Source organism: Musca domestica, unplaced genomic scaffold, assembly GCF_030504385.1.
Source record: "Musca domestica strain aabys unplaced genomic scaffold, Musca_domestica.polishedcontigs.V.1.1 45, whole genome shotgun sequence".
In the NCBI taxonomy this organism is placed as follows: domain Eukaryota; kingdom Metazoa; phylum Arthropoda; class Insecta; order Diptera; family Muscidae; genus Musca; species Musca domestica.
The window spans coordinates 3,457,157-3,601,335 of record NW_026712335.1 but is presented as its reverse complement, the minus strand read 5'-3'; the positions used below and the strand labels follow the sequence as shown (position 1 = coordinate 3,601,335).

Below are 144,179 nucleotides of genomic sequence, written 5' to 3'. Positions count from 1 at the left end.
GAACATTTACGGGAGAATTATATGTCTGAACATTAGAAACATGTGTCTTTACTGTTCCTATTTGTCCCGGATGATAATACGTTTGTACTGTTCCTGGATTAGTATATGTTTGCACTGTTTGAACTTTTCCTTGTTGAGCATTCGATTGAATAGTTTGAACATTTACGGGAGAATTATATGTCTGAACATTAGAAACATGTGTCTTTACTGTTTCTATTTGTCCTGGATGAGTGTACGTTTCAACTTTCCCAGGAGTAGCATATGTTTGCACTGTTTGAACTTTTCCTTGTTGAGCATTCGATTGAATAGTTTGAACATTTACTGGAGAAGTATATGTCTGAACTTTAGAAACATGTGTCTTAACTGTTTCAATTTGTCCTGGATGATAATAAGTTTGTACTGTTCCTGGATTAGTATACGTTTGCACTGTTTGAACTTTTCCTGGTTGAGTATTCGTTTGAATAGTTTGAACATTTACTGGGGAAGTATATGTCTGAACATTAGAAACATGTGTCTTTACTGTTTCTATTTGTCCTGGGTGAGTATATGTTTGAACTGTTCCTGGATTAGTATATGTTTGTACTGTTTGAACTTTTCCTGGATGAGTATTCGTTTGAATTGTTTGAATTTTTTCAGGGGAACCATATGTCTCAACAGTAGAAACATGTGTCTTTACGGTTTCGGTTTTCCCTGGATGAGTATACGTTTCAACTTTCCCAGGGGTAGTATATGTTTGCACTGTTTGAACTTTCGCTGGAGGAGTATTCGTTTGAATTGTTTGAACTTTTTCAGGGGTAGCATACGTCTCAACAGTGGAAACATGTGTCTTCACGGTTTCAGTCTTTCCTGGATGAGTATACGTTTCAACTTTCCCTGGAGTAGTATATGTTTCCACTGTTTGAACTTTTGCTGGAGTAGTATTCGTTTGGATTGTTTGAACTTTTCCAGGGGTTTCATATGTCTCAACAGTGGAAACATGTGTCTTTACGGTTTCGGTTTTTCCTGGATGAGTATATGTTTGCACTGTTTGAACATTTCCTGGAAGAGTATATGTTTCCACTGTTTGAACTTTTCCTGGGTGAGTATTCGTTTGAATTGTTTGAACTTTTTCAGGGGTAGCATACGTCTCAACAGTGGAAACATGTGTCTTTACGGTTTCAGTCTTTCCTGGATGAGTATACGTTTCAACTTTCCCTGGAGTAGTATATGTTTCCACTGTTTGAACTTTTGCTGGAGTAGTATTCGTTTGGATTGTTTGAACTTTTTCTGGAGAAGTATATGTCTCAACAGTGGAAACCTGCGTCTTTACGGTTTCCGTTTTCCCTGGATAAGTATAAGTTTCAACTTTCCCTGGTGTAGTATATGTTTCCACTGTTTGAACTTTTCCTGGGTGAGTATTCGTTTGAATTTTTTGAACTTTTTCCGGGGTTTCATATGTCTCAACAGTGGAAACATGTGTCTTTACGGTTTCAGTTTTTCCTGGATGAGTATACGTTTCATCTTTCCCTGAAGAAGTATTCGATTGAACAGTTTTAACATTTCCTGATTGAGTATGTGTTTGCACTGTTTGAACTTTTTCTGGATGAGTATTCGTTTCAACTTTTTGAACTTTTCCGGAAGTATTCTGCGTTTGAGTCGTGGAAACATGTGTCTTGACTGTTTCAGTTTTTCCTGGATGAGTATACGTTTGAACTGTTTGAACTTTTGTTGGAGTAGTATATGTCTTAGTAGTGGTAACATGTGTCTTGACTGCTTCAGTTTTTCCTGGATGGGTATAAGTTTGAACTTTTCCTGAAGTATCATGCGTTTGAGTCGAGGAAACATGTGTCTTCACTGTTTCAGTTTTTCCTGGATGAGTATTCGTTTGAATTGTTTGAACTTTTCCTGGCGAAGTATGTGTCTCAACAGTGGAAACATGTGTCTTTACTGTCTCAGTTTTTCCTGGTTGAGTATACGTTTGAACTTTTCCTGAGGTATTATGCGTTTGAGTACTGGACACATGTGTCTTCACTGTTTCAGTTTTTCCTGGATGAGTATACGTTTGAACTGTTTGGACTTTTGTTGGAGTAGTATATGTCTTAGTAGTGGTAACATGTGTCTTGACTGTTTCCGTTTTTCCTGGGTGAGTATAAGTTTGAACTTTTTCCGAGGTATTATGCGTTTGAGTATTGGAAACATGCGTCTTCACTGTTTCTTTTTTACCTGGTTGAGTATTCGTTTGAACTTTTGTTGGAGTAGTATATGTCTTAGTAGTGGTAACATGTGTCCTGACCGTTTCAGTTTTTCCTGGATGAGTATAAGTTTGAACTTTTTGAACGTTTCCTGAGGTATTATGCGTTTGAGTATTGGAAACATGCGTCTTCACTGTTTCTTTTTTACCTGGTTGAGTATTCGTTTGAATTGTTTGAACTTTTGTTGGAGTAGTATATGTCTTAGTAGTGGTAACATGTGTCTTGACTGTTTCAGTTTTTCCTGGACGAGTATAAGTTTGAACTTTTTGAACGTTTCCTGAGGTATTATGTGTTTGAGTTTTGGAAACATGCGTCTTCACGGTTTCAGTTTTTCCGGGATGAGTATTCGTTTGAACTGTTTGAACTTTTGTTGGAGTAGTATATGTCTTAGTAGTTGTAACATGTGTCTTGACCGTTTCAGTTTTTCCTGGATGAGTATACGTTTGAACTTTTGTCGGAGTTGTATATGTTTTAGTTGTGGTAACATGCGTCTTCACTCTTTCATTTTTTCCTGGATGAGTATACGTTTGAACTTTTGCCGGAGATTTATAAGATTGCACCGTTGACACATGTGTCTTAACTGTTTCAACTTTGGTTGATTTTTGGGTTGGAGGTATATATCTGTGAGAAAGTTTTTCAGTTTTAACTGCGTGACTTTTAACTGGAAGGTAGAGCTCTTCGGGAGTTCCTTCCTCATCTTGACTCTCCGGTGTTTCCTCTTCGTCCTCCGTTTGAGAATTTCCCTCATCATAGTTCCCTTGAGTGTCCTGGTTTTCCTCCACATCCTCGGAAACTGGAATGTATTTCCGTGAGGGCTTTGGCTCCAAAATATCACTTTTCACACTGGGTGGTGAATTCACATAGCCATCTGAATCTTCATCGTAATTATAATCCGAATCATCTGCAGCCACATAGACCGCCATCAAAAGTATGGCCAGGAAGAAAATTTTCTAAAATCGAAACATTGAAATATAACTTAACACAAAATACACCACTTCCAACCTACCATTTCTTATGCTGCACGCACTTAAGTTCCGTATCCAATAAACTCGAAATGTGATCTGAACATAGCTATCATAATCATATTTGTTTTATAAGAAACTTATTTTCGAATATCCAGCCAAACAATGTTCCAAATTTCGGTTAGTTTTTGTTTTTTTTTTTTTCTTTTCAATAAAAAAAATGTTATTTTTAACATAATAATGCTACCACATGCCTCGACATTTTTTGTTGTCAGGTTTCAGAATCTGGTCTGGCCGAGACAGGTCTATAAATAAGGAAACATTTCGAAACTGTAGACCGATAAACTTAAATAAAACTGCAATTTAAATGCGATTGTGACTGGTCCAGAAAGTTATTTACACAAATTCAATTCATGGATTTTCCTGCTGTCGAAATAGATTTAATTTATGTCTCAACAAATTCTAAATAAAAAATTCCACTACAAATCATAGACGAGGCTTGCATAAAGTTTTGGCTATAAAATTTTGGTACACTTTTTTGAGACTGTGAATAATGGATCTCTCCGGTTAAATTAAGAAATAACAGGTTCAGGCCTAAAAATACGTTTCGATCCGATTTTGGCAATAATCTTCAAACCCATTTTGTGGGATGATAACGTCCTAACGCAAGTGGTAAAGTTAGAATAGCTTTTTTTATACAAGACATTTGACGGAATTTATTAATAATTTAATTTATTTTCCAATAATAAAATAAATTCTTTCGTATTCAGCGCAACTTACTTTTTTAAATATTTATACCCTACAACACTATGTGTTGGGGGTATTATAAGTTTGATTGGGCCAGAATTTATGTAACACCTCGAAATATTGGTTTCCCATATAGGAAAGTATATATGGATCTTCCTAGCTCGCCGAGCTGAGTCGATCTAGCTATGTATGTCCGTCCGTCCGTCTGTCCGTCTGTCCGTCTGTCCGTCTGTCCGTCTGTCCATGTTAATTTGTAATCACTCTACAGGTCGCAATTATGGCCCGATCTTCACGAAATTTAGAATGTAGGTGGGGTTAAGGTCAGAATAGAACCCTATTTCTTTTGGAGATGATCGCCAAATGTTTAGGGGTTGAAATGGACCAAATACTGAAAAAATGTCGGATTTTGCAGTAGCTATACAGGTCGCAATTATAGACCAATCGACGCGGAATTTCGCATGTAGCTAGAGTTTAGGGCGGGGAAGAAGCCTACCAATTTGGGTGGTCATCGGATAATATTTAGAGGGTAAAATAGACCATATCTTTTGTGTTAAAAAAATTCAAAATTTTTCATTAAACCGCGAATATTTTAAATCCCGGCGAAATCACAAAGCCATGACAAGGTTACTTCTGATCTTTACATTGATGTTAACATCCATCAAATCGGATATATAGCAAAATATGTGCGATATATATGCCTATCAAAGAAGATATGCTTGAAAGATCTCTTATATGTCGAGAACGGCTGAACTGATTTCAACAGTTCTCATTAATTCAAAATGGCCTATTGGCCGGAAAGCAAAAACGTCTAAAAAAATCGCATAAAAATAGCTCTCTAAAGATGAAAATATTGATTTTGTAATATTTTCTCATATTTTTTCAATTTTGTCATATTTTTGGCATATTTTCATTTTGAATTAAACATTTGGTAATATTTCTACAGCTAACAAAACTAAGTAGTTAGGATATCAGGATATCATATATAGATCGCATTTATGGCCCGATCCTTATGAAATTTTGCATGGGGATAAGATGAGGGTCAGAATAGAAGCCTACTCTTTTTGGAGATAATCGCCATATATTTAGGGGTTGAAATGGACAAAAAAAAACTGCAAAATTGTCAGCAAGTCGTAATTATCGCCCGATCCTCACGCGCATTTGAATGGAGGTTACCGGACATTGCAAAAGCCAAATGGTTTGCCAACTTTTGTAGACAAAATACGAAAATGTCCATTCCAGTGACTTTTTGGAGAATTCACAAATACAGGAAAGACGCACTTCTGACTATTTCGTTAACGCTGACTTCGTTGAAGAATATAGTCAAATGTCTGTATCTCATATAGATGCGTTTCAGTCAAAAACCAATAATAAATGTTAATCTTTTGCCACTTCTGAGAGATTATAGGTCTTTGGGAAATATTGGTAGATCTAGGAAGACCATTTAAGTGCAACATCTACCAATAAATTGGAAATGAACAAATTAGTTTAAGTTGATATTATTCGAAAATTAGAGAATGAAACCTGATGGTTTTCTTTTATTATTTGTCACCATATCTTGTGGAATTCTTTCGAGTATCTCGTCTATATAAACTGTATCATTTATTATAGTGTTGTAGGGTATTCAACGGTCGGCCCCGCTCGACTGTAGCCTTTGCTTACTTGTTTTTTTTTTCAAAATGTTGACCCATTTTCTTGTTTTAATCCCTCAACTTTATATTCCTCTCCCGCCATTGAACCCCCGCAAACTACAAATAAAATACGATGTTATCGTCGCTTTTGTTTTACAAATTAACTGACTAAAATAGAAATACGACAAATATAAATAAACCAATAAAACAGAGAGAAAAAATACAAAAGCAAGCATTAAAAATATATTCGCAACAAAAATAATAATAGTAGCTATTATAAATAAATCAAGTTATTCAAACAGCAACAAACCTTGAAACTCCAAACCCTAAATTGGTGTTGATTGTGCCAATAAAAGTTTGAGGCGAAGACAAAATAGTAAATTATGTATATCGCCTAGAGTGTGGGAATTTGTTTTGGAACCGTAATGCAGGTTTGAGTTTTCATGGAAGAATTTCTAGTTTCTTTTTAGATAGCCGCTTCCCTTGGATATCGGAACCTGAAAGGCTATACAAAGAAGAAAATATTTCTACTGCTCATGTGGAAATCTATACAAAGCCAGCCAACATTTAATCAAAGTTTCTTTTAATTAAAAAAAAAAAAACAGTAAAGAAAGTCGGGCGGGACCGACTTTATGATACCCTACACTACTTTGCTAATTATGTAGAGCTCCACATAACAATTAAAAGATTTTATGGCAGAATTTAATCATACACGCTATGATTATAATTGTAATTTAAAGTTCAAAGGACTAAATATGCCGAAGCATTTGTGTCTTTTAAATTCGGACTTATATTGCCCATTTGGTGCAAAATTAATTTGAAATCAGATAAAGATATATATGACAGCTATATCCAAATCTGAACCGATCTCGATAAAATTTGGCATAGATATTTCTGAACTGTATTTGATATATTTCCCTGAATATCGCTGTTACGGAGTGCATATTATGGCTGTGGGTAACAAATACAACAAATCGGATGAACAATATATATGGGAGCTGTAGCTATATCTGAACCGATCTTCACCAAATTTGACATACTAGCTTCTATACTCAATTCGTTCGTAAGTGCCAAATTCCATCCCATTTGAACAAATATTAGACGTTTGGTGCACAATCCAAGGTAAATCGGACTAAGTTACATATGGGAGCTTTATCCAAATCTGAACCGATCTCGATCAAATTTGGCATACTTATTTTCAGGCCTAATTTGGTTGTATGTGCAAAATTCCATAATATTCGGGGTGATATTACACGTTTGGTGCACAATAAAATGCAAATCGGATGAAAATATATATAAGAGCTATATCTAAATTTTGACCGATTATCTCCAATTTCAATAGGGTTCGTCCTTGGGCCAAACAAATGATCTGTGCAAAATTTTATCTAGATAGGGTAATAAATGCGAATTGTACTTTGTTTACAAAAATACATGGACAGACGGACGGACGGATATGCATAAATCGACTCAGAATGTGATTCTATGCAGATCATCAAAAGGAACTATGGGTCTATCTCGTTTCCTTTTGCCTGTTACAAAACAAATGCACAAAGACATAATACCCTGACCACCTTGTGGTGTAGGGTAAAAAAATCGAGATGTAGATTCCTATACACCAAGAGTCATCAAAAATTAGTACCATTTTGTACTTTTCGAATAATTACAGGGCGAGATAAAAAAAGAACTGCAACAACGTCAAACGCCATAATTTTTACATTTTTTTTAAATTTTATTGAATGAAAGCAAAAAATGTCGGAAATAGCATCAAATTATAGAATAGGTTTAGATCTGTTCGAATTGGTCACCTTTGGCACGACTTATGGCTTTAAACGGTCAATGAAACCGTCATACACTGCCCGAATGTTGAGGTGATTGACACTTTGGTATTTTTTAGTACCAACCTTGCTTTCCAAAATACTCCAAACACAATAGTCCAACGGATTGGTATCCGGAGATTTTGGTAGACATTGTGCGTTGAAAATGAAGCGAGAAACCTCATTTTGTAACCATTTTTGGGTGGCGTCTGTTAGAATGTCCAAGGTCTGCGGTTAAAATGTTTGCGCGTCCAAGGATTTAATATACCGTTCAGAATATTTTCGCGATAATTTTCGGCATTTATTCTGATGCCACGGTTGATTAATACGAGCATTGAGCGACCATCGGCTGTTATGGCGGCTCATTACCATGGCCGGCGCTTGAGTTCTGGTGGCCAACCGAAGATGCAGAAGGTGCACATTTTCAGCTGACCTCTTTGGCAAGTAAACACGATTATTTTGTTTGTTCACAAACTGCTGGACATCGAATGTTTGGTAATCGGAGAAAACCAAATTCGGCAGTTCACCACTTTCGGCCAAGCGAAACAACTCTAGCTCTTTCGAGTCTATTTTCTTTCTGTTGTTGTTGCGGTGTAAGCTCTTGCACTTTTTGGAATTTCAATGGCTTTACCCCGAGCTCATTTTTCAATATTTGCCGAATACAATATTACGATGTATTCAGCTCACGAGTCATTTTTCGGCCAATGCGATTTCTTTAGTTTTCGAACCATTTCTGCTGATGTTGCTGTTTTCTTACGTCCACATCACACGGTAACGAGTGATGGTACGAGATACAAAATTTAAAATACTGGAGTGCTCTAACGATAGCCACTTGTGGTTTTCCAGCCAAATATAAAGAAATCACACTATCACGCTTGAATTCCATCACGAATAACTTTTTTTTCTGGAAAGCTCTTACCAAAATGCTTTTGTACGCGTGTAAGCAATATAATGAGCTGTCACTGGAATAATTTTAACAACTGTCGGACGAGTGGCTTAGAAATGAGAGCAGTCTGAACTTGGTTGCAGTTTTCTTATCTCACCCTGTATATGGGAGCTATATCCAAATCAGAACCGATCTTGATAAAATTTGGCGGAGGTATTTCTGGGTTGTATTTAATATCTTATACCAGACATCATTCTTCTGGGGTGCATATTACGAATGTGGGGGTCTTAAACATCAAATCGGATGAAACCTATATATGGGAGCTATAGCTATATCCGATTTTCTCCTAATTCTATGTACTTTCTTCTAGTTTGAATTCGGTCGGATGTGCCAATATTCACGACTTTTGCACTGATATTGACCATTTGGTGCACAATTTGGTTGAAGATATATATGGGAGCTATATCTGAATCTGAACCAATGTCGATAAAAATTGGCAAAGGTATTTATAAATATTAAATGTTCTGCCACCGGAGCTAGTACCCATTTTGAATTACCAATACCAATGTTTAGACAAATCAGTGAAAATCATCACAAGACCGAGTATATGGGGTTATACAAAAAACATGGACCTATACATATAATGTTTCACCACCGGAGCTAGAACCCATTATGATTCGCAAATACCAATTTTTGGACAAATCCGTTGAAAATGTGGCGAAAACCATCAAAATATCGAATATCTTTAGGTACCGTTATATGGCGGCTATATCAAAACGTGGACCGATACATACAATGTTTCGCCACCGAAGCTAGGGCCCATTATGACCTACAAATACCAATTTTTAGACAAATCCGTTGAAAAATGTGGCGAAAACCATCAAAATATCGAATATCTGGAGGTACCGTTATATGGCTGCTATATAAAAACGTGGACCTATATACACAATGTTTCACCACCGAAACTTGAATCCATGATCTATGATCTACAAATACCAATTTTTAGACAAATGTGTCGAAAATCATCAAAATACCGAATATCTGGAGGTACCGTTATGCATCTCATTGTCAATACCAATCATCCTAGATATAATGCAAATTGTTCTGCCAAATTTTGAAGCTCTTCATCAAATAACTTGGGTTTGATCGTGATTTCAACAGAGAGACGGACAGACAGACGGACACCGTTAAATCGACTTAGGATTTTATGTTGATAATAAATATATATATTTTACTGGGTCTACGTCGAATATTTAAGGATGTTACAAACGGAATGACAAAGTTAATATATCCTCGTTTTCAAGATGGAACGTATAAAAAGAGGTTTCATTAAGGTGCGAGAATTTATTCACACGCTCCGGCTCTATCGTGTTATTGACATTGCCGTTATTTTAATGAGGTAGCCATCGTTCGAATCGATTTCAAATGAAAGTGAAAGGTGAATAAGTCACATTTGGCTGCTCTTCAAAATGTTTAAAATTCAAAATATCTTAACTTCCACTTAGCATGAGGGTATTTGATTTCGTTTTCTTGTTTGTGACCGCCAAAAAACAGAATGAAATAACCAAATTTTTGCCAGAATTCGAAACCGGTTCCGGCGGCAATCTAATAGGCAAGAATATTGCTAAATTATACACACACGCACAAAAAAAAACAAATCTGCATTTAACAAAATATGGCTAATGAAGACGACGTGTGTTGTGGATATCAGTGACATAATAGAATAAAAGTGAAACTGGAATACAAAAACAAAAAAAAAAAAAAGAGACAAATACAAAATAACATTTGTTAAAAAATTAAATACTGATGTTTTTATTTTTTTGTTTGTTTGGAATAATACTTTTGGCAAAAGCTAAACCAAAGGTTTGAATTGCTTTTAAATCGTTTCGTATTCAGATGCGTGTACGGTACACACGACGACGAACCGTCCTGTAACGGTAACCATCGTCGGCTAACTCTGTGCCAAAATCGGCAACAGGGGGAGCTATGGAGTTGCTAATATCGGCAAAGGCAACCTGGGATACGCCGCCACCGAAACCACCTCCAAAGGAGTTTCCCACCGGGGGAGGAATGTAAGTGTTTGTGGGTGCGGAATATGTTTGAAAGACCGGTGCAGGTGCTGGGCCAGGAGGAATATAACTGCTGGAGGGAACTGAAACGGAAGCTTCTGGAGGAATGTAAGCATTTGAAGGAGCCCCACCAAAACCACCACCAAATGTCTGGCCAAAACTTCCACTACTCTGTGAGTTACCGAAACCACCTCCCCCTGCAATGGGACCAAATGAGGGTGCTTGATAATTGTAACCCAGTTCCGAGACATCTGCCATTGCAGCAGAGCACAAAGCCAGACATAAAATCGCGTATTTCTAAAAAAGAGAAATTGAAAATTATTTACATTTCAATATTAAAAATTGAATCCTGCCACTTACCATTGTTAATGTCGTAAGAATCTCGGTTTTTGTTTCAGGTGTAATGCCAACACATAACTGATTCAGACTCCAAAGATGTAGTTCACTTTTATACTTTTGCCGTTGATGGCTATGGTCGGTCGATCGTTCGGTGACAATGTCATAAATTGATTAACACAAAATTAACGGAAATTATATTTTCAATAAAAATCCGCGCTAACTTATCTCAAAATGTGTAGCATTTCAACGTTTGTCATTGATCAATCAGATATCAAAATATTTCTGCATCCTTCACAGATTGCAATGCAATGCTTGTATGGGTTGATAGATATTTCGAAACATCTGTCAGATACAGTGGAACCTTTTTTTTGGTGAACTATGACTATTTCGAAAATCTTTTTCATTTAAAACAACCAGTTCTACTGACACCTTGGCTTAAAGTTCCATAATCTGAGCTGATTCATTACAAAACGTGTTTTTGACCACACATCAACCTCAGGCGTCGTTAATGAGGGCAGTTAATTAAAATCGTTTTAGAGGCCTATCTCATTTGACCAATAACAATATATTTCACAGCCAATAAATTAACTTGGTCTTCTGATTTGAATTTTAAGAAGTCGGTTCGGTTGTTGCTTTAATATTCAACGTCAAAGATTGGACAAGTTTAACGTTCTTTTACGAACGTCTTGGTTGTTATATGGATTTCCGTAAACTTTGTGGATGGGCAAATATAATAAATCAAATATATTTTAAACAAGTTTAAATGTTTCAGTCAGTGTACCGACTGTGATATACCCTCAGCATTGGGTCATATATTTATGTATGTCTTTTTTTGGTAACCATAAATATGAGACCTATATTTTTTACAAGATCTAATATTCTTTTTTTTTTAATAATGACTAGGGACATATGCAGGATGAGGACCCGAACTCCTCCGGAATGGTTATTTTTCTGATATTTTATAATTTGCTGGGCAAAAAATTAGAAATTATTATATCAGTTGACATATTGACAAGTTCCGTAATAAAGGAAAAAATATTGCCATGTGCATTGTTTGATCAATATCGGATAGTTATTTTACACATTATGGAAGTTATTTTAATAAAATATGTTGAGCCTTTATGGGAGGAATGGACCGATATATTGGTTGCTATAATTTTTAAAAATTCTCACCATTTATGGGGGTGGTACCAGAGTGAGTGGTCCGCCATATCAAATATTCACACTGGCTCTTGTGTTGGTAGAAATACTAGGGTGTCTGAAATTTTAAGATATTTGGACTTTTATTTAACATGTTACCCTTTGTGTGGAAGCTGTCCGAAGGGGTGAATCGATATCGACAATTTTCCTACCGAATGTTACCACATTTGAATGGAGTCAGATACTCCCTTACCTCTCTATGAGACATTGATTATACCCTACAACACTATGTGTTGGGGGTATTATAAGTTAGGTTGGGCCAAAAATTATGTAACACCTCGAAATATTCGTTTCCCACATAGGAAAGTAAATATGGATCTTCCTATCTCGCCGAGCTGAGTCGATCTAGCTATGTATGTCCGTCCGTCTGCCCGTCTGTCTGCAAATTTGTAATCACGCTACAGTCGCAATTATGACACGAACCTCACGAAATTGAAAATGGAGGTGGGGTTAGGATCAAATAGAAGTCTACTGATTTTGGAGATGATGGCTCTCCAATTGAAATTATAGATCAATCGAAGCGGAAATTAGCTTGGGGCTAAAGCATAGGGCTGAGCAGAAGGCATCCAATTTTGATAGTAATCGGGTAATTTTTAGTGGGTGAAATAGACCACAACATTTGTGTTAAATAAAAGTCAAATTTTTCATTAAACCGCGAATATTTTTAATTCTGACGAAATCACAAATAGACGAACAGGACAATTCTGACCATTACGTAGATGCCGATAGTAAATATATAGGATATATATAGCGAAATAAATTTTTACAAGGGCAGGGTTAGGCTCAGAAGGGCTAGGCCTATTATTTTTAAAGATGTCCGCAATATATTCAGGGGTTGAAATGGACCAACAACTAAAAATGTTCCCGTTATAAAGGTCACAAATAGAAACTAAAGGACATAAAATCTCGTACATAGTTAGACTTTAGGACAGCGGGTAGAATGGACCACTAAATTTGTGAGAAAAAATACAAACATTACTTACAGGGGAAATCCAAAATACACAAAAGGTGAACTTTTGGCGATGGTGTTAAGTCCTGTTGGAATGTCCAAGGTCTGCGGCCAAAATGTTGGCGTGCCCAAGGCTTTAATACACCCTCCAGAATATTTTTGCGATAATATTCGGATTTTTTTTGATGCCATGGTCGATTAATACAAGCGGAGAGCGACCATCGGCTGTTATTGCGGCCCACACCATCACCATGGCCGGCGCTTGAGTTTTGGTGGCCAACCGAAGGTGCACATTTTCAAGTGTCCTCTTTGTCACGATCATTTTGTTTGTTTACAAACTGCTGGACAACGAATGTTTTCTCATCGGAGACGGAGAAAACCAAATTCGGCAAAGTGAAGCAACTCTTTAGCTCCTTTGAGTATATTTTCTTTCTGTTGCGGTGTAATTTCTTGCACTTTTTGGAATTTCAATGGCTTTACCCCGAGCTCATTTTTCAACATTTGCTGAGTGTAATATTGTGATATGTTCATCTCACGAGCCATGCGATGCGGGTTTCGATCAAGTCGCTTCTTTACTTCTCGAACCATTTCTGCTGATGTTGCTGTTTTCCTCCGTCCACTTTCTTGACATCGGGCTACGCTACCAGTATCACGTTAACGAGCGATGGTACGAGACACAAAAGATTTATTCACAATTAAATGCTGGAGTGCTCTATCGATATCCAGGTTTGGTTTTCCAGCCAAATATACCACGCTACCACGCTTGAATTCCATCGCGAATAACTTTTTTTCTGGAAAATTCTCACCAAAATGCTTTTGTGCGCTTGTAAACAATATAATGAGCTGTCACTGGAATAATTTTAACAACTGTCGGACGAGTGTCTTAGAAATGGCAGCAGTCTGAATTTGGTTGCAGTTTTTTCATCTCACCCTGTATATTTAAATAATCGAACATTGGCAAAACCGACTGATATTTTTATCTTGTTGGTATAAGATTTTGTAAGACGATTCTTGTTTAAACACGAAGTTTGGGTACGCTATAACGAGTCAAGTATATATAGTACAAAATTGGCACATGGTAATATATTTTTCAGATTTAGGTCAGATGCAAACATGAAGAATATTATTCCATTGTTTCTTATACCACCTCACCAATTAGATCAAAATATTCCTTATGAAGATGTTATGTATGAATCCATTCCTTCTGTTACCTTTTCCATAATGAGAGATTTGTCTCCAGTTATCAAACTTCGCACACTGCATCAACTTCTATCTAATAGAGAACTTCAATATAAAAAAATATCCCATGTCGATCCAGGTACGTTATAGAGTTCGTCCGTCAGTTCTGTATCCCAATCAGGACTCCTTCGTTTTATAGGAAAATTGTAATTTTTGTATCATTGTTACCCCTGGGGGAGTAAGAAAATGATGTGCAATATCCTCTACACTATTAATCGCCTTCTTCGGCCTGGTTAATGCAGGAAACAAATACACAAACTCCGTTGGATATGAAATAGGTATTTATGTAATATTAGCAACGAATGACTCTACAACCCCATTTTTAAACCACACTTATTGAAAATATGTACTCCGAACCTTGAGGTCCCATAATTTGGCATAGTTCTAATACAAACATTTACAATTTCAAATTAGTTCCCGTATTAACTGATAAGATCTTAGTGGAGATAAAATCTTCTTGCAGTACATCTTCAGGTTATGTCCATGATTTGTCACGATTTGTCGTCGGTGTATATATAATAACATTTAACGAAACACTCAAACAATTAAAACTAAATAACAACATTTATTTAAAAACAAAAAATCAAGAAATAACAATTTCAGCACTTCTGCAAAAGAAATGCCTAATTAACTAAAAAGAATCTAATATTTAATAACGTTGACGGTAGACACGACGACGATTGGTTTTGTAGCGGTAACCATCTTCGGCCAACTCAGCGGTGGGAATGGGTGCAGATTCGGCGGCAGGGGGAACGTAAGTGTTGACGGGGGCAGAAGCGGCGGCTGGTGGAATATATGAATTTACAGGGGCACTGGCAGCTGGTGGAACATAGCTACTCTCAGGGGCAGAGGCTGCAGGAGGAATATAACTGTTGACTGGTGCCGAAGCAGCTGGAGGAATATAACTATTCACAGGTACTGAACTGCTATAGCCACCTTCATTGGCATAATCTCCATGAACTTCGGTTGCAGCTGGAGCTTGATATCCATAATCGCTCAATTCAGAGACATCAGCCATAACGGCGCCCAACAAGGCCAAAGAGACAATAAGGAATTTCTGCAAAGGGACAAAATCAAATTAGTTGCAATAATGATTTGTGTGAATATTTTCGATTTTTTTTACCATTTTCTAGATTTGTATTTGCTGAACTGTGTTATCGAAGAAATAACTGATGTTTTGTGAGAATTCGCGCCGTTTATATATCTTGATTTACGAGATATTATTTTTCGATTCAAAATTTCTGTTTTAAGATGACCTCTCAATACGATTACTTATTTGTTTGCGACATTCTTTGCCAAATTGCCAAACCATTCACTTGATTTACATAACAATGACAGCTGTTATGAATGGGAGTATTAGCGTGCAGGTCATTCCAAATCATGGTAAAACTCTTCACGTTGTTATGTATCTTAGTAGAGTTGGAGGCAAACATTTGCAGTTCGAAAAGACACAACAAACAGAAAATGATGAGTTTGAACCTTCGTATACCATAGAGGTATTCTTTTGATAGGAGACCTTCTATAACTTCGAAAGACCTTGTAGTGATAAAATCCTATACAATCAGATAAAAAAAAAACTTAATTCAGGCATTTATTGATGCAAGGTTCAGAATTGGACCTGGAGTAAATTGATGTTGAAAATGGCTCTTTATCTATAGGCCTTCTAAAGTTTTTAGCCCTCTACGCGATTTCTATGCATAAAACACAATCTTAAGGTTTGCTTTACACAAAACACTTTCTTAAGGTCCTTTCTATAGAGTAGACCTCGTAAAGGCAACAAAAACTTTCCAGTAGTGTTATATATCCGAAACATCTGTTAAAGGTCTTCTATATGGCAAAGATTTTCTGAAAGTTGTCTATACAAAAAAGATATGTTTAAGCCTGAGACGCTCTAAATATCTTCTATCTCTTTTAAAAAGTATTTTATAAGCCAAAGAAGAACGCTAAGATGCCTCTCTAGAGGGGTTCTAAGAAAAAAGACTTTCTGAAGAAGAAGAAGAAGCATCGACACAGAAGACCCTTTAATACCTTTTTTAAGGAAAACCAATTTTTTGTATACACAAAAGGGTTTCAAAGGTATTCAATTCAGAGTAAAGAGTCTGGAATAGAGGTATTTTTAAGATCTTCTATACAGAAAATAACTTCTGAAGGTGTTTAATACAGATGCGACTTTTTAAACGACTTCGATACGGAAAAGGCCGTCTAAAGTTGTTCTGTACAGGAAGACCTCCAAACACAGAAAAAATCTTCCAAAGAAGTTTTGTAGAATACAAGTATCCGCTACTTCGACAGTGAAAAGTCCACCTTAAAATTTTAGATTCGTTCCACCAGTTCATTTTAGTATTTAAAAATTACAATTTCTTCAGTATTTCTTGGACAAAATTTCCAAATAAAACTTCATACACCGTACTCCTATTTGTTTTCATTTTGGAAGATGATAATTGAAAAATAATTAAATTTTGCACAAAAAAAAAGTCTGCAAAAAACATTTGTTTGAAGTTTATGGAAAAGCATATTAGTAAGTCCATTGCACCATGATTCCACGTCCGATTTTTTTGGACAAAACTATTTCAACGTATTTTCATAATGGAAAATTTCCACCTGCATATCTAAATTCTAAAAACCAGAAGTGACCTTAATATCATATTTCGGGATTCAATTTCTATCTATTGGCTCACTTTTTGTACAGTTATACTACAAATGTTCAATACCACCTCAACTGTGACCTCGACATCAAATTTCAGAATTCCCTCAATACTCAACGGCACATTTTGTGGCTTTTTGTAGTTTTAATACATCCAAAACAATCTCCATATCTCAACCTCAGATACCAACAGTGACCTAAATATTAAATTTAATGATTTAAGTTCTGTAATTTTCCCCATTATTAAGTTTAAAATCATTTAATATCTTATAGTATGCTCTTCCCAAAACCAGCTGCTTCTCTCAACTACAGTTTCCAACAATCACATCCACATCTATCTCCTACACTCAATACCAAATTTTGGACTATTTCGTAAGTTTCGCACTACTATTGTACCCATTTCCAATGCCACCTCCATATCTTAACCACAGACACCAATAGTGATATCTATATCTAATTTCAGGATTTCCGCTCTATTCCTTCAACAATGCCAAAATTATTACTGTTTAGTACTTTTCGTATAATTATAGTACACATTTGCAAAACCAGCTCTTTCTCTCAACCACAGACACCAACTGTGACATCTATATCTTTGTGCATTTGTTTGTAACAGACAAAAGGAAACGAGATAGACCCATAGTTCCTTTTGATGATCTGCATAGAATCACATTCTGAGTCGATTTATGCATGGCCGTCCGTCCGTCTGTCCATGTATTTTTGTAAACAAAATACTGTTCGCATTTATTGGCCTATCCAGATGAAATTTTGCACAAATCATTTGTTTGGCCCAAGGACAAACCCTATTGAAATTGGAGATAATCGGTAAAAATTTAGATGTAGCTCCCATATATATCTTCGTCCGATTTGCCTTTTATTGTGCACCAAACGTCTAACATCAGCCCCAATGGAATGCAATTTTGCACATACAACCAAATTAGGCCTGAAAATAAGTATGCCAAATTTGATCGAAATCGGTTCAGATATAGCTATAGCTCCCATATATATTGTTCATCCGATTTGCTATTTTTGTCCTCCACAGCCGTAATATGCACTCTGTAACAACAATATTTGGGGAAATATATGAAATACAGCTCAGAAATACATTTGCTAAATTTTATGGAGATTGGTTCAGATTTGGATATAGCTCCCATATATAACTTCGTCCGATTTGCCTTTTATTGTGCACCAAACGTCTAATATTTGCCCAAATTGGATGAAATTTGGCACTTACGACCGAATTGAGTCTAGAAGCTAGTATGCCAAATTTGGTGAAGATCAGTTCAGATATTCCTATAGCTCCCATATATACTGTTCATCCGATTTTGTTATATTTGTTACCCACAGTCGTAATATGCACTAAGTAACAACGATATTCAGGAAAATATATCGAATACAGCTCAGAAATATCTTTGTCAAATCTTATCGAGATCGGTTCCGATTTGGATATAGCTCCCATATATATTTTTATCCGATTTCAAATTAATTGTGCACCAAATATTTATTATATTTAGTCCTTTGAACTTTAAATTATAATTATAATCATAACGTGTATGGTTGAATTCTCCCATTAAAACTTTTAATTGTTATGCGGAGCTCTACTAATTTAGCAAAGTGGTGTAGGGTATCATAAAGTCGGCCCCGCCCGACTTTAAGACTTTCTTTACTGGTTTCTCATTGGGGGCGATTCTGTCCTCTGCGAACAAGAATAATTAAATTACTTTTTTTTTTAATTCTTAAATACATTTGAAACCTTCAAGTCCTTTTAATCGTTATATAAAGGAGCTGTATGATGGACCTATATTGTAATCATTTTGTCTTTGAACTAATATATACTTCAGCATGATCCAATATAGCATATTTTCAATATCAACCCAATTCCAATCTACAAATAACTGCAATATAGGCCCACTTTTTGACCTTCTGGGAATAACTATGTTTTTTTTTTATTTATCAGAAATTTTCAGTCAATCGAATTCATGTCGATTTTGTTTTTCTATGGCTTCGGATTTTTTTTTTTTTTTTGAAACAAAAAAAATATATCTATTAAGTTATTGATACGGTTTCCACACGAATTCAAATATGAAGCGATCTGGAAAAAATTTATATCAAATATTTCTAGACTGTGTCTGATGTCTTTTATCGAATATCATTATTACGGACGCAAATTCCTGCTTTGGGTGACCTTAATATCAAATCGGTTAAAAAACATATATGGGAGCTGTGGCTATATCTGAACCGATTTTCACTCCTTCTGCACAAAATTTGATCTGAAGTATATTGTGCACCAAATATGTAATATCAGCCGAGGAGGATGAGTTGTGGCACATATAATTCATCCTCCTCGGCTGGCATTACATATATGGTGCACAATATACTTGAGATCGAAGATATATATGGAAGCTATATCTAAATCTGGTCCGATTGTTACCAATTCCAATGTTGTCGTAAAATATACGGGCAAAAGGACGAATATGTATGTATATATCGACTCAGAATGTGATTCTATGGAAATACTTAAAAGAAACTAGGGATATATTTCGTTTCGTTTTGTATGATACAAAATAAATGCACAAGCACATGATATTATGTCCTGTGTGACATAAGGTAAGAGAGTTAAGTATACAAGCATCCTACATTTAATACCAAAATGTCAAACCTTTTGGCCCCTCTTTACAGCCTCTCCTTCTCGGGAGAAAAACAAGTCCGATATATCCTAATGTATGACTATATTTTATGAAAATCTAATTATCCCACAGAAACTCAAAAACTTTTCATAAAATCATAACATTTATTACAAAAACTCAACAACTTCGTTCAAATATCACAGTCCACAATTGACTTCAATATTTACAACTCTAATTTAGACACGTTTACGGTAGACACGGTGGCGGTGGGTCTTGTAACGGTAACCGTCTTGAGCCAATTCAACAGTTGGTTCAGGGGCTGAGGCAGCAGCGGGTGGGATATAAGTGTTGACGGGTTCAGATGCAGCTACAGGGGGGACATAGGTGTTGACGGGTTCCGAGGCGGCTACGGGAGGAACATAAGTGTTGACAGGTTCCGAAGCAGCTGGAGGAATGTAGGTGTTAACAGGAGCTGAAGGAGCTGGGGCATGATAATCATAACCACCCGACAATTCGGAGACATCAGCCATAACGGCGGCAACCAAGGCCAAGGCGACAATGAAGAATTTCTAAGGAAATTTGCGAAAAATAAACATTTTTTTTAAATCCTTTTTTTAATATTTTCAAATTAGCTTACCATTTTGTTAATGGTTATTTGGGGGATGTTGCTTGTAAAACTCTTAAAGAATTTGTGTTGCCCCTCAATGCCCACCAATTGCCTATTTATAGAACAAATTCTTATTTCATAAATTCACTTTTATTTTGGAAATGCAACAGCCATGGAAATTTGAAGTAGGAAATGATGAATGTGTTTTTGTTAGGCAAATTCAAAAAATAGTAGGCAACTTTATAACTCAATATGCCATACTCGGTGACAATTCAAACCACAGGCCGGCCATTCATCTTAATTTGCCATAAAAATATTTCCTTGTTTTTTGCTTTGAACTTCATATTAGAGCACACTGGCTGGCTATTTGAGAACAAAAGCAGAAGTCATCAGTTTCATTTTCATTTAAATAAAGTGAATGGTATTTTTTGTTAATAATCGGCCAAAAATGTATTGCGAACAACGAACTTATAGACTTATACAAACATTGATGCTTCTTAAAGACTTATATGGTTGCTAAATATTATTGTGGTAGAAAATTCAATTTTGTATAAAAACATCAAGTATTTTGCCAAAATATCATCACAATTACTTCAGTAGTTATCGAAAATACACCAATCTTCAAAATGGTAATATTGCATCAAAAATTTTATTTAGAATCCCAATTTTATGTTTGGTTTTTGATTTTTTAGAAATTCTTCATTGTTGCCTTGGCTTTGGTTGCCGCCGTTACGGCCGATGTCTCCGAGTTGTCGAGTGGCTATGACTATCACGCCCCTGCTCCTTCGGCTCCAGTCAATACTTATATCCCACCGGCAGCTGCTTCAGAACCTGTCAACACCTATGTTCCTCCCGTAGCTGCTTCGGAACCCGTCAACACCTATGTTCCCCCCGTAGCTGCCTCTGAACCCGTTAACACTTATATCCCTCCCGCAGCTGCCTCGGCCCCTGAACCAACTGTTGAATTGGCTCAAGACGGTTACCGTTACAAGACCCACCGTCATCGTGTCTACCGTAAACGTGTCTAAGCCAAGTTTGAACAATTTTTGTTGTTTTTGTTGGTATTAAATAAATGTTATTGTTTTTGAAAAAAAAAACTTATTTCGTAAGTTTTCCAATATGAGAGCCTATAGGTTAGCTTTTTTAAAATTTCTGAAATATTTCGAATATTATAGCACTTAATAAATGATCAGCTCCTGTTTTTGGTTATTGCAAGGGTCTTGGTAAGATTTTCCTATTGATTTGATGGAAAATTATTATTTTGGAGTTTTGCTTTTTTCACTCAGTACCAATAACTCCACTAAAAATTTGTCCAACCAAATCGGTTTTAATAATATTAAATACCATTTGTCAAAATATTTTCACACCAAAAAAATTATCAAAATCTTGGAAATATGATCAAGACCCTCAATATAAATGAAATCAGTATTATCTTCTTCCTTTGAAATTTATTGCGAAAAAGTGTAGTACGGGCAAGAATCGACTGGAAAATATTACCAAGACCTTTGCAATAACCAAAATCAGTTTTATAATTATATAACAGCTGTACCAATAGTTGGACCTATATTAATAATTTTTATACACTCCACCATACATATTATGGAGGGTATATTAAGTTCGTCATTTCGTTCGTAACACATCGAAACAATAATTTTAGACCTAACAAAGTATATATATTCTTGATCAGAGTAAAATTCTAAAACGCAAATTCGTCCATCCGTTGGAATGTAAGTCTGTCCATCTGTTGTAATTACGCTAGAGTCAATATGAAACTAAAAATTTGAACAGATCTGTCTTTTGTGGCCTGCCTACAGGTCAAGTTCGGTCCAAGATATCATATAGCCCCCACATAACGTTACCCCTGACATTTGGTATTTTGATAATTTTAGGAATTGGAATTTTCTGAAAAGCCTCACAAGAAGTTCTTTTTAAGAGAATTGTCTACAGGGTGAGATAAAAAAAACTGCAAGAAAGTCAAACGCCATAATTTTTACATTTTTTCAATTTTATTGAAAAAAAAAAACAAAAAATGTCGAAAAAGCATCAATTTTAGAATAAGTTTAGATTTGTTCGAATTGGTCACCTTTGGCACGAATTACGCTCACACGCTGTCCGAATGTTGCTCTGCGCTATTTTGGCCCATTCCCAGGGAAACGCTTGCTTGAGGTGATCGACATTCCTTGTTTTTCAAAATACTCCAGACACAATAGTCCAACCGACCGGTATCCGGAGATTTTGGTGGCCATTTTTTTGTAACCATGGGTGGCGTGTGCTGAGTGCGATGGTGCTGAGTCCTGTTGGAATGTCCAAGGTCAGCGGCCAAAATGTTTGCGTGCCCAAGGCTTTAATACACCCTCCAGAATATTTTCGCGATAATATTCGGCATTTATTCTGATGCCACGGTCTATTAATACGAGCGGGGAGAGTGACCATCGGCTGCAATGGCGGCCCACACCATAACCATGGCGCGCGTTTAAGTTCTGGTGGCCAACCGAAGGTGCAGAAAGTGCACATTTTCAGCCAAATATAAAAAGTCATACTATCACGCTTGAAGCTTGAATTCCATCACGAATAACTTTCTTTCTAGAAAATTCTGAACAAAATGCTTTTGTATGCTTGTAAACTATATAAAGAGCTGTAACTGAAATAATTTTAACAGTTGTCGGACGAGTGGATTAGAAATGACAGCAGTCTGAAATTGGTTGCAGTTTTTTCATCTCACCCTGTATATCCGATATATCTACTATCGTAACGGTCAGAATTGACCTTTTGCGTGAATTTGTAATTCGCCGTTTAATGCAAAAATTGGACTTTTATTTAACAAATGTTATTGTCTATTTCAACCACTAAATATTATTCTATGACCATCCAAATTGGAAGGCTTCTACCCATCCCTAAGTTCTAGCCCCATGTTAACTTCCGCGTTGATTGGTTTATAATTGCGACCTGTAGAGCAACTGCAAAGTCAGAAAATTTTTCAGTTTTTGGTCTATTTCAACCCGTAAATATAATGCTATAATCTCAAAAAACAATGTGGCTCCATTCTGACCCTATCCCGACCTCCATTTTCAATTTCGTGAGGATCGGGTCATAATTGCGACCTGTAGCTTGATTACAAATTAACATGGATAGACGGACGGACGGACATTCATAGCTAGATCGACTCATGTCGAGGAGATAGGAAGATCCATATATATTTTCCTATGTGGAACACCAATATTTCGAGGTGTTACATAATTTTTGGTCCAATCAAACTTATAATAAACCCAACACATAGTATTGTAGGGTATAAACAAATTTAATTAAAGTTTTTTTTTTTTAAAAATATAACATTTATTAACGACTCAACAAAACACTGTCAAAAAATACCAAACTCTTTGATTTAGAAACGTTTACGGTAGACAACACGACGGTGGGTCTTGTAACGATAACCATCATCGGCCAATTCAACAGTTGGTTGAGGAGCCGAGGCAGCTGCGGGTGGGATATAAGTGTTGACAGGTTCAGAGGCAGCTACAGGGGGTACATAAGTGTTGACGGGTTCCGAAGCAGCCACGGGAGGAACATAAGTGTTGACGGGCTCCGAAGCAGCTGGTGGGATATAGGTGTTGACTGGAGCCGAAGGAGCTGGGGCGTGATAATCATAACCCGATGACAATTCGGAGACATCAGCCATAACGGCGGCAACCAAAGCCAAGGCAACAATGAAGAATTTCTAAAGGTATAAGGGAGAAATTAGAAAATATTTATTTCAAGATATTTTTTTCCTCATGGGATTTCCATGAAAAAAATTATTATTTTGTGAGTATTTTATAATTGGCTTACCATTTTAGACAATTTTAATTATTTTTGGAGAACTGCTTAAAGAACACTTTAAGTTCTGAACACAGAAATTATGACGTGGAGTTTCTTCCACACTGTGTCTATTTATATGAATGCATCGCCTTCTTTAGTCCTAAAATAATGCACAATTTTTCTGATTACTTGAAATGGAAATGCAAATGTGTATTTTCTTAAAAATGATTAATGCCTGGCTTGCTGTCTGGGTTATTTTTATTAGGGGCTTTTAATAAGCCATACTAGGCAAATACGCACAACACAACAAAAGGTGATTATGTGGATTAATAAAATGCCGATTTTTAAGTTTCCAAAATAGTTTCTTGTTTTCTAAATGAGCCACTGCAATTTGTCATCTAAACAAAAAAAACTAGCCAAACATCTTTAGTTTCGTTTTTTGATTTGAATAAAGTGAAAGGCTACTCTGTGAAATAGCATTTCCGACTTATTCTAAGCCAACATTGAAATGTCTATTTTTGGCCACAACTATTAGTTGAGTGAACTTAGAACAATTTTTTTTTTTAATTTTTGGGGAAAAAGTAATTTTTCTATAAAAACTTAGGCAGATTTTGAAAAATATTATCAAACTTACTTTGGTAGTTATTCAATAAACATCAAAAAATTCCAAAATGGTAAGAATAAAGGAAAAAATCAATATTTTATGGCTAGAATTTAAGCAATTCGCCTTCTTTTGTAGAAATTCTTCATTGTTGCCTTGGCTTTGGTTGCCGCCGTTATGGCTGATGTCTCCGAATTGTCGTCGGGTTATGACTATCATGCCCCAGCTCCTTCGGCTCCTGTTAACACCTATATTCCTCCAGCTGCTTCGGAGCCCGTCAACACTTATGTTCCTCCAGTAGCTGCCTCGGAACCCGTCAACACCTATGTTCCTCCTGTAGCTGCCTCTGAACCCGTCAACACTTACATCCCACCCGCAGCTGCCTCGGCTCCTCAACCAACTGTTGAATTGGCCGATGATGGTTATCGTTACAAGACCCACCGTCGTGTTGTCTACCGTAAACGTTTCTAAATCGCAGATTTTGGTATTTTTTGATAGTGTGTTGTTGACTCTTTAATAAATGTTATATTTGTATAGAAAAAATTGATTGGATTTTTCATAAATTCCGATATATAATTTTCCAGCAAAATGTGAGAATCAATAACAGGATACTGGGATTTTCCCCCTCTAGAGTTCATAATGTTCTAGAAAAAATACACATCTCATGTAAATCGAGGGAAGACTTAGGTCAGGTGCCAAAAAGGTAAATATCGATTCATTTATTCTAGTACATACCCCACAAAGCGTCAAAAGTTCTGCAATAACACTGATCAAATGCGGCGAATTTTCTCCAAACACTACACATCCCCGCAAAGTTTTTTTCAAACTTCATATATTTCAATATTTCTGTCAATACTAAATCCGCTGTGAAAATGAGAAATTTTGAAAATTTTAAATAAGTATAAAGAGAATACCTACCGAATACATGCTTCTATCCGAACTTAGGGCGTTGGAGTGTTTGAATCAGACTAATATCGGCAACTATCTTCATTTTAATGAAATATTAGTAAACATTTTTAAATATGTAAAGTATTCCTGATTTTCTTTAAATTTCGTATTATGGGAAATTTCGACGGAACCAGATTTTCAGACTTTTAATGCTTTACATATTATTCCAGCATATCCTTTTTTCGGAGCGAATAATTGAAAAATGTTTACGTTTTATACCAAAAACCACTGACATCAACATCAAATTTTAAGAATTCCAGCTCTTTACCTTCACTCAATATCAACATTAGTATCTTGTACTTTTCAAGCAATTATGCTATTCATTTCCAAAATCACCTCCATTTCCAATTCCATATACCAACAGTGGCATCAATATCAAATTTAAGGATACCGGATATATCCCTTCACCCGATACCAAATTTAGTACCACATAGTACTTTACTTTTACTACCCATTTCCAGAAACACCTCAACATCTTAACCGCCGCCACCAACAGTGACATATATATATACAGTTTCGGGGTTTCAGCTCTATTCCTTCACTCAATACCAATTTTAGTACTTTTTGTACAAATATAGGACGATCTTCCTATTCCAAAATCCAAAGTATTCCAAATTTAGTACCATTTAGTACAGTTCGCATACACATGCCAAAACCAACTTCATATATCAAAATTTACTTTCCAACTTTGATTCTCATAACAATTTAAATATTTTTAGACCTATCCGTTCTCATAATACGAAATGGTACAATTTTAGATGTTTATAACCATTTTAGAACTTGTCGTAACCTTAAAGTTCGAATTTCCGTAGGTGCATGTAACAGGGTGAGATGAAAAAACTGCAACCAACTTCAGACTGGTGTCATTTCTAAGCCATTCGTCCGACAGCTGTTAAAATTATTCCAGTGACAGCTCATTATATTGTTTACAAGCGTGCAAAAGCATTTTGGTGAGAATTTTCCAGAAAAAAGGGTATTCGTGATGAAATTCAAGCGCGATGATGTGATTTCTTTATATTTGGCTGGAAAACCACTAGTGGTTATCGTTAGAGCACTCCAGCATTTAAATGTGAATAAATCTATTGTGTCTGATACCATCACTCGTTAACGTGTGATGTGGACGTAAGAAAACAGCAACATCAGCAGAAATGGTTCGAAAAGTAAAGAAGTCGCATTGGCCGAAAAATGACTCGTGAGCTGAACATATCGTAATATTCCATTCGGCAAATATTGAAAAATGAGCTCGGGGTAAAGTCATTGAAATTACAAAAAGTGTAGGAACTTACACCGCAACAGAAAGAAAATAGACTCAAAAGAGCTAAAGAGTTGCTTCGCTTGGCTGAAAGTGGTGAAGTGCAGAATTTGGTTTTCTCCGTCTCCGATGAGAAAATATTCGTTGTCCAGCAGTTTGTAAACAAAAGTATTTGCTTGTCAAAGAGGCCGCATTTTGGCCGCCGACCTTGGACATTCCAACAGGACTCAGCACCATCGCAATCAGCACGCGCTACTCAAGAATGGTTACAAAATGAGGTTCCTCGCTTCATTTCCAGCGCACAATGGCCATCAAAATTTCCGGATACCAATCCGTTGGACTATTGTGTCTGGAGTATTTTGGAAAGCAAGGTTGGCACTAAAAAATACCAAAGTGTCGATCACCTCAAGCAAGCGCTTCGCCGGGAATGAGCCAAAATACCGCAGAGGAACATTCGGGTAGCGTGTGACGGTTTCATTGGCCGTTTGAAGGCCATAATTCGTGTCAAAGATGACCAATTCGAACACATCTAAACTTATTTTAAAATTTGATGCTATTTCCGACATTTTTTGCTTTCATTCAATAAAAATTTAAAAATGTTAAAAATATAATAATAATATGTCGTTTGACTTTGTTGCAACTTTTTATCTCACCCTGCACTTATCTTTCTTCTTGATTTCCATACCAAATTTCCAATTTTTTAGCTCTATTAAGAACTTTTCCTAAATTTAAAGTTCGAATTTTCAAAGGCCTTTGGTACGTCTATCCTGCATCCCTAGTTTAAGAATTCTAACTAATTTAGTTTGTCCAACACAAAGTATTAAATTTTTGGTACATTTTAGTACTATCCGTATGCTTTAAAATAATACCAAATGGTACCATTTTAGAAATTCTGAACATTTTTTGGACTAGTTTAAGTCATCGGCAGGCTTCTTCTTAGAAGACATAGATGAATATATACTTCATTCCCTTCGCAATACATTAAAATGTGGGTCGTAGATTTTGATATATTGCGAATGGAATTATATATATATATATATATATATATATATATATATATATATATATATATATATATATATATATATATATATATATATATATATATATATATATATAATATCTCCTCCATTTCATGGTGGAGAGTGTAAAAAATATCTATACTTTCGCCTATATATGAAATATGGGCTATATTTAATTTTCAATTCTTAAATTCTCCTCAACATTCAAGTTAAATTAAAATACTTCACAAATACATATACACTAACATTTATTTAAAAAACAAAAACAACAAAAATTTTTCTATTTCACTTAGAAACGTTTACGATAGACACGATGACGGTGAGTCTTGTAACGGTAGCCGTCTTGAGCCAATTCAACAGTTGGTTCAGGAGCCGATGCAGCTGCGGGTGGGATATAAGTATTAACGGGTTCAGAGGCAGCTACGGGGGGAATATAGGTGTTGACGGGTTCCGAAGCAGCTGCGGGAGGTACATAAGTGTTGACAGGTTCCGAGGCAGCCACTGGTGGGATATAAGTATTGACTGGCTCAGAAGCTGCTGGAGGGATGTAGGTATTGACTGGAGCCGAAGGAGCTGGAGCATGATAATCATAACCGCCCGACAACTCGGAGACATCAGCTATGACGGCGGCAACCAAAGCCAAGGCAACAAGGAAGAATTTCTAAAAGAAAACCGATTTTTGGTTAAATATCTATTTAATGAAATGATTACGAAAAGCTTACCATTTTTAGGTTTAATGTGTTTTGGATAACAACTGAAGTAATTGTGATGCTATTCCGCAAGAATACTTGAAGTTTTTATACAAATTTCAATTTTGTTTGAACATAACTCTAACTAAACTTACATCCATAGAAATTGTCTAAAAATATCAACATCATATTGTCAGTTTTCAATTTGTTTGAAATTGGATTAAAACAAAAATACCATTCACTTGATTTAAATAAAAAAACGAAACGAAACAAAACTGAAAATTGTTTGCCCCAATGCAGTGGCTTTGACAAGCATAAAATCCAAACGAGGAAATAAATATTTCTATGGCATTTTTAATGACCGCCGAATATTTTATTTATTTATTAAATTATAAAGTTGCCTATGGCTAACTTTATTTTAAAATTTATAGATATATTGATAACTAATAACAAAAGACATTAATCAATTCCTAGTTGTACCTCAAAAATGCATTTACCAAATTTAGTTATTAAAATAAATGTAAAACCGTTCTATAAATAGACAAAGTGCAACTCAAACATTATATCACAAATTCTTCAAGAGTCTTAGAAACAACAACCTAAAAACCGCATCTCAAAATGGTACGTCATAGAGGCAAACATTCAGCAAAGGATATTAAATCTCATTTGTCCCTTAATCCCCTAGAAATTCTTCATTGTTGCTTTGGCTTTGGTTGCCGCCGTCATGGCTGATGTCTCCGAATTATCGGGTGGTTATGACTATCATGCCCCAGCTCCTTCGGCTCCAGTCAACACCTATATTCCCCCCGCAGCTTCTGAGCCCGTCAACACTTATATTCCACCTGTAGCTGCTTCGGAGCCTGTCAACACCTACATTCCTCCCGTAGCCGCCTCTGAGCCAGTCAACACCTATATTCCTCCTGTAGCTGCTTCGGAACCTGTCAATACTTATATCCCTCCCGCAGCTGCCTCTGCCCCAGAGCCAACTGTTGAATTGGCTCAAGATGGTTATCGTTACAAGACCCACCGTCATCGTGTCTACCGTCAACGTTTCTAAAGCAAAGCTGATGTAGCTCTTTTGTTGTTGTTATAATAAATGTTATTAATATATGAACAGATTGTTGAAAAAAGTTAATCGGTCGATAAAGAATAATTTTTTGAAGATGTAAATGCTGCATAGAAAATACCATAGCGGAGGGCGAAGATTAAGACAATCTATTAATAACGTTATCTGATTCCTTCAGAAGGATAATATTAGAAATCGGATCTTTGCAATGATAACAATTAAAAAACAGAATAAAAAGTCAAAGTCGGGCGGAGCCGACTATATGATACCCTACACCACTATTCATGTTTAGTAGAGCTCCCGTAACAAAATAATTTATTTGAAGTAGATCATACCACCTATCAACATTTGGCTTTAGAGCTGTTACAGTTTGGTTTCAGAGGAAACTAATATATGGGAGGCATATCCAATTTTGAATCGATTTTCACTAAATTTAACGGAGACATTTTTATCTTTTACACCTAATAACATTGCTATAGAGTAGATGATATCACTTCGAGAAGGATAATATTAAAAATATATATCGAAGCCCAGTTCCACCAACTGGAAACGTACGTCCAGAAATTCACTCAATTTCGGCTGATACGAACTATTATATGCACAATAAACCTGAAATCGGCTTAAGGATATATATGGGAGCTAAATCCAAATTTTAGTCGTTCTCGATAAAATTTGGCATGGGTATTTCCGAGCTTTATAAGATATCTTGTACAAAATATCATTGTTGTCGAATGCATATTACGGATTTGAGGGACTTAAACGCCAAATCGGATGAAACATATATATGGGAGCTATAGACCGATTTTCTCCGAATTAGGTCAAATAGACCAAAATTCAAGACTATTGGACTGATGTTGGCCATTTGGTGCACAAATAAACCGAAATCAGTTGAAGATATATATGGGACTTATATCCAAATCTGAACCGATCTTGATAAAATTTGGCAGAGGTATTTCTGGGCTGTATCTGATAACTGGTACCAAATATCATTCATGTGGAGTGCATATTAACACCCCGAATCGGATTAAACATATATATGGGAGATAAAGCTATATCTTAACCGATTTTCACCAAATTTGATATATTTACCTCTAGACTGAGTTTGGTCGGATGTGCCAAAAATCAGACCATTTGGGCTGATATTGGTCATTAAGTGCACAATAAACGTGAAATCGGTTTCAGATATATAAAAACTATATATAAATTTGAACCGATTCTCACAAATTTCAATAGGGTTCGTCCTTCTGCCAAAAATATTGTTACTTTTATGTATCAAATCGATATTCAGCAATATATGAATTAAATATTATCGACTTTTATTTTACGACCATGAAATTAACCTAAAGCTACATGGCTCCAGATATATCATTTGTTACGCCCAAAACATGCCTCATCGAAATAAAGGTTTGAAACCCTAGGTCTCTTTGGACCAAGTCCGTTTCAAGACATTTAAGTTGAACTATGGATGTCCATCCATTCGTCTGTCTGTATGGCTGGTGCGCACAATTACTCTCGAAGGGGGTATCCGATTTGATCCAAACCTGAAACTTAGATCGAGTTTGGAGATGGGCAATATAGGTTTACTCCTTTTGGTACCTCAGGTACCCTATAAAAGGTCAACATTTTAGAGAAAGTATTATCCGATTTTGTTCCAACAACATTTCGAATAGCCATGAATCTCATTAAACGCGAAATGAGAATTGTTTTTTTTTTAAATTTTCCACACCCCAATATTTCTACTTAAGCTAGATATGTTGTGAAGTTGGTGTCATCCCCACAAAGGGTTAAAATTTCGAATAATTATAACTCTTAAAAATGTGGGCTAAGAGCCCGATTAACTTCATATTTCGAACATTTCAATATTTTCACTAACACTAGATTTGATATTAAGAACGGATTCCTTCTAGCACTTCCCATACAACGGATCAAAACTTGGAATAACCATTGGGAAAATCGGTTATCGTAGTAAAAACTTTTACATTCTTGCAGTTCTGGAACAGACTAAATGATTGAATAAAATAACTCTATGAGCCTAAAAAGAAAAATTTCAAAAATAGGTAGAGATACATATGTCTTATGTTTATACCCTACACCACAAGGTGGTCAGGGTATTATGTCTTTGTGCATTGTTTGTAACAGGCAAAAGGAAACTAGATAGACCCATAGTTCCTTTTAATGATCTGCATAGAATCGCTTTCTGAGTCGATTTATGGACTCTGTCTGTCTGTCTGTCTGTTCGTCCGTCTGTCCCTCCGTCCGTCTGTCGATGTATTTTTGTAAACAAAGTACAGTTCGCATTTATTGCCCTATCCAGATGAAATTTTGCGCAGATCATTTGTTTGGCCAAAGGGCGAACCCTAATCGGTCAAAATTTAGATCTAGCTCCCATATATATATTCGTCCGATTTGCCTTTTATTGTGCACCAAACGTGTAATATCAGCCCGAATATATGGAATTTTTCACATATAACCAAATTAGGCCTGAAAAAAAGTATGCCAAATTTGATCGAAAGCCCAGCCCAGAAATACATTTGCTAAATTTTATCGAGATCAGTTCAGATTTGGATATATCTCCCATATATAACTTCGTCCGATTTCTCTTTTATTGTGCACCAAACGTCTAAATGGGATGAAAATTGGCACTTACAACCGAATTGAGTCTAGAAGCTAGTATGTCAAATTTGGTGAAGATCGGTTCAGATATAGCTATAGCTCCCATATATACTGTTCATCCGATTTGTTATATTTGTTACACACAACCGTAATATGCACTCCGTAACAACGATGTTCAGGGAAATATATCAAATACAGCTCAGAAATACCTTTGCTAAATTTTATCGAGATCGGTTCAGATTTGGATATAGCCCCCATATATATTTTTATCCGATTTCAAATTAATTGTGCACCAAATGGGCAATACAAGTCCGAATTTAAAAGATACAAATTCTTCGACATATTTAGTCCTTTGAACCGTAAATAATAATTATAATCATAGCGTGTATGATTGAATTCTCACATAAAAACTTTTAATTATTATGCTCAGCTCCACTAAATTAACAAAGTGGTGTAGGGTATCATAAAGTCGGCCCGCCCGACTTTTAGACTTTTTTTACTTATTTTCTTTTGTTGCACGTACAAAGTTATTTTAAACTTTTTTTGAGAGAAGATGTGTTCCTTAAACTTTAATTTTTTCACATTTTATTGCAGTTTAATAGATGCGCAAACTATTTTGCTCGCGAAATAATTCGTTTCCGTTTGTTTTAATTTTTTTCTGTGGCCCATCTTGAAGGTTTTTAAGGTAACTCCAGGATTTGGGTGTTTTAATAATATTTGTAAGGCGTATAAATCGAATAGGCTATTATGTGTGCAAGCAACGGTAATGATCCTAAATCATTTTCCACATTTTTTTGAAATTATTTTCCATGGGATTCTTAAAATAAATTTCCCGAATGTAGTTTCAGTTTTTTGTTTTCCCACAGCTTTTGTTTTCAAATCAAACAAAAAATAATTTTCTTTTAGATTCTATTATTTATTTTTATTCTTAATTTACTTAAAAAAGTAAGTAAATGAATCTCAACTAAAACGTTTCCCAGTTTAGAAACGTTTGCGGATCACACGACGACGGACAGTTTTGTAACGGTAGCCATCATCGCCGAAAGAGGCAGAGGCAACGGGAGCAGAAGCGGCTGGAGCCAAATAGCTGTTAGAGGGAGCAGAGGCAGCTGGAGCCAAATAGCTGTTAGAGGGAACGGAGGCGGCGGTAGAGTAGCTTTCGCTGTAGGCTGGAGCAGGGGCGTGGTATACTGGGGCTGGGGCAGAGGCAGCTGGGGGAATGTAAGTGTTGACTGGGGCAGTAGCAGCTGGGGCGTGGTATACGGGAGCTGGAGCTGGGGCATGGTATACTGGAGCAGGGGCAGAGGCAGCTGGAGGAATGTAGGTGTTGACAGGGGCGGAAGGAGCTGGGGCGTGGTACTCTGGCACGGGCACAGAGGCAGCTGGGGGAATGTAAGTGTTTACGGGAGCGGAAGGAGCTGGAGCATGGTAGTCATAGCCAGAAGACAATTCAGAGACGTCAGCCATAACACCGGCGACCAAAGCCAAAGTCAAGATGAAGAATTTCTAAAATCCACAAAAAACCCAACATTAGTTTTCATTCAAACCCTAAAACACCTACTCTTTTGGATAGCTTACCATTTTGATAGATTTTGTTTTGTTTGTTTCTTTGCTCCTCTTAGAACTGCAGATGAAACTGTTGTGATGAACTACGCCTTGCATTGACTATTTATATGGACGAAATTCTACCACTTTTTTTTGGAACCAGAAATTCTAGGTTGACCGAAACGCACCATAATCCGATGCTCATGTTATAGTTTATGTTTATGCATGCATAATATTGAAGATTTATGCTTGTTTCGAAATTTCATGTGTGTCTGTGTGCGTGTGTGCCGAATGTTATGCATTCTTATGCTTTTAATGCTTGTGGGCAGGCAATCAGGGCGTCGTAGCCGCCTAGTCTGGTGAAATGCTAAATTTATTAATTAATGTTTCAATAAGAAGCTGTTATGGTGACATTTATTCTAAATTTAATTATTCTACTTTCTATGTTTGGTGCGAATTCATTTAGTTTTAGTTTAATAACTGCGGAGTTTTTCATATTTGGGGTGTTTTAGTTTTTGAAAATTTTAATTTGATTATCAAATTGCAATTAAATTTTCGAATATTTTAGTTAATTCAAAACGGTTAGAAATAAAGAGCATATTAGGGGATTTTCTTCAACATGCTAAATAAGAAATAGTGGATGACATTAAAATTAAAAACAAATAAAATTTCTTTTCAAATGATATTGAATTTAGCCCAATTTTTAGATCAGACTTCAAAAATTCCAAGGCCCAAAAATATGCAGTGGGTGCGTCTATGTTCAACATTTTTCATTTTCATTTGAATGAAAAAATGTGGTTACATTGATGGGTGTTGAAAGGGGTTTTTTAAAAAGACAAAACAAAAAAAAAAACATGTAATGCCTCATTGCAGCCCAAATTAAAAAATAAATGTTCAAAATACGTTCAAATCAAATAATTGGACAATTCTGTAAATTGTTACAAAACTTTAGATAAAGATGTTAATTTTTAAACTTGTAAATTTAAATCAAAAACAAGTTAAAAAGCATCAGTCGGTGTTTCCTACAGATGCCAAAGTTCCATTATTTAAATATATTTTTACTTGTGTTATGACTATTCAAATTGTTGACCCTCTATGGAGTAGGTTCCGATATTGCCCATTTCGTATCGGACCTAAATAAATGTGATATAAATATTATGACGTGCCATGTTTGGACTATCCTTCAATTTATATGAGATTTGTGACAATTTTAGAAAATTTAAAAATGGACAGATATGGTCGACTGAAGTATTCAATTTTCATACTTCATTTAATAGATAAAAATATTGGTGTGGTCCAAGTTTCAAGAAATTTGAACATTTATATCCAATTTTATGACAGGATGTATGAAATAATAAGGGAACCGGATGCTAATTTCGGATTTTATAGTCATTTTGACCATTTTGTGGGAGAGGTACCAGAAGAAATGATCCTATCTCTACCATCTTTATAACAGATCTTGTGTTGGTAGAAATATTGAGATGTGCAACGTCTAAATGGAATCGGATATTAATATCGCGTTTTATGAGCTTCATAGATATTTAAACTTTTGACCCTTTTGAGGGAGGTACCAGAAGGAGTAGACCGATATATCTTATCTTCAAAAAAGATCTTGTGTTAGTAGAAATATTGAGATGTACAGGGTGAAATAAAAAAAAAAAATGCAACAAAGTCAAAAGCCATAATTTTTACATTCGTTTTTTAAATATTATTGAATGAAAGCAAAAATGTCGGAAATAGCATCAAATTTTAGAAAAAGTTTAGATTTGTTCGAATTTGTCACCTATGGCACAAATTATGGCCTTCAAACGGCCAAATAAAACCGTCACACGCTGTCCGAATGTTGCTCTGCGATATTTTGGCCCATTTCCGGCGAAGCGCTTGCTTGAGGTGATCGACAAATACTCCGGAGATTTTGGTGGCCATTGTGCGCTAGAAATGAGGCGATGAACATCATTTTGTAACAATTCTTGTGTTTTGTAACGTTCTTCTGTTGGAATGTCCAAGGTCTGCGGCCAAAATGTTTGCGTGCCTAAGGCTTTAATACAGCCTCCAGAATATTTTCGCAATAATATTTGGCATTTATTCTGTTGCCACGGTCGATTAATATGAGCGGAGAGCGACCATCGGCTGTTATGGCGGCCCACACCATCACCATGGCCGGCGTTTGAGTGCACATTGGTGCACATTGTGAGCTGATCTCTTTGGCAAGTAAACATCATCATTTGGTTTGTTTTCTCATCGGGGACCACCAAACCAAATTCGGCAGTTCATCACTTTCGGCCTAGCGAAGCAACTCTTTAGCTCTTTTGAGTCTATTTTGTTTCTGTTGGGGTGTAAGTTATTGCACTTTTTGGAATTTCAATGGCTTTACCCCGAACCCATTTTTCAATATTTGCCGAATGGAATATGCGATATGTTTAGCTAACGAGCCATTTTTCGGCCACTGCGAAGCGAGTTTCGATCAAGGCGCTTCTTTACTTTTCGAACCATATCTGCTGATGTTGCTGTTTTCTTCCGTCCACTTCCTTGAAGTCGGGCTACGCTACCAATATCACGGTAACGAGCGATGGTACGAGACACAAAAGATTTGTTCATTCATTTGGTTGAAGTTTTTTCAACTCACCCTGTATAGTAGCATTTAGTTCTTTTTGTATAGTACGCATTTTCAAAGCAATCTCCATGTATCAATCTCAAATACCAACAAATATCACATTTCAGGATTTCATCTTCAAGTCTAGCTCCTTCTCTCAACCTCAGACACCAACAGTTATATGTTTATGAAATTGCAGGTGCTCAACTCTTTGTCTTTTACCAATACCAAAAATTGATACTATTAGGTACTTTTTTACAATTTCTAAAACCACCTCCATATCTCAATTTCAGATACCTATATCGACATTTGAGCATTCCAGCTCAATTCTATCAGCTAATATTCAATTTAGTACCATTTAGTATTTTTCGTAGAAATATGGGACGCATTTCCAAACCTCTACCAAATCTCAAACACATATAGTGTAGTGTAGTAGTCTAAATATCAAATTTCGGAACATTATCTCTAATCCTTTACCCAATACCAAATATAGTACCATTCAGTGCTTTCTGTACAATTATAGTGCATACTTACGAAACCACCTCCATATGTCCAAGCTTACACGAAAAGCGACCCTAATATCAAATTTCTGATTACAAGCTCTATCTGTTCAAATAATATCAAATTCTACCAAATATAGTACTATTTTGTACTTTTCGTACACTTCTAGTACCAAAGACATAAAAGTGTAAAGATGGGACAAGACAGAGTCAAGATATGGCAGCCCTGTGAAAATACCTCTGTTGTTATGATATCGTAACAACATAGTTAGCAATGTTAAGCGATTAAAACCGCTTAGGCAATATGCAATTAACTGGGAAAGTCTATGGAGTAAAATTTCGAAACCCAATTTTTGGATTTTTCAAAATTTTGTTTGTCTTATATTTCTATAAATGGGTTTTTTATATTAACATGGTCCTGTCATGAGCTGTTATCTGGATAGTATAGACACAAACCATTTGCTCAAAATGCATTTTGTCTAGTCTTTACCATTTTATGTCTTTGGTAGTACGCATTTCTACGACTAGGGATCCCAATACAAAGTTTCAAAATTTCAGCTTCATTTGTTCACCGTAAACCAAACAGTTACAAATTTAGTACCATTTAGTACAGTTCGTACAATTAGCACACATTTACAAAACCACATAATACCAAATTGTACCATTTGAAAAGTTTTGTACAATTTAAGAACTTTTCTTAACCTTAAAGTTCGAATTTTCAAAAACCCTTTGGTACAACTGTCCTGTTCCATCAATGACTCTCAATGCCGTAACAATTGCAAACCCTTTTCAATTATTTTTCTGACTCAGTAACTTCACATCAACATTTTATTAAGTCCATGCTAATTCGCTTTTAATATGTATAAAATTTAAAAGTTGTTTCATTCGATCGCAGCATAAATTTGTTTTGAGCTACATAACTCAAACAATTTGGGAACTTCTGACTATCAAAATGACATTAGCATATAAAGCAGTTTAACCAGGGCAATAAAACTATGATGATAATTGAATTCATTAAATATTTGTTGCCAACGATGACAATGGTGGGCATCAGCATTGTATTCTTGACAACCATTAAATTCCTAGGCATTGTTTTCGGGGTATTCAAGTATTTCTGGATGAAGTAATTTATTTAAATACTAAATTCATTCAATAACATTAATAACATATTGAAAAAAAATCGATTATAAGTCTGGAGGAAGTAGTTGTAGAGATAGGTCCGGAAAGAGCTTTTTTATTTCATTTTAATTGTGAAATTATTTAAGGGTGTTAATGCGGTGGGAAATTATTAGTATTTACTCTAAACATGTTATATATTGCTAGATTTGTTATTCTATTTTAAATATATAAATTTCAATAAAATAGAAGAACATTGACGTAGAAACAGATTTCACTTAACAATAACACAAAAATGCAGTTAAAGGCAATAGTTAAGCGTGGGCTTTTGAGTCCAAACAGAACATACACTAAGTTTTAATTCAGGATTAAAAAGTGGAGATGAAAATGAAATAATTTAATGATTAAATGATGGGTGCTGTTATAGTCTATGTATTTCGAAAAAAATTGCAAAGATTTTTTCTAGGAAGTTTGAAAAATTGATGCCACATTTTACTATCACTGTCGGAAACGCCATAAAATTTGTAACATATATCAACACAAAATCATAAATTCACATTAGTGCCAATTATGAGCTTCGTCATGCGAAGAGGAAACTTAAAGTTTTGTTCCAGCTCAATAGTTTGTAACACATCGAAATTTTGGAGCTAAGTTCATAATAGTATGGATAATATATAGTATTGATTGTATACAGGGTGAGATAAAAAAAAACTGCAACAAGGTCAAACGCCATAATTTTTACATTTTTTTTTGAATGAAAGCAAAAAATTTCGGAAATAGCATCAAATTTTAGAATAAGTTTAGATTTGTTCGAAATGGTCACCTTTGGCACGCATTATGGCCTTCAAATGGCCAATGACACTTTGGTATTTTTTAGTGCCAACCTTGCTCCAAAGGATTGGTATCCGGAGATTTTGGTGGCCATTGTGCGCTGGAAATGAAGCGAGGAACCTCATTTTGTAACCATTCTTGGGTGGAGCGTGCTGAGTGCGATGGTGTTGAGTCCTGTTGGAATGACCAAGGTCTGCGGTCAAAATGTTTGCGTGCCCAAGGCTTTAATACACCCTCCAGAATGTATTCGCGATAATATTCGGCACTACACCATCACAATGGCCGGCCCTTAAGTTATGGTGGCCAACCGAAGGTGCACATTTTCAGCTGACCTCTTTGGCAAGTAAACACGATCATTTTGTTTGTTTACAAACTGCTGGACAACCAATGTTTTCTCATCGGAGACCACCAAACCAAATTCGGCAGTTCACCACTTTTGGCCAAGCGAAGCAACATTTTGGCTCTTTTGAGTCTATTTTCTTTCTGTAGCGGTGTAAGTTCTTGCACTTTTTGGAATTTGGAAAGTAATTGCTCATTTTTCAATATTTGCCGAATGGAATATTACGATATGCTCAGCTCACGAGCCATTTTTCGGCCACTGCAACGCGGGTTTCGATCAAGTCGCTTCATTTACTTTTCGAACCATTTCTGCTGATGTTGCTGTTTTCTTCCGTCCACTTCCTTGACGCCTGGCTATGGTATGAGACCCAAAAGATTTATTCACATCTAAATGCTGGAGTGCTCTAACGATAGCCACTTGTGATTTTCCAGCCAAATATAAATAAATCACACTATCACCCTTGAATTCCATTACGAATAACTTTTTTTCTCGAAAATTCTCACCAAAATGCTTTTGTATGCTTGTAAACAATATAATGAGTTGTCACTGGAATAATTTTAACAGCTATCGGACGAGTGGCTTAGAAATGACAGCAGTCTGAAGTTGGTTGCAGTTTTTTCATTGGATTGGTGCAGTCCAAGTCTATATATTTCGAAAAAAAATATTTCAAAGATTTTTTGTAGGAAGTTTGAAAATTTGATGTCAAATTTTGATATTACTCTCGGAAACGCAATTAAATCCACATTTGTACACAATATATCAACACAAGATCATAAATTCATATCATTGCCAAAATCAAGAAATTTATGTTTGGGCCTTGGATTATTAATTATAAGCTTCGTTATGCGGAGAGGAAATTTAATGTTTTGTTCCAGCCCAATGGTTTGTGACAGATTGACATTTTGGAGCTAAGTTCATTTTTATGCCCTCCACCATACATAGTATGGAGGGTATATTAAGTTCGTCATTCCGTTTGTAACTCATCCAAAGAATAATTTAAGACCTAACAAAGAATATATATTTTTGATCAGCGTAAAATTCTTAGACGATTTACCCATGTCCGCCCGTCTGTTGTAATCACCTTAGAGTCACAACGAATTAAGATAGGAAGCGAAAATTTTGCACAGATCAGTCTTTTGTCTGCAGGCAGTTAAAGTTCGAAGATGATCCACGATATCATATAGCCTCTATATAACTGTATCCCCCTGATAAGCCACATTTTTCAATGGAATTATCTGAAATTCTACACAAGGAGTTCTTTGTGAATGCTTTACTCTCGGAAGAGAATTGTCTAACGATTCCTCCCAATTTTCGGTATTTTGATAATTTTAGATGCATTTTCACCGGAATTGTTTCATAGTATTTCAAGCTCGTAATGAGTACTACAACCTGTGACGGAAAATTGTTGATTTTCATTTTAGCGGTATTTTTCGATAAAATTTTTTTTTAAAATTTTCAAGTTCCTTTAAAATAGCGGAGGCCCGGGCCGAACTTAGTTGCTTTTTACTTCTTATACCCTCAGCCATATGGCTACAGATCGTATATATCATTTGATATGGCCAAAACGTGCCTAGTCGAAATAACGGTTTTAGACCCTAGGTCTCTTTGGACCAAATCCGTTCGTACGTCTATCTCTCTGATGTCTTGCTGGCTAGTGCACACGATAACTCTCGAAGGGAGTATCCGATTTGGTCCAAATAGTGTTACATCGTAACATTATTTCCAAACATAGATCGAGTTTGCAGATGTGTAATATTAGTCCACTTCTTCTGGTACCTCCCCCTCAAAAGGTCGAATTTTTCAAATAATATATATTCTGCACAGAAAGAGAAAAGAGTAATCCGATTTTTCTCCATGATTGCAAATATTTCCATCAGTTCTAGGTGAGGTGCGAAAATGGACAATATCGGTCCACTCCATCAATTACCTCCCCAACAAAGGGTAAAAACTTTGAATTTTGACCGATTGTCTTCAAATTGCACACATCACAATATTTTTATTAAGACAAGGTCTGATGTGAAGATGGTAGAAATCGGCTCATTCCTTCTGGTACCTCCCCCAAAAAGGGTCAAAATTTTCAATATCTATAAAGCTCATAAGACTCGATATCCACTACTTTTATGTTTTGATAATGTTTTCCATTTAATTTTACTCAAAATTTGACATTACAAAATGAAAACGAATTATCAAGGGTCTTGGACATATTTTCCAATCGATTTGACTGAAAATTAGTATTTAGGTGTTTTGCTTTTCTCACCCAATACCAACAACCCTATACAGGGTGAAATAAAAAAATCTGCAAGAAAACCATACACCATAATTATTACTTTTTTTAATTTTATTGAATAAAAGCAAAAAATGTCGGAAATAGCATCAAATTTTAGAATAAGTTTAGATTTGTTCAAATTGATCACTTTTGGCACCAATTATGGCCTTCAGACGGCCAATGAAACCGTCACACGCTGCCCGAATGTTACTCTGCGGTATTTTGTCCATTCCCGGCGAAGCGCTTGCTTAAGGTGATCGACACTTTGGTATTTTTTAGTGCCAACCTTGCTTTCCAAAATACTCCAGACACAATAGTCCAACGGAGATTTTGGTGGTCATTGTGCGCTGGCAATGACGCGTGGAACCTCATTTTGTAACCATTCTTGGGTGGCGCGTGTTGAGTACTGTTGGAATGTCCATGTTCTGCGGCCAAAATGTTTGCGTGCCCTCCAGAATATTTTCGCGTTAATATTCGGCATTTATTCTGATGCCACGGTCGATTAATACAGCGGAGAGCGACCATCGGCTGTTATGGCGACCCTATTAACTATTTATGGAAATTATAACTATTTTCTGGAAATTTCTCACCAAATGCTCTTGGAATAATTTTAACAGCTGTCAGACAAGTGTCTTGGAATTTTTTATAATCTGCTGGATTTTGTGTTGAACGAATCGGCAGTATTTTGCTATGTAGCTGCCAAATATATTAAATTGAAGGTATACCACTAAGTGAATGAGAATTATATCTCAAGATTGAGTTTAATGATAATTGGTGAATCATAGAAGTTGCTATTTTTTAACTCCAGTAGATTTTCAAAGTTATTGAAAACCCATGGTAGAACATGTAGACAATTCATCAAAGCATTGCATTTTCTTGGTCACCAGGAACAAGTAAAAAATAAAACAGGATCAAATAATTATTTTTTAAAAATTTTGTTTTATTAAAATACTTTCAAACATGTCTTTGGAAACGAAACAATAAAAAAATTTAACAAATCGTTACATGATTTAGACACGTTGACGGAAGACACGACGACGGACAGTCTTGTAACGGTAACCATCATTGCCGAAATCAGCACCAGCAGAAGCACCACCGAATGAACCGGAAGAAGCACCACCGAAGGAACCAGCAGAGGCACCACCGAAGGAACCAGCAGAAGCACCACCGAAAGCACCAGCAGAAGCACCACCAAAGCTAGCACCGGAAGAGGGAGGAATGTAAGTGTTGGCTGGGGCAGCTGGGGGAGCATAGTTTTGGACTGGAGCTGGGGCAGGGGCAGCGGGAGGAGCATAGGTTTGGACTGGAGCAGGGGCAGAAGCAGCTGGGGGAATGTAGGTGTTGACTGGAGCAGCTGGGGGAGAATAATGTTGGACTGGAGCTGGGGCAGGAGCAGCTGGGGGAATGTAACTGTTGGCAGGTGCGCTAGCAGCGAAGCTGCCACCTCCTACAGCACCACCAAAGCTGGCACCACCAGAGGCAAAGCTGCCACCGGAAGCGAAGCTACCACCGGAAGCAAAGCTACCACCACTAGCAGCAGGGGCATTGTAGTCATAACCCAATTCGGAAACATCAGCCATAACTCCGGCCACCAAAGCCAAGGACAAAATAAAGAATTTCTAGGGAAGAGGCAGAAAGATACATTTGTTCAAATCCATTGTCCATTTTCTTCTCTTTTTTGTCAAATCTTACCATTTTTGCTTTTAGTTTTTTTGAGATTTAGTTCCTAACCGGAGAACAGCTGAAGAAGTTGTGATACCTTCTGCCATTAACGATTTTCATATTTATACTCAAAAATTCAAAATTGTTGCGAATCGATTTGTTAAGAACTCAACATCTCGATAAAATACATATGTATATATATTAACGGAAGTTGTCGCTTAGTTTTGAGTTTTGTTGTTGTTGTTGTTGTTGTTGTTTTTGCTTTTTTTTTTTGTTTCAAACCAAATTTTAATTTGACCTGGCGGGCTAATGTTTCAATGTAAAATTTATGTTCATGTATATTTATTTATGTATCTTCCTCTTTGCCATAATTATTATCACGCTTTTGTTTTGCCACATCTTTCTTTGGGCGAACGAACGAACGACAGATCGATCGTCAACTTGCCAGACTTCAGCGGACAGTAGCAGGGTCATTAACATGAGTGGTGTTTTAATTAAACCTAATCTTGGCTATTCCCAAAACTATACAACAATCAGACAGAGAGACAGATAAAACGCCAAAATGCGAATAATGAAATGTATATCATCGGATCAAATCAATTTTGGCCAATTTAAATGTGTAAACATTAAATTTATTTCAAATATAATCAAATGAAAAATTTCAAAAGAGTAGATTGCAAAAATAGTTATTAGGCTTTTCAATATTGAAGCCTACACCACAATGTGATGGGGGTACAATAAGACGACTTTGTTCCAAAAAGGTTCTAATGTCCATATACCCCCATTTATAATATACATTACCTTTTCTCTACATCAGCCTGTCTGTTAACCCTCGTTTTCCTTTTGAACCCGTTTTTATACCCTCATCGAAATAACGATTTTAGACCCTAGGTCTCTTTGGACCAAATCCGTTTCAGGACATTTGGAGTCGATCTAGCGATGTCGGTACGTCCGTCTGTCTGTCTAGCCGATTTGGTCCAAATTTGGTGCATCGTAATATTACTATTAAACTTAGATCGAGTTCGGAGATGGGCAATATAGGTCCACTTCTTCTGATACCTCTCTCACAAAACTTAAAAAAAAAACAAGTAAAAAAGCGAACATTACGAACAAAAACAATAAAATCCGTTTAAAATTCTGTTAAAATCTTAAAAATACCTTATGTAGCCGTATATTAGGGTCTGTACGACGACGTGGACCTGCATAGGCAACTTTTGTCATAAGCTATTACAATACAATATTATATCTAAAATCATCAAAATACTGAATACAGGGAGGTACCATGGGGGTTATAAAACGTGTACCTGCACAGACAATTTTGTGGCATAGGCTGCAGTATCCATTTCGAACTTCAAATAGCAAATTTGAAATAATTCCGGTAAATAATGTCGCTAAAATCATCAAAATACCGAATATCGGGAGGTACCGTTACATGGGGGCTATACGAAGACGTTGACCAACATGGTCCATTTTCTGTCTTAGCCCGTAGTATCTATTAGGAACTTCAAATACCAAATTTGAAACAATTCCGGTGAATAATGTCGCTAAAATCATCAAAATACCGAATATCGGGAGTTACCGTTATACGGGGGCCATACGAAGTCGTAGACCTGCACAGAAAATTATCTGTCTTAGGCTGAAGTATCCATTACGAACATCAAATACCAAATTTGAAAGAATTCTGATAAATTGTGTCGCTAAAATCATGAAAATACCGAATATCGGGAGGTACCGTTATACGGGGGCCATACGAAGACGTGGATCTGAAGAGACAATTTTCTATCTTAGGCTGTAGTATCCATTACGAACTTCAAATACTAAATTAGAAACAATTCCGGTGAATAATGTCGCTTAAATCATCAAAATACCGAATATCGGGAGGTACCTATATGGGGGCTATACGAAGACATGAACCTACATGGCCCATTTTTTGTCTTTGGCTGTAGCATCCATTACGAACTTCAAATACCAATTTTGAAACAATTCCGGTAAAAAATGTCGCTAAAATCATCAAACTACCGAATATCGGGAGGTACCTATTTGGGGGCTATACGAAGACGTGAACCTACATGACCCATTCTCAATACCAAAAGTCCTGCAGACATAATATACATTTGAAAAAAATTTCATCACTCTACTTCAATTCGTTCGGAAGCTATAGTTATTTCCACAGACGGATAGACGGACAGACGGACGGACACTACTAAATCGACATAGAATTTTGTGCTGATCAAGAATATATACACTTTGTAGGGTCTAAAATGTATACTTCGAGGTGTTACAAACGGAATGACAAACTTAATATTCCCTCCATACTATGGTGGAGGTTATAAAAAGTAGGCAAAGGCTATACTCGACCATGTGATACCCTACAACACTGCAATATGTTAGAAGCCTGCCCATGTCTAAATCCATTTTGGAAGATTTCGCTTTTGAAATTATGTCACATTGCCCAGATATTACCCTTATTACCCTTTTTTTTGGTTCATTTGAACCCCAAAATATTTTGCGATCATCTCTAAAAGCAAGAGGCCCTCTAGACTCATATCCATTATTTGCTTATCTACGATATTTGGCTATATTCGTCAACAAAATCAGCATAAAAGAGCCAGAAGTTCGCCTTTGTATGTATTTTCGTGAGGATCGGATGATAATTGCTATCTGCACTGGGTGAGATAAAACAAAAAACTGCAACAAAGTCAAACGCCATAATTTTTACATATTTTTTTATTTTCATTTTTCATATTATTGAATGAAAGCAAAAAAATTCGGAAATAGCATCAAATTTTAGGCTAAGTTAATATTTGTTCGAATTGGTCACCTTTGGCACGAATTATAGCCTTAAAACGGACAATGAAACCGTCACATGCTGCCCTGCGGTATTTTGGTCCATTCTTTGGTTTTTTTTTAGTACCAACCTTGCTTTCCAAAACAACTCTAGCCACAATAGTCCAACGGATTGGTATCCGGTGATTTTGGTGGCCACTGTGTTTGTTTACAAACTGCTGGACAACGAATGTTTTCTCATCGGGGAAAACCAAATTCGGCACAGCACTTCCGCCAAGCAAAGCAACTTTAGCTCTTTCTTGCACTTCTTACACTTTTGGAATTTCAATGGATTTACCCCGAGCTCATTTTTGAATATTTGCCGAATGGAATATTGCGATATGTCCAGCTCACGAGCCATTTTTCGGCCACTGCGACGCGGGCTTCGATCAAGTGGCTTCTTTACTTTTCGAACCATTTCTGCTATTGTTGCTGTTTTCTTCTGTCCTCTTCCTTGACGTCGGGCTACGCTACCAGCATCACGGTACGAGAAACAAAATATTTATTCACATTTAAATGTTGGAGTGATCTAACGAAATATAAAGAAATAACACCATCACGCTTCAGTCCCTGAACATGTTTTGATCATCTCCCCCAACAATAGGTTTATACTCTGATCTGAAATATTGAAATTAATTTATTTTAAAAATGATTTGTTATTTCCAGATTTCGAGTGAATGGGCCACAGATACATCGCAAAATGGGTTTGGCACAATATCCTCCCGGTCCTATTGGTTCTCCAGATGATCCTTTAGCCGATCCATTTGATGATCCCTCGTACAGCTTCAGTTTTCGAACACCGGATCAATCGCGCTCTGAAGACAATGATGCCACGGGACGAGTGAGAGGTAAGAGAGAGAATCTTAAAAACTTATCCTAATCTAATGTGTTGTCCTTTTTTTGGCAGGACTCTATTCATTTCTTGATGATGAGGGAGAACGTCACAGTGTCCGTTATGCTGCTGGTGCGGGAACAGGTTTTGAGGTGTCCAATGCTGTGCCAGACAATCCAGCCAGTGTTGGTTACACAAGTCCTTTGTACAAGGCACCACCCGGAACGAGAGGGAAAATGTCCGTACAAAGGGGTCCTGATGGAACATATAAGTTAATTGCTGCCGGCCCAGATCATAGACGTGCCGAAAGTAGGACACCAGATGGAGTGGTTAGAGGCACCTATTCCTTTCTCGATGACAAGGGTATTCAAAGAACTGTGGAATATATTGCCGGAGCGGGAATTGGTTATAGGGTGGTGAAGAATCGCATTGGACCCACCTCACATATCAATCCTTCTGTATCAGATTTTCGTCTAAGCGACACAAGTTTCAGGTTGGCCAATGATTTTGGTACTGGGGCTGGGGGAGGTGGTGGAGGAGGAGGCGGCAGTGGTGGTAGTTCGGGATCTGGTGGTGGTCGTGTAAGAGGTGGAAATAACCGTGTCAGGGGCGGAGGAGGAGGCGGAGGTGGAGATGACGATAGTGAAATGGAATATGTCTCGTCGGATAGCCGCCCAATTACAACCTCTTCCTCGGATGCGGATAATGACGACAATGAAATAAGCCTTGGAGATGATGGCGATTTTGATGAGGATAGTGTTAAAAATGATCGCTCAAATCCGAAAACCAAAACAGATCGTATGGGTACCATCAATCGTGGTAGGGGAGGCACAAGAAATCGTGGAAACACAAATATACGTGAAGATGATCTACTCGATCGAGAGCCAATGTCAGAACGAGATTCCCCTAAAATTCCCTCGAGACCGGGAAATAGAGGTCCCGGCAATCGTAATAGTCTGAACAATGAGGCAAGAGAAAGTAATCGCCGAAATCGCCCTCCCTCCAGAAATGGTGGAGGTGCTAGTGGTGGAAGAGGTGGAGTGGGAGGAGGAGGAGGTGGAAGCATTTCTTCGACAAGCAGCAACGGTTATGAATATAATCCTCCATCCAAAGGATCCTCCTCGCGCAATAACTATAACCCCAACGACGATGATATTGGCACAGCCCTGCCACCTCTCATCACTGCCAATCGTAAAATTTTGGAAATCGATAGAGATCGTGAATGGGTGGAGCATCATCGTGATTCAACTGTCATTAAAAATGTTGGAAAATGGTATATTGGCTTGCCACCGGGCCAGAGTGTTCGGGCCCATGTTCAAAATATTGACATATTACCATTGGGTGGTCGTCGGGTGCCCTCGCCATCGGAAGCCTTGCGCCAGGATGAATTGGCCGATATGACAGCCTCGTATGAGCATTATGACAGATCTCCCTATAGCAGTTAGTTTTTAAGACATACATACACACATAAATATACTTATTTATGCCGTTAGGTTAAGCGAAGATGGTGTGCGCATCAATGCTAGCTTTAGTTTTATAAGTTGAGACAATCACACATACATGCATACATTTAAGTGAACAAATGTAATTTTTTTTGGTATTCTTTTCCCCCAATTGGCAATGATACTTCTTTAATAAAGTTACAACGACAACAACAATAAACGAATAACTGCCGTTCTTTTGTTCTTGAAATTTTATATTTGTGTAAATTGTGAGAAAATGCGGTATTTGTTCGATTTTTGGCTATGAGAAGTTATATTCTTCTTTAATGTTATTTTTGACCATGAATTTGATGTTTGTCAAATTGTCGATTTAACGGCACCATGAACAGGGTCATTGCGGCTGCAGTGATATGTTGGGTAAATTTGGGCTCATTATTTTAGACAAATGAACTTTACGTCTAGCTTTCAGTTACATTGTAGTATAGCCTTGAAATCTATCTTAAATTTGAGACGTTTTCAATTAAGAACATGTCTAAATTTAATGTTTGAATAAAAGAAGGAATAATTAATTTTGCAAGCCATTGATTGATTTAACAATGCTACTCTCATTGAATCAAACAATACATTGCCATACAAACAATGGGTGACATCTGTTGATATAAATATGAATTAGTCTATTCTTTAACAAAGAGATAACCATTTTTTTTTTCAATACACCTGAAAGTATGCCACGCTTTTGGAATTTTCAAATTAAGTGTAGTTGGCAACATTACATAAACGTATGAATGAATAGATTTTCATAAGATGAATTAACAAGCAAAAAAGCTGTGAGTTCGGCCAAGCCGATCTTTGAATACTCTCCACCCTTTGGAAGGAATTTGGCAATTTTCAGTAAAATAAATTCCGTTAAAAAATATGTTAAAATCTTTTAAAATACCGAATGCAGCCGTCATATAAGGGTCTATACTAAGACGTGAACCACCATAGGCAACTTTTGTCATAAGCCATTACAATATTCAAATGCGAAACATGAAAGAAAATTCGACGAAAAGTGTAGCTAAAATCATTAAAATACCGAATATCGGGAGGTACCGTTATATGGGGTCTATACGAAGACGTAGACTTGCACAAACAATTTTCTGTCATAGGCTGTAGTATCCACTACGAACTTCAAATACTAAATTTTTAACAATTCCGGTGAATAATGTCGCTAAAATCATGAAAATGCCGAATATCGGGAGGTACCGTTATATGGGGTCTATACGAAGACGTAGACCTGCACAGACAATTTTCTGTCATAGGCTGTAGTATCCATTAGGAATTTCAAATACAAAATTTGAAACAATTCCGGTGATACCGAAAATAGGGAGGTACGCCCTACATAGCCCATTTTCCATATCAAAAGTCCTGCAGACATAGTATACATTTGAGTAAAGTTGTACCAACCTATTTCATTTCGTTCGGAAGCTAGAGTGATTTCCACAGTCGGAGGGACATCGCTAAATGGACATAGAAAATATATATACTTTGTGGAGTCTAAAATGTATGTTTTGATGTGTTACAAAAGGAATGACAAACTTAATATACCCTCCATACTATGGTGTAGGGTATATAAAATCTGTTAACGGACGGAGAAATCTACATACACGACAAGTTTGTTTTAAGGGATAAAGAAAGTCAAACAGGGTAAATTTAACATTTATATGATCTTCCCTCCTATAAACCCATATTTCCGTCCGGCAAACTTCCAAGCGTGTTTGAAATGTTAACACCTATCAGAGAACCAAAATTTAAAAAGACTTGACAAAATACATTTTTAGTTACGGTTGGCATAAAAATCGACAGGAAAAAATTGCATTTTTGAAACCCCTTTCCCGATAAATGTAGTTCCCAACATTGAGTGAGATGACATGTTTTTTTTACCCTCTACCATACATAGTATAGAGGGTATGGGGGCTTATATTCGATATTCGGTATTTTTTATTGATTTTTAATGGAATCGTCGAAAATTATATACATAGAGTTCTTTGTTAGTATTTTACCCCCTGAAACTCTATATCGGTTTATTGATGATTTTAGCCACAATTTTCAATGGCATTTTCGTATTTGAAATTCGTAATTAATACTGCAATATATAACGGAAAATTGTCTATGCAGCTCCACGTCTTTGTATAGCCCCCCATACAACGGTACTTCCTTTTATTCGGTATTTTGATGATATTAGCGACATTATTCACCGGAATTATTAAAAATTTCGTATTTGAAGTTAGGAAACGTTACTGCAGCCTATGACAAAAAAATTACTTATCCAGCACCACGTCTTCGTATAGCCCCCCATATAACGGTTTTCATCTAAGTAGTACTTTTCAACGATTTTTTCTTTCTTTTTTGAAATTTTGCAAGTTTCTTCCGAATGGTACCTCTCCTTTCGTTCCTTCTGGTACCTCTCCCACAAAAATTCAAAATACTCAAAGAAAACAATTTAATTCATAAACCGAGAAAGGATCATCCAATTTCATTCCATCTTTGCAAATCTTAATATTTCTTTTAGTACTAGGTAAGGTAATAAAATGGGTAATATCGGTTTACTCCTTCTATTACATTCCTTACAAAGGGCCAAAATTTTGAATAATCGCAACGTCTATATAATGGGAAATAATAGTTCGGACCACTCCTGCTGGTACCCCTCCCACAACGGGTCCATTACTTGTACTTCAAATAAATCCTCTTATAGTATAAAATCTATTCAGATTAGGAAATATTTCCCACACCGCTGTAAAACTGATGTACGAATTCAATAACGATCATTGGTGGTATAATATACTTTACATAATTTCGAATACTTGTTAGGGTAGCTTTGCTATATATCCTTGTACTTTTGTTCTTACTGGTTGTAGGTGTTATAGTGAGATTTATAAATATAGTTGTTTGAGTACTTCAGGACAGTTAAAAAAACCAATTAACAACCCTTGCATAATTTTTTCAAAGATTCTCGTTATCTCGATATGAAACAGCATAAAAAATACAAAAAAAAAAATTGAAAGATCTTTATAAAAAATATTCACATGCATATACATTTTATTCTTTTCTGGCAAGAGACTTGTGAAAATCAGTCCAGGGGTTCTTGACTTATCAGCGGTCTAACTAACATCCCCTTCTTTGATATATGAGATTGTATATATTTTACTACATTATATGCAAGATCTTGGATATGAGCATTAATATAACGGTCAGAAGTGATATTGTCGTGCATTTGTGATATTCTCGGTTTAGTGGAAGTTTTCGTATTTTTTACATAAAAGTTATGGTCTATTTTAAACAGGTCTAAAACCTAAACTCTATCTCTAACTAATTGTGACCTGTAGATCAACAGAAAAATCAAGTTTTTTTTGGTCCATTTCAACCCTTAAATATTTTTCGATCATCAAAAACAATTTTTGACAATTCTGACCCTAACCCCACCTCCATGACAAATTTCATGTGATTCGGGCCACAATTGCGACCTGTAGATTGATTATAAATTAACATGGACAGACGGACGAACGCACATACATAGCTAGATCGATTCAGCTCGGCGAGATAGGAAGATCCATATATACTTTCCTATGTGGGAAACCAATATTTCGAGGTGTTACATAATTTTTGGCCCAATCAAACTTATAATACCCCCAACACATAGTGTTGTAGGGTACAGACAAGTTCCTAATTTATTTTTAAAATAGTTTACTCATATTTTATATTTGTTATATTTTTTAACAAGTAAAGAAACATTAACTTCAGCCGGGACTAAACTTTGTTACTCTCCACCATTGGGTAAAGATACATTTTTATATAAAAGCATCAGAATTCAAACGTAGTCTACTTTAAACTAAAAACACCAATAAAAACGTCTGGACAAAGCTGTTTAACTTTTCAAAAAAAAAAAAAAAACATAAAAAACATATATATTGGCCATACCAAAACGGGAACCTTTATAGACAATTTTATACTTTAAAGATTGTCATCTACAAAAACTTCTTAAATACCAAATTTGATGTTTTGCCCACAGATCTAGAACCCATTCTGAACTACAAATACTAATTTTTAGATAAATCCGTTGAAAAATTTGGCAAAAATTATCAAAATACTGAATATCGGAAGGTGCCGTTATATGGGGGCTGCACCAAAACTATGATTGATATATCTAATTTCCGAAACCAATCATCATAGCCACAAGAAAAATTGTTGTGCAAATTTTGAAGCTTTACGTCAAATAATGTGAGCTGTATCGTGATTTCAACAGACAGACGAACATCGTTAAATCAACTTAGAATTTCATGCTGAAGGTGAAGGTATGCTTTACTTACATGTTACATTTGTTTTATTTTAAAAACAAGTAAGCAAAGGCTACAGTCGAGCGGGGCCGACCATGTGATACCCTACAACACTGCAATATGTTCGAAGTCCTCTTATATCCAAATACATTTTGGAAGATTTCGTTTTTGAAATAATGTCAAAGAGCCCCGCCCAGAGGTTAGCCTTAGTTTTTTGGCCCGGAGAATTTGGCAAAAGTTGTGGTCCATTTTACAGCTAAATATAATCCAATGGTCATTCAAAAAGCTAATCTTCTTTCCTGCCCTTAACTCTCTTCCGATGCGAAATTCCGTGTCGATTAGTTTCAATTGTGGCCCATAGAGCGACTACAAAATAGGAAAAAATAATTTTTTTAGTCCATTTGCACCTCTAAATGTACATCTTAAGAACAATAGGCTTTAATTCTGACCCTAACCCTACCTCCATGCCAAATTTCGTGAGGATCGGACGATAATTGCGACATGTATATAATACCCTCAAAACGTAGTGTTGAAGGTAAACATTTAGAAAATTTACAATTCAAAATTGTAAGTCAAATTGAAAAAATCGCATGCGATAAAAAATATGTCAAAAAATATTCACTTTTTTATTGGTATATTTTTCCGCGATTTTCTTAGATTTTCTGCTTTTTGGCAAAAGACCATTTCGAATTGATGGGATTTGTGAAAATCGGCACAGCGGTTTTTGATACCTATTTTGCTATATACCCGATTTCTTGGCTATTAGCATCACTGTAATGTCAAAAGTGATCTTTTAATGTATTACTGGCTTGGCTGGGGTTGAAAATATTCGCGGTTTAGTGGAAATTTTCCTATTTTCTTACATAAACGTTAGGGTATATTTTACCCGCTAATTATTGTCCGGTGGCCGCCCAAATTGGTAGGTTTCGGCCCACTCCTAAACTCTAACTCGTGTACATTTTCGCGGCGATTGGTTGATAATTGTAATCATAGAGCAACTGCAAAGTCAGGAATTTTTTCTGTTTTTGGTCCATTTCAACCCCTAAATATCGTGCGACCTATTCTGACCATAACCCCACCTCCATTTTCAATTTCGTGAAGATCGGTTCATAATTGCGACCTGTAGCTTGATTACAAATTAACATGCACAGACGGACTGACGGACGGACGGACATACATAGCTAGATCGACTCATCTCGGCGAGATAGGAAGATCCATATATACTTTCCTATGTGGGAAACCAATATTTCGAGGTGTTACATAATTTTTGGCCCAATCAAACTTATAATTCCCCCAACACATAGTGTTGTAGGGTATAAATATAAAATTTGAATAAAAAATTTTTTGGAATAGTGGTTGTTCTATTCCATACTCACAAAATCTCTAACTTCATATTTCACAAACTACGCGTCATTTTATAAAAACTCCATGAATCTCTAACGTCAAGTCACTTGTTATGCACAGTAACTAATTATTAACTAATCCGTAAGATACGAAAACTTAAACTAGCAGATTAAACGTAGATCTACAATTCATAGAACTGTATTCGGTGTTATGGAAAATCCGATACATCCAAAATAACCACAAAATAATATGTCAAACAAACTCATCTTCTGTGCAATACCCCCAAAGAGTCTACTCCAAAAGAAAACAGAACTCTAAACGGCAAATGAATGTGCTAAATTCGCTTTTCACGCCATTCCATTTGTTCTTACAAAATAGTTTAGTAAACCAATAACCTTATTAATTTTGTAAACTATTGCCAAAGCTGACTCCATTTACTCACCGACACACACCCACCGATCATCTCAAATAACTGAACTCACACGCAGATTACAAGCAGGCTAATGCATCTTTGGTGAAGTGTGTGACGATCAACCTAACGGCAATAATGGCGGAGGGTTTTCCCTTTGCCGAGCTACATCCATAGCTACAATCAAACAACAACAACAGTGGCTGAAACAATTAAACCAATTTTTGCGGTTTACATCGATGCTGATCAGTGGATTGCAATATAAAAGCCAAGTCAGTGGGTGATCATTTAAATAGTCAACGACAGAACAACAAGTGCATCACAACGCATTTGCCCAGCAAGAATCAATCAAACATTCCAGTCGGCTAAAGGAAATATAACAAAGAACATCATCATGTATAGCTGTAACATTGCCACACTTTCGAAACTGCTGGTATTTCTCATCATCACGCCCAGCTGTTGGAGTCAAGGATTAGAGAAACCTCCACAGGCCAGTACCTATTATTATCTCAATCAAAACGGTGGCTATGAGTATGCCTTCAATACGGACACTGGCATGCAAGGAGCCCAGCGGGCCGACCAATCAAACGAAGTGACCGGCCATTATATGTACTACGAGAAGGGAGTTCCATTTATGGTCAAATATCGAGCTGGTGTGCATGGTTTCCAACCTGAAATTATTCCCGCCGAAAAGCTGTTGGGTGGTAATTTTGGGGATCTTAAATTAGGATTGCAGGATAATTCATTGAATTCCCGTGAAATTAGAACTACAGCTCTCTCCGAATCGGCACCCAGCAATTATCGTCTTACCCACACCCAGCAGTTGGGCTCCTCGCCCAAGGTGTCCTCTTACAGCGTAGGTACAGATAAAACTCTGAAGTTCGTTCAAGATGCTCTACAGACAATGCAAAGCCAACCCATGCATTTGTCCTTCTCCGATTTAGGACAGATTCAACATCCCTCGGGACCATTTGGCACCACCACCATACGGCCACCTCAATCCAATCTTCTACAGGCTGTCAGCCGCAGTGAGGTACAGGACATCAATAACTTGGCTTCTCTAACATCACAATCGACGTTGCCCAAACAACCCTATAGCTTTAAATACAATGCCGATCAGTCTTCACGTTCCGAAACTGCCGATCAGTCGGGTAATGTAATTGGCACCTATTCCTACTTTGATGAGGCTGGCTTCCATGATGTCACCTATAAGGCTGGCGATGATACGGGTTTTGTTATCCTGGGACGTAATTCACAAACACCCACCACAGGCGCCGGCAGCAGTGCCGTCACCACCTCCTCAAGCCGCACAAGTGGACGCTCATACTTCCGCCCCAATAGTTTAGATGCCTTCAATTATCGCATACTGCCAAGTTCTAGCATCAGCTCCAATTCGCTGGATGAACGTAATTTGGGTAAACGTTCCGTGCGTCCCAGTCGAGCAACTGACGAACGTACTTCGGGTAAACGTTCATTGCGTAAATTCAGACGCTACTCAAAGTGGTAAGCCGCAGAGAGGTGGCGGTGGGAAGGGAGGAGAACCCAAATAATTATTTTCATAAAAGACGCTGTAATAGTTTGCAAATGTATTTATCTCGCTTTAAATGTATTTTTATTGATTTTAGTTTTATAAGTTAGCATGTTGGAATAAGTTGAATAAAGCAAAATCACCGAAGAGTGTGATTCAAAAATCATCATAGTGTGTGTGTGGTTTATATTCGATGCCTGAAAGTATGCTACAATTGTGTGGAAAAATGTTATTGTGTACAGTAGAAATACCTAGATCATTTATCTAAGATGAACATTCAGAAACTAATTGATGAATTTAGATAAGTAGGTTGAAAAACATATCTCAAAACAAAAGACTTAAGACACAAACGTGAGAGTACAGTACCCATTACCATTTATATTTTTCAATGTTTAAAGAACTACACGAAATTTTTTTGTTGGAAAATTAATATGCATGTGTAATGCATACATGATAACATTGGAGGAAATGTGATATTATTTTTTTTCCTATTGGAGAAGAGAGGGCATATCTACGATCAGACGAGTCAGCTTAAGTTTGGAAATGTGGTAACAGTTGGAGTGAGATTAGTCTAGCATTGTGGATATTCAAATTAATGTCCAATAAATGCTAAGTGTTCGTAAGAGTATCAAATAGTAGATGACTTAAAAACTCTGAAATTTGAAATGCACTGTTTCTGGGGATGACTCAATTAAAAAAGACTGAAGGCTACTAAATGTGTTAAATTACGTTTTGGGCATTTAATGTTTTAATAGATAATGCAGCTCATAAGATGACAAACATGCCTGAACTAACTAAGTTCCATTTTTTGTCTCATTTAGGAAGATCTTATTTCGCCGACCTGAGTCGATCTAGCTATGTATGTCCATCCGTCCGTCAGTCTGTCCATGTTAATTTGTAATCACGCTACAGGTCGCAATTATGGCCCGATCCTCACGAAATTAAGAATGGTGATCGGGTTAGGGTCAGAATAAAAGCCTATTGCTTTTGGAGATGATCGCAAAAAACAGAATATTTTTCACCACTAAACCGCGAATATTTTTAACTATGTCGAAAAGGGTAATATCTGGGCAGTACTTTATGACATGATTTCAAAAGCGAAATCTTCCAAAATGGATTTGGATATAAGGGGATTTCTACCTTATTGTAGTGGTGTAGGGTATCACATGGTCGGCCCCGCACGTCTATAGCCTTTACTTACTTGTTTTTACTTGGAGTTTCATAAAAATCCATTAAACATAAGATTGAGTTTTTCAAGGGTTTAAATACAGTTTGGTTGATGTTTCAGAGAAATTAAGAACTGATATTTGATGATCTTATTGCAAATAATTGTTTATGCAAATACATTACTTTTTGCGTATTTTTTTGTTTTTAATTCGATAAGTTAAAACTTATGCCTAAATTGGACTAAGCGTATGGAGTCGTGATGCAGTGGTGGTCAACATTTGCGTGAAATAATCTATAAATATTAAATGATATGAACCATATTATCAATTCAAATAGAGATTTCCTGAATTTTTCAGAATTTTATGTTTTTTTTTAATTTTTTTCTGTAAAAACTTTCCTATGGCTCTTAAAATATCAGTCTTTCCTTTTTTAGTCTCGTATGTGTGCAAATTGAATATGACATTGATCTTAAGATGTTTAATATAAATATGTACCATAAACTTTTCCATATAAACGTATAATAAAATCACTAGGGCACCAAGGGCTACCCATAACCGATATTTATTTTTTTTACTTCTTTTTTAAAATATTAAAACTATTTTTTTTGGAAATTGCTATTAAAAATTCCTATTACTGAAACCTTAAAAATATCGAAATCCTAGAGGTTCCATAATACCGGAGGTAGTTAGGTCCAAAATTGGACCGCTAAAGCCAATTTTGTATACCAACCAACCTAATTAGGATATTAAGATAATATGACATAGCCATATTATAAACCAATTTTAACCACTTTGTCAGACGAAGTTCTAGCATTCTTTTTACTCTGTGTGTTAAAAATCATTTTCTGACCAATGCTATAAAGTTGGATATACATAAGGACACTTTTTTCTGACATCAGTCAAAATTTAACTAAGTCAACGAGAATTCCCTTGGTTTTTTTTTTTTTTTTTCAAAAAAAATTATAATCCAAAGACTTATGCCAGAAAAAAAAACCACTTATGCATTTATACATTGACGCATTTGATGCTCAATAAACATAAAATTATGAAAATTCTGTGAAAATCTTGACATATTATTACCAATTTCTATAGGTTTCGTCATTGGGCCACAAAAATAATGAGCTTTTGTAAAATTTTATCCATGCAAAAAAGACTACATCGTTGCCTTACACATATCTCAAATATTTTCACAACGTCAGATTCCTTATACATATGCTTGCTATGTTCGTTAAACATAAATAAAGCTAAACACTTGTTATTTTGCTTAGCATAAATATCTCAGCTAAATGTCAACAGAAAATTCTTCCACACATAAATAAAACCGTCAACAACATAATCGATGTGTGTATTTGTGTTAACTGTAACAAATTCGCCCCCATTTAGTGATGGCGGTCAGCTATTAAAGATGTGACATTTATATTAAAGCAGATTTTATAAATATTAATTGTCATTTTGAATGTCTATCAACAAAGAAACACAAAACCTCAAAATGATCTATGAAATTTTGATGGGCCATAAAATCATGACTGACGTCTTTAATGTTTTATTAACCATTAAGTTTATAGGCCTACTAAATCAAACACCTTTGTAATATAAAAACAAAATTTTTTGGCTAAAGAAGAAGATGAATTAATTCAGCAAAATATGTTTTTGTTTTGTTTTTTTTTTTTCAAAGCAAATTATATTGAAAACAAAAAGTGAGCAAAACAAAAATAATGCTTGGTGATAGCACCAATTGTGGGGGGTTGGCATAGTTGACCATTGTTTAAAATTCCAGGCATATCAAAATGGAACGAAACCATCCCATGCGTACTTAATGTGCATAAGCAAAACTCTACTATTGTTGTTGTCGTCGAAATATAAGTTTATTTCGGGATTTTATTACAGTAATTTGTATATAGTTTACATTTGCTTTGGTAAGATTGCGATTTTTTGTGGAATCAAACCTTGATGAACAGTGGGTTTATGCAAAATGTGAAACTGCAAAAAATTGTTTATAAACAAGTTGGAAGAAGAACAATAGGTCTCTCCTTCGAAGGCCAAAGGGTCTGCACATAGGAGACTTAAATGGTTTTCTCATAGAAGACTAAATGTTTCTCTGATAGAGGAACAAAGGCTCTACTTATAAAAGACCAAAGGTTCTGTTCTCATTGAAGACCACATGGTCTTTTCATAGAAGACCAAAAATCTTCTCATAGAAGACCAAAGGGTCTTCTCATAGCAGACCAAGGGTCTTCTCATAGAAGATTAAAGGGTCTTCTCATAGAAGGCCAAAGGGTCTTCTCATAGAAGACCAAAAATCTTCTCATAGAAGACCAAATGGTCTTCTCATAGCAGACCAAGGGTCTTCTCATAGAAGACTAAAGGGTCTTCTCATAGAAGGCCAAAGGGTCTTCTCATAGAAGACCAAAAATCTTCTCATAGAAGACCAAATGGTCTTCTCATAGCAGACCAAGGGTCTTCTCATAGAAGACTAAAGGGTCTTCTCATAGAAGGCCAAAGGGTCTTCTCATAGAAGACCAAAGGGTCCTCTCATAGAAGACCGAAGGGTCTTCTCATAGAAGACCAAAAATCTACTCATAGAAGACCAAATGGTCTTCTCATAGCAGACCAAGGGTCTTCTCATAGAAGACTAAAGGGTCTTCTCATAGAAGGCCAAAGGGTCTTCTCATAGAAGATTAAAGGGTCTTCTCATAGAAGGCCAAAGGGTCTTCTCATAGAAGACCAAATGGTCTTCTCATAGCAGACCAAGGGTCTTCTCATAGAAGACTAAAGGGTCTTCTCATAGAAGGCCAAAGGGTCTTCTCATAGAAGACCAAAGGGTCCTCTCATAGAAGACCGAAGGGTCTTCTCATAGAAGGCCAAAGGGTCTTCTCATAGAAGACCAAAGGGTCGTCTCATAGAAGACCGAAGGGTCTTCTCGTAGAAGACCAAAGGGTCTTTTCATGGAAGACCAAAGAGTCTTCTCATAGAAGACCAAAGAGTCTTCTCATAGAAGATCAAAGGGTCTTCTCATAGCAGACCAAGGGTCTTCTCATAGAAGATTAAAGGGTCTTCTCATAGCAGTACAAAGGGTCTTCTCAGGGAAGCAAAAGGGTCTTCTCATAGAAGATCAAAGGGTCTTCTCATAGAAGACCGAAGGGTCTTCTCATAGAAGACCAAAGGGTCTTCTCATAGAAGGCCAAAGGGTCTTACATAGAAGGTTAAAGGGTCTTTTCATAGAAGACAAAGGGTATTCTAATAGAAGACCAAATAGTCTTCTCATAGAAAAACAAAGGGTCTTCTCATGCAAGACCAAAGGGTCTTCTAATAGAATGCCAAAGGGTCTTCTAATAGAATATCAAAGTGTCTTCTTATGGAAGATCAAAGTGTCCTCTCATAGAAGAACAAAGGGCCTTCTCATGGAAGACCAAAGTATCTTCTAATAGAAGACCAAAGGGTGTTCTCATAGAAGATCAAAGGGTGTTCTCATAGAAGATCAAGGGGTATTCTCATAGAAGACCAAAGGGTCTTCTCATAGAAGAACAAAGGGTCTTCTCATAGAAGAACAAAGGGTCTTCTCATAGAAGAACAAAGGGCCTTCTCATAGAAGAACAAAGGGTATTCTCATAGAAGACCAAAGGGTTTTCCCATAGAAGTCCAAACGGTCTTCTTATGTAAGACCAAAGGGTCTTCTCAAAGAAGACCCAACGGTCTTCTCATAGAGGACCCAGCGGTCTTTTCGTGAAAGACCAAAAAGTCTCCTCATAGTAAACCAGAGCGTACGCTACCTTATTTGGAGCACCACATTTGTATCTTACACACACATCTGCTTGAAACCACTGTGCGCTCAATTCCCATTGTTCTTCAGTTATGTATATCGATATGTAGTTATGATGAAAATATTGGATAGCTGTTGGTCATTTCGATTTGGCACGGTCTCGGCGACATTTGTCTGGTCCGCTGTGGTCTCAATGCTAAAATATTGCAACAACTTGACAAAAAAAAATTTGCAACATTTTGCGTATGAATGTCAATGGGAACCTTGAAATACTTGTGGGGTATGCGTTTGGTTTAGGGAATCGATAGAAAATCAATAATAATAACAATATGTTTTTTACAATTTTTATAATTTATTGCATTGCCAACAAAGCTAATAATTAGTAAAATAATGACTCACATGACCACAACCTAAATTTCACTTTTTTTTTCAAAACCATGGAAATTAAAGGTCAAACTTTTTATGAACTTGTTAGGCTTTTCAAAAATCAACGAAACTGCTTTCTTTTTATTCATGTCTTGTAATTTACAAATTTAACAAAAAATAAATTCTTACACTTTGCCAAAATGCAATTAAAAGATGGTGGAGGGAAAACAATTGGAGTGGAAAACATTTGCTTGTGTCAAAAATATGATGATGATGATGATGATGATAATAACAGTTGAGAAGATGTAAACATGACTTGATGACATTTTTGGTATCCACTTGCCATTAAAAGTCTAGACACATTGCTAGTGTCTCGCAAAGAGAAAAAGAGAGATCAACACTTGTCAACTTGAACACAATGCAATGTTTTTATGTTGTTCTGTTTTCTTTTACTAATTGTTTGAATATTTATGCCAGCATCAAGAAAAACTTCACCGCCAAGAAAGAAATTCATATTCGCATAAGGTACGTTTTTGGCAAGCGACAGAATCCGAGTGGACTGTTATATTTGGCCTCCAAATGTTTTTAAAAGTTATTTATTTTTGCAGTTATATTTCTGAATGAAAGCTTAACGGCATTTCAAAATTGAATATTCATCATTAATGTTATGATATTGATATTAAAAACAAGTAAAATAGTGTCAGTCGTTTTTGCCGACAGATGTATACCCTCAGTCTATGTTCGATTACTTAAATATATTTTGAAGTGTGTTATTATTATTCAAAATGTTGACCCTGAATGGGCTAATATTGTCCATTCCTGTTCCTTTTCGCACCTGACCTAGCACTGATGCAAATATTAGGTTTTGCAAAGTTGGAGAAAAATCGGATTATCGTTTCTCTATCTGTGCAAAAAAAATATTTTTTTGAAAATTTCGACCTTTGTGGGGGAGGTACCAGAAGCAGCCGGCCGATATATTTTATCTTCATACTAGACCTTGGGTTAATAAAAATATTGGTATGTGTGAAATTTGGAGACAATTAGACTCTTACATCACATTTTATAAGAGTTATAATTATTCAAAATGTTGCCCCTTGGTGGTGGAGGTACCAAAAGAAGTGAACCGATATTGTTCCTTTTCGCACCTGACCTAGCACTGATGCAAATAATAGGATTTGCAAATTTGGAACAAAATCGGATTACCCATTCTCTTTTTGTACAATATAATATTTTCTTTGAAATTTTCGACATTATGAGGGGGAGGTACCAGAAGGAGTGGACCGATATGGCCCATCTCCGAACTCGATCTAAGTTTGACAAAAATATTACGATGTACCAAGATTGGAGCAACTCAGATACTTCCTTCAAGAGTTATCGTGCGCACCAGCCAGACAGACAGACGGACGGACGGACATCGCTAGATTGACTCCAAACGTCCTGAAACGGAACGGAAGAGACCTAGGGTCTAAAACCGTTATTTCGAGTAGGCACGTTTTGACCGTATCAAATGATATATACCCTCTGTAGCCATATGGATGAGGGTATAAATAAACAACTTGAAAAGTATCAGTCGGTTTGCTGGCAGATGTATACCTCCAGTATTTGTATACTTTTTTTTTTGGGACATTCCATTAATATAAAAAAATTATTCAAAAAATAGGCAAAGATTGAAGATAATCGTTAATTTGGTTCGGATGTTATGAGAGTTTGAAAATATCGCACGATCATGGTTATTCAAAATTATAACCATTTGTGTGGGACGTACCGGGAAGATTTTTTACGAATTTCTCCAAAAATTGGTATTTTTAGTTCGCAATGGGTTCTAGCTCCAGTGGCGAAACATAATATATATAGGTCTATGTATTGGTATAGCCTTCATATAACGGTACCTCCCGATATTCGGTATTTTGATGATCTCGCCACATTTTTCCGCTACATATACAGGGTGAGATGAAAAAACTGCAACCAACTTCAGACTGCTGTCATTTCTAAATCACTCGTCCGACAGATGTTAAAAGTATTCCAGTGACAGCTGATTATATTGTTTACAAGCGTAAAGCATTTTGGTGAGAATTTTCCAAAAAAAAAACTGTTATTCGTGATGAATAGTGTGATTTCTTTATATTTGGCTGGAAAACCACAAGTGGCTATCGTTAGAGCACTCCAGCATTTAAATGTGAATAAATCTTTTGTGTCTCGTATCATCCCATGGTGGGCGGAAGAGCTACATCAGCAGAATTTGTTCAAAAAGTAAAGAAGCGACTTGATCGAAACCCGCGTCGCAGTGGCCGAAAAATGGCTCGTGAGCTGAACATATCGCAATATTCCATTCGGCTAATATTGAAAAATGAACTCGGGGTAAAGCCATTGAAATTCCAAAATGTGGAAGAACTTACAACACAACAGCAACAGCCGAAAGTTATGAATTGCCGAATTTGGTTTTCTCCGATGAGAAAGCATTCGTTGTCCAGTAGTTTTTAAACAAACAAAATGATGTGTTTACTTGCCAAAGAGGTCAGCTGAAAATGTGCACCTTGCCTACGGTTGCCTACCAGATCATGGTGTGGGTCTCCGCTCGTATTTATCGACCGTGGCATTAGAATAAATGCCGAATATTATCGCGAAAATATTCTGGAGGGTGTATTAAAGCCTTGGGCATGCAAACATTTTGGCCGCAGACCTTGGACATTCCAAAAGGACTCTCCTACCAGGAATGGTTACAAAATGGGGTTCCTCGCTTCATTTCCACCGCACAATGGCCACCAAAATCTCCGGATACCAACCCATTGGACTATGGTGTCTGGAGTATTTTGGAAAGCAAGGTTGGCACTAAAAAATACCAAAGTGTCGATCACCTCAAGCAAGCGCTTCGCCGGGAATGAGCCAAAATACCGCATAGCAACATTCGGGTAGCTTGTGACGGTTTCATTGGCCGTTTGAAGGCCATAATTCGTGTCAAATGTGATCAATTCGAACACATCTACACTTATTTTAAAATTTGATGCTATTTCCGACTTTTTTGCTTTCATTTGACTTTGTTGCAGCTTTTTTATCTCACCCTGTACATTGAACAGACGATGGACTCAAACGAGTAATGGCATATTAGTGTAATTTTTCTTTAAAAATATGAAAGGCCCATGATATCGGGGCATGTTTTGTTGTTCACAAAAATAGAAGAGAAGGATATTGGGAAGATTTGTGACCCATTGTAGCATTTTATGACAAATATTTTTTTTTTTATATTTTGACCTGCAATTATCCCGTTCAAAGGGAGTTTTCAACCGCATTTAAAAACAAGGATCAAAATTACCTCTTTGTTGGCTCGCATGAGGGCCAAAATAGTCCTTGTATTGTTATATGTATTGAAGCCACTATGTAAGTAACATATAAAGTTTCCAAAAAAGAAAGGGGGAACTTGGCTTCTTTCTTCTATTTTTAGTTCTAGTTTTATAATCTGCTAGATTTTTCCTGTAATAATTGTTTTATGTTACACAGATTAATTTTTCGAAGGGTACAGTTTATATGTTACATTTTGATGTTTTTTTTTTAATTTTATTTTAAACGTTCACTTAAACTCATCGAAAACAAGTAAGCAAAGGCTACAGTCGAGCGGGGCCGACCGTTGAATACCCTACAACACTATAATAAACCATACAGTTTATATAGGCGAAATACTCGACAGAATTTCACAAAATATTGTGACAAATAATAAAAGAAAACCATCAGGTTTCGTTCTCTAATTTTCGAATAATAGCAACTTAAATTAATTTGCTCATTTCCAATTTATTGGTAGATGTTGCACGTAAATGGTCTTCCTAGATCTGGAACCAATATTTCCCAAAGACCTATAATCTCTCAGAAGTGGCAAAAAATTAACATTTATTATTGGTTTTTGACTGAAACGCATCTATATGAGTCAGAAGTGCGTCTTTCCTGTATTTGTGAATTCTCCAAAAAGTCACTGGAATGGACATTTTCGTATTTTGTCTATAAAAGTTGGCAAACTCCTTCACACATTGAATATTTTTCGATGGCCATCCGAAATTGCTTGGCTTTTGCAATGTGAGGTAACCCCCATTCAAATGTGCGTGAGGATTGGGCGATAATTACGACCTGCCGACAATTTTGCAGTTTTTTGGTCCATTTCAACCCCTAAATATATGGCGATCATCTCCAAAAAAAGTAGGCTTCTATTCTGACCCTCATCTTATCCCCATGCAAAATTTCGTAAGGATCGGGCCATAAATGAGATCTGTATATGATATCCTGATATCCTAACTACTTAGTTTTGTTAGCTGTAGAAATATTACCAAATGTTTAATTCAAAATGAAAATATGCCAAAAATATGACAAAATTGAAAAAATATGAGAAAATTTTACAAAATCAATATTTTCATCTTAGAGAGATACTTTTATGCGATTTTTTTAGACGTTTTTTCTTTCCTGCCAAGAGGCCATTCTGAATTAATGAGAACTGTCGAAATCAGTTCAGCCGTTCTCGACATATAAGAGATGTTTCAAGCATATCTTCTTTGATAGACATATATATCGCACATATTTTGCTATATATCCGATTTGTTGGATAATAACATCAATGTAAAGTCAGAAGTAACCTTGTGATGGCTTTGTGATTTCGCCGGGATTTAAAATATTCACGGTTTAATGAAAAATTTTGATTTTTTTCAACACAAAAGATATGGCCTATTTTACCCGCTAAATATTATCCGATAACCACCCAAATTAGTAGGCTTCTTCCCCGCCCTAAACTCTAGCTACATGCGAAATTTCGCGTCGATTGGTCCATAATTGCGACCTGTATAGCTACTGCAAAATCCGACATTTTTTCAGTAATTGGTCCATTTCAACCCCTAAACATTTGGTGATCATCTCCAAAAGCAATAGGGTTCTATTCTGGTCCAAGCCCCACCTACATTCTAAATTTCGTGAAGATCGGGCCATAATTGCGACCTGTAGAGTGATTACAAATTAACATGGACAGACTGACAGACGGTCAGACGGACGGACGGACATACATAGCTAGATCGACTCAGCTCGGCGAGCTAGGAAGATCCATATATACTTTCCTATATGGGAAATCAATATTTCGAGGTGTTACATAATTTTTGGCCCAATCAAACTTATAATACCCCCAACACATAGTGTTGTAGGGTATAAATATATAGAAACAAAATTGTTATTCAACATATGCCTATCTATTCATTAATCACTTATTTTAAGAATAAACTAGACCTCCTCTCCCCTTCTAATAAAGTGCAATACCCTCAATATGCAATAAATTACTTCTAATTATTTCAAAATAAAACAAAATCAATTTAAGTTTATTAACCTCAAACCTATATAAATAAAATCTTATGTATTCTATTTCTAACTAAAATTAACAAAATCAAACACACACTACAAAACAAAAGACTTAAGACACAAACCTGCATTTGTACTACAAGCTAAACAACAATTTCGGTGTCAGGCAAATATTTATGTCTTCGATTCTTTGAAAATGTGTATGCTCGCAACAAAAGTGGATAAGAAACAAATATTCGACTATTGAATATTGAACACCAAAACTTATTTATGTATTCCTCTGACATGGCCGACAATAAAAACCGAAATAAATTACTCTTCTTCCACCCTACATAAAATAGATCTATAACACCAAAAGTACGTTTTGTCGCTGACACATAGACCTAAAACATAGAAATAGAAAAAAAAAACGGAAATAAGATGGTGTTGTTGTTGTTGCTGTTATTATTGTGTCGGCTCGTGAATAATTAGAGCACCAACTTGACGTAAATTGAACACCCACCCGATGCCTAATGTCCAAAGGACAGAAATACCCAATGACAACCTTGCACGGCCTATCGATCAAAAATTAATATTATTTACGAATTGTCGATACTAAAATTTTATATTCAGCGTAAAATGTGTGTGTGTTTTAGACCAAATATCAGTTATACGAATAACTGGAAAATAATCAATGGTCTGATGCAGTGGACAGCAATTACCACTTGTGTTACAGTCACCTTTTATCGCTGCCATCCCATGTACGCAGGCATGCATGTACGCTTGTGGTGAAAGATACGACATGTTATTCACCATTGGTAATTGGTCGGCCGACCAACCGACCACCCGGCCATAAACATGACCTTCATGTTTAAATAAAAAATAGTAAAAATAAAAACAACAGAAAATTAATTTAAACGATTCATGTCTGCAGATAAGCAGAGCCAAGATCCATGCCTGCATAGAGGCGAAATAAAAGCCACAAGAAAACACTGGACCGTCATAAAAAGCCCCACCGAATCCTCTTCAATTTTTTTAATGAAGTTGAAAAAACCAATAAAATCAAGCAAATGATAGCAGGTCCAATTCTTGCACTCCAATCACGTGAATTTGTAATGAATGGTGTTGTTTATTTGTCTTTCGATACAAGAAGGTCTACTCGGCTGAAGGCTCTGCAGACCTAGATAAACTACGCTGAAATGAGTAGGCAGAGAATTGTTCTATATTTAGAATTAATAGCATGGAATGCTTTGCATATTTCGTTAAAAATAGTTTATTTTCGATGGAATAAAACCAACAACAAAAATCAGTAGTTGGATGGTGTTGAAAGGTTTTAATAAGATTGGAAAGGAAGATTGAGGTAGTTTCATATTGTAAACAAATAACAGTATGTATGTACATACACTTGGAATGTTGAGGTATAAAATACAAGGGTTAATATGTGGAATTTAGAGTCAGATCGTGAATTAATCGCTTTCGTTAAAGTTGAGGCATTAGGCAATACCGTTTGTGTCGAGCTTTTTTTCATACCCTTCACCATAATATGGAGGGTATATTAAGTTTTTTATTCCATTTGTACCTCCTCCAAATATAATCATGATCAGCATAAGATTCTATGTGGATTTAGTCGGTCCATTTCTCTGTCCCTACGGAATGAAGCATGCGGAGACATCTTTGCTCAAATGTACCTTAGGTCCATAAAATTTAAGGTCTTAAGCCATAGGCCCCTATTTTGGGGTTTAAACCAAATTTTTTAGTTTTTTTTTAATCGGAAGGCTGTACTCTTAGCGAACAGAAAATATTCTTGTAAAAAAATTTGTCCAAGTAGATCAAAATTGTGATGTAGACCCTGTGAAGAGATACCTACCGATATCCTGCATTGAAACTATTTTAGATAAATTTTCAACGGAATTTTCTCAAAGATTTAATTTTAAGTTCACAACAGATCCCACCTTCTGTGATAGATAATTGCCTATTTAGATTCACGTTTTCGTGTGGCGCCATATTCTTTTGTGGATGATTTTAAAAACATTTTTTTAACGGAATTTTCTCAAGATTTGAGTTTGGAGATCGCCATGGGTCTCAGATTGTCTGTCAATATAGATAGCTATAGAGTTTCGTTTCGTTAAGCTGCCATACAACGGAACCCCCAAGAACTCTTTATTTTGAGGATTTTAGACACATTTTTCAATAGGATTTTTTGAAATTTGCTATTCGATTTTCGCGTCCATAAACCTACCCTATGACTGACTGAAGCAGAATCAACTCCTAGAAGAAATGGCTGAAGCTAGACTCTTGAAATTTTGCCCGAAAGCAAGTCTTGGTGTGTTAGCTAGTGATAAGGTTGGGGTTTTTTGGAAATTCGAACTTTAAAAAAACGAAAAGTTCTAAAGTGGTACAAAGCTTCTAAATGAACCCTTTTTTGAATTTTTCTATGAGAATCGAGGATGGAAAGTAAGTTTGATACATGAAGTTGGTTTCGGAAATTTGTACTAAGCGTGCGGACTGGTACTAAATTTAAAACAGTTTGGTTTAGGATGAACGGATAAAGCTTGAATTTTAAATTGCATTTTGGGTTCCTGCTGGTGGTAGGTTTGTGATAAAGAGGTGGTTTTGGAAATGTGTACTAGAAGTGCACGAAAGGTACTTAATAGTACCATATTTGGTACAATTTGGTATTGGGATCGTTGTTGTATATACAATTGTATTTCGTTATTTGGAATAGGACGGAGAAATATATTGTTTTGTAAATGTGTCCCATAATTGTACGAAAAGTACTAGATAGCACTTAATCTGGTATAGAGTGAAGGAATATAAGTAAAATCCTGAATATTGGTATAAAAATCACTGTTGGTGTCTGGGGTTAAGATATGGAGTTGGTATTGGAAATGTGTGGTATAATTGTTCCAAAAGTACTAAATAGTTCTAAATTTTGTACATTTTGGTATTGGATGAGCAGTTAGTGCTCGAAGTCTTAAATTTAGTAGTAAGATCGTTGTTCATGTGTGGCCTGGACATATGGAGGTGGTTTCAAAAATTTGTACTATAATTGTTAGAAAAGTACTGATTGGTATTATATTTGTATTTGGTGAAGGAATATAGCTGAAATTCAGATGTCATTGGTGGTGTCTGTATATATACTATAATCAAAAAGTACCAAGTGGTACTAAATTTGGAATTGGGTGAAGGCCTGAAATCGTCAAATTTGATATTGAGGTCTCTATTATCTGGGATAGAGATGTGGATGTGGTTTTGGAAATGTGTACTAGAATTGTTCGAAAAGTACTAAGTGGTACTAAATTTGCCGTTGAGTGTATGGATAGAGCTTGAATCCCGAAATTTGATATCGAACCAACAGTGATTTCTGGTATTTGACTATGGTGGTGGCCTCTTTTTATTAGGAAAATACTTTGAAACAGTTTAGGAAAAAAATTAGATGTGGCTCCATTGTGCAATTTTTTACAAATATTCTCGTCGGTAAACTTCAAAATAAAAGATTTTGAAGACTTTTGGTTATAAAAAGTAAACACTTCCCTATTCTACTTTCCGAAAAAGAAAAAAATTTAATATCCGTCCGACCGCTCGTCCGACTGGTGCGCACGATAACTCTCGAAGGGAGTGTCTAATTTCATCCAAACTTGGTACATCGTAACATTATTATCAAACTTAGATCGAGCTCGTAAATGGGCCAAATCGGTCCACTCCTTTTGGAAACCCCCACAAAAGATTGAAGTTTTCATAAAAATATTTTAGAGAAAGGATAATCCAATTCTGATCCAACTTGCAAATCCTAATATTTGCATCAGTGCTTGGTCAGATGCGAGAATGGACAACATCGGTAAACTCCATCAAGTACCTCACCCACAAAGGGTTAAAACTTTGAATAATTATAATTCTTATAAAATGCGATGTGAAAGTCCGATTTTCTTCAAATTACACACATCACAATATTTTTATTAACCCAAGATCTGGTTTGAAGATGGAATATATCGGTTCACTCCTTCTGGTACCTCCGCCACAAAGGGTCAAAATTTCGAATATCCATGAAGCTCATAAAATGCGAAATTAACATCTGATTCCACTCATACTTGGTACATCACAACATTTCTATCAGCATAAGATCTATTATAAAGATGGTAGATATCGGATATATATGCGAACCCCTTCTAGTACTTCACCCACAATTTTCAATACTCTGTCATAACTTGCGAAACAAATCACCGATTCGTTACAAACCTAAGAGATTGAAACAGAAACCTAAGAGGAATATGGAATTTATCGGAATTTATCATTTCGCATAAAATTGGATGTAAAAGTTAGACTTTCTTGTAATTTTGACCTACCAATATTTTCCCGACTAATATTTATCTGTATTAGATGAATTGTGAAAATAGAATATATCGATCCCCTATATCTGGTACCTCACATACATTGTAACATTTCCTAAAAAATTCACATATATTCGTACACTCCATACTTTTTAGTACGTATTTTCAAAACGACCTGCAAATCTCTAACACACACTAACTGTGGCCCTAATGCCAAATTTCAGATTTTAAACACTATCCGTTCACCCAACACCAAGTTTTGTTCATTTTCCAAAACCACCTCTTTACTTATACTCTAACCTGTCAAGGTTTTAGCTCTTTCCATACACATAACTCCAAGTGATTTCAAATTTATTGAAATCTACTACATTTTAGTAGATTAATAATTCAAATTAAAAAAAAAGAAATTGTTGACTTATCACACTTCATCAGTTGGTCACTCAGGTTACCAAAACAGCCTACCTTCCCATCGATAAATAAGCAAATTTTGAATAATCCTGTTTCTCACAAATGGCTGGGGAAGTATCAAAGCTTCGAACATATTTGAATAAAAACAAGTAAGCAAAGGCTACAGTCGAGCGGGCCGACCGTTGAATACCCTACAACACTACAATAAACGATACAGTTTATATAGGAGAGATACTCGAAAGAATTCCACAAGATATTGTGACAAATAATAAAAGAAAACCATCAGGTTTCGTTCTCCAATTTTCGAAAAATAGCAACTTTAACTAATTTGCTCATTTCCAATTTATTGGAAGATGTTGCACGTAAATGGTCTTCCTAGATCTGGAACCAATATTTCCCAAAGACCTATAATCTCTCAGAAGTGGCAAAAGATTAACATTTATTATTGGTTTTTGACTGAAACGCATCTATATGAGATACAGACATTTGACTATACTCTTCCACGAAATCAGCGTTAACGAAATAGTCAGAAGTGCGTCTTTCCTGTATTTGTGAATTCTCCAAAGAGTCACTGGAATAAACATTTTCGTATTTTGTCTACAAAAGTTGGCAAACTATTTCACACATTGAATATTTTTGGATGGCCATCCAAAACTGCTTGGCTTTTGCAATGTCCGGTAACCCCCATTTTAATGTGCTTGAGGATCGGGCGATAATTACGACCTGCTGACAATTTTGCAGTTTTTTGGTCCATTTCAACCCCTAAATATATGGCGATCATCTCCAAAAAGAGTAGGCTTCTATTCTGACCCTCATCTTATCCCCATGCAACATTTTGTAAGGATCGGGCCATAAATGCGATATCCTGATATCCTAACTACTTAGTTTTGTTAGCTGTAGAAATATTACCAAATGTTTAATTCAAAATGAAAATATGCCAAAAATATGACAAAATTGAAAGAATATGAGAAAATTTACAAAATCAATATTTTCATCTTTAGAGAGATATTTTTATGCGATTTTTTAGGCGTTTTTCCTTTTCTGCCAAGAGGCCATTCTGAATTAATGAGAACTGTCGAAATCAGTTCAGCCGTTCTCGACATAAAATAGATCTTCCAAGCATATCCTCTTTGATAGACATATATATCGCATATATTTTGCTGTATATTTCATTTGTTGGATCTTAGCATCAATGTAAAGATCAGAAGTAAACTTGTCATGGCTTTGTGATTTCGCGGGGAATTAAAATATTCGCGGTTTAATGAAAAATTTTGAATTTTTTCAACAAAAAAGATATGGTCTATTTTAGCCGCTAAATATTATCCGATGACCACCTAAATTGGTAGGATTCTTCCCCGCCCTAAACTCTAGCTACATGCGAAATTCCAATTCGACCAATTCGATTGGTCTATAATTGCGACCTGTATAGGTACTGCAAAATCCGACATTTTTTCAGTATTTGGTTCATTTCAACCCCTAAACATTTGGCATTCATCTCCAAAAGAAATAGGGTTCTATTCTGACCTTAACCCCACCTACATTTTAAATTTCGTGAAGATCGGGCCATAATTGCGACCTGTAGAGTGATTACAAATTAACATGGACAGACGGACAGACGGACGGACGGACATACATAGCTAGATCGACTCAGCTCGGCGAGCTAGGAAGATCCATATATACTTTCCTATATGGGAAACCAATATTTCGAGGTGCTACATAAATTCTGGCCCAATCAAACTTATAATACCCCCAACACATAGTGTTGTAGGGTATAAAAACATATTGAATTTCTTTTAGACTCAAAAGCGTCCAGTTGTATTGTATTCTTTCTTTTTTATATAAATTAAATCGTACTGTGAATATATTAAAAATTCACCTCCATTCTCAGTTCATCTTAAACTATAATATCCAATATACCATATCGCATGACTACTTAATAGATCAATAACTCTCTCTTTCTATGCCCTGAGTTTGTAATTTTGAATTTCAGTTTTCATTTTAGACTATAAAATTACATCCATACAACTTTCTCACTTCTCTGCAAAATAAATCCATGAAACTTTACAAGAAGTCTTATAACTTCACTTCCAATCAAGAATATCGTTGAGGAAAACTCGTTGGAGAACTTGCTTCTTCTTTTACAACTTACTTTGCAGAACTGGTCATGGTGTGCTGCAAGAATGCCATCTCCATGCAAGACAAACACACAATTATTGACTCAAATCGATGGAACGAATTGATTAGTTAACTGATATCCCAGCAGCCAAAGAGGAGGAAGAACAAGTGGAAAAGACGATGTGAAAATGGAATAGAATTGTCTTCATGGCACATGTGGCGAAGTGGAAGATTGATTTACAAGGAATTCTCTATTTTCAATGGCCTGTCTAAAAATACTTCCAACGAAGATGAAAGAAAAATAACTTAAAAGTGAAAAAATCGTATTGATTTTCAGGCATTTTGCATTTTATTTCATATCGACGATATTTCCACATGACGATTTGTCGATGCTTTTGCAGATGTACAGGTTACTTTAGCCCATTTTCTAATGTGCGTTTGTGTGTGTGCATGCTTTTGCAATGATATTTCCGTTTACATGCTTGATTATGCTGTTACGTTTTTCCTTAACTTTCTTTAGAATATTTTTCAATTAGAACTTCCCAAGAATTTTCCGGTGTTGTTTAATGATTTTATAATAGCAGCTGGTTTGTATGCCTAATCGATATTCGCATAACTCTCTCTCTCTCTCACACACACACATATATAGAAGAGAAACATTTTTCAAATGAACTAAAAAATTACATAACAAGCTAGAAAGATAAGTCGATTTGTCGAAGTCATACAATCCCGCTTTAGAGCCTTTAGCTTAAAGTACTATTTGGTACGAATTTTGTGTAGACATTTTAATTGAATGCTCTAGTACCCTTTAGTACAGTGTCACATACAATACCACAAACAAAACTTTTAACTTCCAGGTTGACTTGGTTTTAGAATTTTTAAAATTTTAAAATTAGTTTTCGAACATCACTCTCCTATTTAAAGTCGACGGTATATATAAACATTTAGATCTTTGGCTCTTCAGGGAAGACCAATAATAATAGCTCGAAATTTCTCAATATTTAGTACTTTTAGTACACATTTTACGAGGTACTGAAGGACGGGATTGACATATTCACACTATACATAGAACTTCGTCTGAGAAAAGTCTACTTTAAAAATTTCAGCTCTATTCCTCCACATAATGCCAAATTAAGTACTTTAGTACATTGCGCACAATTATGGTACTCATTTCCAAAACCGTATCCATATCTCTAACAGATACCTCAATATCAAATTTCGGAATTCCAGCTCTATCCTTTTATCCAATACCCAGTTTAGAACCACTTAGTACTTTTCGTAGAAATATAGGACGTATTTCCAAAACCACCTCCATATCTTAACCACAGATACAAACAGTGACATCTATATCAGATTTCAAAATTTGAGCTCGATTTCTGCACCTAATGCAAAAATTAGTACCATTTAGTACTTTTCGTGAAATATAAGACACATTTCCAAACCACCTCCATATTTCAATTCCAGATACCTACAGTGCCCTTAATCTCGAATATCTGGAATCCCTTCACCCAATACCAAATTTAGTGCCACTTAGTACTTTTCGTACAAATATAGGACGCATTTTTAGAAGTACCTTATCTTAACCACAAATACCATCAGTGACCTTAATATTAAATATCAGGAATCCCTTCACCCAATACTCAATTTGGTACCACTTAGTACTTTTCGTAAAAATGTAGGACACACTTTTAAAACCACCTCATTATTTTAAAAACAGATACTAAATTTTTTTATAAAAAGATTTCAGCTCTTTTACTTCACCCAATTCGAAATTTAGTACTATTTGATACTTTTCGTACAATTATAGTACACATTTCCAAAGGCACCTTTATATCCCAATTCCAGTTACCAACAGTGTCCTTTATAGCAAATTTCAGGAATCCCTTCACCCAATATCCAGTTTGGTGCCACTTGTACAAATATAGAATGCATTTTTAGAACCACCTCCATATCTTTGCCGGATATACTAACAGTGGCATCTATATCAATTTTCAGGATATCACCTCCATTCCTTCACCCAATACCAAATATAGTACCATTCAGTATTTTTCGTACACCCACAGTGAACATTTCCTAAGCCACCTCCATATGTCCAGGCTACACATGAACAGCGGCCCCAATACTAAATTTCAGATTTCAAGCACTATATGTTCACCCAATACCGAATTGTACCAAATATAGTACTATTAAGTACTTTTCATGCACTTATAGTACACATTTCCAAAACCAACTTTGATTCTCAATCCTACACACTAACAGTGACCCCAAAGCCAAATTTCAGGTTTTAAGCGATATCAGCACCATTTAGTACCTTTCGTACGCTTTCTGAACGAATTTCCAATCCCAACTTAACCCTACCCACCAGCATTGAGCCGAATAACAACATTTCTAATTACCAGCTTCTTCAGTTCACCCAAAACAGGATTGTACCAAATTTAGTAGCATTTAGTACAGTTCTTACCCTTAGTACAACACCACCTCCTAACATCAACCCCATTCCCCGGAATTGATTCTCATACCAAATTTCAAGATTTTGCCACTATCCGTTCACATAATTTCAAATGGTATCAAATTTAGCTAATTTTAGTACTTTTGGTACACGTTCTGTTGGAATTTCCAAAAAAAACCCTTTAGACAAACTAAACTATCCTACACAACATCAAAGAATCTTTCTCCAAATTTCAGATTTCCTTCTCCAAGTACCGAAGTTAATACTATTTAGTACTTTTCTTACTTTTTAGTACGTATTTCTTAATCCACGGCCATGTATCAATCAAACCGAATAAAAAGTAAGTCTAATGCCAAATTTTACACTTCCAACTTAATGCTTTCCCAAATACAAAATTTAGTAACTTTTAGTACTTTAAGAACTAAATTTTAGTACCTTTGTACGCTTGCTGAACGCATTTCCAAGCCCAGCTCTTTATCTTAAAACTATCGACTAGCAGAGACCCCATTTCCAATATTTTTAATTTCCAGATCAATCCGTTAAACCAAAACTAAATTGTACCGAACTTAGTACCAATGAGTTCAGTTGTTACACGATAACTCTCGAAGGGAGTATCCGATTCGGTCTAAACTTGGTACAACGTAATATTTTTGTCAAACTTAGATCGAGTTCGGAGATGGGCAATATCGGTCCACTCCTTCTGGTACCTCCCCAGCAAAAGGTCGAAATTTTCCAAAAATATATTTTTTCACAGGAAGTGAAAGGATAATCCAACTTTGCATATTCTAATAATTGCATCAGTGCTAGGTCTGGTGCGAAAATTGACAATATTGGTCCGCTCCTTCTGGTACCTCCCTCACAAACGCTCAAAATTTTGAATATCCATGAAGCTCGTAAGCGAAATCAACATCCGATTCCATTCCAGACATGGTACATCTAAAATATTTCCATCAACCCAAGATCTGTCATAAAGATGGTAGAGATCGGACCATTTCTTTTGCTACCAGCCCCCCACATAGGGTTCAAGATTTAAAAAAAAAAAAAACGCTCAAAGAAATCGAAATATGAATCCAACTCTCTTCAAATTTCACACATAAAAACATTTTTGCTAACACAAGATCTGTTGTGAAGATGCTATATATCTGCGAAACCCTTCTGGTACCTCACCCACAAAGGGGCACAATTTTTAATACTTTTATCTGTCATAAATTGCGAAACAACTCAGCGATTCCATACAACTTGCTATACATAAATATATGTCTCTCAGCCAGAATACTGAGATGAAGATGGAATTTATACCAAAAATCAAGTTTTTAGCTGTATCCGTTCAAAAAATGGTACTTTTAGTATACTTCTAGTCTCCGAATTTCCAAAAACTCAGTCTTATCTTACATTTTCCCTACCCACCAAAAGTAAACCGCATAAAAAAATTTCAAGATTCTAGCTTCAGCCATTTCACATGGACGATGATGAATCAGTCAGTCACTGCTTGTTTACTTTTTTATTACTTATTCAGATAAGGAAATTGTTGTCTGGGAGGAGGCTGAAAATTTAGACCGATATGACCATTATACGAACTTGAACTAGGTTTCATTTGGACTCAATCAGAAATGTGCACACTAATTGGTCCGACAGACTTCTATTTCAACTTCAAATGTTTGGCCCTATCAAATAGCCATTAGACTGAGGGTATAAAATCTACCTTTTTGTAACCATAAAAATACCAAGTTGTAAAATCAGTGTACTGCAAATAAAGTTTGTTTACAAGCAAAACCATAAACTTATTCATGAATATTTTAACGGTAAGGTTTGTTTCTTAAGTCTTTTGTTTGATTTCTATCTCACATAAATACATTTCTCTTCTCTTTAGAATCTCAACATAAGATATTTTATTTCTCTTATACATTGGACCAAAAATTCTATTCTACAGGCCCGAGAGTAAAATGGAATGTGCTCATCGTGTTTAACGCACAACGGCATTTCTGGAGACACAGTCAATGCACGTACAAACATACATACATACATATAGTGCGAAAGAAATTCCATTGGCCGTCGAACGAATGTACGCACAAGCTGGAGTGGATGTTTAAGCCACAGTTAAGCTGTACATGTTAACAGCTTAAACGCACACTCACACACCTTTGTTTGTGACCATTACTCTTGGGCAGATTGCTCCGTTGTTTGCTGCCGTGCCCGCTGCTACTTGTTGTCGTCGTCGTTGTAGACGTCGTGAAGCGAGTGTTCACGTTACCTTAACCATGTTAAATGAAAGAAATGTTAGTTATAAACCTAGGCTAACGGCGCCATTCGAAACAGTTTGTCTTTGTACGTTGTCAAGTCGAGTTCTTTTGCTACCGCAAAAAAAAAAAGAAGAGCAAAAGAAAGACTGCGAATACTCAATTGGAATACGGGCATAAAAACATAGATCAAGTGGAAAACAAGAAGTGGAATTCTTCTTTTTTGTGTTCACATGAAAAAAGGACTTTCGGAAATTTGTTGGAAATAGAATTTATTGATATAAACATTTGTTAACAAAACAGACAGAGAGCGAGAGAAGTGCAACAACATTAAATATGAAAATATTTATAGTAAGTGTGAAAATTTTGATTCAATGGAAATTTTGATTAAAAACAAAGAATTTAACGAAAAATAAAATAAAATTACCAACCATTTTAAAAATGTGAAATTGACTTTCAATTGGATTACAGTTGACCAATAAAACATTTTATTCGAAATGCAAGATAATTTTTCAGTGTAATGGATTTTTAAGTAGTGCATGTGCTTTAAGTCTTTGGTTTGTAATCAACCCTTAAAAATTGTTCGGTTAAGAACTTGAAATTTATGAAGACTCGAATAAAAATCCCCTTAATTATTTTCAATTGAAATGTAAAATGAAGCGATGCTCAGCGTATCCTATTGCAAAGGACATGTAATAAAAACTAATCTAAAAGTTGTAATGATAATTTCAAATCATAAATAAATGATCACCACCTTAACAAGGCTAAGCTAAAAGTTAAAAAAATGTGTTAAATGTTTATATTCCAAGATAAATATATCGAAAATATATTGTAGAACTAACTATAACAAAGAACCAATTTTTGATGGAGGAATACACTTCCAAATATGTGCCCAGATTGCCTTCAATTCAATATGAAGGTTACATTATAAGGTACAAATTTTTGGCGCTAGAAAAAATTCATTGACAAGTTCAAACCTTTCAATTAATTTGACCACAGACTTTGATCATCTTGACTTTAAAAAAATTTTGTGTAAAAAATTATGTGGAATGTATATAAACTGTTAGGAATGTAGTCTCTATTTGAAATCCAACACGAATTTGATAGAAAAAAATATGTTAGAAATTTATTTCAATGCGGAACTTTATTTTTTTTCATGGAATCCATTTACATTTAAGGGACTATAATTTTTGATTATGGAATTTTGTGGAGGAGGAATGTTTCCTAAATGTTAATTTTTATCATTACTATAATGGTTGATATTTTTTCAAAATTGCATAGGGAATACCCGATATTGAGGACACCAATATAATCCATTACCTACCATGACCAAAAAGTGGTAGACAAATGAATATGTGCGAGGTTTGAGGGCAACAGGGAATAGTTTCGCATTTCATAAAAAGCAAATGAAGTATCGCATATAGTATCGCATCTTTGTATCAGACTTAGGATTTTAAAATTAATCTTTAAAAGAATTTCTTACAAAACCATAGATTTCATATAAGAACATCTATGCCATGAATCGTGAATTTTTTAAAAAATATTTGTTAAAAGCTTTATGGTAAGAATTGTGTAGTTTAAAAAATGTTTCAGACTTTTCATTTACAAATATTTTTTAAAAAAGCTTCTTGAAAATAATTTTTTAATATATTTCTGAAGACCTTAATATATTTCTCCACGAACTGTGAATATTTTCTTCATATTTGAAGAATATTTCCTTCAAAGGAAATTTTATGAATATTTTTACAAGGTAATTCTGGACAAAAATCTTCGATTTTTAGGAACGCTATTTTAAATATCTCATTTTCAAAAATTTTCTATTTATATATGGATGTTCAAAGATGTCCTGTCCAGGAATATTGAGATTTTTTTTTTCATTTTTTGAAAGCTTCGTAGCTGTATATGGATCATAAGTTATTAACAATATTTTCTACATAGTCTACCTGGACAAAATCGAGAGATTTTTTGAATAACGCCTTCCTGGGAAAATATAGAAGAATTTTTCAAGAAAAATATTTCAAGGACCTCCTATCCATAAATCTAAATACGTTGATTCTCTGATCGTGATCGATCATGATCGATCCCCATACGAATTATTTTTCAAGACTTTTCCGCCTATATACAAATTTACTAGAAACTCATCCTGGGCAAAAAATAGGGGGTTGTTTGCAAATATGTACATAATCATTTTGGAAATAGATTTAAAATTTTAAGCAAACATCAACCTTTTTCGGCTGGGTCGAACTTTTAATGTCCTCAACCATATGGAAAGAACTTGTAAAATGTAAAATAAAATCCGTTTATAAATGCCGGTACAATTAAAAAAGAACGAATATCTTGTGTCACAGTTATATAAGGTTATACGAAAACGTGGAATTATCTACCAGAAAATATGGTGCCCATAAAAAAAACTTCAAAATCAAGTTTGAGATTCTGTTGAAAAACGAGCGAAAATCAAATAAATACCGTACAATGTGAGATACCGTTATATTTGGGGCCATACGAAAATTTGGTCGTTTTATTGATAATTTCTTGTTATAGAAAGTAGTACCCATAACGAAATCTAAATTCCAAATTAGAAATTATTCCGGTGAAAGGTGGAGCTTAAATCATCCAAATACCGAATATAGGGAGGTACCGTTACATTGGCGATATACGAAGACGTGGTACAGTTATACTGCAACTTTACCTAAACTTGAATCTAGAGAGTTATTTGCAAGGATGTTTCCTACATATAGGTAATATGACTAAAATCGTTCCATTTTTTAATTTTTATACCTTCAGTCATATGACTAGAGTGGGTATATATCTTCTGTGGAATTGGGATATATCCGCTAACTCCGTCTGGTATTTCCCCTACAAAGGGTTCAATATTGAAAAGCAAAACGTTTATAAAAAGCGATATAAGCATTCAACTTTCTTCAAATTTCAAACATTTTTGCTAAGACAAGATCTGTTCTAAAGATGATATATAGTTGTCAATCCCTTCTGATACCTCACCCACAAAGGGTCACGTTTCCAACACTTATATATGTCATAACTTGCGAAACAAGTCGGCGATTCTATACAACGTTCTATATCTAAATATTTTTCTTAACCAGAAATATCAGGCCTAGGTCAGATACAAATTGGACAATATTGGCCAACTGCTTCGGAACCTCCTTCATAAAGGCCAACAGTTAGAATAATCATAACTCAAAGCTAGGAGTATACATCTGTTGGGAAAGCCTACTGATACTGTTTAACTTGTTTTGCTAATTTTTTGGCCTTAAATTTTTTTTCGTAAATCGTGAAATATTTTTAGTATAGTTGGGGATTTTAAGAGAGTATTTTTAATAAAGCATGGCGTTTAAAACCCTTAATTCTGGATTTTTAGTAAAAAATTCATGAATTTTAAAAAATTGTAGTCATATTCCAAAATGGTTTAATTTGGGTCACCAGCATAATAATACATTTACATAATATTGGAAAAGCATGACACGTAGAATTTCGTTCTTACGAAATTGATATAACCAGAAACTAGCTTTAATATATTTTGCATCTTTTCTCCTTATAAAAAGCTATTTCCTCCCTAGGCAATGCTGTATGGAAACGTTAATTACTCATTAATCTCGCTGAGAATCGTTGACTCTTACGGTCTTCCTTAATAGAATATATTATTTATGGAGAGAAAGAATATGTCAAGGTCGTTAGGTCAAATATCGTCCAAACGAAAGTTCCATCATCGAACTGTCAAATAAAAAGTTCCCTGAATGATTTCAACGTTCATCGCCAAAATAAATACACATATCGTCTCAATAAGATCCTAAATGAATCTGTTTGATTACAGTCCCCAATATCTATTAACAATAACTCTCTAATTAATAACTTGTTAATGAATGAAATTCGATAATGAATGAAATAAATTGAATTTATTAGCAAAAATTAATTAATCTTGCCAATTTCTTCTTGCTTTTTTTCCTTATTAATTTATCAAATGAAAGAAGGCCTCCCGGGCATAAAAGAAATTCAATCATATTTTTATGCCTAGTATTGTTTAAAACAAATGATGGCCCTCGGCAAGTATTTTTTTTTTTAATATTGATTTACATTTTTCGAAGAACCCAAAAAAAAAGAATGGGTGGTGCTTCCGCTACTTGAGTAAGAAAACAAATCTGGTTCACGTGTTCGAACAAAAACGTCACTGTTTTCATAACTAAATAACCATTTAAGGTGTATGTGTGTGTACCTATTTGTTTAGAGAAATCATTAGATAAACAAAATTGGGAAAAAAAGAAGAAAAAACACCCAACTGAACGGCTTCTTGACTGCATCAATGTCTGTCTTAAAAGAAAAATACTTGAAACGCCTTTTTTCTCTCCCCGAAATAAAAACAACAGAAGAAAGTGTCATTCACTTGATTTTGTCAAACATGTCTTGTGGTTGTTTGTTTGACCTAAATATTCCCACATTCAGAATAATTCATAAATTACATGGCTTGGCATGGCAGACAGAAGAGTATCAGAATCAGCCGCACCACCAGCAGCAGAAGCATCATCTTTGGTATCGGCTTTGTCATCATTATCATATGGCGGCATAACTTGTTTTTTTCATTGCCTCTCTCTCTATTTAAAATTAAATGAGGTGACTTTATTCATTTCTTTCTTTCTATCTTTTTATAGAATATTATTCCATAGCATGGGATTTTTGTGATTTCTTTGGAGGTTAAGATGTTATCTAATGAATAATAAAAGATAGATTTAATGGCATAGTGGTAGCTGACAACAAATAATAAAATGAGATGACAGCAGATGCTTTTTTTTAATAATTTTTGTATAATCAATTGGGTGAGAAAGGCATTACATTTCTATTCTTTGATTAGAGTGAAATACCTGGCCGGTTGTTGCTTGCAAAAATTCTTAAAGGTAGCATCCGATGTTGTCCACGCTTGGAATACCTTTACCATCCTTATATCAAGTAAGGAGTTGGGCAAGGTTAGGTTAGGTTAAAGGACGCGCGATTGCCATATGGCAACCGCTCCACTCGGAGACCTATAGGTCCATTGTGTTCATCCTAGAAAAGAGTTTTGAGAGATAGAAGAAAAAGTGATTGATAGAGAAGATGAAGATAAGGGATAGTGTAGTAGAGTGAGAATCTACGGCTGAGGAGTTTGCCGTGTCGTCTTTAGCCACTTGAGTCTTCTGGCTAGTTGAAGTATTACTACTGGGTCAGTGTTAGAAAAAGACGACAAGTCATGTGACACTAGTTCTCCCACTAGCCTATGCCTCACATTAATGAGTGCTGGGCAGTGGCAGAGTAAGTGTTCGATTGTCTCGATTTCTTCTTCATCTTCACAGATCCTACAGTAGTCAATGCCGTCGCTGTCCCATTTCGATGTCATAGCCCTCACCTTACAGTGACCTGTGATGATGCCCACCACGAGTTTTAAATCAGGTTTTGACAATGACATCAGCGACCTTGTTCTCTTCTCCGAGAGCGTGGGCCAGATTCGTTTGGGGATGGTACAACCAATTTCATCCAGCCATTTTTGTTGGATCTTCTCAGAGTAGTGTTTGTGAATAACCTGCAGGAAATGGCACAGTGATGGTTTAACCGAGTTGTCTACTTGAATTGTAGTTGATTCGGATCCTAATCTGGCCAGTTCGTCTGCAGTCTCGTTACCTGGGATGTTAAAATGTCCAGGAACCCAACAAAGCTTGATGGACAACCCAGTGTTTTCCAAGGCTTCCCTGCAGTTCAAAACAGCCCTAGACTTGATTGTAAAGGAACTCAAGGCCTTCAGTGCCGCTTGACTATCGACATATATAGTCACCGGACTACTGACTTCAATGTTCCTCGTGACCAGCAGGTCAATGGCCTTTTTGACTGCAATGATTTCCGCCTGAAAAACGCTACATCTGTTTCCAAGCTTGTAGGATTCACGAACGTTAAGAGTATCACAGAAGACACCAGCTCCCGTTCCACACTCCATCTTTGAACCGTCGGTATAGACAGCTATGCCGCGGAAAGGTGGGTTGTTTTGAGCCCAGGCGTCTCTGTCAGGTATGTGTATGTCAGGAGTTGGGCAATATTGGCAAACTCCTTCCAGTACCCTCCGGACAAATGATCAACATTTTGAACAATAGCAACAGTCGTACAATGCCAGAAGTTAAGAAGTATCAGAAGGTTTTACCAGCAGATGTATGCCATCAGCCAATGTTCGATTATTTAAAAATATTTCAACTTCTATTATGATTATTCAAACTTTCGACCCTCTATGGAGTAGGTTCCGAAGGAATGGGTCAATATTGTCTATTTCGTATCGGCTCTAAATAAATGTGATATAAATATTGCGAAGTGCCAGGCTTGGACTATATCGAATACTTCCTTCATTTTATATGAACTATGTGATAATTCTTAGAAATTATTAAAATATGCGTGAGGTGCCCCATATACAGGGTGAGATTAAAAAACTGCAACAAAGTCAAACGCCATAGTTTTCACAGTTTTTTTTTTTAATTTTATTGAATGAAATCAAATTTTAGAATAAGTTTAGATTTGTTCGAATTGGTCACCTTTGGCATGAATTATGGCCTTCAAACGGTTTTGCGGTATTTTGGCCCATTCCCGGCGAAGCGCTTGCTTGAGGTGATCGACAGTTTGGTATTTTTTAGTGCCAACTTTGCTTTCCAAAATATTCCAGACACAACAGTCCAACTGATTGGTACCGGAGATTATGGTGGTCATTGTGCGGTGAAAGTTAAGCGAGGAACTTCATTTTGCGATGGTGCTGAGTCCTGTTGAAATGTCCAAGGTCTGCGGCCAAATGTTTGCGAGACCAAGGCTTTAAAACACCCTTCAGAATATTTTCGCTATAATATTCAGCATATATTCTGATGACACGGTCGATTAATACGAGCGGAGAGAGACTGTCGGCTGCTATGGCGGTCCACGTCATTATCTTGGCCGGCTCTTGAGTTCTGGTGGCCAACCGAAGGTGCACATTTTCCGTGGCAAGTAAATGCTATCATTTTGTTTGTTTACAAACTGCTTGACAACGAATGTTTTCTCATCGTAGATGGAGAAAACCAAATTCAGCAGTTCACCACATTCGGCCAAGCGAAGCAACTCTTTAGCTCTTTTGAGTCTATTGTCTTTCTGTTGCGGTGTAAGTTCTTGCACTTTTTGGAATTTCAATGGCTTAACCCTGAGCTCATTTTTTTACATTTGCCGAATGGAATATTGCGTATGTTCAGCTCACGAGCCATTTTTCGGTTTAGATCAAGTCGCTTATTTACTTTTCGAGCCGTTTTTGCTGATGTTCCTATTTTCTTCCGTCCACTTCCTTGACGTCGAACTACGGTACCAGTATCACGGTAACGAGCGATGGTACGAGACACAAAGGATTTTTTCACATTTATGAGCTTCATGGATATTCAAAATATTGAACCTTTGTGGGGGAGGTAATGGAGCTAATGTGGGGGAGGTAACAGAAGTGGTGGACCGATATATCCCATCTTCACAGCAGATCTTCCGTTAGTAGTGTGAAAATGGGATGTGTAAATTATGAAGAGAACTGGTTGCTTACTTCGGATTTTATAATCATTTTGATTTGATGGGAGGTACCAGAAGGAGAGGACCGGTATATCCCATTTTCACAACAGATCTTGTGTTAGTAGAAATAATGGGATGTGTGAATAAAGAAAACCTGATGCTCATTTCGATCTCAATAAACGTTTTGGGTATTCACAGCTGTGATACTTTGTGGGGGAGGTACCAGAAGGAATGGTCCGATCTCTACCGTCTTTATAAAAGATCCTGTTATGATAGAAATATTCAGATGTGCCAAGTCTAAATGGAATCGCATGTTGTTTTCCCGTTTTATGAGTTTCAAGAATATTCAAATTTTTCACACGTTGTGGGGGAGGTATCAGAAGGCCCGGACCGATATTTCCTATCTTCACAGAAGATCTTATGTTAGTAAAAATAGTAGAATGTGTGTAATTTGAAGACAATCGGACTCTTACATCACATTTTATAAGAATTATAATTATTCAAAATTTTGTGAAGGAGGTACTTGATGGAGTGGACCGAACAGAAAGAGTTAACCGATATTGCCCATCTCCGAATTCGATCTAAGTTTAATAATAATATTAAGATGTACCAAGTATGGACCAAATCGGTAACTCCCTTCGAGGGTTATGGTGCACACCAGCCAGCTAGACAGCCATATGGACGGACAGACCTCGCTAGATCGACTCTTAATGTCCTGAAGAGAATTTGGTCCAAAGAGACCTAGAGTCTAAAACCGTTATTTCGATGAGGCAAGTTTTGGACGTATCAAATAATATATACCCTCTCTAAACAGTGTCTGAATTTCTTCAAACTTCACACGTACCGATTTTTTGGCCTATATTGCAGCAAGTATGAAAATCGGCCCAATCCTTCTAGATACAGTCCCATCCCCTCACTCAAATAATTCTTGTGGTACCTCCCCCACTAAAGTCATACAATTTTTCAAACAATATATTTGTGTATTTAAAAATGTAACCTTCTCTGTTTTGTGAAAATATTCCAAGGATTTGATATTATTCATTTCCCAAAATATTTTACCAGGAATTGAATTATAATTGCTCTTACTTGTAAAACTTATTTGAGGCAAACAAACCTCCAAAAACAACGTCAACAAAACTTTCATAACATTGCAAAAAAACCAGCGGAGTTCTTAAGAAATCCGCAAACATTTGGGCGTTAAGACACAAATAAGTTCAATAACCCCAATTAGAATTTGGTTAAGACGATGACAACAAGAAAACAAGATCACAAAGTAATGTGACTTTTCGCTATGGAATAAGTCAACGAAAACTATCAGCCTTTCGCTATCGAATGACAAATCAATATTTTGAACGTGTTAGAAATGATACTTACGACATTGAAGTAAATGAACGTGAAAAAATATTACCACAGATTGGTCTTATAATAGGATTATGGGGAAAAGTGAATTAATAAGTACGTACATAACTGTCTTTGAGGTTCTTTTTTTTTATAAATTAGAATTGTTACATTGCCTTGCCTTAGTGTCAAGCCATTGTTTCAGAAATACATACATTTTAATATAAACATAAATTTTTAACTTAGATCATAGTCTTCTAGTCATTTATGAAGTTTGTGTCTTAAGTCTTTTGTTTTAGTTTTTTATATCTCTTATTTCCATAATTGATTCTTGTACACACATTTTTCACAGTGACTATATTTGTTCAAGAATCATTTATCTTTCACATTTCTAAACTCCATTTATGTTAATAATAATTATTAACAGTTTATTTAAATAAAATATGTTAATAGCAACATTTCTCTCACACCCACCCAATTTTGTAGTATAACTCCAGTGGTGCCATTTCTCCATTGATTTTATTTTATATAAATGACCACCCATCTCGAAATTGGTAAGCACGAGAGTTCAGAGACCTCTGAATCTTATGAATTTCAAATAACTTTGATTAACAGCGAAGAAAATCAGCATTACTATTATCAAGTTTCTCAAAACATTGGCTTTGTTGAGGAAGTGAAACGTTTGCATTTGAAAGATTCGACGATTGGGTGACATTAACAAAAAGTAGACACAAAATACTGTACAAAGTTACAAAAATTCGATATGGTCATTATAAAGCTTAGAATTGTCAAAAAAAGAGGTTTACTGTATAATTTTTAAATTTGACTATTTAAAAGCGTTCTATAATTCTACTGAATTTGGAAGCATATATAGGTATTGATTACTTGAATGAAATTTCTACTGTGAGGAAACGGTTTTTTTTTTTTAATTTCAAGGTTAAGCTGATATCATTCTGGGAGAATACCCCAGATAGAAAACAAGGGAACTGATGAGGATTGGTGGCTCTTTCCGAAACCTAGGTATTCCCTGCCTTACCCCCTTGTAAACATTACCATCGTTCTCCACTAATAAACAAATGTTGTTTTTATAAAAACAACAATAAAGGGATAAAGCCTGACCATTTTGCAACAACAATTTGATCTTCCTAAAGAAAAGATTCCTAAATTGTACATTTTCGTTCATATATAAAACTTTTGATCACTAAATGTAAAAACTGAACTGAGTCCGAATGGAACTCAATGGAATTATACAAAGATTAAATAACACATGCAATAACAAAAACGTCCTTACCAAATCCTTACCAACAAGTAAAAATGTAGCCGAATGTAGACATTATATAAGGGTCAATGCGACGACGTGGATCTGCATAGGCAACTTACAATATTCAAATGCGAAACTTGAAAAAAAAATCGGTGAAAAATTTAGCCAAAAACATCAAAATACCGAATATAAAGAGACAAATTTATGGCATAGGCTGTAGTATCCATTACGAACTTCAAATACCAAATTTGAATCGTTTCAGGTGAATAATGTCGCTTATATCACCAAAATACCGAAAATAGGGTGGTAGATGGCCCATTTTCAATACTAAAAGTACTGCTGACATAATATACATTTGAGTAAAACTTTTTATAACTAAGGATATGTGGAAAAATCGGCAATAATGGTCTACTTCGTTCGCTACCTTCCCCACAAGGGGGTCGGAATTCTGAACAATAAGAACTTATATAAAATGCGAAATGTTTACCCGATTATCTGCAAACTCTGCTAATTTAAATAGTACTGTCAGCAATATATCTAGAGCGAAGATGTGATATATCGGTCCAATCATTACCTGACCTAGTACTGACGCAAATATTAGGATTTGCAAAGTTGGAGCAAAATCGGATAATCCTTTCTCTTTCTGTGCAAGAAAATATTTTTTTGAAAGTTTCGACCATTTGTGGGGGAGGTACCAGAAGGAGTGGACCGATATATTCCATCTTAGCACCAAACCTTGGGTAAATATAAATATTGGGATGTGTGAAATTTGAAGACAATCGATCTCTTACATCACATTTTATAAGAGTTGTAATTATTCAAAATTTTGACCATTTGTGGGGGAGGTACTTGATGGAGTGGACCGATATTGTCCATTTTCTCGGCTGACCTAGTAGTAACGCAAATATTAGGATTTGCAAAGTTGGAGCAAAATCGGATTTTCCTTTCTCTTTCTGTGCAAAAAATATATTTTTTGCAAATTTCGACCTCTTGTGGGGGTGTACCAGAACGAGTGAACTGATATATTCCATCTTAGCACTAGACCTTGGGTTAATATAAATATTGGGATGTGTGAAATTTGAAGACAATTGGACTCTTACATCACATTTTATGAGAGTTGTAGTTATTCAAGATGTTGAACATTTGTGGATGAGGTACTTGATGGAGTGAACCGATATTGTCAATTTTCACACCTGACCTAGAACTGAAGCAAATATCAGGACTTGCAAAGTTGAAGCAAAATCGGATAATCCTTTTTCTTTCTGTGCAAGAAAATATATTTTTTTTTTTTTTTTGAAAATTTCGACCTTTTGTGGGGAGGTACCAGAAGCAGTGAACCGATATTGCCCATCTCCGAGCTCGATCTAAGTTTGACAAAAATATTACATCGTAAGTTTGGACCAAATCGGATACTCCCTTCGAGAGTTATTGTGCGCACCAGACAGACAGTCAGGCGGACGGACGGACATCGCTAGATCGACTCCAAATGTTCTGAAACGGATTTGGTTCAAAGAGACCTAAGAAACCGCTATTTCGACTAGCCACGTTTTTACCGTATCAAATGATATATACCCTCTGTAGCCATATGACTGAGGGTATAATTATATCAATGTACATCCAAAAGCGGGTGTGACACTTCTCTTAAATTTTTAACCGAACTCCTTTGCTATATATCGTGGTGCAGAATTTAATACCTTCTAGTACTTCTAGTAACATTTTATAGAAATTTGAAAATTTAACCTTGTCTCAAAATTCAAGGCATATACGTTTGTTCTTCGATATCCGTTTGTTAAAATATTTCGGCTCCCTGTATGGAAACGTGTGGTGTGCACAAATCTATTGAATCCATACCGTTTTTTACTTGCCATTTTAAAATAACTCTTATGAGTCCCTTTCAATTATATTTCTCACCAAAGCAATGAAATTTAATTTTATCATTCCTTCAATACGTCTGAGAATGCGGAAGATTCCCTATATGTCAATCATTTCTTTCTTCAAAATACCAAAATCCATAGTCCATATTACATAAGCCAGAAGAATGTTTGACCATGAAATGAAAAATTCTTTCATTTATTATTGCCTTAATTAATTTTGGCAACAACACATAATCCCCTATGATTATTAATGGAAATTAAAAATACTGTTTATGGTCAATAACTCATTACACACCTTCAAAAGGGCTTTCAATTCAATCCACCACCACCACCAGCAAGGTGTAGAACATGCGTAAGAAATTCTGGCGTCGCTGTAAACGAATATGGCCAGCCGGTATTCACTTTTAACGTTTCGCACACAATTAATCATCGATGATATTCAGTAAAAATGTGATTAATTAATTAAATATTATTACCACGTTTAGTTAATGCATGCAGGGCACGCTCAAAATATTAATTAGTAGAAGAAAAAAATATTTTCGAGTAGAAATTCCATTCATTTTCATTTTGACAGGATATAGGGGTTCAATGAACGAAAGTAGAATTGAATCAATTATTGAAAGTTGATTTATTTTGTTGTTGAATTTATTGATCTATCAAAGAAAATTGAAAAAATACCGGCTATGATAGGAGGGGAGATCATGTAAGAGATTGAAATTTGCGATTAAATATTTCAGCTATTTTGTTGTAATAAAAAAACTGCTGCCATAACATTTTTGTTTTTTTGTTAAGAAATTTATATTTTAGCCGATAAAAATGTCGCACAAAGTAACGTATGATATAGCAATCTCCATTGTCCTCAAATTATTCTACACAATTTCCAGATGTAATTCGAAATATTTTTATTTAATTTAGGAATTATATTTGTAATTCAAATCATTCGAATTGTAATTCGAAAAATCCAATTGTAATTCAAATTAATTCAGTTGCATTTTGAGAATTCCGATTGTACTTGGATTTATTCCATTTGTAATTCGAATCATTCCAATTCTAATTCGAATTAATTCATTTGAATTAAGGGTATTATGTCTTTGTGAATTTGTTTGTAACATGGAGAAGGAGCGAGACGGACCCACAGTTACTTTTGAGGATCTTCATCGAATCACTTTCTGAGTCGATTTATGCACGTCAGTCAGTTCATTCATCCGTCCATTCATTTATTTTTGTGAAAAAATGTAAGTCGTATTTATTACGACAATATTTGTTTGGCCTAAGGACGAACCCTATTTAAATTGGTGAGAATCGGTTCAAATTTAGATATAGCTCCTATATACAGGGTGAGATGAAAAAAGTAACTTCAGACTGCTGTAATTTCTTTGCAACTCGTCAGACAGCTGTAAAAAATTTTCCTGAAAAAAGTTATTCGTGATGGAATTCAAGCGTGATAGTGTGATTTCTTTATATTTGGGTGGAAAAAACTCGTTAGAGCTCTCCAGCATTAAAATGTGAATGAAACAAAAAGAAAATAGGCTCAAAAGAGCTAAAGAGTTGCTTCGCTTGGCCGAAAGTGGTGAATGTGTGGACCATGGTGATGGTGTGGACCGCCATAACAGCCGATGGTCGCTCTCCGCTCGTATTAATCGACTGTGGCATCAGAATAAATGCCGAATATTATGGCGAAAATACTCTGGAGGGTGCATTAAAGCCTTGGGTAGGCAAACATTTTGTTCGTAGACCTTTGACATTCCAACAGGACTCAGCACCATCACACTGCACTCAGCTACATTTCCAGCGCACAATGGCCACAAAAATTTCCGAATACAAATCCGTTGGACTATTGTGTCTGGAGTAGTTGGCACTAAAAATACCAAAGTGACGATCACCTCAAGCAAGCGCTTCGCTGGGAATGGGCCGAAATAACGCAGAGTAACATTCGGGCAGCGTGTGACGGTTTCATTGGCCATTTGAAAGCCATAATTCGTGCCAGAGATGACCAATTCGAACAAATCTAAAATTTGATGCTATTTCCGATTTTTTTTGCTTTTATTCAAACACATTAAAAAAATGGAAAAATTATGGCGTTTGGCTTTGCTGCAGTTTTTTATCTCACCCTGTATACCTTCAACAGATTTCGGGTTAATTGTGCACCAAATGGTCAGTCCAATTTACCTGAATTTTGGCACTTCCAAGCGAATTCAGTTTAGAAGGAAGTACATCAAATTTGGTGAAAATCTGCTCAGATATAGCTATAGTCCCTTACATTCCCTCCACGAGGATGATATTTGGTACAAGATAACAGGCACAGTCCAAAACCACCTCTGGCAAATTTTATCATGATTGGTTCAGATTTGGATATAGCTCTCATATATACCTTTATTCGATTTCAGATTTATTGTGGACCAAATGGCTAATATCAACCCAAATGACCTAAATTCTAGCACATCCGACCGAAATCAAACTAGAAATAATCACTTCCGATTTGGAGAAAATTCGTTCAGATATAGCTATATCTCTCATATATATGTTTCATCCCATTTGGGGGTTTAAGTCCCTTACATGCGTAATATGTACGCCATAAAATGATATTTGGTACCAAATTGTATCGAGATCGGATCAAATTAGGATATAGCTCCCATATATACCTTTATCCGATTTCAGGTTTATTGGGCACCAAATGGCTAATATTAGCCCAAATGGAGTGAATTTTGGCACTTCCGATCGAAATCAGGCTAGAAACAAGTTCTTCAAATTTTGTAAAAATCGGTTCACTTATAGCTATAGCCCCCATATATATGTTTCATCCGATTTGGTGTTAAAGTCCCTCACGAGCGTAGTGTGCACTTCACAACAATGAAATTTAATGCCGGGCATTACATACTGCTCGAAAATATCTCTGCCTCTTTTTTTGAGCTCGGTTCAGATTTTTATATAAATTCGATATATATCTTCATCCGATTTTACGGTTATTGCTCAACATATTGTTACGATATCTTGACAACATAGTTACCAATATTAACTGATTTAAACCGCTAAGGCAATATGCAAATTTTTGGAAAGATCTATGGAATAGAATATTGAAACCAAAATTTTGGATTTTTCAAATTTTTATTTGTTATTCCTTTCTGTAATTGTGGTTTTTATATTAACACGTCTCTGCTATGAGCTATTACTCTATGTATTGTAGACACAAACCATTTGCTCAAAATGCATTTTGTCTAGTCTTTACCATTTTAGGTCATTGACACATAGTGGTTTAGGGTATCATATATTCGGGCCCGCCCGACTTTTTACCTTTCCTTACTGGTTCTAGTAGTACTTGAAATATTTTTATTTGCAATTTTAAATTGAATAAGTCGAATTGTAAATTTAGTCATTCAAATTACAATTAGAATCATACAAATTACAATAGAAATAATTTGCTATGCCAGTGGAATGGTTTGAATCACAAATGGAATAATTCGAAATACAAAAAAATCGAATAACAATTGGTATAATCGAATTACAGCTGAATTAATTCTAATTAAAATTGGAATTCTTGGATTACAACAGAAATAATTGGAATTACAAATGAAATTATACAAATTAAATCTAAAACTATTCGATTTAAAAAAAGGTGTAGGGAAATACATACGTATTTTCTTTCTGGGTAAACTGTAACGTAAACAGTGAAAAAAGCCTACGTTTTTTAAATAAAAAAAAAAATATTTTATACCAAAAACTAACAAAAATAAGAACATTGTTTTCAAACCTCATAAGACGAATGTATATATGATATATGGCCAATAAATAAATTGCCATATATGAAAATATTTCAATCAAATAAACCCTAATCTTTTGTTCAACAAGAAATATATGGGACACCACTGCCATAAAAATGTGACACTTTTACAGTCCATTAATCCTCGCACAAAACATGCCACACCATAGAAATGTTCAACACTCTTTTGTATTAACGATTTTTTTTTTATCACATAATACTCCCATTTCTGTTCTGGCAAAAGATTATCAATCAGGAATTAAAGCAGCAGCACCCAATTCTGGAGACGTATATGAATGTCAATATTTATCCAAAAGAAATTGTAAAGAATAGCTGTCGTTGTTTTAAGACTAGTCTATAACAATGCCAAAGACAAATCCGTGAGGGTATTTTATTATTTATTTCTTGGTTTTTATCTTAAAACCGAACATAACAAGGTGAAAAAGAAAAAAATGACACCAAACGCACACACACACTCACACACAGAGATAAACAAACCGGGTAATACTTGACCGCATTTCTAGAAAGCTGCGTCACAATCAAATTTCATTTCATCCAACCAAAAAAAAAAGCCGGGAGCGAGTGTGTGCCAACATTCACAACGAACGCCAAACGCAGAGCTGTGGAATACCCATAAAAACGTGTTGTCTCCGAAATTCTTAATGATTTTGTTTCTTCTTCGGTATTTTTATTGTTGTTGTTCTTTTGCTGTTTTTTTTTTTGTGGTGTAGAAATTTTCATTTCATTCATTTGCATTTTTTCGAAAAGAAATGCTGCACAGTGATATTGGAAGTGGTAAATGTGGTGAAAACATATCGAAATGTATCCAAAGAAATTGAGAATAATGCGGAGCGTTGAGTAGACCGTTAAAATCCTTTTTTATGCCATCCACCATACTTAGTATTTAGGGTATATAAAGTTTGTCATTCCGTTTGTAACTGATCGAAATATTCATTGGAGACCCAAAGTATATGTATTCTTGATCGGCGTAAAATTTTAATTCAAATTGTCGAATCACGCTAGATCCCAAAAGGCATAAGATAGGAAACTAAGATTTTGGATATAGTGTTATCCTTTGGATGAAGACAGGCCAAGTTCTATGCTACATCGGTCAACGTTTTCGTATAGATCCCATATAATAATAGTATCTTCTCATATCCTGTTTTTTAATGATTTTACCTTAGTTTCCAGCGGAATCACTTAAAATTCGTCGATTTTAATCTCAGTGTCTAACGTAATGGTTTAATCTTGGGTATTCACAGTTTATAATATGTTCTACCCTATGTGGGAAAATGTTATCGTATAGGTCCCGGATATAGCCCCCATAAAACGGTATGAACAGATATTCAATGTTCTTATGATTTTAGCCATATTTTCAAACGGAAGTATTTCGAATTTTGTATTTGTTATTCCCAAAGCTACCAGCCTCTGTAGTAGAAAATTTTCCATTATTTGGTATTAGCAACATTCTCTAAAAGAATTACTTAACATTCGATATTTGGATTCCGGCAAGGGATTTACTCATTTAGCGGGATATTTTCTAAACAGGTCAGCGTTTTTCTATAGATCCAATCTTTCCGATATTCGGTATTTTAATTATTTAAATTATATTTTTATTGGAATTGTTGGAAATTTGAATTTGTATGTTCCTAATGACAGAAGTGACGTCTTCCCCTCTTGAATTTTGGCATTTAAGGACATATTTATACCCTACAACACTATATGTTTGGGGTATTATAAGTTTGATTGGGCCAAAAATTATGTAACACCTCAAAATATTGGTTTCCCTCATAGGAAAGTAAATATGGATTTTCCTATTTCGCCGAGCTGAGTCAATCTAGCTATGTACATCCGTCCGTCTGTCCATGTTAATTTGTAATCACGCTACAGGTCCCAATTATGGCCCGATCCTCACAAAATTTTGCATGGAGGTGGGGTTATGGTCAGAACAGAAGCCTATTGCTTTTGGAGATGATCGCATAATATTTGAAATGGACCAAAAACTGAAAAATTTCCAGAATTTGCAATTATAAGTCAATCGACGCGAAAGCTAGCATGGGGCTAGAGCTCAGGGCTGGGCAGAAGCCTTCCAATTTGGATGGTCATCGGGCAATATTTAGTGGGTGAAATAGACCATAACATTTGTGTTAAATAAAAGTCATATTTCCCATTAAACTGCGAATATGTTTAATCCCGGCGAACAATAGAGCTTACGATCTTGTCACTTGGGTAAGAAAAAGTTTTTTTTTTCATTGGAGTTATTTTTAAAATAACTTCTGGGGAGAATATCCCAGAAAAAAACAATGGAACTGATTAGGATTTGTGGCTCTTTCCGAAACCTAGGTATTCCCTGCCTTATCCCCTGTAAACATTACCATCGTTTCTCTATTAATAAACAAACGTTGTTTTTATAAAAACAACAATAAAGGGATTAAGCCTGAGCATTTTGCAACAACAAAAATATATATATTCTTGATCAGCGTAAAATTCTTAGTCGATTTAGAGATTTCCGTCTATCAGTGTGTCTGTCCGTCCGTCTGTCTGTTGTAATCACGCTATCTTTCGAACGAATTGAGATAGCAGGCTAAAATTTTCACACGTGTTTATTTTGCCAGTAGGCATGTTAAGTTCGTGAATGGGTCATGTAGGCCCACGTTTCCATATAGCCCTCATATAACGGTACCTCCCGATATTCGGTATATTGATCATTTTAGCGATATTATTCACCGGAATTGTTTCGAATTTGGTATTTGAAGTTCGTAATAGATACTACATCCTAAGATGGACCATGTAGGTCCACGTCTTCGTATAGCCCCTATAGAACGGTACCTCCCGATATTGGGTATTTTGATGATTTTAGCGATATTATTCACCGGAGTAGTTTCAAATTACGTATTTAGAGTTCGTAATGGGAACTACAGTCTGTGACAGAAAATTGTCTGTGCAGGTTCATGTCTTCGTATAGGCCCCATATATCAGTACCTCCCGATATTCGGTATTTTGATGATTTTAGCAAAATTATTCACCGGAATTGTTTCGAATTTGGTATTTAAAGTTCGAAATGGATTCTACAGTCTAAGGCAGAAAATTGTCTGTGCATTTGTCTGTCTTCGTATAGCCCCCATATATCAGTACCTCCCTATATTCGGTATTTTGACGATTTTAGGTTCAATACTCAGGGAATTGTTTCAAATTTGGTATTTGAAGTTCGTAATGGATACTACAGCCTATAACAGAAAATTGTCTATACAGATCCTGGTCTTCGTATAGCTCCGATATAACGGTACCTCCTTATATACGGTAATTTGATGATTTTAGCTACATTGTTCACCGTTTATTTCAAGTTTCGAATTTGAATATGTTAACGGCTTATGACAAACAATGCCTATGTAGGTCTACGTCGTTAGACCCCAATATAACGGCTATATTCGGTATTTTAAGGATTTTAACGGATTTTTTAAGGATTTTATTTTTTGAAAACTGCTAAATTCGTTCCAAAAGGTGGAGGGTACGAACTTACCGCTATTTAATTTGTTATTACTTTAGCAGCTTTTTTCAACGGATTTTTTTTTTTTAAATTTACAAATTCCTTCCAAATGGTGGAGGGTATTCAATGTGAGGCCAGGCCAAAATTACTGCGTTTTTAACTATTTTATTTTTTTTTTTAAGTTAGGATTATTTTTTATGTAAGAATCATAACAACATGGAACTATTATCAAACATTTTTTATACCCTCCACCTTAGAAACTTAACTTCGGCATTCCGTTTGTAACATCCCTAAATATTCGTTGTAGACCCCATAAAGTATATATATTCATAATCAGCACAAAATTCTGAGTCGATTTAACGATGTCCGTCTGTCTGTTCATATGTCTGTCTGTCACGACAGAGCCCACATTATTTGAAGTAGAGCTTCAAAAATAGGTGGTATAGCCCCCATATAACGATACCTCCCGATATTCAATACTTTGATGATTTTTGCCACATTTTTCCTCGATTTTTCTAAAAATTGGTATTTGTTGTTCAAAATGGGTCCTAGACCTGTGCCAGAACATTGAATATTTAGTTCCACGTTTCCTATAGCGCACATATAACTATACCCACCGATATTCCGTATTTTTATAATCCTAGTCACATTTAACCACATAATTGTTTCAAATTTGGTATTTTAGAAGATTTGATAGATGCCAATCCTAGAAGTATAAAATTGTCTATAGAGGTACCCGTTTAGGTATAGCCCCATATCACGGCCTCACTCATTTTACGTTTTTTTTTTTTTTGTTTGACATATTAAACTGCATTATGCAAACGATCTTACTGGTATTTGAAGTTTAAAGTGAAAAACGCTTGAATTCAGATACTTTTATATAAAAATGTGTTCTTTAACCTAAGGTGGATGGTACTTAACTGGGCGAACTTAATGTTTATACCCTACACCACAAGGTGGTCAGGGTATTATGTCTTTGTGCATTTGTTTGTAACAGGCAAAAGGAAACGAGATAGACCCATAGTTCCTTTTGATGATCTGCATAGAATCACATTCTGAGTCGATTTATGTATGTCCGTCCGTCCGTCTGTCCGTCTGTCCATGTATTTTTGTAAACAAAGTACAGTTCGCATTTATTGCCCTATCCAGATGAACTCTTGCACAAATCATTTGTTTGGCCCAAGGACGAACCTTATTGAAATTGGAGATAATCGGTCAAAATTTAGATATAGCTCCCATATATATCTTCGTCCGATTTGCCTTTTATTGTGCACCAAACGTGTAATATCAGTCCGAATAGTATAGAATTTTGCACGAACGATCAGATTAGATCTCAAAATAAGTATGCCAAATTTGATCGAAATCGGTTCAGATATAGCTGTAGCTCCCATATATATTGTTCATCCGATTTGTTATTTTTGTCCTCCGCAGCCGTAATATGCACTCTGTAACAACAATATTTGGGGAAATATATCAAATACATCTCAGAAATACATTTGCTAAATTTTATCGAGATCGGTTCAGATTTGGATATAGCTCCCATATATAACTTCGTCCGATTTACTTTTTATTGTACACCAAACGTCTAATATTTGCCCAAATTAGATGAAATTTGGCACTTACGACCGAATTGAGTCTAGAAGCTAGTATGTCAAATTTGGTGAAGATCGGTTCAGATATAGCTATAGCTCCCATATATATTGTTCATCCGATTTGTCATATTTGTTTCCCACAGCCGTAATATGCACTCCGTAACAACGATATTCAAGGAAATATATCAAATACAGTTCAGAAATATCGTTGCCAAATTTTATCGAGATCGGTTCCGATTTGGATATAACTCCTATATATATCTTTATCCGATTTCAAAATAATTGTGCACTAAATGATTGAATTCTCCCATAAAAAACTTTTAATTGTTATGTGCATCTCTACTAAATTAGCAAAGTGGTGTAGGGTATCATAAAGTCGGCCCCGCCCGACTTTAAGACTTTCTTTACTGGTTTTTTACTTCTTATCGTATATGACAATATTATTACATTCCCTCAAAACCACTGTACAATTTCAAATGAGGTGTGATTTGGCCAATGGCTATAAGAAATCTGTTACAGAATATTAATTAAGCTGACAAACGAGAACTTGAACTTTCATTTTAACTTGGGCTATATGTGGGCCAAACGATTTCGTTTCATAATTACATATTTACTTCGACTGATCTTGGCCAGCAAACACAGCAAAAAGAGGCACTGCACAAAGATAATAATTGTTGATCTCCAAAAAAGCGTTTTTTTGTTTGTTTTCTTCTTAACTCTTCAACAACAAAAAATTTAAAGCCATAAACCGGAGACTGCTAATTGCCGCAGGAGCTGAAAAAAATATTTCGTTAAAAATTAAACATTTGTCTCATGGCAGCATTTAATGTTTCTAGTTAACGACAAGATTTTTACTTTCATTAGATATGTACGTTAAGAATCATGTGTGTGTTATTGTTATTGTTTTTGTGTCTAAGAGCATTTTTTTTTGAAGAAAGTTTTCTAATTTCGTTTTCATTTTGTATCTTCGTCTTTTTTCAGTTAACACTATTTTGTGGTTTAGTGGGATATGGCGCCTCGAAACCTTTGGAATCCACCAATACCAATGATGCCACCGATGCTTTGATTGAGTAAGTCTTGTTTTTGTTGTATTTTATTTCTAGTTACATATTTTGTTATGCATTTATCATTTGTCAGATAGATATCTCCTCTATCTATCATCACCACCAGTATCATCATCGCCACCGCCACCTAGCTTTAAGCATAGCTTTTTGACTAATTTTCAATGGTAATCATTTAGTGTTTGTTTTTTGATGTTTTGTTAAATCATTAATTTCTTTCTTTCTTCATGCGTATCTTTCCACCTTTCTTTCTTTCTGTCTGTCTGTCTGCCTGTCACTTTTACTATCTATTTTCTGTTTCTAGATTATTACATATTGAGATAAGAAACTGCATGTTTGTCATATGTCCGTGTGTGTGTTTGTATTTTAATTCACTAAAGAGAAATCCATGACTCACTGTCAATATGTCGCATGCATTCATAATTAGCTGAAATTGTTTATCTTTTTTATTAATTTCATGTATTTCACCGAAAAAATAAAATAAAATAGAAGTTCGAGTTATATTATGAAATATTGGAATTATGCAAATTTTTGTCGGATTATGAGAGTATATGAGGTTGATAACAATATTGTTCATTATGGGGAAAGTGCAATTCCTTGGTTTACCTGGGTTAACAAGACTATTCGAAGATATGCACAACGCAGATCATTTCTCAAATGGAAATTTGTAGATTTTCTAACACCCTATCCTCTCACTTTTCTCTCATGGAATATTTAGAAATAATCTTATAACGACTTGCAGTGTTTTTCATAGGAAAGATACAGATATTCTCTCACAAAAATATTGTAAAATGGAAAAAATATTTATAGATCCTCTCATAGAAGAGTGGCATCTATTTTTTGTAGAAGATTGATATATTTTCTCACTGAAGATCTGGAGAACATCTCATAGAAGATCCTATCCTTCTCGTAAAATATTTGTAGATCTTTTACAGAAGATCTGTAAATCTGCTCAAAGATGTTCTGAATATCTTCTATCAGAATATTCCCAGATCTTTTTACATAGGTACTGTGGATCTTCTCTTAGAAATTCTGCAGATCTTCTCACAGAATATATATGGATTTCCTCCTAGAAGAATTTCATATCTTCTTAGAGAAGATCACAGAAGATGGGCCGATCACCTCTCATATGTGTAGATCTCTCCTAGAAGATCTGTACATATCCTCACAAAAGATCTGTAGATCTTCTCTCAGATGATCTTTAGGTCTTCTCGTAGGCGTTCTCATAGAAGATCTGTAGATCTACCCATAGAAGATATTTAGATCTTCTCACTGTGGAGATGTAGATCTTCCCATAGAAGAACTGCGGATCTTCTCTTAAATGATCTATCGATCTTGTCATAGAAGCTCTATCGATCTTTTCTTATAAGATCTGTCAATCTTCTCTTGGAAGATCTATCGATCTTCTTTTGGAAGATCTATCGATCTTATCCTAGAAGCTCTATCGATCTTCTCTTAGAAGACCTATCGATCTTCTCTTAGAAGATCTATCAATCTTCTCATAAAAGATCTATAGATATTTTTATTGAAGTCCTGTAGAACTCCTCACTGAAGATCTGTAGATCTCCTCATTGAAAATCTGTAGATCGTCTCATTGAAGATCTGTAAATCTTCTCAAAAAAGATCTGTAGATCTTCCCAAAGAAGATCTGTAGATCTTCTCAAAGAAGATCTGTAAATCTTCCCAAATAAGATCTGTAGATCTTCTCAAAGAAGATACGTAGATCGCCTCATTGAAGATCTGTAGATCGTCTCATTAAAGAACTGTAGATCGTCTCATTAAAGATCTGTTTATCTTTTCATTGAAGATCTGTAGACCTTCTCGTAGATGATATGTAGTTCTTCTCGTAGAAGATATGCAGATCCTCTTATAGACGATCTGTAGATCTTGGCATAGAAGATCTGTAGATCTCTGCATAGAAGATCTGTAGATGTCCGCAAAGAAGAACTGTATATCTTCCCAAAAAAGATCTGTAGATCTTCCCAAAGAAGATTTGTAGATATTCCTAAAGAAGATCTGTAGATCTTCTCTTAGAAAATCAGTAGATCTTCTCATAGAAAATCTGTAGAACTTCTCAAAGAAGATCTGTAGAACTTCTCAAAGAAGATCTCTAGATCTTCTCAAAGAAGATCTGTCAATCTTCTTATAGAATATCTGTAGATCTTCTCATTGAAGACCATCATACCTTCCCATAGAATTTCTGCAGATCTTCTAATTGAAGATCTGTAGATTTTCTCATAGAAGATCCGTAGATCTTCTCATAGAAGATGTGTAGATCTTCTCATAGAAGATGTGTAAATCTTCTCAAAGAATATCTTTAGATCTTCTCTTAGAAGATCTCTAGATCTTTAGATCTTCCCTTAGAAGATGTCTAGATCTCGTAGAAGAGAGAGTGAAAGCAGATTTTCTCTTTATAGATCTGTAAACCTTTTGAAAGAAGATCTGTAGATTGTCTCTCGAAAGATCTGCCGATCTCATCAATCTCCTCTCAAAATATCTGTAGCTCCTCTCTCACAATATCTGTGGAAAGAAATAGACCCAAAATATCTTTAGCTCATCTTTCAGAGTATCTCTCTTAAGAAGTAATAAGACACTTTTAAAAAAAATCTGTAGGTCTTCTCACAGAAGATCCGTAGATCTTCTCTTAAAAGACATTTATATCTTCTCTCAGATAATCCGTAGATCTTATCAAGGAATATCTATAGATCTTCTCCAAGAAGATATACATATTGCAGTACATCTTCTCACCGAAGGCCTGTAGATCTTTTTATAGGTCTCCGAAAAAAAAGTGTTTTTAAGCTTAATTTATACTTCCAGGATCCTTCAAATACCGGGAAAGTTGTTTGACATTGAAAAAGAAGCAAATGTTTATATAGTTTTTAGAAAGCTTTAAAGCTTTTCGGTATAGCTTATAAGACAACCAATTAATTTTAAATATAAGAACCAAAATTTTAAACCCCCCTCCAAAATCAAGCCAAAGCCTAAAACAAAAACTTCACTTCAACATTTCGTTTGCAGAATCGAAAAGCAACGACTGATAAAATTCCCCGAAGAATTGGACGATTTGCGGCGTGTGGGTGGTCAGAATGCTAGCAAGACGGATGAGGCCAAGAGGATTTTGGAAGAAATCGAAAAAATCAATCAAGCTCTGGGTTATGTCAAGAAGTCGGATCATGCCCGCACACCGGCCATTTTGGATTCCTCTCAATATCTATTTCCTAATACTGGCTATCAACCGTTTCATGCCCAAAATCCCCAAATAACCGGAAGTCATGGTGAGACTCTGCTGTTGCCCTCCATAAGGGCGGTGAAATTCGAACACAAGGCAAGTGAATACAATAAGCCACCAGTAAGGAAAACAACTCCCAAGCCCAAAGTGGAGATTACCAAAGCCAATTTAACGAGGGTCGTTGAAAATGCCACCGCCAAGCCGACAACAAAACCCTTGACCAAACCCAATAAATTGTATTTCCATCCGCATCGCGTGGAGGTGCCCACACCACAGACGGCCGATGAAAAGAAGCTGCTGCCCACCCATTTCGTTATTCCCGTACGTCTGTACAAAAACAACAAACAACAATATGTGGAGAAACACAATCCGCAGGAATACAAAATCAAGGGTTACAAAATTGTCGGTGACATTGATCATTTCTATGGAAAAACGAAGGTGCCCTCCGCACAGGCTCAGAAAGTGAAATCTTCGCCCAAATATCATTTGTTGTTTTTGCCTCAAGAAATTATGGCCAAAAATACGGCCAATAGCATTGAAGCCATGGATGCTGCATCGAATTCCAATGAAACGACATCGAGGGAGGAAAAATTGGCAAATCGTCCATTTAAATTGCAGACCAATACCCAGGCCACGAGTAGTGGCAACTTTGTGAACTCCTCCAGTTCGGCGACGATTATAAGGAAGCGTATTAAGCCAATTAAGGGTGAGGGTCAGACAGTGTTGTCGGTGACATCGGCATCGGTCATTAAGGTTACCCCGGCACCAGGAACAGTACAACATGGCCAACAACAGCAGCAGCATCAGCAACAACAACACCAACAACAACCACAACAGCAATTGCAACAGACACAAATTGCCCAACCACCAAAACAGCAACAACAACAATACCAAAAACCCCGTCCCAACAATCAACCTCTCCCCGTGGGAACCCCCGCCTATTTGGCCAACCAACAGCCCACAGCTCCCACCGGCAGTGGTGAAAATAGCCAAGGGGTATCGAACAATGGCAACACAAACAATCAAAATTCCATGAAAAATAGACCTGCCTTCGTCAATCCCCTCCTGGGACTGCAATCCAATATCCAAAACAACATCAACAACATAAATAATGCCACCTCGAATGCGATTAAGACCGCCTTCCAGAACATATTTCGCTTCCCACTCAGACCAGATGCCAATAAGCCACAACAAGCGGCCACCGATTTTCCATTGCTGCAGAGCACAGCCTTACAGCTGCCAGTGCCCAGTCAACAGGATCAGCAGCAACAACAATTTTACTATACATTAGTGCCAGCCCCCGCCGTCAATGGCAGGCCTCCCGTTTTCATTGCCCAACCCACGTATCAAAGTGACCATTTGGACTCCGATTACAAATGGGATGATGAAAATGTCAGTACAGATTCGGATAACTCCGAAGACAAGGATTCAGCCACCTCCTCGGAAGAACCATTGGAGGAGAAATTCCTAGGACACACACCCATCAAACATATGCAGGAGACCCAGAAGGAGGCTCTCAAGCAGGGTGGCATTATCATACAAAAATTGAAGGTACGTAAAGGTGGTATTGCCATTGCTGGCCCGGGGGGTGTTGCTACTGCCGGCAGCGGAGGCACAGCCATTGTGGGTCCTGGGGGTTATGCCCTAACCCATCCACGTAGCCTAACCATTGCTGGACCTGGAACAAAAGTTATTGCCATACCAGCCAATGTCGATTTGAAAGATGCCTTGAAACGTACAAACATCAAGACGAAAATGATACCGCGTGAGGGACGTATTGTGGCCACTGGGCCCACGGTCTACTATGCTCCCGGTACCATAGATGGTGTGGAAATCGATTAGACATAGCCATTGAAATTGTTGAAGAACTTAGCTGAAATTCTTTTTTATAATTAAAATGAATCGATATAAATGTACTGTTAGCTGTAAGTTTATCTGTTTACACACATAGTATTATTTAAGTTATTTTAATTTAAAAAAATTATTATTTATACATTACATAATTACAATGAGAATGAAGAAAAAATTTCATTTCGTTTTGGAAATCGAAAAATTGAGGGTGTGTTTGAAGGCTTTAAGTTCTCTAAAAGAAAATTAAATATTTCAAATACCATAGTTTTGTTCTAAACTGCCACATCAGGTTTTGCCCACATCATGTTTCATGTAAAGCAAATTTTGTGCTTAATGGAGAAAGACAATAATTTTTTGTATAACTGCAATTTTATCGCTTAACTGTCATGGTGGTCAGAGTAATAATAATTTTTATTGTTATCTGAAAACTATTGTCTTACCTGCACCACTGGGTATTACCATAAATATGTGGCAAGCTAGGCAATTTCTCTGCTTAATGGAGAAAAGGCAATAGCGTTTTGTATAACTGCAATTTTTTCACTTAACTGTCATAGTACTGGCTGTTAATGATAACATTCATTTTTTTTTTCCTTATAAAACATATAATTGCCATTTAAAAAAATATATATTTTTAGCGAGTGTCTTTTACAACAGTAATTTGCCAGTTTTTCACTTACCTGCAACAAAATTGATTTTTAAGGAATAATAATTATTTCAACTTTACTCATTGATTACTCAACTTTTCGTGTGAATAAAGTCTTCAATAGAACTATTATTTTATCAAAATCCATAGCTTTGACTTAACTGTCAAATTTAATTTTTCAACACATTTTGTGGCGCCCAACGTGAAATTAGTGGTATTTATTGTTATTGTTAGTTGTGTAAATTTATTTTTATATGTTTTTTGTTCTATGGAGGCATTCTTGACCCTATAAAGTGTAAATATTTTTGATCAGCATAAGATTCTATGTCGATTTAGGTGCCATGTCATAATCCCCACGGACATAATCCCCATTACAATTATTAAGTTTTTTTTCGGTCATAACCCCCATAAGGGTATGAGGATTATGTCCAGGTAAAAATCGGTAATAATCCCCAGAAAGTAGCGGACATAATCACCATCATAATGGGTATGCGGATATAAACGGGTGTGCGAAAAAACTGAGATTTTCTCCTCTAGGTATGTCCGGCACCGGCTATCTCGAACCAAATTTTACTAAATTTAAACCTTTTGTAAAAAGTCGGCCTTCGGCTGGGGCTTGAAATTTTGTGCTCTGGGTATGTCCGGCACCGGCTAACGCGAACCTACCTTTTTGTAAATTTTAAACTTTTTTCTCCTCTGGGTATGTCCGGCTAACACGAACCCAAGTTTTCTAAAGTTTTAACTTTTTGTGAGTAGCCGGGCATCTGGATTTGGCTTGAGACTTCCACCTCAGGTACGTCCGACACCGGCTAACGCGAACCCAACACATTACATTTGTAACTTTTGGTAAGTAGCCGGGCTTGGGATTTTCTCCTCTGAGTGTGTTCAGCAGCGGCTAACGCGAACCAACGTTTTCGGCCTTTGACCAGACCTTAATATTTTCATCGCTTTCATGTTTACTTCCATTAATATTTTTTGTAAATAATCCCCATAGCAAACGGTCATACTCCTCATGGGGATTATGTCCGTTGTGGAAGCGAATACGGTTGGGAGTTATGTCCGAAAAAATGCGGCCATAATCGCCATAATTGCAATGAGAATTATGTCAGTGGGGACTACGTCCGGGCGCCGTCGATCTAGACATGTCCGCCCATCTACATGCTGTCTCTCCGTCTGTAGGAATTACTGTTGCTTCCGAACAAAATTATGTAGGATGATAACATTTTGTTCAGATGCATTTTAGCTCCGTAAAATTTGTTGGTATTGTAAGTGGGCTATATAGGTCCACATTTCGATATATCCCCAATAACTGTACCATCACATTCAATGTGTTTTAGTTATATTTCTGTACTGAATTTGCTGTACCTCCCAACATTATACCAAACTTGGCATATAAAGTTCGTAATGGGCAACGCCTGCTGACAGATGATTGCCTATACAAAACCGCAGTTTTGTGTATGCTCCATATAACTATAAAATTCATATTCAAATTTTGTTTTCCAATTTTAGCGAAATTTATAAACGGACTTTTTCACATTTTGCAATTTCGAAACAAATGGTAGAGGGTTTCAAATGTTCTGCCCGGCAGAGCTTAGGTGCTTTTTTATACCCTCAGCCATATGGCTACATAGGGTATATACAGGGTTGTCCATATTCGACGGACCCATGTTTTTTTGGGCCCATTCCAATCGACGAGGCTTATCCGCAGGCAACGTTCTTTGCGTCAATTGAATTTTGTACGGGAACAAATGCAAATCAATGCGAATAATCCGTTGTAAAGTGGACCGAGCCATGCCCAACTGGTGAGAACGGCGTTTTTGGGATGTTCTTGGGGACCTCTCAACACTGGCTCGTACGGCAGCGATATTCTCGGCCGATCGCCTTTGTCGACTTTTATATAGCCTCTTCGGATTTGAAAGAGCCTTACCAGTCGAAAATTTTTCGTATAAACGCTTAATGGTGTTCTTAGAAGGCGCACTTCTCACATTTTTTAATGTTTTAAAAGCACGTTGAGTTTTCACAATTGACTCCTTCTGTTGAATGTAAATTTCAACTATTTCAGAGCGCTCGCGTGGCTTGTGCTGGTTCATGGTAAAAATCTGCTTGGACTGACGCATCAAACGCGGTATGTCATTAAGCGATGTGACATCGAATATGGGTCCGTCGAATATGGGCAACCCTGTATCACTTAATACGGCCATAACGTGCCTCATCGATATAACGGTTTTAGACCCTAGGTCTCTTTGGACTAAATCCGTTTCACGACATTCGGAGACGATCTAGCGACGTCCGTCTACACACATCGTAATATTATTGTCATACATCGTAATATTATTGTGAAACTTAAATCGAGTTCAGAGGTGGGCATTATCGATCCACTCCTTCTGATACCTCCCCCGCAAAAGTTCGACATTCTCAAAAAAGAAAAAATAAATAATATTTTACTGCACAGAAAGAGAAGGAATAATCCGATTTTTATCCAACTTTGCAAATCCTAGTATTTGCATCAGTGCTACGTCACCTGCGAAAATGGACAATATCGGTTCACTCCATCAAGTACCTCCACCACAAAGGGTCAAAATTTTAAATAATTATAACACTTATAAAATGTGATATAAGAGTCCGATTGTCTTAAAATTACACTCTTCACAATATTTTTATTAACCCAAGGTTTGGTGTGCAGATGAAAAAATTGGTCCACTCCTTCTGGTAACTCCCCCACAAAGTTTCAAAATTTTGAATACCCATGAAGCTCATAAAACGCGAAATTAACATCCGATTCCATTTATTCGTGGTACATCTCAATATTTCTGTCAACACAAGATATGTTATAAATATGATAGAGATCGAACCATTTCTTCTGATACCTCCCCCACATAGGGTTCAATATTTTGAAGACCAAAACGCTCAAAGAAAGCGTAATAAGCACCCAACTCTCTTCAAATGTCACACCCAAAAAAAAAATAATATCTGGTAACCCCTTCTGGTATCACACCCACAAAAAGGGGAGGTAGGGTTAGGATCAGAATATAAGCCTATTGTTTTCGGAAATGTTCACAAAATAAAATGGACCAAAAACCAAAAAAAAAAAATCTAGATTTTGCAGTCGCCCTGCAATTCTCAACAAAGGATCAATAGACATGGATTTTTTTCTGAGGTTAAAGCTTAGGACAAACCAGAAGACTAGTATTTTGGAGGGTCATTGGATAATACTTGGCTGGCGAAAATTACCACATTTTTTTTTTTAAATCACAAAAATTTACAAATGAATCGTTCATTTCTGGCCTTGACATTGATACTGATATCGTTGTGTTCGTTGATGAATATAGCCAAAAATCTGAGATACAGGAAATCCTATAGAGGAATCAAAATTTTCAAATATGGTTTGAAAAAATCATACAGCACGAAAAAATATAAATTCAAAGCTTATTTTCAAGCATTGTTAAATTTTAACCCATAAGGCTTTCAGACACACCCTACATTTTAAGTAAATACAGAAATTATTAAAATATACAGACTGTTTTTTTCATAAATTTTAATTTACAAAATTTGTAAAGCTTTTAAGCTCTCTAAAAGTCTTATAAATTATTTGCAAAATATTACATATATTTATATTCTTAGAAATAAGACAGCAACAATCCAATACTATTGTACAATTCGACTTACCTACAAATTAAAAACAACTATTAAATAATAAGAATAAAAATTAGAATTTGAGAAGTGTTTCATTTCTTCATAAATTTTTTGTAAATAAATGTAAATAACACAAAACATTTGGGAATGTTTTACTAACATCCATTAAAACCCAAAGTTACTAAGAACCAGCTTTCGATATTATCAAATTGCTGTAAATATAAAAAATCTAATGCTTTAACTATCCCGCTTTTCCATCCTCTCCCCCACAAAAAAAAACATGGTTCGAACTACAAAAATCCTTTAACCATCCAACAACATCTGAAAATAAAAAAACACCGCCACATCAACATCCCAAAGCTGGCAATCATCATCAGTGTTTAGAATGTGGCCGTTCCAGGCTCCCACACCTTTTACTGCCTTCAGTGCTCATGGCCTCAATCTTTTGACACCAGCCCATTTGGATACCACATTCCAAAGAAGTAAATCTCAAGAAAAATTGGAAAAAGAACAACCTCCCCAACTATTTTCCTTGGGTTCACCATTACCGCAGTTGCTGCAACCCCAACAACTGGCTGCACAAACATATTTTACTTTAAATCAAGCATTCTATGATTCCCCCTTAACCCGCTATGCCTATACGACCAGTAATCAGTTTTTGCCACAGTTGCTGCAAAATCCAATAATCGAAAGTACAACTCCTGCCATAAAAACTCAGGTCAAAGAAACCGAACCTACCACCAAACAACCCAAGGCCCTACTAAAATCAAAGCCTCCGAAACTACAATTGTCTAAAGAAACGTCAAAACCAAAGGCAAAAAATGATTTCCTCAACGACAAACCATTACTGGAAGCTGTTAGAGATATCAATCCTCAATTTGTTGTGGAGGATATAATGCCGGTGCCAGGAAGGCATGTATACTCCTCAGTTACCATGGAGATGGGAGGAGGCAACAAAAAGACCCAACTCTTAACCAAAAAACTCAAAACGAAAGCGCCAACAACGAACTACAAGGTGAAGGTTGAGGCCATTGGACGAACCGCAACGACTGGCAATATACCACAAATACCATTTGGAACCTATTTTTTGCCTTATTTCTCACAAGGACAACAACAACAACAGGAAGAGAAATATTTGCAACAACAAAGAAAAGGCAAAAAACAACAAGGCAACAAGCCACCATTTAAGACAGCTTCTCTGATTTTGGAACCCCATTCCAAGGCCATTGTGGGTAATGGTGGCACCGCCATTTCAGCCCCCATTTCCCGAGCCGTACTAAAGCGTGGTGTCCCAACAAATGTGTATTTCAATCCTGAATCTGTGGCCATAGCTGGAGTTGGTGGCAAAGCGCATGCCCAAGCCGATTTGGAATTGGATCTAGTCCAATGAGTGACGCCATGTGGCAACGTAACATAGACTGATAATCCGAATTTTAGTTAAAAACAAAAAATCGCAATACGATAAAAAAGAAAGATGTAACAGCGTGGTATTGTTAATAAATTAAAAGGAATTTTTTTTAAATATTTGGTGTTAATTATTTTTAATAATTTTTTAACAAATATTTAAGACTTACTATATTTAATATTAAAATAATTTTGCAGATTTGTTTCTGTGTGTCACGAGAGTGTAAGAGACAAAAACCCAAAACAAAAAAAAAAACAAATTTTTAAATTAACTCGAAAAATTTAAGATTTGAAAATTTTATCAGAAATGGTTTTTATCTTCGCATCCACTCTCGTATCGACATACAAAAATAGAGCCTAAAAAATTTCTTCGAGACCAAAAAAAAAAATAATTAAAAATTTTCATGTCATTTATTGTATAATAATGTATAAAAGGTTGTGGATTCATGTACATATACATATATAATATAATGCAGATTTTTTATAGCTAAGATTAGCCGTTAATGGAATCATCTGAGGGACTCACAACCATTAGAGTGGGATATACACTTTCACCCAAAATAGTGTCCATCTGGCTTTCCTTGACATTAAGCTCGTCTTGAATAAGAAATAATCGAAGAAATAATAAATGTCATTATACCATGCAACACTGTTCGTTGGGGATATTATATGCTTGATTGAGCCAATAATTATGTAACACCTCGAAATATTGGTCCCCAATATAGGAAACTATATATGGATCTTCCTACCTCGCCGAGCTGAGTCGATCTAGCTATGTATGTCCGTCCGTCCGTCTGTCCACATTAATTTGTAATCACTCTAGAGGTCACAATTATGGTCCGATCCTCACGAAATTAAAAATGGAGCTTGGGTTAGGGTCAGAATAGAAGCCTATTATTTTTGGAGATGATTGCAAAATATTTCGGGGATGAAATGGGCCAAAAATAGAAAAATTTCCTGATTTTGCTGTTGCTCTATGGGGCACAATTATGAACCATTTGACATGGAATTTAACATGGAGTTAAAGTTTATGGCTGGACAGAAGCCTGCCAAATATCGAATAATATTTAGCGGATAAAATAAACCATAACTTTTATGTAAAAAATACGAAACTTTTAACTAAACTGCGAATATTTTTAATGCCGGCCAAATCACAAATACATTAAAAGGTCACTTTTGACCATAATAGTGATGCTGATAGCCATAATATAGGATATGTAGGAAAATGGAACAATGTACAGGCCATAGTTTAAATTTTATCGAATGAAAGCAAAAAAAAGTCGAAAATAGCATCAAATTTTAGAATAAGTTAAGATTTGTTTCAATTGGTCACCTTTGGCACGAATTATGGCCTTCAAACGGCCAATAAAAGCGTCACACGCTGCCCCAATGTCGCTCTGCGGTATTTTGGCCCATTCCAGGCGAAGCGCTTGCGCTTGAGGTGATCGACACTTTGGTATTTTTTAGTGCCAACCTTGCTTTCCAAAATACTCCAGATACAATAGTCCAACGGATTGGCATCCGGAGATTTTGGTGGCCACTGTGCGCTGGAAATGAAGCGAGGAAACTCATTTTGTAACCATTCTTGGGTGGCGCATGCCCGTGAGTGCGATGGTGCTGAGTTGGAATGTCCAAGGTCTATGGCTAGAATGTTTGCGTGCCCAAGGCTTTATTACACCATAATATTCGGCATTTATTCTGATGCCACGGTCGATTAATACGAGCGGAGAGCGACCATCGGCTATTATGGCGGCCCACGCCATCACCATGGCCGGCGCTTGAGTTCTGGTGGGCAACAGAAGGTGCCCATTTTTAGCTGACCCCTTTGGCAAGTAAACACGATCGATCATTTTGTTTGTTTACAAACTGCTGGACAACGAATGTTTTCTTATCCGAGAAAACCAAATTTGGCAGTTCACCACTTTCGGCCAAGCGAAGCAACTCTTTAGCTCTTTTGAGTCTATTTTCTGTCTGTGGCGTTGTAAGTTCTTGCAATTTTTGGAATTTCAATTGCCCCAATCGCATTTTTCAATATTTGCCGAATGGAATATTGCGATATGTTCAGCTTACGAGCCAATTTTCGGTCACTGCGACGCGGTTTTCGATCAAGTCGCTGCTTTACTTTTCGAAACATTTCTGCTGATGTTGCTGTTTTCTTTCGTCCACTTCTTTGACGTCGGGCTACGCTATCAGTATCACATGGTAATGAGCGATTGTACGAGACACAAAAGATTTATTCACATTTAAATGCTGGAGTGCTCTAGCGATAGCTACTGTGGTTTTCCAGCCAAATACAAGGACTATCACGCTTGAATTCCATCACGAATAACTTTTTCTGGAAAATTCTCACCAAAATTCTTTTGTACGCTTGTAAACAATGTAATGAGCTGTCACTGGAATAATTTTAACAGCTGTCGGACGAGTGGCTTAGAAATGACAGCATTCTGAATTTGGTTGCAGTTTTTTCATCGGACTTATATATCGGACTTGTATATTTTCGGCCGATTTCGTGTCTTTGATGCACCAAACACTCCATATATACGTCCAATTTGAATAACATTTGGAATATGAAACGGAATTTGATCTAAAAATTAATTTATCAAATTATATTGAAATCGGTTCAGATTTGGATATAGCTCCCATACATTTTTTTGGTGCACCAAACACGCTATGTATATAAAATTGTAATAAAATTGGGAATGTGTGACGGAATTTGGTGTAAAAATTAATTTGTCAAATTATACTGAAATCGGTTGAGGTTTGAATATAGCTTCCATATATATTTTCGGCAGATTTAATGTATTTGATGCACCACACAATCTATGTATGTCATATATCAATGATGTTTGCAATGTGTGGCGGAATTGTTCTAAGAATAAATTTTATCAATTTATATTGAAACCGGTTCAGATTTAAAAATTATTTTATTACCGCACCGGGTTCGGCTAGTCACCAATATTCGTTTTTAACATTTTGAAGATCCTTGAAAATGGTGGAGGATAATAAAAGTTCAGGCCGGCGTAACTTAACTGTTTTTTGGCTGATTTCCATAGAATCCAGTTTTGAGTCGATTTACCATTACCGTCTACCCATGTATTTTATAAACCTAATAAATGTAGCCTTTATTGTGCAGTATGAAGTTATTCACAAATTCTTTGTTTGGGTTCCAAATGTGGATATATCTTCATCCAATGTTCATTTTATTGTGGGTCATACGTGTAACATTAGTTATAATAGCATGACTTTCAGCACATCCCACGAAATTCAGTCTAGAAGCAAGTATTGGTTAATATCAGCCCAAATTGACGACCGGATTCCGAATACGAATACGACCTAGAAACAATTGTGTCAAATTTGGATCAGACACAACTATGGCTCCCCTATATATGATACATCCGATTTGGTGTTTAAGTCCCTCACATTCGCAATATTCACTCAACAACAATGATATTTGGTACCATATATCAGCTACAGCTCATAAATACCACTGCCGAATGTTACCGAGGTCGCTTCAGATTTGGATATAGCTTCTGTTCACATCAAAAGTGTAATATCTGCCACAATTGAGTGGAAACAAATTTTTTTAGAAACAAATTTTGGTTGTAAATTTAAATTTAAAATCGATTTATTGTTCCAAAGGCTCTATTTGTATATCTTTGAATCTACCACTCTTGATTGTACAGATCATTATTACCACCCCGGCAAAATATTCATCTCCTTACTAAGATTGTCCATTTTTATCATGGGCAGGTGCCAAGTTGAGGACTAATTGTTAATGATGAGATAGCAAACCCCAATTTAAGTTTTCCCATGGTGGAGGATATAAAATGTTCCGACCAGTTTGTTTTATATTTTCACTTTTCGTCAGTTCGCCTAATCAATAGTGTTAAATCTGTAAATAAGAAAATTTTCGTATTTTTTATACCCTACAACACTATGTGTTGGGGGTATTATAAGTTTGATTGGGCCAAAAATTATGTAACACCACGAAATATTAATTTCCCATATAGGAAAGTATATATGGATCTTCCTAGCTCGCCGAGCTGAGTCGATCTAGCTATGTATGTCCGTCCGTCCGTCTGTCCGTCTGTCCGTCTGTCCATGTTAATTTGTAATCACTCTACAGGTCGCAATTCTGGCCCGATCTTCACGAAATTTAGAATGGAGGTGGGGCTAGGGTCAGAATAGAACCCTATTTCTTTTGGAGATGATCGCCAAATGTTTAGGGGTTGAAATGGACCAAATACTGAAAAAATGTCGGATTTTGCAGTAGCTATACAGGTCGAAATTATAGACCAATCGACGCGGAATTTCGCATGTAGCTAGAGTTTAGGGCGGGGAAGAAGCCTACCAACTTGGGTGGTCATCGGATAATATTTAGCGGGTAAAATAGGCTATATCTTTTTTGTTGAAAAAATTCAAAATTTTTCATTAAACCACGAATATTTTAAATCCCAGCGAAATCACAAAGCCATGACAAGGCTACTTCTGATCTTTACATTGATGTTAAGATCCAAAAAATCGAATATATAGCAAATATATGCGATATATATGTCTATCAAAGAAGATATGCTTGAAAGATCTCATATATGTCGAGAACGGCTGAACTGATTTCGACAGCTCTCATTAATTTAGAATGGCCTCTTGGCAGGAAAGAAAAAACGTCTAAAAAGCGCATACAAATATCTCTCTAAAGATGAAAATATTGATTTTGTAATATTTTCTCATATTTTTTCCATTTTGTCATATTTTTGGCATATTTTCATTTTGAATTAAACATTTGGTAATATTTCTACAGCTAACAAAACTAAGTAGTTAGGATTTCAGGATATCATATACAGATCGCATTTATGGCCCGATCCTTACGAAATTTTGCATGGGGATAAGATGAGGGTCAGAATAGAAGCCTACTCTTTTTGGAGATGATCGCCATATATTTAGGGGTTAAAATGGACCAAAAAACTGCAAAATTGTCAGCAGGTCGTAATTATCGCCCGATCTTCACGCACATTTGAATTGGGGTTACAGGACATTGCAAAAGCCAAGCAGTTTTGGATGACCATCCAAAAATATTCAATGTGTAAAGGAGTTTGCCAACTTTTGTAGACAAAATACGAAAATGTCCATTCCAGTAATTTTTTGGAGAATTCACATATACAGGAAAGACGCACTTCTGACTATTTTTTTTAACGCTGATTTCGTTGAAGAATGTAGTTCTATGTCTGTATCTCATATAGATGCGTTTCAGTCAAAAACCAATAATAAATGTTAATCTTTTGCCACTTCTGAGAGATTATAGGTCTTTGGGAAATATTGGTTCCAGATCTAGGAAGACCATTTACATGAAACATCTACCAATTAATTGGAAATTACCAAATTAGTTTAAGTTGCTATTTTTCGAAAATTAGAGAACGAAATCTGATGGTTTTCTTTTATTATTTGTCAGAATATCTTGTGGATTTTTTTCGAGTATCTCGCCTATATAAACTGTATCGTTTATTATAGTGTTGTAGGGTATTCAACGGTCGGCCCCGCTCGACTGTAGCCTTTGCTTACTTGTTTTTTTTTTAATTTTGTCTTAAAAACATTACCTTCCAATTTTACTATAAATATATCTCCACTCTCATTAACATTTCTTGTAAAAATCCAATAGATCCCTTTGTAGCTGTAGATTTTCCCTGTTCCCGTTTCTGCTAAAGCTTCCCACAACTCACCTATGTATGAACGTTGTAGCCTTAGCTAGCCTTTGTTATTGTTATCGGTAATTTATGGTAACTTTTTTTGATTTAAATCACCCTCATCTCCAATACCTTTATCTACCTTGACCAACTCCCCAAATACCCCACACAATCCATGACGTCAACATCCCTCCCTTAGACACAGAAGTATTCCGAACGAAGAAGCCCTGCCCTATTATGGAGGACTAAAGGGTCAAGTTGTACACATAAAAGATGGAAGAGTTCAGAGAATTTCACTGCATGGCAAAGGAGCAACGGCTGCGACCAGTGTCGTCTCACGTCAAGGACCCACGGCAGCATTGTCCAGCAGCATCTCTGTGACGGCACATGATGATCCTGATAAGTCTTCATTTGCCGACGATTTTAATCGCATTCAATTGGCTGCTGCTCGCCTGGTGGCCATTCAAGAAATGGCCAAAAAGAAGGGTACCTTCAGTGAAGAGGATAATCGAGTGTATGCCGCCAGTCTTTTGGAATTGGGTCAGGCTGCCCAAAGTCTGGCATTGCTACAGCAAACGGGTAAAATTCAAGATTTCAGTGTTCTCCTCAAGCCATATTCCGCAGGAGTGGCTATGCCTCAGAAGACCCCCATTGCCGTTAACAGTGAGAAGAATGGCGATGATGCCGTGACCATTGAAGCACCCGTCGAGGAGCAAAAAGTGGAGGAGCAAAAAGTTGAGGAGCAAAAAGTTGATGAGGTAACGGAGCAACAGTTTAGTGAAGCGGATCTTTTGCCTGTTACACCCGAAGATCCCTATGAGGATGTGCATGATAGTGTGGCCATAGGGCCACCCAAAAAGGATGCCTCGGTGGCTGAGGCCAAGCCAGTTGGTGGGTTTACCATTTCAATAAAAACAAGAAAATGAGGAAAATAATTATTTATTCTTTCATCTTTTCCAGGTGTCTCCATTGTGGGCGAGGGTGGTGTGGCCTCCTCCAAACCCAATGCCGTGGCCCTATCGGGTCGCAACGGCTTGGCCGTCTCTGCTCCCAAGGCCACTGCCATAGCTGGTGTTAGCCCCGAAGAAGCTGCCGCCTTTAGTGTATCGGTGCCTAGTCGCAATCAATTGGTAATCAAATCATCAGCTTCCCGTCTAGCACCGTTGGATGACTCACCCTCCTATGATGACTATGATTACATCGAAACCACACCCATTAAGGCCAATACTCGTAATGTACCCCTGGTACGCTCGTCGGGCTTGTTGCGTACCGGTTCAAATAAAATGCGACCCAGGCCAATGATGGCCACCGCAAGTGCTGCCGATAGAATTGTCCAAATGTGGCGTACCGCCATTGCCGAAGATTATGCCTCGCCCAGCCGTGATGATGAGGATCGTTTGGATGACTACGACATTGAGCAGCTGTATAAGATCTCGAAAAAATTATCGAAACGTCATAGGTATTAAGTCAAACGGACCCACAATTGCCATTTACTATTATTTATAATCCCATAACAATATATATTGGATTTAAGAATTAATGAATATTTTATAATTTATAATCAAATCTCATGATATATTTATTATTAAAATAAACTTATGATTATTTATAAAATTATAGCAACAAATAAAGAGATTAACTGAAAAAAGAAATTTTAGGAAGCAAATGTCCAATTCTAAATATAACCTAATTCAATGAGTCATATTAAGTTCTCATTACCAAATAATGGGTTTTTAAGCAAATCTTAGGCCCAAGCTACAACTTTAATAACAAGCCTACTTACCCCTTATTTCAGCGTGGGCAAGTCATAGAAAGAGAGTACTCACCAATAAATGAGTTTAAAGCACTAGCGTTGAATTTGTGATTAAATTTCATCTCTCTTCATGTTTCCTTCATCTTTTGATTGGTAAAGCGTGGACCTGCATAATTTTTTGTCATAGGCTGTAGTGCCCATTACAAAAGCTTTAAATACCAAACTTGAAACAACTTCAGACTATAATGTCTCTAAAATCATAAAAATATCGAATGTTGGGAAATACCGTTATTAAGGAGCTATACGAAAATGTTGACCGACATGGACCTCTTACGAACTTAACCTGCCTACTGGCAAAATACACATGTGTGCAAAATGTTAGACTGCTATCTAAAGTATCAAATAACATTGCTGTACCTGATATGACTTCTATAAGAATTATATTAAAATTATTTATTGAAGCAGCGGACCGATGGACCGAGTTTCTCCAAAAGGAAAAATTCGGTTGAATATGAAAAAGTCTATTCAATTTGGGCATTTATGGACAATAACCGTAAAATCGAATGAGGATGTGTATTGAAGGTATATACAAATCTAAACCGTTCTCGATAAAATTTGGCAGCGATATTTTCGAGCTGTATCTGTATAAAATATCCTTCGCAAGTTAGGGACTTTAACACCAAATCGGAAGAAACATATACATGGGAGCTTTAGCCAAATTTGATGTACATGCTTCCAGACTGAATTCCGTCGGAAGTGCCAAAATTCAGACCATATGGGCTGATATTAGCCAGTTTAAAAATATATATGGGAGCAATATCCAAATCTGAACCGATTTTAATCATTTTTGTGAAGTGCATATTTAAACCCCAAATCGGATGAAACATATACAGGGTGTGATAAAAAAAACTGCCACAAAGTCAAACGCCATAATTTTTACATTTTTTTTTAATTTTATTGAATGAAAGCAATGTCAGAAATAGCATCAAATTTTAGAAAAAAAAAATTTTAGAAAATTTTAGAATAATTTCAGATTTGTTCGAATTGGTCACCTTTGGCACGAATAATGGCCTTTAAACGGCCAATGAAACCGTCACACGCTGCCCGAATGTTGCTCTGCGGTATTTTGGCCCATTCCAGGCGAAGCGCTTGCTGGAGGTGATCAAAACTTTGGTATTTTTTTAGTGCCAACCTTGATTTCCAAAATACTCCAGACACAATTATCCAACGGTTTGGTATCCGGAGATTTTTGTGGCCATTGTGCGCTGGAAATGAAGGGAGGAACGTCATTTTGTAACCATTCTTGGGTGGCGCGTGCTGAGTGCGATGGTGCTGTTGGAATGTCCAAGGTCTGCGGCCAAAATGTTTGCGTGCCCAAGGCTTTAATACACCTCCCGAAAATATTTTCGCGATAATATTCGGCATTTACTGTGATGCCACAGTCGATTAATACGAGCGGAGAGCGACCATCGGCTGTCATTGCGGCCCACACCATCACCATGGCCGGTGCTTGACTTCTGGTGGCCAACTTTGGCAAATAAAACAAACATTTTGTATGTTTACAAACTGCTGGATAACGATTGTTTTCTCATCGGAGACGGAGAAAATCAAATTCGGCAGTTCACTACTTTCGGCCAAGCGAAGCAACTCTTTGGCTCTTTTGAGTCTATTTTTTTCAGTAGTGGTGTAAGTTCTTGTACTTTTTGGAATTTCAATGGCTTTACCCCGAGCTCATTTTTCAATATTTACCCAATGGAATATTGTGATATGCTCAGCTCACGAGCCATGCGGGGTTTCTTTACTTTTCGAACCATTTCTGCTGATGTTGCTGTTTTCTTCCGTCCACTTCCTTGACGTCGGGCTACGCTACACAGTATCACGGTAACGAGCGATGGTACGAGACACAAAAGATTTGGTCACATTTAAACGCTGGAGTGCTCTGACGATAGTCACTTGTGGTTGTGGTTTTGAAATTTCAAGCGATAGAAACCAGTAAAAAGCAGTAAAAAAATTGTCCGAGGACCCTCAGAGCCATTCAATGTGGACTTTTGAAGAATTGTTTCCCTCAGGGGCATAATTCGGAAATCTTTGTAAAATATTTTTAATGACTCTCAGAATAATCTATCATAAATTCCTTAAGAATATTCTTTCATGGTCGTTTTTTTTTCATGGATATTTCCCGGATCTCCAGAAACTGATCTTGGATTTTATAAGAATACATTTTTCATTGATCCTTAAAAGCATTAATCGGACCTTTTTTCGTGCACTCTCAGAAGAATTAATTGGGATTTTTTTTTTATTGTTTGTTCATGAATCTTCCGAGACATTAATCGAGAGTTTTTATACCCTCCACCATACATAGTATTAAAGGTATATGAAGTTCGTCATTCTGTTTGTAACTCATCGAAATAATAATTTTAGATCCATCAAAGGATATATATATATTTTTTTTTTTGATCAGGGTAAAATTCTAAGACTATTTAGCCCTGTCCGTCCGTCTGTTGTAATAACGCTAGAGTCAAAATAAAGATATGAAGCTAAAATTTTGCACCGATCTGTGTTTTATCTGCAGGCAGGACAAGTTCGAAGATGGGCTATATCGGTCCACAATATCGTATATCCCCAATGTAACGGTACCCCTGATGTTCGTGAATTTCTACACAAGGAGTTCTTCGTGACTACTTTACCCCCTGAAAATGAATAGTCCCCATATAACTGTACCTCCCGACATTCGATATTTTGATGATTTTAGCCAGGTTTTTTAATGGAATTGTTTGAAATTCTTCAAAAGGAGTTCCTTCTGAGTAATTTACCTTCTGAAAAAGAATATTCAATATAGGTCGACGATATCTTATGTTCCAATACAATAGTGCCCCCGATATTCGGTATTTTGATGATTTTGGGCACACTTTTCAATGAAATTGTCTTAAAATCCACAAAAGGAGTTCCTTCTAAGTCCTTAACCCCCTGAAAGAGAATTATTTATATGGGTTCACGATATCGTATATCCCCCATATACCTGTGCCTCCCGACATTCGGTATTTTGATGATTTTAGCCACATTTTTCTAAGGAATTGTTTAAAATTCTACACAAAGATTTCTTTCTGAGTACTTTACCCGCTGGAAGAGAATTGTGTATAGGTCTACATTTTAGTATAGCACCCATATAGCGCTGACCCGACATTTTTTTCCAGAATTGCGTTAAATGTCATATTTGAAGTTCGTAATGGGTACTATAACTTATGACTGTAAGTATAGCCCCCATACAACGGTATCTCCCTTTATTCGGTATTTTGATGATATTAGCGACATTATTCACCGGAATTGCGTCAAATTTCGTATTTGAAGTTCAGAATCGATTCTGCAGCCGTTGGCTTCGTATAGCCCCCATATAAAGGTTTTCATTCATTTTTCGGCGGATTTTTTGTTGTGTCTGAAAATTTTCAAGTTCTTTCCGAATGGTGGAGGGTATAATGATTGATTTTTTACTTGCTAACCTTATTTTTTCCTGAGAGTCATTAATCGTGTTTTAAAGATGTTTTTCATGCGCCATCAGAGGCAATCGTGGATTTTTGAAGAATTTAGATGTGAATCCCTTTTTTTCATGAAGTATTAGAGGAATTAATTGTGGACTTTTTAAAAATAATTTTTCATGGACCCTTAGAAGCATTAATCGTGTATTTCTGAAGTCTATTTTTTCATGCCCTCAAAGGCTTTAATGTTGGATTTTTAAACTCCAGAAGCCGTCACTCACATACCTAACTGGAAACCATGAAAATTGTATAAAATACAACTAACCATCTATCTGCTGACGAAAAACGTTTTTCCCCCAAAGCAAGGTCAATTATAATTTTAATAGTACTAATAATCCGACATACAATTGCGGAACCCGGTTATCAGTCGAAATTCCATTCAAAACCCAAAGTAAAACATTAACTTTTTTCACATTAAAATCTTTATTGTTTTCACATTCAAACTTTCAACAAATCTCAACCGATCAAATACTCCCATCTCTGTGGCAGTTGAATTAATCTAAATTCAAAGCATACTTTTAGGGGTTTATGGACAAATCTCATTTTAAATAGAGTAATTACGAGTGGCATGGAAGAAGAGACTAAGATAATATAGTTATTAACAAAAAACCAGCTTTTACTTAAACCAAAAAAAAAATAATTGTTGCTCGTGTAGATTATAGGCTTTAATGCTGGAAAAATATGTCACCTAACCACAGACACCATGATTGCATTTATCATAGCTGGAGGAAGTTCCATAATCTAGGCATCCAGTCCATTTCAAGACATAGCAGAGTCTACGAAAAAATGTGGTCTACCACAAAAATAGAAACAATAAAATTCTATTAGAAATAGAAACTTCCATAGCAACCACATCTCATACGTACATAGGCCTTGTATTAAATTACATACAAGTATTCACTGAACAATTGATACCTGGCTTGATGATGATTATCATCCAGAGAATAATCATTATCATAATAATGATCATTGGCACAAATACAAATGTAATTTGATATATTTGAACATTGGCTATTTTTTAAAAAAAAAACAACCTCACACACATACACACAAAATAAAACAAATACCAGATTTGCAAGTTGATATTGGCCATTGATATGCCTATGCTAACATGGACAGGTTAGGAATCCAGATAAAAGACCATAAACTTGAATTGATATGCTTGGACATGCAACAAAAAAAAAGAAGAAAAGCGACAAAGGAATCGATCCTGTTTTCGTCGACTTATTTCAGTAGCTACATGGCATGCATAGGTTTATCTAGGAGAGAGTTGCCACATGCGTGACAAATGCAATCGCGATCATAACATGACGGTATAATGGCATGAGACAAAATTTTAATTATTCACACCAACTTTTTAGAGGATGCCAAGACAATTTAAACCTGCTTGCTCATCCGGTATCATCTAAAGCTAGTCATAATTTTTAAATATTGAAGTTTAGTGAATTTTATGCTCCTAAGAAAGCCTACTTTTCGTATGTTTAGGGATTTTTTTAAATTCTGTACAAAATAAAATTTAAAAATAAAAAAAACTTTTACTTTCCTATTTATGTAGTCTGATTCTATCAGACAATGGTTATTCTGGACGTCTAAATACCTAGAGTGTCAAACTGTTTGTAGTTGATGTTCATGTTGTTAATGACTGTGGAACTGAAGTCCTGATGTTAACGCTTAGACCACATATTTCTCAACAATGAAACCCCACTAACAGCTCTTCTAAATCTAGAATCTCTACGGAGGGTACTTAATTTATGATGCTGTCCCAAAAGTTATTCTAGCTATAGGACAACATTAGAAGAAAACATGTCCCATAAAAGTTAATTTATCTATAATAATTATTTATAATGTTTATATATGTTATATGTGACCTAAAAAGGGTTAAGGTTCCGTGTTTTGCCATTTATAGAAGGTCAACATAAACTCATAATTTTTCAGAAGAATTTGGAAAGATCCTGCAACTTTCCTTTTTCCTTTTAAATTTCGAAAGGTTTTTGTCTTTGAAAAGGAATGTGTCTCCTGTCTGTAGAGTCCACAAAAAATATCCAAATATAAAAAATCTGCAGATATACGGCCTTTGAAAGGGTCATTATCCATTTTTTTCAAATTTTCTATTTACAGAAGATCTTCAAAAGATCTCTATTTTAACATAGAAATAATTTTGTGCCTAGAATACCTTACGAAACTTTTCTATATTTGGGAGGTACAGACAATGTTTATATGATTTAAATACTTCAAATACAATAAAAGGTTCCATCTACAAGAGATCACAATCACATATAGACAAAAGACAATAAAGACGAGACAAGAAAAATTTGAATTCGTGCAAAATACTTGTCAAAACCGTCAAAAAGCTTCTGTCTTAAGGTATCCTATGGAAGGACTATCCTTAAAAGGACTTAAATTCGCAGAAGACCTTTTAAGGGTAGTCCTTCCATAGCATACCTTAAGACAAAAGCTTTTTGGCGGTTTTGAGAAGTATTTTGCACGAATTCAAATTTTTTTTGTCTGGTCTTTATTGTCTTAAAATGTCTTATTCGGATAAGAGCCACACAAGATTTTTTTTTTTTTATGGATAGTAGATCTTCAAAAGGTTTTCTATGGAAAGACGATTCTCATAAGGTCTTCCATGGATAAATTGAATACCCTCAATATATTTTCTTGGGAAATAAGACCCACAAAAGTACGCAGAAAAGGGTTTCGGTGAATAGACGACAACAAAAGGGCTTTTGTTGAAAGAAGATCTTCAAAAAGTTTATTTTGGGTAGAAGAAGGTAGAAGACGTATTATATGGATAGAGGAGCCTCACTCATTTGGCTCCTCACATTGATTGAAAATCTTAAAAATACCTTTTATATACGAGTATAAAAGAATCTCAAAAGGTTCTCCACGGGTAGAGGATAGAAGATCCTCAAACCTGTTTGTCCAAACCTGTCCAAGGATGGAATATTCTTATGAGGACTTCTTCGAAAAGGAGACCCTCAAAAGATCTGCTTTGGATAGAATTCACTGAAAATGAATTTAAGATTTAAAGATTTTTAAAATGTCCTCAGAAGATCTTCTATAGAACTTTAGGGAACACTTACGAGGTTTTCCGACATTTCCAAAAAATCCGTTAATAATTTCAAATTGTTGGGCGAGTGGGCTAATGTGTTACTCTTTCCCGCAAAATGTAGAAACATAAGCAAAGATAGAAACCGACCCTTTTTATGAGCGTGTTGGGTATAATCGCTTGATACGGTCAAAATCTGCCTCATTGAGGTAACGGTTTTAGACCCTAGGTCTCTTTGAACCAGATCCCTTTCACGACATTTGGACTCGATGTGTCTCCCCGTTTGCCTGTTAAGGTGGTGGGGCACACGATAATTCTCGAAAGGAGTATCCGATTTGGTCCAAACTTGGTACATCGTAATATTATTATCAAACTTAGATCGGGCTCGGAGATGAGCAATATCGGTCCACTCCTTCCGATTTGGTCCAAACTTGGTACATCGTAATATTATTATCAAACTTAGATCGGGCTCGGAGATGAGCAATATCGGTCCACTACGTCTGGTACCTCCACCACAAAAGGTCGAAATTTTCAAAAAAATATATATATTTTTCTGCATAGAAATAGAAAGAATAATCCGATTTTGCTCCAATTTTGCAAATCCAAATATCTGCACCAGTGCTGGGTCAGGTGCGAAAATGGAAAATATCGGTCCACTACATCAAAGGTCAAAATTTTTAATAACTTTAACTCTTATAGAATCTGATGTAGAACTCCGATTGTCTTCAATTTACATACTTCGCTTTATTTTTATTAACCGAAGGTCTGGTGTGAAGATGGAATATTTCGGTCCACACTTTCTGGTACTTCCAAATGGTAAAATTTTTGAACAATAAAGGGTCACAATTTTCAATACTTTTATCTGTCATAACTTGCCAAAAAAAAGTCAGCGATTATTTACAACTTGCTATCTCTAAATATTTCTCTCCGGCAGAAAACTGAGATGAATATGGAATTTATGATTTCGTATAAAATTGGATATAAGTGTTCGATTTTCTTGTAATTTTTCCCATACCAAAATTTTTATCTGTATTAGATGGAGTATGAAAATGGAATACTTCGGTCGACTATATGTGGCACCTCACGCACTTTTTAACATTTTCTAAAAATGATCATATATCTCATATAAAATAAAGGAAGTGGTCGATATAGTTCAAAGGTGACACGTCACAATATTTATATCATATTTATTTAGGTCCTACACGAAATGGACAGTATTGGTCCAATCCTACGGAACCTACTCCATAGAGGGTCAACAATTTGAATAATCATAACAGATGTCAAAATATATTTAAATAATCGAACATTGGCTGAAGGTATACATCTGTCGCAAAACCGACTCATACTTTTTAACTTTATATATATTATGGTGGAGGGTATAAAAATTAACTTTTTTACGACTAAAAAAACTGGCAACCCTGATTTCGGCAAAAGCAAGAAGCACGGAAACCCATCAAACCTCACACATTGTCCATCCCAACAATCAAAGACGAAAGACCATTCATGGTCAAGACCGGAAAAATTCTAGTTTTATATCCCCCCTTCTTCCCTCATCCCTCCCCCTCCAACAGAAAAGGTTAATGCTACCATTCTTTCATTTGATTTGGTCTTTATTCTTGTACCTGATATTCCATACCTTCATAGCATCGGTCTTACATGGCGAAACCAAAACAAAGAAGAAGAAACCAAACAATACAAAAATAATCAAAAGCTGGAATTACCTGTAATTGATGCTGGTCTACGTGGAGTTGCATAGCTGGAGCCTAGGTGAATTGGTGAAAATAACTCTTTTTCCTTTTACTTGTTTTTCTTGATTCTGGATAGAATGCCGCCTATAAATTGCATAGTTTCTTATTACATAAGGTGTTGCGGATGGTTGTTGCAGATGTTGTTGTTTTTAGTGTCTTCCTTTGGTTTCTTGTTTTGTTCCAGCCATTCTATTATCAATTTGCAAATGGAGACTTGCAATAATTGGCAGGTTCTGGGGATGCCACTGCACAAACTTGGCGATCTATAAAAAGGTCTGCGACCAAAGCCCATGGCCTACAGTTTCCTCTCAACTGTGTGCCAAGTGAGGAGTTCGTAAGCGTTTTTGCTGCAGAAAAAAAGTGAAAGAAAACAAGTGAGGAAAACTTAATTCTAAAAAAAAGTGATAAACCTACAGTTGGAAAAGAGACCGAGAGATATTGGAAATTATCGAAGAAGACTGATTTATAAAATAAACAATTTCATTTAAGGTAAGTTGTATTATTATTTTTTTAAATTTTTGCTGATTTAAAAAGTGTTTTGAATATACAGTTGTCTGGTGCGAAAAAGAATTATTTGAAAACAAGTTTGTGTCTTAAGTCTTTTGTTTAAACAATTGGCATCATTAATTTGGAGCGTGTTTTATGTCACTTATTTAATTGGAAATCATTTGTATAACCAGATGCTTTTCTGGAATTGGCAAATACACCTTTGATTTGAGATTTCAATATGTTCAATATGCCATTAAGGAACACCTGAGAAATAAAAAACTTCAAATGGTCAAATAAATCAAACTTATCTTATCTACGCTGCATCGCGGTGGAAATATTTACTTTAGTTCTTCCAACAAACAAAACAGGCAAAGATTTTAAGAATTTTTGAAAATTATTAAACGGGGATTGTACCAACAATTTTAATTTAGCAAATAAATATTTATGCAGGTGGCACATCGTAGGCAATAGTAAATTCCTCCACAGAAGAGAGATTATATGATATGAATAGAATTTCCAATGCAATTTTCAATTTTCAATATTCTGACTGTAACAATATCACTACGCTTTCAAGGATTTACACAAAATACAGCCCAATATATATATAAACTCCTTGTAAGGTCCTCTCCTTCTTGTACCAATCCCACAATTTTTCGCAAAAAAATCGAAAAAAATGTTCGGTGCTATGCACATCCCAATATTTTAATCAGTATTAAATGATGTGAAATACTTTCGCTCTTTAACTCAGAAACTCTTTTGTATCCCCAAATGATCCTACCTGCTATTACTGACTCAACGGCCGACCTGTGTTGTTTCCTGGATCACAGCCTGGGAGGGCCGATATATTTCATTTTCAACACCAAACATCCTACTACTAATATCGACCGTGGCATCATAGTAGCCCAATATATATAAACTCCTCGTAAGGCCCTAAAAACTAGTGCGACCGAGGGGACCTATTTCTTGACTTAATCTGAATCTGAAGCAAATACATTTTGACACTTTATATGAAATATGTGATAATTTTTAGAAATAGTCGACCGAAGTATAGCATATTCATACTTCACCTAATACAGATAAAAATATTGGTATTAGCAAAATTTCAAGAAAATCGAACATATAAGCAGCGTGAGAAAAAAAAACTGCAACAAAGTCAAACGCCATAATTTTTCAATTTTTTTTAATATTATCGAATTAAAGCAAAAAAAATTGGAAATAGCATCAAATTTTAGATTTGTTCGAATTGGTCATCTCTTGCACGAATTATGGCTTTCAAACCCGAATGTTGCTCTGCGGTATTTTATCCCATTCCCGGCGAAGCGCTTGCTTGAGGCGATCGACACTTTGGTATTTTTAGTGCCAACCTTGCTTTCCAAAATACTCCAGACACAATAGTCCAACGGATTTGTATCCGGAAATTTTGGTGACCATTGTGAGCTGGAAATGAAGCGAGGAACCTCATTTTTTACATTTTCTTTTTCAATTTTATTGAATGAAATGTCGGAAAAACATCAAATTTTAGAATAAGTTTAGATTTGTTGGAATTAGTCACCTTCGGCTCGAATTATGCCCTTCAAACGGCCAATGAAACTGTCACACGCTGCCCAAATGTTGTTCTGCGGTATTTGGTCCTTTCCCGGTGAAGCGCTGGCTTTAGGTGATCGACACTTTGGTATTTTTTAGTGGCAACCTTGCTTTCCAAAATACTCCAGACACAATAGTCCAAGGGATTGGTATCTGGAGTTTTTGGTGGCCATTGTGCGCTGAAAATTAAACGAGGAACCACATTTTGTAATCACTCTTGGTTGGCGCGTGCTGAGTCCTGTTGGAATGTCCAAAATCTGCGGCCAAAATGTTTGCGTGTCCAAGGCTCAACTACACCCTCCACAATATTTTCACGATGATATTCGACAATTATTCTGATACCACTGTCGATTAATACGAGCGGAGAGCGACCATTGGCTATTATGGCGGCCCACACCATTACACATGGCCGGCGCTTGAGTTCTGCTGGCCAACCGAAGGTGAACATTTTCATCTGACCTCTTTGGCAAGTAAACACGATCATTTGTTTTGTCTACAAACTGTTGGACAACGAATGTTGGACAACGAAAATTCGGCAGTTCTCCACTTTCGGCCAAGCGAAGCAACTCTTTAGCTCTTTTGAGTTTATTTTCTTTCCGTTGCGGTGTAAGTTCTTGAACTTTTTTGGAATTTTGTGATATGTTCAGCTCACGAGCCATTTTTCACTGCGACGCGCGTTTCGGTCAATTCGCTTCTTTACTTTTCGAACCATTTCTGCTGATGTGGCTGTTTTCTTCCGTTCACAGTTTTTTCATCTCACCCTGCATTTAGTACATTTCGTACAATTATAGTACCCATTTCTCAATTACAGATACTAACAAAGAGCTCAATATGAGGATTCTAGTCCTATCCCTTTACCCAATAGCAAATTTGGGACCATTTTGTACTATTCGTACGTTAAAAGTACACATTATCAACACCATCTCCATGTCAATCAATCCCAGACACCAAGAAAGACTTAAATATCAAATTTCCGGATTTCAGCTCGATTCCTTCGCCCAACACCAAATTTAGTACTATTTAGTACATTCCGTACAATTATGGTACACATTTCCAAAAACCACCTCCGATCTATCTCAGATACCAACAGTGACTTAAATATCAAATTTCAGGATTCCAGCCCTATCCCTTCACCCAATACCAAATTTAATACAATTTAGTACTTTTCGTACAAAAACACGACACATTTCCCAACCACCCACGAATCCAAAACACAGATACCATCAGTAATCTAAATACCAAATTTAAGAATTTTATTTCTACACTTTCAACTAAAACCAAAATTAGTACCATTTAGTACTTTTCGTAAAATTATAGAACACATCTCCCAGGCTACACTTGAACAGAGACCCAATTACTAAATTTCTGTTTTAAAGCACTATATGTTTACCCAATACCAAATTGTACCAAATATAGCATAATTTAGTACTTTTCGAGCACATGTAGTACACATCTCCAAAATCATCTCCTTATCACAAACTACACTACAATGTAAACTTTCAACATTCAATGTAAAATTTCAACATTCCAGCTTTATCCGTTCACCATAAGCCAAAGAGAATTTGTTACCATTTAGTACAGCTCGCAGACACCTTCATATATCAAACTTACTTTCCAACCTTAATTCTCATTCCAAAATTCAAGTTATTAGTGCTATCCATTCCTATAATACTAAATGGAACAATTTTCAAAGTTTAGTACCATTTTAGAACTTTTCGTAACCTTAACCTTAACCAATGGCTCTCATTCCGAATTTCAGAATTTTAACGCATTCCATTTGTTACATAGAAAATATTCTATTTTCAGTACATTTTAGTACTTTTTGTGCCCTTATCATTCGCCTATACACCAAAATTCACACTCGTGCAAAATTTCATGACTCTAGCTTCAGCCGTTCAGTATCATACGTTTATGGGATCCAAATCCAACAAATCCAACATAAACATTTGTACACCTCAAAACAAAAGACTTAAGACACAAACCTGAATTCTCATTCGCATGCCTCTGCTTCTCTCTATTCGCCATTTTTTATCTCTTTATAGATGCTCAAATATTTATTGCTGAGCTTGCTGCTCATCATCCACAGCGTATGGATGGCACCGGTCCACCACCATGGTGAACTGACGCCACACGTTGTTATTGTCACGCCCCAAGCCCAATTGCAATTGGAGTCATTTCCACATGGCGCTCCCATCATTCAACATCTAACACCCTACACTCGGTTTGTGGCACCACATGAAGAGACCATTGTCTATGTGCCGACCAGTGCTATTGCCAATCACCCGGTTGGTCACATTGCCCTACCCGGCTCACAACAATACGAGGCACGTTCAAGTGGAAAAAATATCATTACCGACATTGTTTCCTTACCCAGCGAAGCCGTGGACAATTTTGGCGCAGTCGGATCAATAAGTCCAAGTAGAATTATCAGCTCCACCATTGCTGGTGCAGCTGCTCTGCCTGGGCAAATATTTGATGCTGTCAGCAGTCCGGCTAAAATTATCGGCAGCATTGCCAGTCCAATACCTCTGCAAATAATTGATGCAACCAAACTGGGTCCTCCCACGCGACAATCCATTTTCGACAACATCTCCAATGCAGTTCAAAATCCAAATCAAGTTATAGAAACAATTACCAATGCCGCCAACAATCCCAGCAGCCTATTAGAAACCGTATCGAATAGCATTCAAAACGCTGTAACAAACGCGGTCCAGAACAGTCCTTGTGAATCGCTCAATAGTATAGCGCAAAATACGGGCTTTCAACCGACGCCCAATCAACAACAGGCTGCCAGCAATGCGCGCAGCATTGACAAGGCAGAAACTCAAGCCGAAGGCCAGAACCAAGATCAAAAGGCAGCTGCATCCCAGCCCCAGTTGACAAAGGTGCAACACATCGAGTACGAAATCCCCATAACACCCATCATTTCCCATGAGCCCCGACATCAGTTGCCGCACTATGCCAGTGTTATTGGACCAGCTCTGCCACATGTTGTCGATTTTATTCAAACACCGATTTTCTTGGCCCCCTCCATACCCACAATTAAGGGACGTAGCCTTTTGGCCGCTGAAGAGAAACCCCTAAGCCAGGAGCCGGCACCAGCACAAGCAATTGAATCCGCTAAACCAGAAGTTCAACTTCCCCTGGCACCGCAACCGGAACATCTTCCCCTGAATCCAGAGCTGGATAAGTTGCAACCCATAGCCAAGGGAGAGGAAAAGTTAGAAAGTGGTCGCTTTTTGGAAGCCACTCCCGTCAAAGATGTTCAAGCTGTTGTAGTTGCTGAGGAAGCTGTCAAGCCGGGTGAGTACAATGAAATGGAATTGGAGAGAGAGAGAGAGAGAGAGAAAATATCTAAAGAGGTAATTGGGACGGGCTATCAGGAGTACATTGATGGGGAAATTTTGTCATTGTGGGACTTTTTATGGGAAGTTTTGTCAGCCGTAATGGGATTTTTTTAGGAAAATTTGCCCGCCTCCTTGCGGGAATTTTTGTGGGATAATTTGCCAATCCTTAGAAGGAGTTTTTAGGGACATTTTTTCAGACCATTGAAGGACATTTTAGGGGTAATGTTATCAGTGGATATTTTATCAGGCGGTCTTAGCGGTACTTTTTATGGTAAATTTCGAAGCCCAGTGTAAGATATTTTGTCAGTCAATAGTGGGACTTTTATTTGACATTTTTTCTGCACATAGAGGGACTTTTTACAGAATATTTTGTAAGAAATTATAAAAAATTATATCAGCCAGTAGTAGGGCTCTTCATGGGAAATTTTGTCAACCCATTGCGGAACGTTTTGAGGTCGGGTCATTTTTTTGAGAAATTATGACTAATGGAAAATCTCCAAACCATTAATGGGACTTTTAATGGGAAATGTTGGCATTCAATAGTGGATTTTTTATAGGATTTATCAATCATTAGCAGGATTTTTATGGGCCAACATAGTGGTACTTTTTACGGCAAATTTTGACAACGAATGGTGGCAAAGGTTGGTAGGCAAATTTTGGAAATTTTGCTTGTGTAAATTTATTTGAAGTCGGAAAGGAAAAATTTGACAAATAATAGTGTTTACGTTGAGAGAACATTTTGCCAGTCCATAGTCCACTATTCCATCGAGGAGCATTTTTGCACTTCAAAACAAAAGACTTAAGACACGAACCTGATTTTTGATTCACATGCTTTTGCTTCTCTACATTCGATATGTCTCATCTCTTTTCAAATTTTTTGGGGGAATATTTGTCAAAAATCATAGATCTTCGTCAATCTCTTTCAAGAAAATATTGTCTTTTTGGGAGAAGTATTCTCAAAGGAATTTAGTATTGATAACAAGGAGAGTTTGTGTGAGGTCGTTTAGGGGAAATTTTCTTAAGAATTTGTTTATGTATTTTGGGTAAATTTTGGGCAGATGATGGTGGATCTTTTTAGATGAAATTTTGTCAAAAAGTCGTGAATCGTTATAAGCGAATATTTATCAAGAAATATTCGATTTTTTCAAAGGGATTTTTTTAATCTATTGGATATTTTTAAGGGAGTATTTTGTCAAGAAGTCGCGTATCTTTTTTGGGTGAATTTAATAAAAACGAGTGCCTCTTTTCGGTTTTCAATAAATCGTGTATCTTTTTGGGGGCAATTTTATGAGGGAATTTATCTAAATAATCTTGGATCTTTTTAGAAAGATTTTTCTACACAATGTTTTAAGGTGAAATTTTCCTAAAAAATTTTGGATCTTTAAAGGGAATTATTATGGATAATCTTTGGGTTTTTTAGAAGACTTTTTTCATGAGTTTTTTATGGGTATATCTGAAAAGAAAAATTTCCCAGACAATCATCTTCATGTGGAAAATTCATGAAATGATTATAATTTTTTTAGGAAAAATTTCTAAAAAACTAAAATATTTTTAAAAGTTATTTCAATTTTTTTTTCTTTACTAAGCAATTGATGATCTTTTAAGGTGGACATTTTCTAGATAATCGTTGATCTTTTTATGGGAAATATTGTGTAGCGATGGTGGACCTTTAAAGAAGAAATTTCGACAAGGAATCTTTGATCCTCTGAGGGGCAATTTTCTCAAGGAACCCTTGATCTGTTGGGGAAAATTGAGCCGAAGCAATCGTGGAACATCCTATGGGAAATTTACAAAAGCCCCAAAAGCGGTGGATCGTTTTGGTTTAGAATCATTTTCCATGGCTTAGGATCATTCTCCATGGCTTGATTTTTGAGAGCAATTTTCCCAATCGATAGGAGACCTTTTCAGGGGAAAAAATTGTTGAAAAAATCGTGGAAATTCAAGTCTAGAAGTTGTTGATTTTTTTTTTTTGTAAAAATGTGAAAAATAATTGGGATCCTACATGGAAAATGTTCCAAATATTTTTATGAGAGGCAGTGGTGTGTCCTTTAAGAAGAAATTAAGAGGAAATTTTCGGGAGGCAGTAGTAGACATTAAATATGAAATTTTAGAAGACAATCATGAATCCTTGTCAAGGCATTGTTCTAGATGACATTTTTTCAAGTAATCATGTAGATTTTTTAGAGGCATTATTCCGAGAATTTTTGGAATAAAAATTTCTAGAAATTTCAGTGGAAAATCTCCAACATATTTGTGGGTGTTTTAAACTTTAAAGATAATCAGAAATTTTATGAGGAAAATAATCTTGCCAATAGACGAATAAAGGAAAAATTCTCCAACAATCTTAAGTTGTATTTCGAAATTTTTCGAATAGGAAGTGCATCTTTTAAAATAAATTGTTCTTGGGGAATTTTTTCAAGTTATAATATATTTTCTTACAAATTACTGCAGATTTTTAGAGGATATTTCTAAAGACAATCTTGAATCTTTTTAAAGAACTACTTTTTCTATAATTTTTAAGAGAAATGTTGTTTGAGAATCGTTTGATTTTTCAGAGAAAATTTCCTTATAAGAGGACATACTCTAAAGATAATCAGAAATCTTATCGGAAAAATAATATTGAATATAATATTTTTGTCAAGCCATCGTATATGTATTTAGATGAAATTCTGACAGGATATCACGGAGATGTTTAGGGGACATTTTACCAAGCCATCGTGGGAAGATTTTCTCAAGTTACAGAGGACATTTTTGGAGAAAAGTTTATAAAGAAATCCTGGATCTTGAGGGAATTGGATGAATTAATCATGGGTTAATTTCTAGTTATCTTTTTCGAAGTATCTCCTGCTTTTTTTAGAGGAAATCCTGCATATTTATTAGATAAATCTTCCCTATTCCCATCCTAAATATTTTATAAGTTGTTTTGGGCAATTAAGGATTTTTTAGAGCAATTATTGCTATTATTATTTTTATTTATTTATTTATTTTAGACAATCTGGTCTGGTAATAGATCGACTTTTTATAGGAAACTTCTCAAAACCTGGTAAATATTTTGAAGAAATTTTCGGTAGGACTTATATATGGGAATCTTTTTAAAAAATTGTTGATCTTCTACATGAAATCCTGGACTTTTTAGAGATCCAGGCTCTCATGGATCTTATTAGAGAAAAATCTTACCAAATATCTTGATATTTTTATAGAATTGTTTTGCATTACGATTTTTTACAGCAATAATCGGAAAAGAGGTGGATACTGTGCGCATGCGTGACGCGTTACATTAACTGATTTAATGTTAAACCGTTATAGCTGGCAAAGAGTTGGAGAGATTGAAAGAGAGAGAGATAGAGCGCGAGAGATGGCAGAAAATTGGGAGAAATCAGTGTTGACAACTTGGCGGATAGTCTGCAACAGGAAAATGAGAAGAAGCTGTAATCTATAAAATCAGTATATCCTACTCAAATCTGTCACTTGTCATTTTCAACCCAGTAAACAAACTATCTCCTGCACAAAAGTTGAGAAAATCATCTAAGTTCGGTCGCGTCGATCTTTTAATACCTTCCACCATTTGGAATTTTTTTTTTTAGTAGACAATCTGGTCTGGTAATAGACCGACTTTTTATAGGAAACTTCTCAAAACCTGGTAAATGTTTTGAGGAAATTTTCGGTAGGACTTATATATGGGAGTCTTTTTAAAAAATTGTTGATCTTCTACATGAAATCCTGGACTTTTTAGAGATCCAGGCTCTCATGGATCTTATTAGAGAAAAATCTTACCAAACATCTTGATATTTTTATAGAATTGTTTTGCATTACGATTTTTTACAGCAATAATCGGAAAACAGGTGGATATTTTTTGCAGGCTTTTTAATAGCAATTTTTACACAAAATCGAGGACCATTGTCTAAAAATTTAAAAAAGTGAATTTTTAAATCAATTTTTATCAAGCAGTCTTAGGTTTTTTTAACCTACACCATTTGCATTTGTTTGTAACAGGCAAAAGGATGATCTGTATAGAATCACATTCTGAGTCGATTTATGCATGTCCGTCTGTCTGTTCATGTATTTTTGTGAACAAAGTACAGTTCGCATTTATTACCCGATCCAGCTGAATTTTTGCCCAAATCATTTGTTTGACCCAACGACGAACCCTATTGAAATTGGAGATAATCTGTAAAAATTTGGATATAGCTCCCATATATATCTCCGGCCGATTTGCCTTTTATTGTGCACCAAACGTGTAATATCAGCCCGAATAGTATGGAATGCACATACAAGCAAATTAGGCTTGAAAATAAGTATGCCAAATTTGATCGAAATTGGATCAGATATAGCTATAGCTCCAATATATATTGTTCATCCGGTTTGTTATTTTAGTCCTCCGCAGCCGTAATATGCACTCTGTAACAACAATATTTGGGGAAATATATCAAATACAGCTCAGAAATACCTTTGCTAAATTTTATCGAGATCGGTTCGGATTTGGATATATCTCCCATATATATCTTCGTCCGGTTTACCTTTTATTGTGCACCAAACGTCTAATATTTGCCCAAATGGGATGAAATTTGGCACTTACGACCAAATTGAGTCTGTAAGCTAGTATATCAAATTTGGTGCAGATCGGTTCAGATATAGCTATAGCTCCGATGTATATTGTTCATTCGATTTGTTATATTTGTTACCCACCGCCGTAGTGGTTTAGATCATTTTTTGTATGACAATAGTACCTTTATCCCTTTTTGGAGAAAAAAATTTCCAACAATAATCTTTTAATTCCTTCCATTTACAGTCGATCAAATTGTTGCAGTTAAACCTGTCCTAAAATCTGTTGCCAACGATGAGCCGCAATCTAAGGTGGCCTAATCATCATCAGATATTTTAAGTACAACAACACTATGGGCCAACAAATACAATTTTCACAAAAAAAAAAAACGAAGGAAACTCACCACCATCAATGAACTAAAAATAAGTTTTATAATAGTTATACAACAAAGCATAACAATGATTATTGTAAGATGTCCTTAGAAACAACAAAAACAACAATCAATCATATTTTCATGCATATACACACATACATATTTATCATCACCATCATAAATTTCATTAAAAAAAAAACAAACAAAAACAAGGAAAACGTAAAATCAAAATAAAAATGCAAAGCGATAAGCACAAAGCACAACAGAATAAAGAAAGAAAAAATAATTAAAAAAAAAATAAGTTTTTTATTAAATTTTATTTTCAGAAGGAAATTTCCCAGACCATCTTCAAAAGTTAATTTTCAATGGTGTTCTAAAACGATGGCAGTTGTACAATGAATGGGGGGTATTCATGAGATTCAAAAATACTTCAATCCCCTTGCAATTCTGGAGTATCACACGTTCCTCCCCGGTTGCAAAAGAAGCATCTGCTCCAAATGCCATCCTCCCGCCCCCCCCCCCTTCTATTTACTCATTGATATGCCCGCAACGTCTGATATCGTTGTTGCCAAAAAAAATGGGCGTTTAACATTTTGCAGATATCGCATTATGTCGATGTTAATAAATTACCTTAATAACAAATAAATCTTTTGTATGGCACCATAACACGCTACTCGGATATGAATGTATGATGTGTTTGCACTCAAAACAATTTCGGTTTTAGCAGATGAAAAAAATGTGTAAAACCAAAAAAAAGAGTAAATATTTCCAAATAAGAAAAAAAGTAAACAATCAAGCGGAACAATAAACGTACACACAACAAATAGCGATGGTAGTGCACAAATTTAAATGACACTGTGCGCATGCGTGACGCGTTACATTAACTCATTTAATGTTAAACCGTTATAGCTGGCAAAGAGTTGGAGAGATAGAGAGATTGAGAGAGAGCGAGAGATGGCAGAAAATTTGGAGAAATCAGTGTTGACAACTAGGTGGATTGTATGCAACTGGAAAATGAGAAAAAGCTGTAATCCATAAAATCAGTATATCCTACTCAAATCTGTCACTTGTCATTTTCAACCCAGTAAACAAACTATCTTCTGCACAAAAGTGAAGAAAATCATCTAAGTTCGGTTCGGTTCGGTTCGGTTCCACCATTTGGAAGAAAATTTAAAATGTAAAAAAATTCCATTGAAAAATTCCGCTCTAATTTTAATAATTCCGAATATCAGGAGTTAAATTTATGTAGCCCCATATAAACGAAAACCTGACCTTTACAGCCAATACAAGGTGGTGCCTCCAAACACTAAATTTAAGATAAATATGTTGAAATAATTATGCTAAAATTATCAAAATACCGAATATTGGGATATACCACTTTATGGGTTCTTCGGAAAGCATAGCTAATGTTACAAGTGCGTTTCCCAAATAAGGGCCGAAATTAAGGAATGGCAACAGTACACCAGTGGTATCCAAGGACGAGCTGGATGTACACAGTGAGAGAAAAGTTTATTTCTAAACCCATCGGTCGAAAGAGGAAAAAACCGTACAAGAGGACGGCTCCAAAGACGAGCTCCGACTGGCAATCATTGACAGAGCTGATCTGGAAGGGAAAATTTGTAGTACTCATTGGTTGTTATTCGAAGAAAGTTTAAAGAAGGCAATTGTTTCGCGCACAGGAAACCATGGAGTTGGTCAGTGCCTTGGAATGCAAGGGCTTCAAAGTCATGAACTTTGGAGAACTTTGAAAAATGGCAAAACTGGCACCTGTCATTCTCCCAGAAAGCCCAAGCTAAAAAAGTGCTATCGGCGTGCCTTCCACCTCCAGAAGTTGAGGAGGAACTTATCCGACCATGACTCAGTAGGGCAAGTGCTGCGCATAGTGAAGTAAACCTGCATTGCTGCTAATATGCGATTGTTAAACTCCTGCCCTATCTAGATCTGAAGTGGTCAGGAATCCTATATTTACGAAAACAAGTTAAAAAGTATCAGTCGGTTTCGCTGGCAGATGTATACCCTCAGCCAATGTATACATATAAATATACAAGGAGAGATGAAAAAACTGCTACCAACTTCAGGCTGCTGTCATTTCTAAGCCACTCGTCTGACAGCTCTTAAAATTATTCCAGTGACAGCTCATTATTTCGTTTACAAGCGTACAAAAGCATTTTGGTGAGAATCGCATGAGAATAAATGCCAAATATTATCGCGAAAATATTGTGGAGGGTGTATTAATGCCCCGGGCACACAAACATGTTGGCCGCAGACCTTGGACATTCCAACATGACTCAGCACCATCACACTCAGCACGCGTCACTTAAAAATGGTTACGAAATGAGGTTCCTCGCTTCATTTTCAGCGCACAATGGCCACCAAAATCTCCGGATAACAATGCGTTGGACTATTGTGTCTGGAGTATTTTGGGAAGCAAGGTTGGCACTAAAAATCCCAAAGTGTCGATCACCTCAAGTAAGCGCTTTGCCGGGAATGGGCCAAAATACCGCAGAGCAACATTCGGGCAGCGTGTGACGGTTTCATTGGCACTTTGAAGGCCATAATTCATGCCAAAGATGACCAGTTCGAACAAATCTAATCTTATTCGAAAAGTTTATGCTATTTCCGACATTTTATGCTTTCATTCAATAAAATTTAAAAAAAATATAAAAATTTATGGCTTTTGACTTTGTTGCAGTTTTTTATCTCACCCTGTATTACTATCAATATCAAAGACTCTTACTCCAAATTTCAGATCTTCTATTCTTTCCGCAAATACCCAAGTAAATACTATTTGGTACTTTTCGTGCTTTTTAGTACGTAATTTTAAATTTCCCGCCATGGATCAACTAAACCTCACAAGAGGTGATCCTAATGCCAAATGTTAGACTTCCAACCCAAATACCAAATATTGTACCATTGAGTACTTTTTTTGTATATATTTACCCCAATACCAAATTTTTAAATTTTCAGATCAATCTTTCAACCAAAACCAAATTGTACTGAATTTAGTACCATTTAGTACAGCTGTTACACTTAGTATACATTTCCAAAAGCACCTACTTATATCAAACCCCTATTTTCAAAACTTAATTTTTATACCAAATGTTAAGATTTTAACTTTATCCTGTAGCTGTACCAAAAGGTGCGAAATTTAGTGCTTTTTAGTACTTTTAGTACACTTCTGGTCCGACTTTCCGAAAACTCAGCCTAACTGACATGCAAATTTACAAGATTCTAGCTTTAACCGATTCGCCTGGACGTTAATGTATCAGTCAGTCAGTCCCCATAAACCCGAAATCCACTTACCCGAATATCTTCAATTTTTTTCTATGCATCCTGAACTTCCATTTTTCATTTTCTGGTGAGGACTAAAGAAGTTTCGCGTTTTTAAAATTTTGAAAAAGATATCAACACTTTTTTGTGCACGCCAATGTCGAGCATAATGCAATCGGCGGAGAGTACATCAAACTTTACACTGGCCACAGAAGACACAAACCAATTGACCGACAAAGACATGCCAAAGACATGTTTGGCCCTCGCCAGCCAGTGCTGATCGGCCATGCAAGTCACACTCGCCGCCAAAGTCAACACTCAATGCGAGCACAGAAATTTAAAGTTGGGCAATCAGTGACGCAGTGGCAGTGGACAAGTGAAGTGATAGCTGGTTTGAGAAACGAAAAATTAAATTCAGCGAAAAAGAAAACAAAAAAGAAGTGATTTAAAAATAAATTCAAACCTTACGACGTATGGAAAAAAGGAAATTTTTGAAATTTTGAAAATGAAACATCCTATAATTACCCTCATCTTTATGGGATGTGTTCTTGTGGATATCTCCCAAAGTGCAGTGATCATAAAAAATCCCAAGCTAAATGATATTAGCAAAGGTGAAGATGGATTTTTGGAACTGCGTCCCAATGGCAATTTAATTTTGCGCAGCACATTGGAAAACTCCCCAAACACCCTACAGCAGGCACTACTCTTCCAGAGTATTTTGAATGCAATTCGTGCAGTACCTGGCAATACTCTCAACGAGTTGAATGTCAAAATCTATGGCGAAGGGGTGGAACATAAATTTCCACCATTTCTGGAGCGGGTCATTCAGCGAATACAGACGTATTTTTCGGTCTATAAATATACCGATACCACCGAACCGATGCGGGATAAATATAAACCCCTGAATGATTCACATTATGAAGAAATTGATGTGACATTGAGTAGTGACAATGTTGAGTTGGTTAAAAACAAAACCGGCAAACCATTGACGGAGACAACCGCCATGACGTCGGCAACGGCAGCAGTAGCAACAACAACGTCAGCAGCAGCACAAGCTTCAGTAACTACAATGGCAAGTGCAGCAACAACCTCGACAATCAGCAATGATAGGTTGACCACAACACCATTGCTGGATCAATCCGTCGTTGACGATGAAGAAAATGAATTTATCGAAATTAAAAAACTCAAAGAGTCCAAAAAGAAAATCATAAAAGAAAAACCAATTTAGAGTAGCTTTTACTTTTCCCATCGTTTTCTGTGGTTTCTTTTAAGAGTTTTTTTCTGTTTGATTTTTGTTGATTGATATTTTTATTTAAGTGATATTTATTTTCTTTGTTTTTATCAAATATACTATGAATGTGTGTATATACTGTCATATGAATTATATTTGTTAATAAGTAAATAAAAACTGAGATTATAACATGTATTTAATTAACGTTTATTAAACACAGCGATGGGCAACTTTGGGTCCGTTGAAAATTTTTTGTTGATAATCGCAGCATTGAGATCTTGAACTTGTGCAAATTTGGTTATCCATTATAGAGAAAGTGACATAAGGTTCCACGTTGAGGGGGTTATGACAGTTCAGTATAGAGCTACTGCAGAGAAAAGTCTTGAAAGCGAATTTCTTGACAAAAATAATTTTTGTATATTTTTTGACTATTTCCTTTTTAACTGAAAATTTAAAGCAAACATAAACACTTTCCAAAATTATAGGAAAACGGAAAATGTTATGAATGTAGAGCTAAACAAGTAAAGAAAAACATTAACAAATACCCTCCACCATTAGAGAAAAACAAGTAAAAAAGCTGTAAGTTCGGCCGGGCCGAACTTTGAATACCCTTCACCATTGGGAACGAATTAGGCAATTCTCAAATAAAATCCATTAAAAATTCTGTTAAAATCTTAGAAATACCGAATGTAGCTGTTATATAAGGGTCAATACGACGACATGGACCTGCATAGGTAACTTTCGTCATAAGCCATTACAATATTCAAATGCGAAACTTAGAAAAAAAAATTGGCGAATAATGTAGCTAAAGTTATCAAAATGCCGAATATCGGGATGTACCGTTATATGGGGGATTTACGAAGACGTGAACCGGCACAGACAATTTTCTGTCTTAGGCTGTAGTATTCATTTCGAACTTCAAATACCAAATTTAAAACAATTCCGGTGAATAATGTCGCTAAAATCATCAAAATACCGAATATCGGGATGTACCCTTATATGGTGGCTATACGAAGACCTGAACCTGCACAGAAAATCTCCTGTCATAGACTGTAGTATCTATTACAAACTTCAAATACCAAATTCGAAACAATTCCGGTGAATACTGTCGCTAAAATCATCGAAATACCGAATATCGGGAGGTACCCTTATACGGGGGCAATACGAAGACGTGGACCTCCACAAACAATTTTTGGTCTTAGGCCGTAGTATCTATTATGAACTTCAAATACCAAATTCGAAACAATTTCGGTGAATAATGTCTCTAAAATCATCAAAATACCGAATATCGGGAGGCACCGTTATATGGAGGCTATACGGAGGCGTGGACCTGCACAGAAAATTTTCTGTCTTAGGCTGTAGAATCCATTACGAACTTCAAATACCAAATTTGAAACAATTCCGGTGAATAATGTCGCTAAAATCATCAAAATATCGAATATCGGGATGTACCCTTTATGGTGGCTATACGAAGACGTGACCTGCACAGAAAATCTCCTGTCATAGACTGTAGTATCTATTACAAACTTCAAATACCAAATTCGAAACAATTCCGGTGAATACTGTCGCTAAAATCATCGAAATACCGAATATCGGGAGGTACCCTTATATGGGGGCTATACGAAGACGTGGACCTCCACAAACCATTTTCGGTCTTAGGCCGTAGTATCTATTATGAACTTCAAATACCAAATTCGAAACAATTTCGGTGAATAATGTCTCTAAAATCATCGTGAGATACATTTATATGGGGGCTATACCAAAACGTGGACCTATATGGCCTGTTTTCAATACCAAAGTCCTACAGACATGATATACATTTCAGTAAAATTTTATCAACCTAATTCAATTCTTTCGGAAGCTAGAGTGATTTCCACAGACGAACAGACGGACGAACATCGCTAAATCGACATGCTGATCAAGAATATATATACTTTGTGGGGTCTAAAATGTATATTTCGAGGTGTTACAAACGGAATGACAAACTTAATATATCCTCCATACTATGGTAGAGAGTATAAAAGTGTCAATAAATGTATCTGGATTCTGCACTTAATATGCAAATACGAGTGAGATCGATTGAAGAGTGCAAGTAATGCAGGACGTATTAAAACGGTAACACTTTTATACTACAAGGATGGTTATCCATTGCAAATATTAAAAAGGGAAATTCAAAAAACCGTGGACAAATATAGCTACGATCATAAAAACAGCGAATATTATTGGGTACCTTTATATAGAAATCTTGGAGAAATATGGACCATATTTTAATGCCGGCTGTAGAACCTATTATGAACTAAAAAATCGAATTTGAAAAAAAAAATCTAATAACAATTGTTGCCTAAATTGTAAAAATCCTGAATTCCGTTATATGGGGACTATAGGAAAACAAGGACTCAAGAGGTAAAAACCTTTACAAACTATAAATACCGAAAAAAATGTGGCTCAAGATACCAAATATCGGAAAGCAACGTTATATGGTCGCTATAGAAAAACGAAAACGGATCTACATCTCTACAGAGAAAGAACCCATTACAGCTAAAAATTTTAAATTAAATTAATAATTAGAAGCATTTTCAAAGTTTACGAGAGGTAACCTAAAACTAGCTGGGGAGTTCTGCACATTTTTACATTTTGTAATTATTCGAGTTTCCTGTCCACAGGGTAGTGTCATCCGTCGAATCATTAAAGGTGTCTTTTTGATCCTTTTTATATCCTCAGCCATATAGCTACAGAGGGTAAATATCATTTTATACGGCCAAAAAGTGTCTCATCGTAATTACGGTTTTAGACCCTAGGTCTCTAAACATTTGGAGTGGATCTAGCGATGTCCGTCCGTCCGTCTGTCTGGTTGGTGCGAACGATAATTCTCGAAGGGAGTATACGATTTGCTCCAAACTTGGTACATCGTAATATTATTATGAAACGTAGATCGAGTACGGAGATGAGAAATATCGGTTCACTTCTTTTGGTACCTCCCCACATAATATTGAAATTTTCAAGAAAAAAAATTTTATTCCACAAAACGAGAAAGGATAATCCGATTTTGTTCTAACTTTGTAAATCCTAATATTTGCATCAGTGCTACGTCAGGTGCGGAAACGGACAGTATCGTTCCACTCCATCAAGTACCTCCCCCACAAAGAGTTAAAACTTTGAATATGTATAAATTTTATAAAATGTTGTCTTCAAATTACACGCATCACAATATTTTTAATTACTCAAGATCTGTTGTGAAGATGGAATAAATCGGTCCTCTCCTTCTGGTACTTCCCCCACAAAGGGTCAAAATTTTGAATATCCATGGAGCTCATAAAAC

At 36.0% G+C, this 144,179-nt stretch overlaps 9 protein-coding genes across 9 annotated transcripts in view; 4 read left to right on the top strand and 5 right to left on the bottom strand.

Annotated features, from left to right (window-relative positions):
• LOC101887660 (dermokine) overlaps nt 1–48,053 on the top strand; it is a 72,864-nt gene extending 24,811 nt beyond the window's left edge. The window contains exons 3-4 of the mRNA XM_059127496.1: nt 46,271–46,452; nt 46,512–48,053. Coding sequence (XP_058983479.1) covers nt 46,271–46,452; nt 46,512–47,881 — 1,552 coding nt within the window. The 3' untranslated portion in view covers nt 47,882–48,053. The remainder of the gene's footprint in view (nt 1–46,270; nt 46,453–46,511) is intronic.
• LOC101889219 (uncharacterized) lies at nt 10,082–10,983 on the bottom strand. Its single transcript, XM_011297876.3, has 2 exons — nt 10,698–10,983; nt 10,082–10,634 (listed from the first exon to the last, which is right to left on the bottom strand). Exons 1-2 carry the CDS (start codon nt 10,698–10,700, stop codon nt 10,161–10,163), a joined length of 477 nt encoding a protein of 158 aa, XP_011296178.2. The 5' UTR covers nt 10,701–10,983; the 3' UTR covers nt 10,082–10,160.
• On the bottom strand, nt 19,509–20,262 carry LOC131804522 (uncharacterized). Its single transcript, XM_059127501.1, has 2 exons — nt 19,970–20,262; nt 19,509–19,901 (listed from the first exon to the last, which is right to left on the bottom strand). Exons 1-2 carry the CDS (start codon nt 19,970–19,972, stop codon nt 19,569–19,571), a joined length of 336 nt encoding a protein of 111 aa, XP_058983484.1. The 5' UTR covers nt 19,973–20,262; the 3' UTR covers nt 19,509–19,568.
• LOC131804523 (uncharacterized) lies at nt 23,286–24,101 on the bottom strand. Its single transcript, XM_059127502.1, has 2 exons — nt 23,765–24,101; nt 23,286–23,654 (listed from the first exon to the last, which is right to left on the bottom strand). The coding sequence occupies exons 1-2, from the start codon at nt 23,765–23,767 to the stop codon at nt 23,322–23,324; spliced, it is 336 nt and encodes a 111-aa protein (XP_058983485.1). The 5' UTR covers nt 23,768–24,101; the 3' UTR covers nt 23,286–23,321.
• Nucleotides 24,322–24,872, top strand: LOC109614438 (uncharacterized). The gene is made up of 2 exons (XM_059127500.1): nt 24,322–24,408; nt 24,474–24,872. Exons 1-2 carry the CDS (start codon nt 24,406–24,408, stop codon nt 24,804–24,806), a joined length of 336 nt encoding a protein of 111 aa, XP_058983483.1. The 5' UTR covers nt 24,322–24,405; the 3' UTR covers nt 24,807–24,872.
• On the bottom strand, nt 27,847–28,443 carry LOC131804521 (cuticle protein 16.5-like). Its single transcript, XM_059127498.1, has 2 exons — nt 28,280–28,443; nt 27,847–28,218 (listed from the first exon to the last, which is right to left on the bottom strand). The coding sequence occupies exons 1-2, from the start codon at nt 28,280–28,282 to the stop codon at nt 27,847–27,849; spliced, it is 375 nt and encodes a 124-aa protein (XP_058983481.1). The 5' UTR covers nt 28,283–28,443.
• Nucleotides 32,892–33,789, bottom strand: LOC131804520 (uncharacterized). The gene is made up of 2 exons (XM_059127497.1): nt 33,504–33,789; nt 32,892–33,431 (listed from the first exon to the last, which is right to left on the bottom strand). Exons 1-2 carry the CDS (start codon nt 33,585–33,587, stop codon nt 32,907–32,909), a joined length of 609 nt encoding a protein of 202 aa, XP_058983480.1. The 5' UTR covers nt 33,588–33,789; the 3' UTR covers nt 32,892–32,906.
• Nucleotides 48,054–77,918: 29,865 nt separating the features above from the next.
• LOC109614441 (uncharacterized) lies at nt 77,919–117,523 on the top strand. Its single transcript, XM_059127418.1, has 6 exons — nt 77,919–77,950; nt 99,423–99,511; nt 102,521–104,572; nt 109,285–109,947; nt 116,140–116,831; nt 116,901–117,523. Exons 1-6 carry the CDS (start codon nt 77,936–77,938, stop codon nt 117,404–117,406), a joined length of 4,017 nt encoding a protein of 1,338 aa, XP_058983401.1. The 5' UTR covers nt 77,919–77,935; the 3' UTR covers nt 117,407–117,523.
• An 8,873-nt stretch (nt 117,524–126,396) lies between these two features.
• Nucleotides 126,397–136,601, top strand: LOC101901450 (uncharacterized). Its single transcript, XM_059127508.1, has 3 exons — nt 126,397–126,512; nt 130,139–131,399; nt 136,233–136,601. Exons 2-3 carry the CDS (start codon nt 130,139–130,141, stop codon nt 136,304–136,306), a joined length of 1,335 nt encoding a protein of 444 aa, XP_058983491.1. The 5' UTR covers nt 126,397–126,512; the 3' UTR covers nt 136,307–136,601.
• The last annotated feature ends 7,578 nt before the right edge of the window (nt 136,602–144,179 follow it).

What these genes read in the sequence shown, in the direction of transcription:
- LOC101901450 (XM_059127508.1), top strand. Translation starts at nt 130,139, where the DNA reads ATGCTCAAATATTTATTGCTGAGCTTGCTGCTCATCATCCACAGCGTA. An exon ending in TGAGGAAGCTGTCAAGCCGG is followed by an intron (nt 131,400 to 136,232) that starts GTGAGTACAATG and finishes TTCCATTTACAG; the next exon opens with TCGATCAAATTGTTGCAGTT.
- LOC109614441 (XM_059127418.1), top strand. An exon ending in GATGGTGTGGAAATCGATTA is followed by an intron (nt 104,573 to 109,284) that starts GACATAGCCATT and finishes TACTGCCTTCAG; the next exon opens with TGCTCATGGCCTCAATCTTT. An exon ending in CCATTTGGAACCTATTTTTT is followed by an intron (nt 109,948 to 116,139) that starts GCCTTATTTCTC and finishes TCCCTCCCTTAG; the next exon opens with ACACAGAAGTATTCCGAACG.
- LOC131804520 (XM_059127497.1), bottom strand. Translation starts at nt 33,587, where the DNA reads ATGCAAGGCGTAGTTCATCACAACAGTTTCATCTGCAGTTCTAAGAGG. An exon ending in AAACAAAATCTATCAAAATG is followed by an intron (nt 33,432 to 33,503) that starts GTAAGCTATCCA and finishes TGTGGATTTTAG; the next exon opens with AAATTCTTCATCTTGACTTT.